The sequence below is a fragment of the Haliotis rufescens genome, unplaced genomic scaffold (assembly GCF_023055435.1).
Source record: "Haliotis rufescens isolate VD_foot unplaced genomic scaffold, xgHalRufe1.0.p SCAF_1, whole genome shotgun sequence".
Taxonomy (NCBI): domain Eukaryota; kingdom Metazoa; phylum Mollusca; class Gastropoda; order Lepetellida; family Haliotidae; genus Haliotis; species Haliotis rufescens.
The window spans coordinates 16,533,059-16,657,803 of NW_025963779.1; the positions used below are offsets into that span (position 1 = coordinate 16,533,059).

The following is a 124,745-nucleotide window of genomic DNA, read 5'->3' on the forward strand; positions in this document are numbered from 1 at the left end:
GCGTTGATATCACAGCCGCCATCTTGTTCTTCATCCCCCCCGCACTACTCATCGTGGACATGCGCAAATCATTGCTGTGGATCGTCTAAATTATTTCATTGATGAACTTGTTCCATACATATATCAATAAACCATCTCTCATCTTAATATCAAGTCATTGTTTTGTTTTTGTTTTTTATTTTTACATTTCACAGCTGTAAACAAACATGTTTTTGTTAAATATTCAACCTAGAAATTCATAAGGAAGAGAATTTATGGATGCCAACTTCTTTCTTTAATATGAGGAACACAACGTCATCAGATGAAGGAGTAAGTATATACTCCGAAATTGTTGTGTTCTTCATAATAAAGACGTTGACAATCCATAAATTCTCTTGAAATTGCCTTTCAAAGTCTAGAAAATCATGTGTTTACCTTTGCAATACCGAATAATCTGCACTTCATATACGTCTGGTGCCGGTTGTCAGTTCTGTCAAATTGTACTTAATTGGTGTTTTGACAAAAGGACGTTTTACTATAAGCTGGATTCTCAGCGGCATGGGCTAAAACAACCGTTATCCCTATCTTGACAGATCTTTACAGACGTGGAAACTGTTTAATGTCGGACCAGTAGATACGCATACTGTACGTGTCCTCGATGTAGAGCTATGTTACCTGTACATGTGACGCCCTTAAATCCAATTCGGTCAAAGCGACTGTTTCATCAGATGTATATTATTGCGAGTTGATACGTCCGGTTAACCATTTAGAATCCAGTGTTTTCCAACTCATGATAAAATGATTATTAATGTGTACAAAGCAATATGTTCAAAGGAACATTCTTTACTGATAATGGCAAAGAATAAATTCGGATCGTGCGAATAGTTAAGTGTGAGGATTTGAAATATATCGTCGGAAATGAAATTGGTGACACTTGGAATAACACATCATGAAACGTATCGTGATCTTATACATCATCTCCCAGTGACAAGTAACCAACGTGACAGATGCGTATCCTACACAAAAACCATTATTATGCCTCAAAGTGAAATTGGCCAATGAGAGAGCAGAACTACCAACTCAATGAAAATCCAAGATGGTTGTAACTGACCTAATATAATACCGTCTACCGTCGGTAACAGCCATCTTGGATTTTCCAACACCCACCTCACATATTTCACATGAAAATTCTGGTACAGAAATTCGCTCTTCGATACTGTTTTGTGTTTTTATATCATTAATGGTTATTTTCAAGGTCATTAGTTTTAAAAAAATCACGGTCATGACTTTATTGATAAAGATTATAGTTAAAGATTCGACAAGGTTTGGCCTCAAAGGTTTGAAGAGTAGTCTCCCTTTGATCCTGTAGCGTCAACGGTTGTAACTGTGAAGTTTTCATTTTGACATGACATGTGCAATAATGGTACCAGATAGTGAAAAAAAAATTCGGCATAATACATTCGTATATGTCAGGCCTTATTTGTCACTAGACTGTTTTATATTAATTATGTCACTAACTTTTCTTGCACGTTATCTGACGTGGGCTTATACAACGCACCTTATATCTGGTCTGCCGGGTATATGCTTGGCTCTGGCACACGCAGTTCCTGCAATTGCTGTAGAGGCAGGTCACATGTCAGTCCTCAATAAAGTCTTTATTTATGGGCCCAGCACATACCATGTCGAACATATATTTCACAGGTTTGAGAAGTGAGTGAATGTTGATTAAATGCTGAATTGTGTGATATGATTGCAAGTTTTAATTGTTTTGTCTAAACATGCACCACTGGATGTAGTGACCCACGGTCATAGGTGCCTGGCGTGCCCAAGGGACGCAACTCTTGCGAATTGCGGCGCTTTAGACGACGTGGTCACCTATAGCGAGGTGCATACATGTGTGGGTGGCTTCTTGTGCTAGCAGTTTAACATGGATATCCCACTCACACAGTATACTAACTCCGAGCCGGACCTCTATCCACGTGACCACGGAGGCGGTCTCGGGCGGACCTCTATCCAGACCACGCAGGCGGTCTTGGTGTTATAGTAGCCTTGATCGCAAATTTATAAATTTGATCCATGAAATTGTTGACTCGCAAGTGTTATGTAAACCAACGGAAAATAAAAATCTATGAAGCTTTATTTTTTGGCTTTTTGGTAAGTCTAAAGTGGAGTTCGTGTCCCACAGGCATCGCTATTTCTTGGAACGTCATTGATGTCCAAACAGACGCGTTGTAGAGAGTGGTCGGGGTTGACGACGTCGGGTAGATACTCTGTGATAGCTCGACAACCCAGCTGGTTATACATAAGCTCAATGGGGCACGTCGCTATGCAGAGTTCAAATACCGGTTCTGAGTTTGTCAGCACCATATCCCTGCTCGTGGGTTTCTCCAAAGTGGTAATTTCGTCACGATATGGCTGAAATATTGCCGATGTGACGTTAAACTTTAACTCACTCACTCCAAAGTGGTAAACGTCTGAGACCTGCATCACTTCGGGCGTTTCTTCCACATTAAGCTGACACATAGAGAATCTCACCCGAGTGTCTTTTGATATCAAATATATCAACACGAGTTGATAAAAGTGGAAAAATTCCGAGGCTTGCCGAGGATTTGTGCCACTTTTATCAACGAGTGTTGATATATTTGATATCAAAAGACACTAGGGTGAGATTTTATTTATCATCCAATATCATTCTTCCAACTTTTTCAAATTGTAAACAGCAATTTAGCAGTGTCGTCAGTGTAAAAAGTACAGCTTCAGTAGCAGAGCCATGTGTGATGTCATTTGATTGTGACGTCATGTAACCAGTGACGTCACAATGGTCTGCAAAGCATTGTGATGTAATTTCATCGCAGCGATATCTACAGTGTAGATATCGCTTGATCTAATCCAAGCGATATCTCCTATGGGAGCCAGTTTTGGATGATAAATCGTGATATCACTTGCATGCTTTTCAAAGTGGCGTTAAACCAAACACTATATAAACTCAAAGTGGCGCATTCATTATCAATTTGTTGCACAGGCCGACAATCTTGATTGTTGTCAGAGTTCAAACTGAACACAGCAGGAAATGATTTACTGATGCCAAGATCAATCCTTGAATATTAGCAACGTGAAACAAAAGCTTCAACCGTCTCCAAAGCCCGGATCTGGAATTTTTAAATGCACCACAGAAATTACTCGTGTTTTTTTATTGAATATCAAAATTGCGCACTGGTGTTATTAGTTATGGTGACTTTGGTTGCCGTATACGGCGTCATATCAGGTTAGAAAAGCCCATTATATTTCTGCTAACCTAATGTGACACGGAATAAGCAAATAAAGACAACATAACGGCTTTATTATGCCGAAATGTTTTCACTATCAAGTAACTTTATCGCATATGTCATGTCAAATGAAAACTTCTCACTTTCAACCGTTGACGTGAAAGGGTCAAAGGGAGGCTACTCTCCAAGCCTTAGAAGCCAAACCACCATCACACAATCTGTGCATTATCCCTATCAACAACCATGTTGACGTTTAGGAACTTTCCTCAAAACAAACTATTCATTTTCTTCACCACTGCCAACAAACTAATCATTTTCTTCACCGCTGCAAACAAATTATTCAATTTGGGCATAGTTCATGTAACCCCACCTCCATCCCCACCTCCATCCCTACTCCCGCCTAGAAATCAAATGGATGCTCTCTAACAGAATTGTTATTCAATTCATTCCATTCAATTATTAGACAACACTAAAAAACATAAGTTGATGAAGTTTGTTTGGTGTGTGCATTCTGTTACTGTATGAACGTCACAACGTGAGTTTTACGTTGTCGCCACGCTCACAATTATACAAAGTCTCATCCGGTGTCAGATAGTGGTACCAGCGGATGTGAGTTGTACTTCTTATTGTCTGTACATTCAATTGTCAATATGTGCCCGGAAATCTCAACGCTAAATAAGCAAGCTTCAGCAACAATGTTTCCTCGTGGAAAGAGAAACTGAGGCCGATAAATTATGGAGTGAAAAATTACGTCAATGCACTTCTCCGTCATGAAGGTCAAAAAGGCTTAACAAAATTCAAACTGTAAACGGCAAAAACATGATAATATTTTGGATTATGGGATTCTGCAGGCATCGGAAGAATGTGTTTATAAGTTATTCGTGTAAAATGAAGGAATATCAGGAACGTAGTGACGTATTCTGAGTAGATAGGTGACTGAAATGTGGGGTAATCGAAGGTGCAACGGGATCCATCGCTTATGGTTGACGGGTGTCTAACCGACAAATGTGGAATAAGATTAGTATGTTTGCGACAGTCTTGTTCTATTTCAACCGAGTCTATTAACCAAGTTCAATAAAAATAACTCAATAGTGTACACGAGAGGCGAGATGATATGACAATAGGCTCAGGACACTTATGTAGCGATGTGTATATGTGTGTGTGTGTCTGTGTGTGTGTGTCTGTGTGTGTGTGTGTGTGTGTGCGTGCGTGTGTGTGGACGTGTTTGTGTGTGTGTTTGTGGACGTGTGTGTGTGTGTGTGTGGACGTGTGTGTTTGTGTGTGTGTGTGTGTGTGTGTGTGTGGACGTGTGCGTTTTTTTTTTTTTTGTGTGTGTGTGTGTGTGTGTGGACGTGTGGACGTGTGTGTGTGTGTGTGTGTGTGTGTGTGTGTGTGTGTGTGTGTGTGTGTGTGTGTGTGTGTGTGTGTGTGTTGGACGTGTGTGTGTTTGGACGTGTGTGTGTTTGGACGTGTGTGTGTTTGGACGTGTGTGTGTGTGTGGACGTGTGTGTTTGAGTGTGGACGTGTGTGTGTGGACGTGTGTGTGTGTGGACGTGTGTGTGTGTGTGTGTGTGTGTGGACGTGTGTGTGGACGTGTGTGTGTGTGTACTAACTAGACATTGTTAGTATTATTTTGTTTTTAATTTCGAAAATTCGTAACGAAAATATTTATATACGAACTCGCACTTCAGGAAACTGAGTGATGCGTGCATCAAATGTACTACGGTACTTCTGTATGAGTTGCCTCCCTTCCATAACCTTTGTTCACTTCCGGGATTTGCACATGATCAATCACTACCTTGTGTCAGAACAATAACAAAATGACTGATACCTGCCAAAAACCAGAAAGACAATGAATGTGTCTTAATTATTATCAAGGTAAGATACATCCCTAACATATACTGCTAAAATAATCAAGTGTATTGACCAAGAGAGATTTTCGGCGACTAGTTTCCACTTTGTTTACATCCGTCAGCTGTTGAACTTCTCCACTTACACCCGGGTAATGCCGGCACTCTGGACTACAGTCAAGGGATACACTCCATACATTTGTTTGTGAATGTAGGATACAATTTATTCTGAGTTTGGAGATTGATGGTGGTCAGGTCCGTGTTTAAATGTCCGTGTATTATATTTAAACCAAAAGATCTAGTTTTTAAAAAATAAAATGAAAGGGATAACGAAAGAAAATATTATCAGTGTAATCTTCATAAAGTTATATGAACTTTATTGCGCTTAGGAATAAAGTGGTGGGTTCCATAACCCAGATATGATTATTATTACTATCGACTAGCTGCAGACACTTACATATACCTGAAATGCCATTTTTGTTCAAGATTTCTGGTAAATATTCAGTGAGACAGATCTACAGGTACATCAGCATTGATTTGTAAAGGAGTCAATCTTTTTTGAGTCTTTCAGCCCAATTCTGGCTATATGACAGTGGCCTGTAAATATTCAAGTCGGGACATGGTAAAGTTATGACTGAAAGCATGTGCTGTGATCCCTGGACAGGGCATGGATGAAAGATCGATGAACACATCAGTCACACAGCCAGACCAAATAAACCTATTATAATTGACTCTTACTATGCATGCTACAAGCATGAGACATGTGAGGTACCAATGAACACTGGGGACATTTTGATATGGAATTCGCTCTCTGATTTTCAGATATTTTACTCTGATATAATACCTCTTGCTGTGAAGTTAGGTGAACTTTCTATAACCAGGTATAATGAGTGTTAAGTCTGCTAAATTCTCTGTAAGATGAGCAAAGTTTTAATTTGGATCGAGCAACCAATCTGGTTTATGTGTGTTGAAATTGAACACAAACCAGCATTTTGATATGAAGAGTTATGAGATTGTAAAATGTGAGAGTTTGGAGCTATTGTTAAGAACAAAGACTAAGAGGTGATAAAGCAATGAAGCTGATTTTTGAAAGATGGGCTCATAAACCCCAATAATTTGAATTTGGCAGTCAAAATTCGCCAACCTGAAATGACCTTTGGATATTTTGTCAGATATGGATGGAGGGAGATTTTAATGAATTCTAATGAGGTGATATCCTGTCTACATGGTCTAACTCACTCTCACTAAATGTATTTACCTGTACATTCCCATCACATTTTAGGTACTCCCTCAAACATGACATAAACAAGGCCACAGGGGAGTCCCTCCAAGATGGCCGACGGACAAGACGTAGTGTTCCAGCCCGAGTTTGAGTCTGCCGAGGAAGAACTGCTGCATCATGCTCGTCATGGGTGTGCATCCCGTGTCCTGAAGCTGGTTGTTCCAGGTGCTGACAATGACGTGGTCCTAGACATCAACTGCAAAGGTAGATGATTCTCGCACAATGTCAAGTGTGAGGAGTGATTACCATTTCTCATGTTTTGTTAATATGTATACATGTGAGTGAGTATGGTTTTACGCTTTTATCAATATTCCAGCAATATCACAGCGGGGGACACCAGGATTAGGGTTTCACACATTATACCCATGTCATGAATCGAACCCGGGTCTTCAGCGTGACGAGCGAATGCTTTAACCACTAGGCTACCCGACTGCCCCATGTATACATATATCTCTTTAAATCTCTCTGTTTGTGTGAGGTTAAGATGGAAACCATCATTGTACTACACTATGTGTCACCAGAGTTTTACCTTGACTTACAAAAGTGGGGTCCAGGTGACCCCGATAATTAATCTTAAGGGTCCTTGCAGGCAATATGAGCGTCCTGTAAAGTAATGAAACAGTGTAGTGTACCTTTTGATAATTACTTTAGAGCCTGGAATGAATGTGGACAGTGGTCATGATTGATGGATGAAATAACAGACACCCGTACCTGCTATTGATGCGCTGAAGGTACATTGAAAATTATTGTGCATACATCAGGATGCAGTATATTCTCATTCTGCATCCAATCTCATTATTTGTGCATCGTGTAAAATCCTGGTCACATCAGTGACCTATCGAAAAAATCCCCAAATAAATAATTATGTGTTTACTTGTATTGCGCTAGCCTCCACACACTCGGGGCATGCTCAAAGTACTAACATTATTACCTTGGTCAATGGATCGAGTGTGCACTCGATTTTCATTCTCAGCGCCACGGGGAGTATACATCATCCCTTATGGGTAGTATGATCCATCCCTTCGGGGGAAAACATCCATCTCTCTGGGGGATTATCCATCCCTTCTGGGGAAATCATCCATCCCTTCTGGGGAAATCATCCATCTCTCTGGGGGATTATCCATCCCTTCTGGGGAAATCATCCATCCCTTCTGGGGAAATCATACAACACCCTTCTGGGGAAATCATACAACACCCTTCTGGGGAAATCATACAACACCCTTCTGGGGAAATCATATAACACCCTTCTGGGGAAATCATCCATCCCTTCTGGGAAATCATACAACACCCTTCTGGGGAAATCATACAACACCCTTCTGGGAAATCATCCATCCCTTCTGGGTAACCATCCATCCCTTCTGGGAAACCATCCTGTCCCTTTCACCTTTCACCCCACACTCCCCACTAGAGACACCCCACGCTCCCCACTAGAGACACCCCACACTCCCCACTAGAGACACCCCACGCTCCCCACTAGTGACACCCCACACTCCCCACTAGTGACACCCCACACTCCCCACTAGAGACACCCGACACTCCCCACTAGTGACACCCCACTCTCCCCACTAGTGACACCCCACACTCCCCACTAGTGACACCCCACTCTCCCCACTAGAGACACCCCACACTCCCCACTAGTGACACCCCACAATCCCCACTAGTGACATCCCACACTCCCCACTAGTGACACCCCACTAGTGACACCCCACACTCCCCACTAGTGACACCCCACACTCCCCACTAGAGACAACCCACTCTCCCCGCTAGTGACACCCCACACTCCCCACTAGTGACACCCCACGCTCCCCACCAGAGACACCCCACGCTCCCCACTAGTGACACCCCACAATCCCCACTAGTGACATCCCACACTCCCCACTAGTGACACCCCACTAGTGACACCCCACACTCCCCACTAGTGACACCCCACACTCCCCACTAGAGACAACCCACTCTCCCCGCTAGTGACACCCCACACTCCCCACTAGTGACACCCCACGCTCCCCACTAGTGACACTCCACTCTCCCCTCTAGTGACACCCCATGCTCCCCACTAGTGACACCCCACACTCCCCACTAGTGACACATGGCGCTCTCCCCACTAGAGACACCCCACGCTCCCCACTAGAGACACCCCACTCTCCCCACTAGTGACACCCCACACTCCCCACTAGTGACACATGGCGCTCTCCCCACTAGAGACACCCCACGCTCCCCACTAGAGACACCCCACGCTCCCCACTAGTGACACCCCACGCTCCCCACTAGTGACACCCCACGCTCCCCACTAGTGACACCCCACGATCCCCACTAGTGACACCCCACGCTCCCCACTAGAGACACCCCACGCTCCCCACTAGAGACACCCCACGCTCCCCACTAGTGACACCCCACGCTCCCCACTAGTGACACCCCACGCTCCCCACTAGAGACACCCCACGCTCCCCACTAGAGACACCCCACGCTCCCCACTAGTGACACCCCACGCTCCCCACTAGTGACACCCCACGCTCCCCACTAGTGACACCCCACGATCCCCACTAGTGACACCCCACGCTCCCCACTAGAGACACCCCACGCTCCCCACTAGAGACACCCCACGCTCCCCACTAGTGACACCCCACGCTCCCCACTAGTGACACCCCACGCTCCCCACTAGAGACACCCCACGCTCCCCACTAGTGACACCCCACGCTCCCCACTAGTGACACCCCACGCTCCCCACTAGAGACACCCCACGCTCCCCACTAGAGACACCCCACGCTCCCCACTAGAGACACCCCACGCTCCCCACTAGTGACACCCCACGCTCCCCACTAGAGACACCCCACGCTCCCCACTAGAGACACCCCACGCTCCCCACTAGAGACACCCCACGCTCCCCACTAGAGACACCCCACGCTCCCCACTAGTGACACCCCACGATCCCCACTAGAGACACCCCACACTCCCCACTAGAGACACCCCACGCTCCCCACTAGAGACACCCCACGCTCCCCACTAGAGACACCCCACGCTCCCCACTAGAGACACCCCACGCTCCCCACTAGTGACACCCCACGATCCCCACTAGAGACACCCCACACTCCCCACTAGAGACACCCCACGCTCCCCACTAGAGACACCCCACGCTCCCCACTAGAGACACCCCACGCTCCCCACTAGAGACACATGGCACTCTCCCCACTGGTGACACCCCACTCTCCCCACTGGAGACACCCCACACTCCCCACTAGTGACACCCCACGATCCCCACTAGAGACACCCCACTCTCCCCACTGGAGACACCCCACACTCCCCACTAGAGACACCCCACGCTCCCCACTAGAGACACCCCACGCTCCCCACTAGTGACACCCCACTCTCCCCACTGGAGACACCCCACACTCCCCACTAGAGACACCCCACGCTCCCCACTAGAGACACCCCACGCTCCCCACTAGAGACACCCCACGCTCCCCACTAGTGACACCCCACTCTCCCCACTGGAGACACCCCACACTCCCCACTAGAGACACCCCACGCTCCCCACTAGAGACACCCCACGCTCCCCACTAGAGACACCCCACGCTCCCCACTAGTGACACCCCACGATCCCCACTAGAGACACATGGCACTCTCCCCACTGGTGACACCCCACTCTCCCCACTGGAGACACCCCACACTCCCCACTAGTGACACCCCACGCTCCCCACTAGTGACACATGGCGCTCTCCCCACTAGAGACACCCCATGCTCCCCACTAGAGACACCCCACACTCCCCACTAGTGACACCCCACGATCCCCACTAGTGACACATGGCGCTCTCCCCACTAGAGACACCCCATGCTCCCCACTAGAGACACCCCACACTCCCCACTAGTGACACCCCACGATCCCCACTAGTGACACATGGCACTCTCCCCACTGGTGACACCCCACGCTCCCCACTAGAGACACCCCACACTCCCCACTAGTGACACCCCACGATCCCCACTAGAGACACATGGCACTCTCCCCACTAGTGACACCCCACACTCCCCACTAGAGACACCCCACGCTCCCCACTAGTGACACCCCACGATCCCCACTAGAGATACATGGCACTCTCCCCACTAGAGACACCCCACGCTCCCCACTAGAGACACCCCACACTCCCCACTAGAGACACCCCACGATCCCCACTAGAGACACCCCACACTCCCCACTAGTGACACCCCCCACACTCCCCACTAGTGACACCCCACACTCCCCACTAGAGACACCCCACACTCCCCACTAGAGACACCCCACACTCCCCACTAGTGACACCCCATGCTCCCCACTAGTGACACCCCACACTCCCCATTAGAGACACATGTCACTCTCCCTACTCTACCCTGCTGACAGGTAAAAAGAAGTTTAACCGAGGATGGACCCCTCTACACTTGGCGTCATACTTTGGACACTATGACACGGTGAAGATACTTTTACAGGTAACAATCCATCAATGCCCTCATAGTTTTGGTATGACGTATAGTGTGGTAACATTTGTAAGTTTTGATATTTGAGTCCAGCACATTTTATCCTTGTTTTATGGCTGAGCCTTGCCTATGCATGCTTTGGTTCAGTTTTCATAATTATGAAATAAAATGTGAAAAAAAGAATTCTGTTTCATAATATGGTCATTTTCAACATTTTTTCTTATCATTACTCAAAGGTCATTTTTCTTAATAGACTTCACATCTTTTATGTAGTATCATCCATGTCATAAGTTGTGTGAACATACCAGTCAGCTGTTCAGGAAACATGGTTTTTGTTGCAAATTGATTCCAGAATGGAGCTGATCTGAATGTTGTGAACACAGTTGGAGACACACCACTACATCAGGCTGCACACACAGCAAGGGAGGTGAGATGGAGTAGGGGTGAGATGGGGTAGGGGTGAGATGGAGTAGGAGATGAGATGGGATAGGAGATGAGATGTGGTAGGAGATGAGATGGGGTAGGGGTGAGATGGGGTAGGGGTGAGATGGGGTAGGGGTGAGATGGAGTAGGAGATGAGATGGGGTAGGAGATGAGATGGGGTAGGGGTGAGATGGGGTAGGGGTGAGATGGGGTAGGAGATGAGATGGGGTAGGGGTGAGATGGAGTAGGAGATGAGATGGGGTAGGAGATGAGATGGGGTAGGGGTGAGATGGAGTAGGAGGTGAGATGGGGTAGGGGTGAGATGGGGTAGGAGAAGAGATGGGGTAGGAGAAGAGATGGGGTAGGGGTGAGATTGGGTAGGAGTGAGATGGGGTAGGAGGTGAGATGGGGTGGTAGGTGAGATGGGGTGGGAGGTGAGATGGGGTATGAGGTGAGATAGGGTAGGGGTTAGATGGGGTGGAAGGTGAGATGGGATAGGGGTGAGATGGCGTTGGGGGACAATTCAATCCACTAATCACAGTAAGGAATTTTAAGTCCCAGGAAAACTAATAATGATTCATGTGTCAGAGATCCTATATAAATGAACAATGTTTTTATTTGAAAGACTAGCCAAGATATTAGATTGAAATATTGTTGTCGTTTAATTGATACAGTGGTTGATTAAGTCCTACAGTTAAACACTTTGGGCAGTTTGGTTTACGGAATGTTTTAAGGCCTTGATGTGTTACACAGTACACAGTTTGTTTGAGGAGCATTTCCAAGCTTAGCAAAACTCAAAACGTATTATCTCATTCATGTCGCAGCAAGTTCTCACAGTCCTGCTGGAGTATGGAGCTAATGTGACGGCCGTGAACTCCGAGGGGCATCAGCCAAGAGACCTGGCCCGGAACCCCAACGTGAGACGGCTTATAGAAGGTAGGTACAGGAAGCCCAACGTGAGACGGCTTATAGAAAGTAGGTACAGGAAGACCAATGTGAGACGGCTTATAGAAAGTAGGTACAGGAAGACCAACGTGAGACAGCTTATAGAAAGTAGGTACAGGAAGCCCAATGTGAGACGGCTTATAGAAAGTAGGTACAGGAAGACCAATGTGAGACGGCTTATAGAAAGTAGGTACAGGAAGCCCAACGTGAGACAGCTTATAGAAGGTAGGTACAGGAAGCCCAATGTGAGATGGCTTATAGAAGGTAGGTACAGGAAGCCCAATGTGAGACGGCTTATAGAAGGTAGGTACAGGAAGCCCAACATGAGATGGCTTATAGAAGGTAGGTACAGGAAGCCCAACATGAGACCACTTATAGAAAGTAGGTACAGGAAGCCCCACGTGAGATGGCTTATAGAAGGTAGATACAGGAAGACCAAGGTGAGACGGCTTATAGAAGGTAGGTACAGGAAGCCCAATGTGAGACGGCTTATAGAAGGTAGGTACAGTAAGACCAATGTGAAACGGCTTATAGAAGGTAGGTACAGTAAGACCAATGTGAGACGCTTATAGAAGGTAGGTACAGGAAGCCCAACGTGAGATGGCTTATAGAAGGTAGGTACAGGAAGCCCAATGTGAGACGGCTTATAGAAGGTAGGTACAGTAAGACCAACGTGAGACGGCTTATAGAAGGTAGGTACAGGAAGCCCAACGTCAGATGGCTTATAGAAGGTAGGTACAGGAAGCCCAATGTGAGACGGCTTATAGAAGGTAGGTACAGTAAGACCAATGTGAGACGGCTTATAGAAGGTAGGTACAGTAAGACCAATGTGAGACGCTTATAGAAGGTAGGTACAGGAAGCCCAACGTGAGATGGCTTATAGAAGGTAGGTACAGGAAGCCCAATGTGAGACGGCTTATAGAAGGTAGGTACAGTAAGACCAACATGAGACGGCTTATAGAAAGTAGGTACAGGAAGCCCAACGTGGGATGGCTTATAGAAGGTAGGTACAGGAAGCCCAATGTGAGACGGCTTATAGAAAGTAGGTACAGGAAGACCAACGTGAGACGGCTTATAGAAAGTAGGTACAGGAAGACCAATGTGAGACGGCTTATAGAAAGTAGGTACAGGAAGACCAACGTGAGACAGCTTATAGAAAGTAGGTACAGGAAGCCCAATGTGAGACGGCTTATAGAAAGTAGGTACAGGAAGACCAATGTGAGATGGCTCATAGAAGGTAGGTACAGAAAGACCAACGTGACACGGCTTATAGAAGCTTTGAGATGACCAGTCTCTGCACTCCCATCTCCTCTGGGGTAACTTTGAGTTGAATATCATTCCCACTCATCACCTTTTTGTGGATGGCTTCCTGTGCACCTAGCAGACCAAAGGAGGGTGTGTGGTCCGATGATTGGCATGTCAGTTGTCAAGAGTTCCTTGGAGTGTAGTACATTTTGAAAGGCTTTTTTGGTGGTGCTTTTCCATGTTATATATAACTTTGTCTTAACTTGTATGATGGAAAGGCTAATATTTGAGACGTGTAGATATTTGACAGTGTTCCTGCTGAACTAATTAACTGAGTTATCTCCCTTCAGCGGCCGAGGTCCATGAAAGCAAACGCCACGAGGAGGAGTTCCTTCAGGCAGCTGCGATCGGGAACATGGATGGTGTTTCAGACAAGGTAGGGGGTTCATAGTATATTAGACCACCACTGTGGTCTAGTGGATAGAGTGTATGCCTGGAGGCTAGGAGGTTGTGGTTCCATACCCTGGCTGCTTCATACCAAAAAATGTTAAAAGATGGTGCCTGTTGTTTCCGTGCCTGGCACTTGGCATAAAGGTGATAAAACAAGGACTGGTTGTCTCAGAGTCAGTATAATGTGTCTGAGTGGGGTATTCATGTTAAAATGTGGCATGGTGTCTCAGTTGGCTTGCTAATACAAGTAGTAACAAAAATGGCTTTGACAGGAGACATTGCTTGGGTGAGGTCAAGCAGTATCTCCTAGCAGATATCTCTACAATAAACTTGCATCACAAGACTTGCAGACCACTGTGACATCATCAATTACTATTAAAGACAGACTGACTGACTGACAGACAGACAGACAGACAGACAGACAGACAGACAGACAGATTGTTTATTTGAGTCTCACCTCACAAAATATTTACGTACATATAACAGTACATATTAGTGAGCCACACGTTTAGGGTTACGAGAGACTTAAAATATATCACAGTATATACAGTGTAAAAGGGGTATATAAAATATAATACCAGTCACTAGACATATAAAATATTTTTTCTGCGTTAGAGAATTAGAAAGCAGGTTTTGGCTGTAAAATATACATAATATATAAAAAGTAAAATAAGTTTGTCAGTATTTCATAACTCTAGGAAGTTGGGAAAGCTAAAAGTGACCTTTTCGTATAAACTTTCACGCAAATCATCGTACACAGGTCAATCCAGCAATACATGACATTCATCCTCAATACTTTCCTTACACTGAAACACATTCACATTCGTATGTTATTTAATGCAGAGAGGTAAAGGATTTTTGAAGTTTAACAATTCCCTCCTACATGATCAAGAATACATGGAGATGGTACAAAAAACAATAAATTCTACTTTACAACAGTATGAAGATAAAAATGATGATAAAAAATACCCAATAAATGATCAGTTACTCTGGGAAATGTTGTTACTAGAAATTAGAGGAATGACAATATATTATTTATCAACTAAGAAGAAAAAATCTGTGAAAAGGTAAAGTAGACTACAAGATCTAGAAATTAAACTGGACTTAGAGGGAAAATAGAATCTGAAAAGAGGGAACTGTTAGATAAAATAAATGAAGTAAAAACAGAATTAGAAGAGATTAGCGAACAAAAGACACTGGGGCTGTTCATAAGATCCAAAGCTAAATGGACAGAACTTGGGGGAAAAACCTAGTGAATATTTTATTGGCTTGAAAGAAAATGACAAATGGAAAAAGCCCAAGACCTAATGGTTTCACGTCAGAATTTCTGAAGTTTTTCCTGGAATGACTTTGGCCAATTTTGGATAAATTCAGTGAACTTTGCATATAATGGATCTTTATCTGTAACACAAAAACAGGGTTTGATCACTTGCCCACCAAAAGGTAATAAAAGAAAGAATGTTTTGAAGAGCTGGCGACCAATTTCCTTGTTAAATACATCATATAAACTAGCAGCTGCTGTTGTCGCAAATAGTAATAAAATATTTTGCCGCTAGTAGTTAATGAAGATCAATAGGCCTTTGTCCATTGAAGGTATATAGGGGAAGTTACAAGATTAATTTTCGACTATTCAGAATCCTACCCAATACCAGGTTTATTACTACTTATAGATTTTGAGAAAACTTTTGATACTGTTGATAGAAAATTTATTCTAAATGTTTTAAAAATGTTCAATTTCGGGCCAATTATACAGAAATAATTTTTTTTGAACAACATAGAGTCGAGTGTCTTTGTGAATAAATTTGCTAGTTCATTTTTTATGGTTACTAGAGGCTGCCGATAAGGAGACCCAGTGTCACCATATATTTCTATATTGTGTGCTGAAATATTTGCACTACTGCTTAGGAATAATAAGAGAATTAAAGACAATATTGAATGTGTTTCAGCACAATTTGCAGATGATACCACAGTAACCTTAGATGGATGCAGTTTTAAATATACTAAATGTCTGAGATTTTCTGGTTTAAAGGTTAGTGCTGAGATAACAAAATTTATATGGATAGGATAAAAATAGAGAATCTCACCCGAGTGTCTTTTGATATCAAATATATCAACACGAGTTGATAAAAGTGGAAAAATTCCGAGGCTTGCCAAGGATTTTTGCCACTTTTATCAACGAGTGTTGATATATTTGATATCAAAAGACACTCGGGTGAGATTTTATTTATCATCCAACGTCATTCTTCCAACTTTTTCAATTTGTAGGCAGTAATTAGCAGTGTCTTCAGTGTAAAAAGAACTGCTTTGATTTGATTGTGATGTCACAATGGTCTGCAAAGCATTGTGATGTAATTTCATTGCAGCGATATCTACAGTGTAATCTAATCCAAGTGATACCTCCTGTGGGAGCCAGATTTGGATGATAAAAAGAGATCTAGGTATAAGATCTGTAAGGAATGGAATGGTCTCAGACAAATTTTAAGCTTTTGGGATTAAATTTTGATATAGATTTAGAAAAGATGGTGGATATTAACTATTAAGATAAATTTGATCAAACAGAAAAAGAAATGAATTTATGGTCAGTATGATCTCCCACCAATGGGAAGAAATGTAGTATTACAATATGTTCCTCTGCCAAATCTGAATCATCTTTTTGCTTCCATTCCAAACCCTTCGGATAACCTAATAGAAAAGTTTTAAAAAATATGTTTTGGCTTTGTGTGGAAAGGGAAACATGATAGAGTTAAAAGAAATATTATGTCCCTACCACCCAGATACATAGGTACTAGTGTACCAGTTGTTAAAAGTGTTACTGTAGCTCAAAAACTGGCATGGGTGAGAAGATAAGTCGAAAGTAATCTTACGTGGACCACTGTTACAACATTGTGTATTCCCACTTTAAAGGACTTTGGTTGGCAGAACCATTTTATATTGATAAGTGTATTATCCCATGTGTTTCAAAGTTGTTTTGGAAAGATGTGGTGAGGGCGTGGTCAGTATAACTAGAAAAATGTTATTTAAGGGTAAAGGACGCCTTTGAGATATCGAGTCAATCACTTTGGTATAATAGTACTATAACGATAGATACTAAGCATGTATTTTATGCTAAATGGGCAGGAAGAGGAATAAATATTGTTAGTGATATCTTAAATTTAGATGGAGAAGTTTTGAGTATTGAGGAAATTCAAGAAAAATTCCGAATCAAAATAGATTTTCTTACATTCCAGGGTATTAAAAATGCACTAATGGAATACTGTCATATTAGAAATGAACATTTTGGTAAAGCGGGTATTGTAAATAGTTGACCTATACTGCCTTCAACATCATTCAGCTTAATAGAAATGACAAGGGAAATGTTTTTTCACACTCTATTAAATTCAGGATTTATGAAAACATCAGGTCAACAGAAATGGGAATACTTGCTTCACAAAGAATACAAGAAGGATGAGTGGGAATCTATTAATTTAATGGCCTCCAGATGTACACAAAGTGTGAATATGAAGTGGTTTCAATTTAAAAACATTCATAATATATTAACAACAAACAGTTTTTTGTATAAAATTAAATACAAAGACTCACCATTGTGTACCTTTTGTAAACTAGTACCAGAGACCATAGAACACTTATTGTCTGATAAGTAATGCTGTAAATGTTTGGAAAGATATGAAGGAATGGCTGGAAAAGATATCTGAAGGAAAACTTGATTTTACAAGTGAAAATATTGTATTTGGTTTTAAGGGAAAAACCAATAATCACTTAAATGCAGTATGTTTGGTCGTAAAAGAAACAATTTATAAAATGAGCAGAAACGAAAACAAACCTTTTTTTAAACGAATTCAAAGAGAAATATTAAAGTAGTACCAAATATCTAAATATATTGCCTTCTCAATTGTAATCAGACAAAATGTCTTGCCTTTTGGTCATCTTTACATTCTCTATTTCCAGATACTGATATTGAGATTTTAGGAGTAGGAGGAATGTAAATGCTAACCGGTAATACTTCAGTAAGGATGAACTGAATGTTTTGAACTGTCACTCTACTCTAAACAATGTATGCACTGTTGCAGCTCATGCGAATATAAGTATACTGTATGTATCATGAACTATGGGGAAATAAAACATTAAATAATGAATAAAAACAGTTGCTATGATGTCATTATCAAATGATACCACTTATCTCTCCCTACTGAAACTAGTGAGCTGTACTATTAACAATCAACACTGGTTACTGCTGTTTACAAGCTGAAAATGTTGGTAGGATCATTTTGATAAATAGGATCTCACACACATGTCTCCCAAGCTCAAGTACATCAAGACTTGTGTAGCTACCAAAGTTCAGATATTTGTGACTTTTATCAACTTGTCTTGATATATGTCATCTCGGAAGAAACACTGGTGAGATTCTCGATTGACATGCCCTGTGTTTGCAGCTGCAGAAGAGTCATGTGAACATCAACTGCATCGACAGGTTCGGCAACACGGCGCTGCATATAGCCGCGCTGAGGGACAAGAAGGAAGCGGCGGTGTTCCTGCTGCAGAACGGCATCAACACTGCCATCAAGAACAACAATAGTGAGCATTGGGGCGGGTGGGTGTGTGTGTGTGTGTGCGGAGGGGGGATGTGGGTGTCCAGCAACAAGAACAACAATAGTGATCATTCAGGGGGGGTCTAGCAACAAGAACAACAATAGTGAGCATGCAGGGGGGTCTAGCAACAAGAACAACCATAGTGAGCATTCAGGGGGGTCTAGCAACAAGAACAACCATAGTGAGCATTCAGGGGGGTCTAGCAACAAGAACAACAATAGTGAGCATTCAGGGGGGTCTAGCAACAAGAACAACCATAGTGAGCATTCAGGGGGGACTAGCAACAAGAAGAACCATAGTGAGCATTCAGGGGGGTCTAGCAACAAGAACAACCATAGTGAGCATTCAGGGGGGTCTAGCAACAAGAACAACCATAGTTCCAGGTTAGAAACTGGACTGCTATGGTCTATGGCCTCGCGAAAAATGGTAGAAATAAACATGCTGACGTTTACTGAGCCAAAAATGAGCTCATGTCACAGAAGGCCCGTAAAGATAAAATATGAACACTATTAAACATTGCAATTCCTTGATAAAATTAAACAACAACAGTTTAACGGATTCAGAACACAATTTGAAAATATATGCGCAAAAAAGGAAAGACATAATCATGATAATCATGACCTATTTACTGTGTATATCCGACTCCTTTGTTGCTGCTGCTGGTGTTATGTGACAAATAGGTACAACAGATCAATCGCTGAGAAACATGGGATTATGAATGTAAAGGATGATGTTAAGGCAGGTGTTCACTGTGTCCACAGATCAGCTGGCGGCGGACATGGCGAGGACCCAGCCCATGAGGCAGCTGTTGGGGGTTCGGGGGGTCAAGGCGCTACAGCTGCAGCCTCAGAGGTTTGAGGGCCAGCTGTTAAAGGTTGGTCAGTGCACATGTGATCCAGGCGAGGTGGCTGGACGAGTGATGCTAGAGTCTCAAGTTCATTCCTCTGTGTATGGTTGTTAGGAAGGAAGGCTTGCCTTATGGTTAAACTGAAGCTCTTCACACCTAAGACCCAGGATAAATTCTCTACATGGGTACAATGTGTGTCTTGTGTTCCTCATATTGCTGATTTATTGCTCAAAGCAGCATAAAACCACACTCATTCACTCACTCAAGCAAGTGGTATTACTATTATTTTGGTGGGAATATATCAGGGTTGCTTTATTCTTGGCTAAAAAAATAATAGTCTTTGTTCTCAGGCACCACCCACATCATCATAAAGTCTGCTACACGTTTCGTTTATATTTCCATTTTCAAAAAGAAAATCCTTAAATATTCCACATCTCGAACACACAACCCCGGCAGTGAAATGCTACAATAATTAATTTGATGTTGTTTTCAGAAATCTCGGATATTGGGCTTCCGACCAGTATGGGTCATTGTGGAAAGAGGAGTACTGGCTTACTTTGAAAACAGGTAAGGTTGATGTGACTGTATCAAGGGGATTTTAGTGTTCTTCAGACTTATAATTCAAGAGACTGCACACCACAAACAGTTGCTACATGTTTGTCTAAGAGTTGTCTCCCCTTGACCATGGTCGTTTCAAACTTTAGAGTTTAGATTAGGGGTTTTCGTTTTATGTCTCTCCTTTTCTTGACCATTGTCCAGTGATGAAGTAACTTGTCCAGCTTACAAAGGTTACTGTTCTCTTGAGTTTAGCACCTTGTACAACTTTTCAATACTATGATTTCTTTCCTTTGTCACTCTTCAATGTTCTGTTACTTTCACTACACTTTAGGGGCGACGCCAGTACAGGTTCAAAAAGAAAAGGAATGAAATATCTAGATGAAGCCAAAGTATATGTGAGTTGAAGCAACTACATTATTATTTCATTCTGTTTTCTTTTTATAGACGATTTAATTGTTGTTTTTTTAAGTCTTTCACATGTTAAGGTAACTTTTTATGTTTGGGATATTTGAAGTATTGAAACCTGTCCTCTTAGTTCATGAGGTAGTTGAATGGCAGAGTTGTTAAGGTGTTTGCCTGTCATACCTGAGGTCCAGTTTGCCTCCCTTGATTGGTACAGTGAGTGAAGGATATTGTCGTTATTGGAGAATACATCCCAGGACTTTACTCTGGATAAGGTTACAAGGTGAGACTTGAGGGGGGGGGGGGGGGTGGATCCAGAGGAGTGTGTGGATCCAGAAGGTGTGTGTGGATCCAGATGTGTGTGTGGATCCAGAGGAGGTGTGTGGATCCAGGGGGGGGGGGCATCCGGGGGGATCCAGAGGGAGGTGTGGATCCAGAAGGAGGTGTGGATCCAGAGGGAGGTGTAGATCCATAAGGGAGGTGTAGATCCAGCGGGGGTGTTGATCTTGAGGGAAGGGTGGATCCAGAGGGGAGTGTTGATCCGTGGGTTGGAGGTGTGGATCCAGAGGGGGGTGTTGATCCAGAGAGGGGTGGATATGGAGGGGGTGTTGATCCAGAAGGAGCGGTGGATATAGAGGGGTGTGTGGATCCAGAGGGGGATGGATATAGAGGCGTGTGCATGGGTGCGGATCCAGAGAGGGGTGTGGATCAAGTAGGAGGTGCAGGGAGTGAGCACCCCCACTTTATGTAGCATTTTAAAAACATTTATACATTTGGAAGTTTCATATGTGCATGTGTATACTAATTGTAAATGTATCATCACACTTACCTCCCTCATTTGGTGATCAGTTTTAGCCAAGCTTACACAGTTACCTAATACAAATTGCCAAACAATAAATGCATGTCTCCAGTTAAAAAACTGTTTCTATGTCTGTGACAGGTGCCTTCAGCTGCAAGCCGTGAGATGAAGATCTCATTCTCAGATGGGACGACGCACACACTCAGTGCAGACCCAGCTGATGGTGGCCTCATCACTAAACAGGTGAGTCACATCAGCATCAGTCGATCACCCTAGAAGCAGAGTGACAGGGTGATAGTGTAGAGAACATTGAGCGTGGTTGATACAGTTAAGCAACAATTTACACTTGATTTTCTTACGCGTGTCCAGTAAATATAACGTGATGATTTATGTTTTATACTATTTTTTAGATTAGCAATTAGGTCCAAGGTACTTGATCATCAAAGATGATGTCTTATATCGTGAAGCTGGTGGAGATTCAGGGTTAGAACAGATCCCCAGTAACATGCTTGATGTACAAGGCATGGGATGTTGCTCATAATATCAATCACTGGTTTGTCTGATTGAGACTGACTTACTTACCATGACTGCCATCTTCCCAAGGCAAGAGAGTTAACTGACTTCAAAATTCCAGTTTCCACTCTTGCCGAACTAGGCTGGACTTCCTGCGCTCGATCGTAGCGCCACCAGTGGCTGTTACGAGTCATGTCCCTTCTATGCCTCTCCTATGGACCAGTTAGATTCCAACTCTCGTGTCACTTGCATTTGTTTCAAACAAAATGACGGCGCCAAGACAGGACGATCTGATCGACAATCAAGATCTATATTGTGATAAAATTGGTTCTTACATCGCAAAGTGCATCAAATCATGTGAACACCTTGATTAAAAACTTGATAAGATTAGGAAAATATCTGTTGACAACGAGATGGCATATGCTTTACAACTCAGCAATCGACCGAAATCTGCATGACAGTTTACGAACCGGATTTCGATTTCGGTTCGCGATTTTGATTGGACTATGCATAGACTTGTTAGTCCAGCCAAAACTCCATAATACCAGCCTAGTTTGGCAAGGGTGGAAACTGGACTTTTATAGTCAGTTAACTCCCTTGCCTCAGGAAGCATGGGAAGATGCATGACTGCAGGCCAACATCATACAACTGGAATATTGCTGAGTGTGAAGTTATACAACAAAAAACAATATAATTTATGTCATGAGATTGTATGTCAAAATTTAGCTTGACATGTGACTGGGAAGAGTGTTTATTCCGGCAAGGTGACAGAGTGCTACATTGGTGTCCTGCCCCCTTCAGATGCACTTGGACCATTTCTCGTGCCTCTACAGGCTGCCGTTGATCAGTACTCCTCCAAGAAAATCCACACCCCATCAGCAAGAGTATCCAGCCTGCCATCTTCCAGCTCTACAAGAGACCATCAGTATTTTGATTTCCAAACAATCTATGGATTGCCTAGGTCCAGACCCAGCTACCCTGGGATACTACTTGCCAATCTTCCTGGTCACAAAGAAAGAGAGCTTGAAACTCTGGGTGATCTTCAATATGAAGACATTCAACACCTTGTATTTTGAAGTTTTCACATGAAGTTCAACGTGCTCCTTCGAACAATCATCCGGCCAGGCGACCACATGGTCAGTCAAGACATGTATCTACACAGACCGAGCCATCGGAAGCATCAGTATTTCCTTCAATTTTTTTTCCAAGGCTGCCACTACCAGTGGAAGGTGCTCCCATTTGGAATTTCGTCGGCCCTGCGGTTTTTCACCCACATTATGAAGCCGATCACAAAGTTGCTGCATGTTTGAGGGATCGTCTTTGAACCATACATCGACATTTGTTTTCAGGCCCACGCCGATCCAGACATCCTCATGCGACATCTAGAATTTACACAGCTATTGGTTCGATGATCCTCTCATGGATGTTGTCAATCATTCCTCTTCTCGTCTTAGTATGCTTCAATCCCATGGGTGTGATACAAGAGTTGCCATGCTGGCTCACCTTATTGTCCATCAGAGATAGTCGTGTTGTCGGATTGCCTGGCGATCCCTTCCGGATCAGTTATAAGTTGTACACTGAATAGATTCCTATTCCAGCTGCACGTAACGATGTCCCACATAAAAACATGAAACACATGTTCAACACGATTTCATGTTGTTACGTCCTATTAACGTAAAGGGGTCAGTCACATCGCCTGTTACGGTGTTTTTCACCCACTCACGAGTTCTTACGGCACTAAGGCCGCCTCCGTGGTCTAGTGGTAGAGCATCCACCTGGAGAGCGGAAGGTCCGGGGTTCGATCCACATAAGGATCAAAGGAAGAATTAAGAAATGCATAGTGTGAGACAGGATAGTAATAGAAATATACAATTCATGTAAACTTTACGATTACTTCCACTTTCCTTCCAGAAATGGCTAAATGCTTTAACAGAACACATAGGATTTAGTACCCATTACACTCACCAGGGGGAGGCACAGAATGAGTACGCAGACGACATTGTTCCTCTGGGGACCATGCAAGAAGCACTACAGGTAGGCCATTTTAGTTACTTCAAACTTTATATTCACAACAGGTATATCATTGAAACAAATATTTCTTATTACAAAAGCCAACAAGCTAAGTTCTATACCAAATAACAGTAAACACAAGATATTTAATGGATGGCAACTTCTTTATTCTGTTATGATGCAAATTTTCGGTTAAGATACTGACCGAAACATCACATCATAATAGAACAGAGAAGTTGTCATCCATATAGTATATTGTCTTTACTGTCACTTCTAAACTTCTAAAAATGCCAGTCAAACAGTTTATAGCAATTACCTGTAATGGGATGTTTTACCATGAGCTAGCTAATGTAGGTGTGTATGCTTCTGGAGCTCAGTGATCTTGTATTCTGCATTCTTTAATTAATCAGGCTCGCTGTCTTGGTTGATGCATGTCATCGTATACCAATTGCTTGGATCAATGCTCATGATATTAATCACTGGATTGTCTGGTCCAGACTCGATTATTTACAGACCTCTAGCAAATAGCTGGAATGTTGTTGAGTGCAGCATCATCTTTAATTAATGTTTTATATTAAACCTTCTTATGGTTTTGTACAGAAAGTAAGGGATGTGAGTGGGTAAGAGTGTCTATTTCAATGTCCAATTATTATTTTGTATATATCTGAATCAGTATCCATACCTCTAAAATCAGTCTCACTTTTAGTATCAACATGCAAAACAATAGTTTCTGAACCCATGGGTGTCAGGTCTTATCTATAACAGGGACTCTATAATAAGATATTAATTACAAAAATAAAAAGAAGAAAAATGTTGTTTTAGCTCACCTGATTTTTTAGTTTTGCATTTCTTTTGTTCCCTTGTATTATGACCTTAGTGATGTGATGCAATTATTCCAGAAGACAGGGGTTACATCCCTGAGATCGTGAATTCGATTTATAGTCTCCCAAAGTGGAAAATGTTTCAGACCTGCATCACTTCAGGCTTTCCTCCCACATGAAGCTGTCACACTGTGACGTTACTGAATTACTGTTTGAAGCAGCGTTAATCCCTTCTCCCTCCTTGTTCCCCAGTACAGACCTACATGAGATGTTTCATTGTTGTTACAGACAGCCCAGGCCCATCAGAAGCTGCTGGAGAGGCAGGTCAAGCTGATGTCCCAGAAGGTGGAACAAGTGAAGCAGTCCTCGCCCGGCAACACCTCTGTCAGTGGTGAGTAGACATGCTCTGGTGACATCAAAACCCTGGCTCTATTGCATATGCACAATGTCTGAGGCACATTCCTGATGGGGGGGGGGGGGGGGGTGTTCAAGCATAAATTTGTTGTGTGATGTGATGGGTATGGGGTTGAGGGGGGTTCAAGCATAAATCTGTTGAGTGATGTGATGGGTATGGGGTTGAGGGGGTTCGAGCAGAAATCTGTTGTGTGATGTGATGAGTATGAGGTTAAGGGGGTTTCAAGCATAAATCTGTCATGTGGTGTGACGAGTAAGATGGTGGTTTCAGATGGCCTGAAGTCCGTGCACCAGGAAGTGGTCAGCATCCAGACATCGTCCCAGGACATGTGCACCAGTCTTGCTCACTGCATGACGCTCTTCAGTCAACAAGAGGAGGTAACTCTCACCGTCTTACTTCATTGGGGCCATAATACTGGCTCAGTACACATGTTATCTTGTCAAAACACTGGGCTTTGGCATGTATTTATATACACGGCGGAACAAGACAATTATACTTGGGATCTTTTACAAATTGCAGCGCCACCTGGCTAGCGTTGTCCTTCAGCAGTTTAGTGTCCTTTTTGTGCACTGTACACATTGTTCTTTCTTTACATACGATGTCTTTTGTTTGCGAGTTGTTGTTGGTATTGTTTTGTATTTTGAATTCCTTATTTGCATGTAAACAATGACCTTTGTTTGTAACATTCATACTTTTGTCCTTTTTTCAACTTTGTATTTACTGGATGTCCGCCAATAGTTTTCTCTCCTTGGTTCATTCAAGTTCTAACCTGTGAAGATTCCGGGGTAGAAAAGGTCTTCAGCAACCCATGCTTGCTGTAAAAGGCGACTATGCTTGTCGTAAAAGGCGACTAACGGGATGGGGTGGTCAGGCTCGCTGACTTGGTTGATGCATGTCATCGATCCCAATTGCGTGGATTGATGCTCATGATATTAATCACTGGAATGTCTGGTCCAGACTCCATTATTTACAGACCGCGTCATATAGCTGGAATATTGCTGAGTGTGGCGTTAAACAACAAACCAACCAACCAACCAACCATTCAAGTTCTTTGTTGAGTTCTCATGACAGTGATCTTGTCCAGTGGTTCCTGTGGGGACTGTGGGTTCTCTGCTTGTTGTAAGAGGCAGTATTATGGATTGGGTGGACAAGATTAGTGGCTTGGTTGATAGCATGTTGACATACCCAGATGGTGTGGGACGGTCATGATAAAATAGCTGTGTATTGCTGAGTGCAGTTTCAAACAACAACAAAACAGACAAACAATGGTTCCTGACCCTCCTCCTGCTCTGTCACCAGTCAGATACCGGGAGGCACGGGTGGCTCAGTTGTCTAAGGTGCTGCCATGGACTAGGAGTGGCATGCCAGAACCTTGTGATTATGGGTTCAAATCCCAGGTTGATTGTGGTCCTTGGTTTGTCAACACCAAATTTGCACTCATGGGTTTCACCAGAGTGGTAGACCCCTGAGACATTCATCACTCCCAGCTTACATTCAACATTAGACTGATAACTGTTCAAAGCAGGGTTTAGCCCAACTTAGCAGAATCAATATTCAGTGTGACCTTTTTGTCAAGGTAGCAAGATTGGGATATATTTTCACTAACTGCTCATCACGAAATGGTGATCTGTTGATGGAATTAAGCCTAAGTGTCAGTCTAACACTTTACATGATAGAAATAATAAAATGGTTGTGTGTAGTTATTAATGAAAAAGTAATTTTAAGATACATTTTTAAAATACATGATGAAAGGTAGTACTTTCATAGCATGAAATTATCTTACCTGTAAGCGTTTACACTTTGTCAGGGTCCAGAAACCTGCCCGCCCACTGTTCCATGACTGATAACATTTCTGTGGAGATAGGTGAAATCGATTCCTACCTGCCTGACTGTCGGTAGAAAATATGATTATTCTACACTGACAATTTTTATTGTGACTGATGTGTGACTCACTTTCCTGAGAGCAAGCATTACCTTTGTGCTTATTGAGCTCTAAATATTAAAAGCAAGAATATCTGAGAAAAATGATAATATGTTCTCTCATGTTGTTCCGAAAGTGGGCTTGCAACTGTCAAGATGGACTAGTTACATATGTGAGTCGCCAGCCAACCTTGCTAGTTGGCAGTAAAGATTATTTCAGAAATTGTACACTGTAGTAAGTATTCCTCTGAAGCCTTTATTACCCCCAAGGTTAACAAACGTATGTGCCCCAGGGCAAATGTCACTTCACGTGCATCAGTGTATTGTTGACATCATTCAAATCTTTTTGTGTCATTTGGTCGGAATGATGTCACACTTGAAACGACATCTTAGGTAGAGGTGATTTCATTTGACACATTGTGGTTTTCTAGGAAGGATTTAGAAATAATGAGAATAAAGAAATTATTACACTTACATGTGTGTCATACTGATTTTACGCTCTCGCTGGGGAACAAGTATTGTTACAATCGTTTCGTAAAATCAATACGACACACATGAAGGTGTAATAATCTCTGAAGCTTGCTTATCTGTTCTCAACACGTGTTGATATTTTGTACCTGACAAGTGTATTCCACAGTCGTTGATATTTTGTACCTGACAAGTGTATTCCACAGGTGTTGACATTTTGTACCTGACAAGTGTATTCCACAGGTGTTGATATTTTGTACCTGACAAGTGTATTCCACAGGTGTTGAAATTTTGTACCTGACAAGTGTATTCCACAGGTGTTGATATTTTGTACCTGACAAGTGTATTCCACAGCTGTTGACATTTTGTACTCGACAAGTATACCGAACAGCTGTTGACATAACAGTCATCGTCAGCTGATTTACACTGTAATCTTTATCTCTTAATTGTATACATTTGAAAAAAAAGCTATCATATAATGGCCCTTGTTGGCCTACTGTTATGTTGAACAATTCAAGTCAAATAAAAAGTTTTGTGGCAGGGGACACCAGAAATGGGTTTCACACATTGTAGGCATATGGGGAATCAGACCCTGCTCTTTGTTGTGATGAGCGAAAGCTTGAACCACTATGCTACCCCACCACCCCTGACTATTATTAGCAGAGCTTACAGGACCCATTAGAATTGTACTGGACTCAGGCCTGGAAATAGTGGCGAAGGTCACAGACTGTTAACCTGTAAACCTCTAAAATCAGAACGTGTGACACATTTTAGCCTTATCTGTTCTTGTAGTGGTGTTGTAAGCCAAAAACACACTGGTAAAAGGCGTTTAGAACACGTCTGATGTCTCTCATAACAATTCATGGACATTTTTCAAGTGGTGGGGTAGCCTAGTGGTTAAAGCGTTTGCTTGTCATGCCGAGGGCTTGGGTTCGATTACCCACATGGGTACAATGTGTGAAGCCCATTTCTGGCATAAAACCAAACTCACTCACTCTGATGCTTGCATTGTGGTGAAATTCAAAAGCAAAGGCATGGTGCTGACGACCCCTGGAACAAAATCTGGCCTTCATACCCATGATCAGTAGATCCTGACATGGACGACATGATAAAATGGTTTTCTTAATCAGTCACTTCTGAATACCAAAATTGGTCCAATGAGAATATATATGTGGATTTTATGGCACGGATGATGGATGTTATAAGGTAGAAATATATCCTAAACATCTGTATGTTTCTATTTCAACACTACATCAGCAACTACAGCAATCATTGTTAAGTTGAACCCCTTTCCACAAAGCGATCTTAGCACTAAGGTGATCGTACCTCTCATACTTTAACAAAGATAGTCGTAGCAATAAGGTGATCGTACCTCTCATACTTTAACAAAGATAGTCGTAGCACTAAGGTGATCGTACCTCGTATACTTTAACAAAGATAGTCGTAGCACTAAGGTGATCGTACCTCGCATACTTTAACATAGATAGTCGTAGCACCAAGGTGATCATACCTCGCATACTTTAACAAAGATAGTCTTAGCACTAAGGTGATCGTACCTCTCATACTTTAACAAAGATAGTCGTAGCACTAAGGTGATCGTACCTCGCATACTTTAACAAAGATAGTCGTAGCACTAAGGTGATCGTACCTCGTATACTTTAACAAAGATAGTCGTAGCACTAAGGTGATCATACCTCGCATACTTTAAGAAAGATAGTCGTAGCACTAAGGTGATCGTACCTCGTATACTTTAACAAAGATAGTCTTAGCACTAAGGTGATCATACCTCGCATACTTTAACAAAGATAGTCTTAGCACTAAGGTGATCGTACCTCGCATACTTTAACAAAGATAGTCTTAGCACTAAGGTGATCGTACCTCGCATACTTTAACAAAGATAGTCGTAGCACTAAGGTGATCGTACCTCGTATACTTTAACAAAGATAGTCGTAGCACCAAGGGGATCATACCTCGTATACTTTAACAAAGATAGTCGTAGCACTAAGGTGATCGTACCTCGTATACTTTAACAAAGATAGTCGTAGCACTAAGGTGATCGTACCTCGCATACTTTAACAAAGATAGTCGTAGCACCAAGGTCGCATTGTGGAACATGGCCCTGGATCATCATACTCCAGTACAATCCTCATCCTATTTCTTGATTGTTACAGATTGTTACAAGAGAATGGCTTTAATATGTATATATGAAGACGTTTCTTACCAAGCACATCGAGATCATAATCACCCAACCAGAGTGTTCCACACGAGCAGAGTTTTACTGTTTATTATGTACCTCAGTGTGAAAGACTAAGTTTTCTGAAGTTGAGAAAAGTGATATTTTTATTGCAGTGAACATAACACTTGATATTTCACTGCAGTGAACATAACTCTTTGACGGAACTATTGTCATACAAGAGTTACCTCCCCTCAAATTGTCTCCCTTTATCGTAAGTATCTGGCCCGTACACAAACTAACATAAGTCCCATATTGACAAGGCAAAATAATGACACATGGTCATTTTTGGAGTTAATATCGCTTCTTGACGTTTGTTATTCTCTCAAAAATGTTTTGTTATAAACTGTAAAATTCTCATTATCTCAATCAAGTCTGTTCGTTTCGCAAAGCACCATTTTTGTTACTTGACCAGCATGTATACCTTTGCTTCCAACAGTGGTCTCATGGCTTTCAAGAATATGCTTTGGAAGTTGATTTTGTTTATAATCATATCCAAATGTATGATAAAGAATTTTCGTTACCTATATATATTTTTAGACTTTTGTTTATATTTTTAAAGATTTGACAAACTCTGAACTATTGAATATCCTCTAATTATTAGTAGCAAGTAAACATTGTCATATATGAATCACCTAGTGATTGATGCAGATAGACATATTTGTGCAGTATTTACCAGACATGTTAGATTGATGTCTTTGTGGATACTACTTAAAAGAATTGGCAGAACACCCGATTCTTTCATATTACTATAGTTAATCAGTCATGGCATGGGGGGCACGGGTGGCCCAGTCGTCTAAAGCGCTGCGATTTGCTGTGCAGAGTTGCGTCCCTTGGACACGCCAGAAACCTATGATTGTGGGTTCGAATCCCGGTTCGCCCCGATTATGTTTCTAGGTTTGTCAGCACCATACACGTGCTCGTGGGTTTCACCGAACTGGTAAACGTCTAAGACCTGCATCACTTCAGGCTTTCCTCCCACATTAAGCTGACACGCCGTGATATAACTGGAATACTGTTAAAAGCGGCGTTAAACCTAACTCACTCACTCACTCACTCACTGTCATGGCATGACACATTATCTCTACCGATATGAAAGGTTTGAGTGTTCCTTAACTTCATTTGAGTCGTATACTTGACCATTGTGACTTATGTTTCACCCCAAAGTGAAATGTGTGTGGTAGATGTAGACCTGTATGTGTTGAGTCATCTATGTATGACTGTGATCACCTTGATGCTGTGAGTGGTACAGAGACAGGTGTGGTTCCATCACAGCAGGGAACAGTAGAACCTCCGCAGGTTGCACCAGGAAGAGTCTTGTACAGTTGGTTGGGCTGTACATACCTGGCCAGCTGCTGGGGTAATTACACAGGTGATGAAGTTGGACTTCAAATAATAATATGGAGAACATTAAATCGAGGGAAACTGTACCATTTATTCTTTTCATTTTAAAAAAAATATCATATTTTATGGATAATTAATTTTCTTATTAAGTGACGAATGTTTTCAATTATTGTTAATATGGTTAAAAATGTTGTACTGAGTTAAAACTTGATATGTATATAAAGTTATTTAGTAAAACTCAGTTTAGTTTATATGTCTACTTTAAATGAAAACAATCAATAATAATACATGTAGTGAAATTAAAGTAGTTATATGAGTTTTTATATAATATTTGTCTAAGTATATCTTTCTATATTTTGTATTCAAACTCATTTAAATTTCTAATATTACAACTATTAATTAATGTGGTAAGGCTATATCTTTTATGGGGGGGGGCACGGGTGGCCCAGTGGCCTAAGGTGCCACGATTCGCTGTGCAGAAACCCATGATTGTGAGTTCAAATCCCGGTTAACCCTGATTATGTTTCTAGGTTTGTCAGCACCATACCCGTGCTCGTGGGTTTCACCAAAGTGGTAAATGTCTGAGACCTGCATCACTTCGGGCTTTCCTCCTACATTAAGCTGACACACTGTGATATAACTGGAATAATATTAAAAGTGGTGTTCAACCCAACTCACTCACTCACTATATCTTTTATGGAAGTACTGAGATGTAGTACCTTGTTTTGTTGACATTGGTGAGATGATCATTATGATTAATATTATTTTAGCTGTGTCAAACTTGTCAACATAAACATATTTCTGATATATATATGCATATGATGTCTTATCAGTGAAGTAAGTATATATTTTATAAATATAAATGAATGGACATAAAAACTACTTTTTTTTTATTGAAGTTCAAAACAAATCTGTGGTTTCTGGTAGTCATGGTAATGTCATGATTGTTGAATAGATTACATGATATTTATGACAAACTATCTCAAGAATGAAAGTTTATACGACAGTGTTACATGAGCTATATTTATCTTGTTTCACATCGACATAAGGAAGTTCAGTTCACGTGGTCAGGTGTGTTTACTCATAAGAACAAACAGGACAAACTGCACTGACAACACAAAGACTTGACTAGAATTACCCTGTTCAGTGTGATCAGACAGGGTGAGGTGGAGCATGTTTCTGGACATGTGGAAAAAAATCGACATTTGAATTCTCCTTCTCGGTGGTATAGGTAGGTCTCGTCAACCTTTCTATTGGAAATGTGGCACTTTGTTAGTGATGTGGCACAGCTAGGTGTTCATGTTGTCATTGTTATACTGGAGACATTGTAGAGGATTTCCACATTGTGTAAATGGGTATTTATTGATGAACAAATGTGATCGTGGTATGTTCCTTCCCCTTAATATTCAATTGATTGGGTCTGTGTGAAGACTGCTAATTGTTTCGGTTAAATTTTATCAAACCTTTTTCAAACATTCTATGTTCAACCAATGAATGTGATTCGTTCATGTTCCATCTTATTTTGAAATGATGTATTTCACTTTACTTGAGCCTTCAGCAGGGTCTTGTAGTTTCATGTCATGGCATATGTTGTCCAACCAACCAACCTATTGAAAAGAGCAGTCTATCATGCAGCAGAATGTTTTCCTTGGTTGCCAAGCTATTAACTCAAATGATGTATTTCACTTTACTTGAGCCTTCCACAGGGTCTTGTAGTTTCATGTCATGGCATATGTTGTCCAACCAACCAACCTATTGAAAAGAGCAGTCTATCATGCAGCAGAATGTTTTCCTTGGTTGCCAAGCTATTAACTCAAATGATGTATTTCACTTTACTTGAGCCTTCAACAGGGTCTTGTAGTTTCATGTCATGGCATATGTTGTCCATCTTATGGTTTGCATCTCTCCTTGTGAATGGTTCATGAAGTTGTTATATTGCATGACGTCTTATGACGTCTCATGGCATCTCATGATGTCTTATGGCATCTCATTATGGCATCTCATGGCATCCCATGATGTCTCCTGACTTCCTATGACGCCTCATGGCATCTTATGGTGTCTCATGGCATCCCATGGTGTCTCCTGATTTCCCATGACGTCCCATGGCATCTCATGGCATCTCATGGTGTCTCATGGCATCCCATGGTGTCTCCTGACTTCCTATGATGCCTCATGGCATCTCATGGTGTCTCATGGCATCTCATGGCATCCCATGGTGTCTCCTGACTTCCCATGTCGTCCCATGGCATCTTATGGTGTCTCATGGCATCCCATGGTGTCTCCTGATTTCCCATGACGTCCCATGGCATCTCATGGCATCTCATGGTGTCTCATGGCATCCCATGGTGTCTCCTGACTTCCTATGATGCCTCATGGCATCTCATGGTGTCTCATGGCATCTCATGGCATCCCATGGTGTCTCCTGACTTCCCATGTCGTCCCATGGCATCTCATGGTGTCTCATGGCATCCCATGGTGTCTCCTGACTTCCTATGACGCCTCATGGCATCTCATGGCATCTCATGTCATATAGCTGGAATATTGCTGACTGCGGTGTTAAACAACAAACCAACCAACCAACCAACCTATTGAAAAGAGCAGTCTATCATGCAGCAGAATGTTTTCCTTAGTTGCCAAGCTATTAACTGAACTAGCATAATTGTGATTCAGTGTTTATAATGACTGACATGTGTGCTATTTAAAAAAACAGTTTCTTGTTTGAGAAGTCAGCCACTTTGTACACGTAACCAAACATGAAATATTAATCAGATAGGCAGTGGGTGTAGGTGACGTTTGTATGTGGTTTGTCCTTGCCATGGTGTTATGAAGACATGCTATCTGAAATCAAATATCAACTGTGGTGATAGTCGCTATGACATCCATGGTAGAAGTATGACAAGATTTGTTGATTTGTATTCAGCTTACAGTTGTTCGTGTCAGCCTAACTGGGTATCACTGTAGTGTGTGACTTGCTTGGTTTAACAGGCAAGAAGAACAGCTGAATGTATTATTTAAGTGAAGGACGTTTATTATGATTATAGTATCAAGTATTGTCCAGGATGGTTGTGTGTCTTTATGTCGTGTTTACGTTGTTACCATACATTGAATTTGATCAGTTGTCATGGTTATTCAACAACAAAAATCTATTAACTAATGTGGTAAGGCTATATCTTTTATCGGGGGGCACGGGTGGCCCATTGGTCTAAGGTGCCACGATTCGCTGTGCAGAGTTGTGTCCCTTGGGCACGTCAGAAACCCATGATAGTGAGTTTGAAACCCAGCTCGCACCGATTATGTTTCTAGGTTTGTCAGCACCATACCTGTGCTCGTGGGTTTCAATGGGTACAATGTGTGAAGCCCATTTCTGGTATCCCCCACCGTGATATTGCTGGAATATTGCTAAAAGTGGCATTACATGTGTTTATTTCTTTCATATTTTAGTGACCAAATTTTGTGCTAGTCTGTCAACAATTACAGAGGGATTATCCTCCACCGAGTCCATTCCCGATCTAAATCTGCTGTTAGTGTGTGAGACCGAGAGGTTGTCTGTGTGTAATTAGAGAAATTGTTTACCATCGTTACTGCTAGTTTAATAAACATTATTAATTTGACTTAGCAGACAAACAAAATGGGATTTGAATCAGTTGAATTATAACTTTGCACACAATGCCTATTTGGCCCAATACTAGTCCATCTTTATGAGTGTTGGTTGGTTAGTTGGTTGGTTGGTTGGTTGGTTGTTTTTTGCTTAACATGGCACTCAGCCATATCCCAGTTATATAACTGTATGGTCTTTAAATAATCAAGTCTGGGCCAGACAATCCAGTGATTGACATTGATACACACAATTGGGATATGATGACAGACATGAACCAAATCAGCGAGCCTGACCACCTGATCCCGTTAGTTGCCTCTTACAACAAGCACAGTTGCCTTTTACAGCAAGCATGGGTTGCTGAAGACCTATTCTAATTGGTAATATATTATTGGGTTCCTCTGTCACGACAACAGTATGATGCTGTAATATGCCCCATCTTCAGTCATCTTCAACCATTGGTCAAATGACAAATGCGTTAACATGGGATTAAAATATCTAAATTTAACACAAGTAATTCTGTTTTAAGCTACCTTGACCTTGAGGACATACTTTCCGTCATTGCTCACGTCGCTGACCAATTTCAAACTATGATAAACGTTCAAGAGGCAAACAAGTCAAGACATTTTATGACCCTTTGCGGAAATTGTCACTTTTGCGAAGAGAAATGGTTAATAGCTTAGCTCACTGTTCAGCAACTGTGTCATAGGACATTGATGCCAAAGTTTAATATTGTTCCAAAACATGTCTGCTTCCTGATTCCATTGCACACAGCGTTGTAGAAAAACTGTAGTCTGTCATACAAATATATCCAATACAACCCATGCAAGTCTATAATGTTTGGCAAGTCTAGATAACTGCAGTAAATATGAAGATAGTCTCTGGGCTCCTTTTTATTAGAGATAATAATTATTATTAAGATAATTTAACAAGTGTTTTTTTCTGTAAAATAGGTTCATTTCAGTGACTAGATGTTAGTCTAGAGAAACTGCACAAGTTCTCTTTGCAACAAGAGTAGTTCAAGTTTTGTTGAGATTCAGTTTTTTTCTCATAAGCCTATTAAATTATTAAATTACATAGCATTTATTTACCATAAAATTTGTGTCACTCCCCGACAGAGTGAAACTGTCTGTAAGACACATGGACATGTTCAAGGTTATAATCGGATTGAAGATGTGATATTTTAGCATTCATAAACACGCCAGTAGGTGGACTTGTCATGGGTTATTGAGGACTCATCTCAATTGTTTGGCAGTAAGTATATTCTTGATACAGACCTGCCTCATCTGTCACAGGGCTGTCAAACTGTCAGTTGGTCATTAGCCAGTTATTGTGGCAGCAGTGGATCGTGTAGCCTATTATTCAGCTACTCAGACAGACAGGGGGATCTTCGGTGCAGGATATTGTGGACTTATCTGTTAATCATGTCTGCCTGTTGTTTCCCCAGGTTCAAGAAGGTAGGGTTAATGTGGTTCATTTATGTAAATTGGATTGATATTTGATGCATCATCTTAGGCAGGACAATTGTTTGACTTCATGCTGCAGATTTATCAAAGTATACTGTTAATCTTGAAATTAATGCGAGCGTGAATTAAATGTGAAAAATGCGAGTGGTCTTTGCTCGCATTTTTAAACATTGCATTTATATCAACAATAAGACATTTTGGATAGCAAAAATACCAACTTAGACATACGCTGATGTATTCCACACCACTGTTTATTGAGCAGCACTTGTATATAAAGTATATAGACAATGTCATTCAAACACTAATTACGTCCTGTGAATTATCACTGCTGGGGTCAAGACAAGAGTTCTACTCACTTATTTCATCACTGATCACACCTGCAAGTCCAGACAGATGCCACCCTTTGTTCTTTGCGACTGTGTCAAAGGCCAACACGAGCCAGCGCGCATGTATTGTTTTTGCGGAAGTACTTTACTCAGCTTTAATAAGCGGTGCTATTTGGTGTGTGATTGGATTAATGTAAGGATTCTAGACCTGGCTGAGGACATCTTTAGATAGAAATCCACTGATGCTTGAGAGGAGGGAGTGTCGCATTCATATTGAGTCGCATTTTTGGCTAGGGTCCAGTGGTCGCATTCTTTTGGAGACGCATTAATTTCATGATTTACAGTACCTGGTATATAATCTTAGTAAGCAGGTGCTTTCTTTGACAGGCTGAGATCTCCTGTAGGATAAACATATATGAGGATTTGTATATTAGCTGTCCTACAACTCTAGCTCTACTTAGAAATATAATATGAAGTATGCAAATTTAGAACTTTACTTTAACACTGATACCATGGGGATTTCAGGACATCCCCCAGTACATATGTCAAGGTCATGGTGACACGTCCCAGGTGTATCTTTCAATGATGCTCATCTTCCCATGGCAAGGGTGTTAACTGACTTTAAAATTCCAGTTTCCACCCTTGCCGAACTAGGCTGGAATTTCCAGTCTCGATCATAGCGCCACCAGTGGCTATTTCAAGTTATGTCCCTTCTTTGTCCCTATTGCCCAATCAGATTCCACCTCATATATCCACTTGCATTTGCTTCAAACAAAATGGCAGTACCCAGTCAAGATGATCTGATCAATAATCAAGCTCTATATTTCTATATTGTAATAAAATGGTTTTACCATGCGAAGTGCATCAAATCACTTGAGCACCTTGCTTAAAAACATGAAAAGATTTGCAAAATATCTGTTGAGGCCCAATTGACTTGCTTTGCAAATCCTGCAGTCAATCGAAAGCTGCACGTTGAATTCTATGTTGTTTCAAAACCACATGTCTAATGTCGATTTTGACTGTACTATGCAAAGACTCTCGTTTGTCTCGCAAAAATGTAACTCTGAAATTCCAGCCTAGTTTGGCAAGGGTGGAAACAGGACTTATATATGGCCAGTTAACTCCCTTGCCTCAGGGAGAGGAATGATGCTTTTTCCAATACATTGATGACAATCATTTGTGGAGATCTCAACATGATTCTTTGACTTTTCGCGGGTGTTTATTACGAGCTAAACATCACCAGATTCTTTCCATCAAATGCACGAAAATGTTAGTGTTCAGTATTTGTGATGATTACTCTTCATATTCCTTTATGTGGCCAAACCTGACTGTCAAGTCCTAAGTCTGTAGTCAACAAATACCACTGAATGCCCCGGGCTATCAGACCAGGAACTGACTGATCACCATACCATTGTCTGTACTTGATCCATGTCCTGACACCCATTATTAAGAAAGTGTCACATATCTTCCTCGATCGTTTATTTATCGCATGCAACTACTTGTGTAAAATATTCTCCAATCTCCATAAAAAAACGTGTGCTGAACTGTTGATTGATTGAAAACACCATGTCTGTGCACAGTTTTTGCTTTTTATACTCCACATTTAATTCTTATAATATGAAACAATTTGAACAGAGGAACCTATGAGAGTATAGCCCGAAAGAAAAAAAAACATTTGACAGACTTTTTTTGGGTTTAATCATAAAGGCTTGACTTTAAATTGCAAGATATTTCATATAGAATTTAACATGGATAGCCATAGATTTCAATACTGGTGATGACAAATTGCTCCTTTCCAGACATCTGAAATATATTTGAAGCAAGTTGAGGTGTAGATTATTATTTCTAGAATGGTTTCCGCTGTCCAGGAATCACAGAGAACAATAATAATGGCAGCTGTAAGTTTTCAAACCGTTGCTAAGACTTTCTTCAAACACAAAGTGGTGTACACCCCACAAGATGCTGGAGGGTACGTGCGAACATATATTCACCAGACCTATTTATTGTCTTTATAACATGTTCGAAGATGAGACAGCACTAAATGTGTCAAAAGAAAATAAATAAATACAAAAAAACTTCTTTTTTTAGGAAAGTTTGTGAAAACTTTTTAAGACTTTTAATACCAGATCTATTAAAGTAAATTACCCTAATTTCAGCCCTCATTATTATTTGTTTTGCTACCTTCCTCCTGGCATAGTGATCTAGAATATAATTATGTGAAGCAGAAATTTGATTGGGCTTTATAAACATTTAAAAAAAAGGGTTTATTCATTTGCACCCTAATTGAGAATATATACGAATATTCCACATGGAAGGATGTTTGGTTGTTACGGGGTTAATGAGTACAGCATGTCATAAAGTACAGCACGTCACTGACACTATGACAACCTTGATGAAAAACCACACTTGAAGCATTTTGTTTCTTGTCAAAATGGGCTCCTGGTATAATGTTTGTTTGTTTGTTTGTTTGTTTGTTTGTTTGTTTGTTTGTAGCAATAAGCAATATTCCAGCTATATGACAGCGGTCTGTAAATAATAGAGTCTGTACCAGACAATCCAGTGATTGACATCATGAGCATCGATCCACACTGTTGGTATATGATGACATGCATCAGCCAAGTCAGCAAGCCTGACCACCCAATCCCATTAGTCACCTCTTACGACAGTTGCCTTTTACGGCAAGCATGGGTTGCTGAAGACCTATTCTACTTCGGATCTTCACGGGTCTCCTGGTATGATGAGACTAGAAACTAGAATGAACCTAATGTGTAATTCTGATGTGGTAGACCATAGACATGACAATATTTTAAGTGTAATCGTTTACTACTTTTAAATATTGCTATCCTTCCCCTGGGATGGATAAACTCCCATGTCTGCTCATATTTATATATGTATTACACTTGTGTTTGTGAATGAAGGAAGTGTGTGTTGAGTAGCCATGATGATGCACTGTACCAGTACGGCCGGCCTTGTTTACATTGGGCCATGGAAGTGAAAAGTTTTCTTCACAAGCTGTTGCCACCTTGTTTGTACTGTTGAGAGGTTGTGGCCTGGTGGCAGCTACTGTTTTAATTATAGATTCATCTCTATTAGTACCATGTTCCACTGAGTGGTTTCTGGTGATGTTGTTGGTGATGATGTAGTAAAGTCTAAGAACTGCTTCACTTCAGTCTTTCCTCCCACATCAAGCTGATATGCCTTGACATTAAGGAAATACTGTTCAAAGTGACATTAACCCAAACTCACTCACTCACTCACTCACACTCACTCACTCACTCACTCACTCACTCACTCACTCACTCACTCACTCACTCACTCACTCACTCACTCACTCATTCACTTACTCACTCACACTCACTCCCCCACTCACTCACTCACTCACTCACCAAATCACTCACTCACTCACTCAGTACGATATCAACTATTATTATCTCAACTGTCAAAGGTCATATGTCTGGGTTATGTGCTGGTTCTCATTCGGGATTGTTTGTTTTAGACTCTGTATGAAAGTCAAATAATACTGTAATGTCACTTGTAAACTGTTTTCAAGATATTGTGGAAGTCAAGTTACATGTTTGCTAGACTAACAACTAGCCCCTGAAATACAAATATTTTAAAGAAAAAACAGTGGTTAAATTATCTTAATGAAATATAATAAAAAGGAGCCCAACTCTCTTCATTTTCCTGAAACAGCAGTAATCTAGACTTGCCAACTGTTATAGACTTGAAGGGGCTGTACTGGATATATTTGTTTCAGGGTCTGTATGACATGATAACAAACATATACCTCTCTTAAAGAAGGTCTCCAGTTGTGTCACCAGCCCTGGCATGTCTGATTCAAGTCATTTGATACCTACCTTGTCTAACATATGTTATTTGAGGAATACACTTACTTAGTCAAGTACAAACTTTTAGGTGAAGTCCCATTCGGGATTTGAACCACCCCCTACTTTGTCTGCTTACTCAAACATTATGATGTATATTGTTATCGCATTTAATGATTACCCTGAATCGTTACAGACAATGTTTCAGTTGTGTACATGGCAATAACTACAATAACAATACCTAGATTTGAAACTGAGTGTAGGCCCCCTTTAATGAAATAGACCTTCTGCCTTCTATGTGCTGTGTTGTGAGTGACCTCCACCTATTTAACTGCCCGCCTATCTGTGCTGAGTGTTTGAGTATGTGCACAAGTCAATGGTCAAGGAAGTATCAAATTAGCTTTCAAGACAACAAACATGCAGATATGTACTCCATGGTGATCTAAGGTTATCTCGACACTCATTCTGGTATGAAATGTAAGGCATGAATAATACTCTAATGTTTTCATTTGTTTAAACTTTTATCCTAGAAATATAATTGACCAATAAACAGAAAAAAGTCTTTGATAGGCATTTCGAAATTTGAAGGATATGAAGGTGTGATTTTTTAGGGATAACATCCTGAAATGTTGTTACAGTCTATAAACAAGTTGTTATCCGTAAAAAAGTTTTTGTTTCTTTTAATTAAGGATATCTGGCTTTTCTTGTCAGTTGACATCTCATATTTATGACTCTTAACTGAATGCAGTCTTTCCTTGATAGATAGAAGATGGTCCCCAGTACTTTTTCGGGATATATAAGATGGCTACGCGATGAATCGCAAAGATCAATGAAGAAGGAAGCGTGGTTTATTTCACAATAAAACATTGTTCTATCATGATGTCATTTCTGGAGATTCGAATATGCGCTCACAACTTGATGACGTCATATTTTTGACAACGTTATTTTTCAGTGGGAAGTTTCCAGATGTAGCTGGGCTGTAAAGATAAAACGCAGCGGCTGAACGATAGCATTCAAAAGTGGTAGATTTATGACAGTTGGTATTAGGAGAAAAGGTACAGATAATCAATGTGAGGATTGCGAAAATATCCAGGGAAATACCAGATTTAACCAATCTCTTCGTAAAATAGACTGTCCGACTTTTCCGAGGTCGGATTCTTTTCATGGAGTCATCATTATTAAAATTTGGGGAAATATGTTTAAAGCTTGTACATTTTTATCAACATCTTTAAAGAGGCAGTACATAATGTTGATATCGCATATAAGAAATAAATGACTCGTGGTCGTTGTTTATCGTTCAATAAAACACTGCAGGGAGAATAAACCATGAGGGGTGCAGCTCATTCTCCCTGGTCTACACATGCACTCACTCGTTCACATCCACATCCTCTCTCTCACTCGCTCGCTCACTCACTCACTCACTCACTCACTCACTCACTCACTCACTCACTCACTCACTCACTCATGTGATAACATCTATGACCCGACTCAATCACATCCACTCACTCACATCCACTCATTCTCACACCCACTCATTCTCACATCCACTCACTCACAAATCCACTCACTCACTCATTCACTCATAAGCTCATGCGATAACATATGTGACCTGATTCATTCACATCCACACACTCTCATCCACTCATTCTCACATTCTCTCAATCACTCACAAATCCACTCACTCACACATCCTCACACTCACTCACTCACTCACTCACTCACTCACACATCCTCACACTCACTCACTCACTCATATGCTCGTGTGATAACATCTGTGACCTGACTCATTCACATCCACATTCGCTCCACATCCACATCCACTCACTCACAAATCCACTCACTCACACATCTTCTCACTCACTCACTCACTCACTCACTCACTCATACGCTCATGTGATAACATCTGTGACCCGACTCATTCACATCCACACTCTCTCATCCACTCATTCTCACATCTACTTACTCACTCATGTGATAACATCTGTGACCCGACTCATTCACATCCACACTCTCTCATCCACTCATTCTCACATCTACTTACTCACTCATGTGATAACATCTGTGACCCGACTCATTCACATCCACACTCTCTCATCCACTCATTCTCACATCTACTTACTCACTCATGTGATAACATCTGTGACCCGACTCATTCACATCCACACTCTCTCATCCACTCATTCTCACATCTACTCACTCACTCATGCAATAACATCTGTGACCCGACTCATTCACATCCACACTCTCTGATCCACTCATTCTCACATCTACTCACTCACTCATGCAATAACATCTGTGGCCCGACTCATTCACATCCACACTCTCTCATCCACTCATTCTCACATCTACTCACTCACTCATGCAATAACATCTGTGACCCGACTCATTCACATCCACACTCTCTGATCCACTCATTCTCACATCTACTCACTCACTCATGCAATAACATCTGTGACCCGACTTATTCACATCCACACTCTCTCCTCCACTAATTCTCACATCTACTCACTCACTCATGCAATAACATCTGTGACCCGACTCATTCACATCCACACTCTCTCCTCCACTAATTCTCACATCTACTCACTCACTCATGCAATAACATCTGTGACCCGACTCATTCACATCCACACTCTCTCATCCACTCATTCTCACATCTACTCACTCACTCATGCAATAACATCTGTGACCCGACTCATTCACATCCACACTCTCTCATCCACTCATTCTCACATCTACTCACTCACTCATGCAATAACATCTGTGACCCGACTCATTCACATCCACACTCTCTCATCCACTAATTCTCACATCTACTTACTCACTCATGCAATAACATCTGTGACCCGACTCATTCACATCCACACTCTCTCATCCACTCATTCTCACATCTACTTACTCACTCATGCAATAACATCTGTGACCCGACTTATTCACATCCACACTCTCTCCTCCACTAATTCTCACATCTACTCACTCACTCACGCAATAACATCTGTGACCCGACTCATTCACATCCACACTCTCTCCTCCACTAATTCTCACATCTACTCACTCACTCATGCAATAACATCTGTGACCCGACTCATTCACATCCACACTCTCTCATCCACTCATTCTCACATCTACTCACTCACTCATGCAATAACATCTGTGACCCGACTTATTCACATCCACACTCTCTCATCCACTCATTCTCACATCTACTTACTCACTCATGCAATAACATCTGTGACCCGACTTATTCACATCCACACTCTCTCATCCACTCATTCTCACATCTACTCACTCACTCATGCAATAACATCTGTGACCTGACTCATTCACATCCACTCTCTCACACTCTTTGTTCAACAGATTCATTATTAAGTTTCAGTGGGTGTGAGAAATATGGCTAGAAGGATTTAATTTGTCAATACAAAGATTAAACCTTTTATGTGTCCCTTGAAACTCGAAACAATATTGATGCATACGCCTCTCTGAAAAAATGTATTGAGAAAACACTAGCGCTTATTAAGGATTACCAGTACTACAGAATATGTTGCCTCACTCTTTATCTGAGTTCCACTTCAACAACATTATCATGGCATCAAAACAACTTCCTTGGTCAACGCCTATAAATCATGTATGAAGTTATTATCCTGTAAACGTGATTGTGTATTGTATTTCATTTGTTTACCATCCTGCCATTGTGTCCGCAGGTCTCACAGGAAAATGACACAAAAATCAATCCAGTTGCTTAGTGTTACTGTGTAACTCGGAGGATTGCCGAGTGGTCCGACTGGAAATTGATTCCTGTAAATAAATCAAATGTAATTAAAGCATGTAGCTGTCAGGATCTTAAGCTATTGTTGTAGAGTGGGACCGTCTTGTATCTCTCTGGTCAGAGCTAGCAGAAAGTATCATTACATTAAGCCAGTGAATTAGGAATGTTTTGCAGTATCTGTCTGGTCAGAGCTAGCAGAAAGTATCATTACATTAAGCCAGTGAATTAGGAATGTTTTGCAGTATCTCTCTGGTCAGAGCTAGCAGAAATTATCATTACATTAAGCCAGTGGATTAGGAATGTTTTGCAGTATCTGTCTGGTCAGAGCTAGCAGAAATTATCATTACATTAAGCCAGTGAATTAGGAATGTTTTGCAGTATCTCTCTGGTCAGAGCTAGCAGAAATTATCATTACATTAATCCAGTAGATTAGGAATGTTTTGCAGTATCTGTCTGGTCAGAGCTAGCAGAAAGTATCATTACATTAAGCCAGTGAATTAGGAATGTTTTGCAGTATCTGTCTGGTCAGAGCTAGCAGAAAGTATCATTGCATTAAGCCAGTGAATTAGGAATGTTTTGCAGTTTCTGCTTTAGAAGGCTAATTATTTGCTCAAGTTATTCATTTCCAACTGTTGATGGTTTTTTATCATGGTTAATGTTTTCCTTATTTGGCCTCATCATTTCAGTTTCTTTTGTTTTCCAAGTTTTCTTGGTCAAAATGCAGAGACGGGATGAAAAAATGTCAAATGATTCTTCTTTTATTTTGGTTTTTCCTTTTGTTCCTTTTGTAAGATTGCCTTAAACAAGAAACAATTTGGTGTTACCTTAATACAAGAGCAAGTTTTCAGGCTTATAAGTATTGAGTGTCCTTGTGTGCTTTCTACAAATATTAGAAATAAAAAAGGATATGTTCTACTGAAATCAACCAAAATAGAGCTATTGCCCATTCACAAATGGTTCAGACAAAAACCAAATACATTGCAGTTGCATAAAGAGCACAAAGTCAAAGATTTATTCAGCCCAAATATTTTTAAAGCTGAGACCATAAGATACTTCTTAGAAGCAGATATTTTGAAATGGTAACATCTTCTTTTCTTGTAGTGTAGTTTTCTAATATTCTAATAAAAGATGTGAGCATTGTAAACTTCTAAAAACTTACACCCACGCCCATGCCCACGCCCACGTCCATGTCCACATCCACAGCAACATCTACACCCACGCCCACATCCACATCCACGTCCACACCCACAACCACATCTACGTCCACGTCCAAGTCCACGCCCACATCCACGCCCACATCAACACCCACGCCCACGTCCATGTCCACACACACGCCCATGCCCACGTCCATACCCACAATCACACCCATGTCCACACCCACGCCTACTCCCACACCCACGTCAACGTCCACATCCACGTCAACGTCCACAGCCAAATCCACACCCCTTGAAACAAATGAAATACTCACAATAAAATCACTTCCATCAAGAAGTACATTTAACTTATTTATTTAACAAATGAGAGTAATTAAGTTGATTTGACCTACTGAACACATGTAGACATTCTGGTGTTACAAGGTAGCCTTGTGAGTGTGGTTTGTAAACAGTGTGACTAACAAGCACTTGATCATGGTGATGTAACGTGGCCTTGTGCCACAGCTGTTGCAAGACACACACAAGTCCGGCTCAACTGTGACCAGTCTCCTCTAGCTGCTGGGCTAAACCCATTCCTGCTGAGTCTCACCTGTAACGAGATTCTACCTGTAGATGTCAAGTAACGTGATGAACAGTAGTGCTTGCTTGTGTGGAGGTGAAAACATGCAGGCGTGTTTATGTGAATCGTGTTGTGACGACCCTTTTGTATGCCGAGCCTAGGCTAGTTCCACTGGGGGACAATTGTGGTACTAGTGAACACAGATTTCAATCAGGTTGGTGTCGAACCTTTTACGTTTTTTATGGATTTTCAACTTTGATGAACACAGATAGTTGTATGTCAAGTCTTTTTACCTGATTGTTTCATTATTGATACTTAACTCATCATACTCTGACAATAGGCTGTTCTATGTGAACATTTCAGATCCAGCAGTTACTTGGGACCAAGCTATGAGATATAAATAATCCATGTTTGATATTCAAAACAGTTTATTATATTTCAATGTTTGGAATTGGTGACTGGATAGTACAATAAATCAACTCATTTGTCAAATCAAGAATATTTCTGTGGATTTGTGCTCTGTGATATGACATGTGATGCATTATTGATCAATTAAATCAATTCTGACCACCCACATTGCATGTTAGTAACGCTCACATCTTTCTGTGTACTGCACACATGGAATTAATTTCAAGGGGTTTACCTTGACTTACAAAAGTGGGGGTGCAGGGGACCCCCAATAATTCATTTTAAGGGTCCTTGCAGACAATATGAGGGTCCTGTAAAGTAATGAAATAGTGTAGTGAACTGTACATCTTGATAATTTCTTTAGAGCCTGGAATGAATCAATGGTCATGTGGACAGTGGTGATGACTGGTGGATGAAATAACTGAGACCCATACCTGCTATTGATGCGCTGAAGGTACATTGAAAATTATTGTGCATTCCTTGAGATGCATTTTGGGGGAGGGGGTCCATTTTCTACATTTGTGTGAACTGGACGCACATTTCTGCGCCGTGTAAAACCCTGTCCCCAGTTCAATGTTCGAAAACTAATGCCACATTTAACATGAAGGGAGTAGTAATGACTGCATGGTTATAATGACGTGCATATCATGTGTCAGTGTGACCCAATTGAGTCAATCGTTCCTATGCTTTGAACTGTGGTCTCTGGCCCAGATTGATTTAATATCAGGCTGCCATGATATAGCCTAATTAATGCTGACAGTGGTGTGAACAACATTCATTCCTGCTCTTACACTGGCAGAACCAGAGAGGCTGTGTGTATCCTCTTGTTTCATACACCGTCCAAGTTAAGGCCAGGTGTTTTATATTTTTCGGATTACGGACCCGCCGACTCTAATTTTTGAGAAAATATAAAATAAAAAAATCAGATTTCCATATTTTTTTTTCACACCGATAGCCACGTAGTGAGTTATTTTATTTGTTATCATCACCTTTTAATAAAAAACATATGAATTTACCATTGTAAACTAGTAAAGAGATACATAATCGATCTTTGTTAATCTCGAAGTCGAACATGAATAGCCTCCCTTGACAATTGTCCGTGTTGTAAGTGGTAGAATTTTTATTGTTACAAGGGGCTTTATCGTCACAAATGGCGGTCTTTTGAGCACAGAATATGTTCATAAAGTATGCCAGAGGCATTCTGCATTAAAAAAAATGCATTTCTTTTTTCCCTCCTCCAACCCTGGACTAAAAATAATAAAGCCTGGCCTAACTGCCCCCTCGGCCAGGTCACTTTGTAACTTGGGTAATGTGTGCACCCCGTTTTTCAAAATCCTGGTGTCGCCTCTGACTTACACCAGTAGATATATTGATGTCTTTGAACTTAGATGAAACTGGAACTAGGTTGGAATATGTCCAATGAAAGTTACACTTGTCCAGCATGGGATGTTGCTCAAAATGTCAACAACTCGTTTGTCAGGAATAGGCTGAAGTATTTACAGGTGTTGTACCAGGCTGACCTTGGTGTATATATTTTAATATTCTTGGATATTTCTAACAATATATATATTTTTTTTACATCAATCTTTTTTCAGGATGTCCTGCATGCTGGGCAAAAAATATGAAATTCAGTATTTTCTGGAACAATTTAGGTTGTTGTTTTTCAAATCCTGTATCCCACTCCAGACTGTGACACGGTCAGTCTCCTATTCTCCGTGATGAATACTGTACATGGGAAATGATGCTGATGTAGGAGAAATCTCCTTCTGTTCATCAATATAGGGCAAGCCTGACTGTGTCCCTCGCCACCAGCTGCTTCTCGGTGTAAATCATTCCCGGCCTTTCGAATACCTTGCCACACGGCCTGCCAATCACAGATCCATAAATGTTAATAAGGTGGAGCCCCACCTGCAGAATATGCCCATGTCTTTCCAGTTTCCTATAGCGACGTCAGATGAAGCTAAGCATGTCATGAGAAGATGAGTTCTAATTCCCCAGTTGATGGAACTAACAAACATTAGTACTTGTGTGAATAGGGAATGGCAATATATCACTTTCTTTACTTCTTTGTTGTTTAATGCTACATTCAGCAAAATTTCCGCTACATGACAGCGGTCTGTAAATATTCAAGTCGGTATCAGACAATCCAGTGATTGACATCATGAACTTCGATCCACGCAATTTTAATATGATGACATGCATCAACCAAGTCACCGAGCCTGACCACCCGAACTCATTAGTTGCCTCTTACGACAAGCACAGTCGCCTTTTACGGCAAAAATGGGTTGCTGAAGACCTATTCTAACCCGGATCTTCATGGGTATGCAATATATCAAACTGTTTTGGAGGGGCGTTTTAGGATAGATTTTTGATAGGTGTCTCATCAGTTTCACAGGAGATGGGCACATAATCACTATGTATTAAAACATGTGAAGATCCAGGGTAGAAAAGGTCTTTAGCAACCCATGCTTGCCTTAAAAGGTGACTGTGCTTGTCGAAAGAGGTGACTAACGGGTGGTCAGGCTCGCTGACTTGGTTGATGCATGTCATCGTATCCCAATTGCATGAACAATGCTCATGATGTCAATCACTGGATTGTCAGGTCCAGACTTGATTATTTACAGACCACCTTCATATAGCGGGGATATTGCTGAGTGCGGTGTTAAACAACAAACAAACAAACAAACACGATGTATTAAAGCTTTCTCCTTTCATAAAATTTTAATTTCTAAACACGTTATATCTACGACTCGTATTGTCATTGTCAGTAGATGCTGCATTATTTTGCTGTACAGATGCAGTAACATACATCAGATTGAAGTCCACCAATATTTATAGGGATGTTGTTAAACAATATTTCCTACATCGCCTCTAAGTTCTATGGGCCATGGCATTTGATAATAAATTCCCAACTGTGTCAGTAAGCTTCCTTTCAGCTATTTGCTTGAGCATGTTGAGTAGACACTGTTCTGTTTTGTGACGGTTATGCTATAGTACTTTGTCACCATTGTGCCAAGCCATACAAGAAATAACAAATTCACAAAACGCCTCGACTAGGGACCTTTTTCAGTGATGCACAAACATGTGCCAATATTCAACAGGAAGCGATATAATTGGCAGAGATGCAGCAGTCGTCCAATGACATTCGTCTACACTGCTGCTGATGCTGAAAATTCAGGATACTACTTTGGAATTTCAAGATACATACGTTGAAATTTCAAGCTAAAATCTTAAAATTTCAACTTATTATCTTGAAATTTCCTGATCATTTTCTTGAAATTTCAACTTAGTATGTATCTTGAAATTTTAACTTAGTATCTTGAAATTTCAACACAGCATCTTGAAATTTTAACTTGGTATCTTGAAATTTCAAGAAAAAAACAAATGGCCCTAAAAGACTTCCGTAACTACAGGTCGGGTGGTCTAAAAAGTAGAAATAGTTGAATGTGGGAGGAGAGCCTGCAACACAGCTGTGGCTTTATACAAGGCAATCCTGACAAATGAGGCAGGAACACTTGTGCATCAATGCATCCTAGCAATTTCAGGATCAACAACAAACTTTATTTTGACTCCCATCTTTAATATATGTCAACTTCAGTTGGTCCTTGTTTAGAAAATAGTTTTGGGGTGCAATATGCTCTCAGCTTATTGTTTGGATAAAAAAAATAGCAATTTCTGAAAAAAATGTTTTTGGCAGACTGTAAAGCAAGTTAACTAAGAGTATGGCCTAATATAAGAAAACAAATTGGTTTGGCATGCACCACATGCAGACAGGCCAGGGTAGTTTGGTGCTGATAAATGTGTGTTTGGTCAAAAACAAAGTCACATGTCAGTTAGCCTTTGCCTTAGACTGTAACGAAGAACAAGTTAAGCATAGTGTACCCTTGTGGTATTTCAGAGTTCGAATTGGGCCCCATCAACCTTGCTTATCATACAAGATGATTTAATGGCTGGGTGGTCAGGCTCTATGACGTGTTTGATTGCATATCACCTTACCCCAGCAATGTGGATTGTTGCTTATTATATCAATCACTGGTTTGCCTGGTCCAGATTTGATTATTTACAGGCCATAGTCATACCTGGAATATTGACTGTGGAATATTGACTGCATTAGCAACAACAACAGTATATATACAACTCATATTGTGCAGAATTGGAATTTAAGTTAGCTGTCAAAATATTTTGGTTAGAAAGTAGGGCTGGGACGGGTAACTCAGGTACTCGGGCCGGGTGGGTCCTGAGTAGGACCCAGGTACCCACAGGACTACCCGAACCTGTGGTTAGTCATGTGAAATGCTGTTTAATGACAAAAATTCACAAGTCACTAATGTTCGCATTTCTATGTGACTATGCACGCATTCCTCCTGACTTTATATGTTTGATTAAAGATAAAGTTTCCGTCAACTTCAGTGTATGCCTGACCTGATGTTTCTTTATGTGTATCTAAGTGCATTTTGCCAGGGCTCTGGTCAAACTATTCCCAATTGGACATTTTGTACCCATCTCTTGAGACCTAGAATGGGTTATAGGGGGTTGGGTACACGGGTAGTAAATTTTGACTTGTCCCAGCCTTATTAGTATCCAATTTTGGTATTTAAGATTAGTTTTTGCTGAATATTTCAAGGGAAAGAGAAGAGTGTTTAGTCATGTGCTTCAAGCATCCCACTACAATGAAGTAGAATATGAGGACTTTTGAACTTTAGCCTTTGTGAAACAAGATGTCAACTGACACGTGAAGGACTTTGTTTCACTACATTTATACCTCCGTGCACCCTGAATGTGGCACAACCAAGAGTTATCAACGACACTCAGGGTGCAATTAGGAAAGAAGTGTATCTTACCCAGGATGCTGGAGGATATGATGAACTTCAAGACATGAAGTGTCTCCGTTTAGTGAGAAGTTTGTGATAAGGTCCTTCACTGGCCTACTAAACTTAACAAGTTTTGTCAGGGTAAGCGATAGATTAGTTGTGCCAAATTTATCACATATCTTAATGTTCCTGTCAACTATTCTTTTTTACTTAATGATATTAGATTATATTTTTTTGACAATATTAATTACCCATGTATCGATAAAATGTATGAAAAAAGCTTACTTTCAATCATTGGGTCAATAAGTATACAAACAGCATGTCTAAAATTGTAACCAAACTTAGAGAAAAACAAATGCTTCCTAAGTCCTCATTGGGTCTAATATATCACCAACAATAAAAGTTTATGTTTACAAACACAGCTAGGAAGTATTTCAGAAATGATGTTGAAATAATGTTGAAGTAAGCTTGTCGTAGAATTTCTGCAAAATTCTTTCCAAGAAACAAGTGTTTGTGTTTTCTTTTGACATCGTAGAATGGAGATAAACATACGTGACCCACCAGGAGAAAAGAGACTTTATGAGGGCCAGGATACAATTGTGTCATAAAGACGTTTGACGTCAACGTACATTAATGAAGATTGCCATGTGTCATGTCATGTATTTCTGTAATAAATATGAATTTAAGCTTGTGAATTGTATTTTTGTGTTCCGAAAATGCTTTTAAGATATAATGAAAAGTCAAAATGTGATTTTTCACCTACGAGGTCCCTTATCTCATAGTTGGTCACGTATTGTGTTTTCAGTGTGAAGCTAGATTACCTGAAGATTTAACCACACGAACTTGAAATCAAACCTGAGCTCTGTATGTGTGTGTCCATATACCATGACGTAAAAAACATGAATTCTTTGGTGTGTGCCAAGATATTGAGTGAAGCAGCATGGATTCAGTCCAAATGTGTGAGTGGGCTGTCAATCTGAATTTAATAAGCACCGATTATGGCCTTTAAATGAAGTACGGTGCTTCATACGATGGAACATTGTTTTTGTATGTCTCTGTACCTTTATACTCGCATATATTACAGGCATTGAAAGTGTTACCCAAACAAATCAGGACGTTGACCATGTTTATGTCTATTCTTGTCATGCCAGCGGCATTAGTTTTATTGCCTTTTGTTTACCTGACAAAATGATTTCGTTTTACATAAGGCCAATGTTTAGAATGTCATGTTATATCAGCATGTTGAGGGAACAGGGAAAGATTTATAGAAAACGATATGTTTGTTATTAGTTATAGGTTGCTAGCTGTCTTCTTGTCAATCAAAAACTCTAAAAATCTAATAAAAAGCATGAATGGTTGGTTTTATCAATATACAAGAAAAGGGGACAACCTCAGTGGTCTCATGGTAGAGCGTCCAGGGTTCAATCCCCAGCCTTGTAATGCCAAAAGATGTTAAAAGATGGTACTTGTTGTTACCCTGCATGGCATCGGCATTAAGGGGCTAAAACAAGAACTGGTCGGCTTGGAGTCAGTATACTGTGTCTGAGTGTGGTATTCATGTTAAACTGCGGCATGGTATCCAAGTGGGCTAGAACTATAAAATCGGCATCATACTGAACTAGTACAAGCAGCTCCTCATTCCCCCGAACACCTCCCATCCCAGGAACCTATGCTAACCTGGAATCCCTGGAGTTGAATATTAGTTAAGTATGTCAAGTAGACATATTTTCCATGCCACACAATTTTATACCTTGGACAGGGATGCTTTGTCAGGCAGGTAATGGAAGACGTCGGGCTTCTGTAAATGATAATGCCCTGAAAAATAGCCTTACCCTTATATGAACCAGAAGTTGTATCCATCAAGTTGTATGTTTTCTTATTTACTCACCAAATTCTAGAATGCAAATCAAACAATTTGTTAGCCTGTTATCTCTCTCACCCTGTAGCTGAAGGAATTAATAATATTTAACTGCAATGTCACTCAATCTCTGTTACAGATCAGGCAGTTACAACTAAAAGAAGAAATGGAGAAAAGTCGGGTTTTACAAGAAGCACTGCATGCTCTTGCCACAGAACATCATGAGTTGGAGAAATCTATAAGTAGTCACAAGTCATCAATACGGTATTACGACACTGATGATGATGAGTTCTATGATTGTAGTGATGATGGGGATGAAGTCTTTGGTAAGTTAAAATAATAACAAAAACATCATTTCTATTAATCATATGTTGTGCACGTCCGGGCTAGAAAATCCTTTAAGAAAGAATCAAATAAACTATTGTATTATTGCTCATTCTTGACCTATTAGTGCATTGATTAAGGGGAGATAATTTTTGTTCACATTCTGATAATTATCTCCCCTTGACTACATGCAAACTCCCAGAAGTATAGTGGAATCAATGTTTCTTTGTTTTATGTTATGTTTTGACATTTATGCATTTAAAATATTCATCCTTTTGTAATTAGTCATAATACTGAAGGATAAATCAATAAAAGTAATAAATACTAAAAGAAACAATCTGTTGCCCTTTCTTTTCCAGGGTCCCCAAGATATGAGTCTTTTGCCGAGTCTTTCACAGATGCCTTATCTCAGGACTTTGATGTGAGTTCTACAAATGGGAAAACAAGTACAGCAATCAAACCGTGGGCAAGGTATTTGAAACATTGATATTCTCGATAAGCAGACTCTTGTGAGTCAGTGTCTGTCTCTCTCCCTGTCTCGTAGCCATGAAGATTCTACTGTCAGGATTACAGTTATTATCAAGACAAGAGGACTGTACCGAGATCAAGCAGTCTGCACATGAACAATTCTCAGAATGTTGTGGTGTATGCACATCCAGCACATGAAATACTGCACCAGTTTCAACTACCTTTAGTCAGTGATAACAAAACTGAGTGAACTTTGACCGCCCTATCTAAATGAAGGTTGCATGGTATCTTGAGCCAATTAGCTGTCACCTTTCTAAAACTCTCTGGCTGCATTTTTGTTTGCCTTGTTTGAGAAATATTTTTGAACAACAGAACACTAATATTTCTTCGGTGGTATTCTTTTCTGGGTGTTGAAGCTATGGAGCTCAGAAACGACAGGATTAGGGCTGGGACGAGTCCACAGCCCACAGCCCTATTACCCGACCCTACCCGCGTACCTACTGTTGGTGTCAAGAGATAGGTACAAAATGTCCGATTGGGAATAGTTTGACAGTAGCCCTGGCAGAATGTTTTAGATACATGTATAAAACGATGTGATCATGCATAAACTGAAGTTGACTGAAGTTTTAGCTTTGTTCAAACATATTTAAGTCAGGAGGAACGTGTTCAAAGTCATGAAGAAATGCAAACATTAGAGATTTAAAATTGTCGTGTAACCATGTAGTTATAATTATAGTGATTTTTTGTCATGAAACAATATATCACGTGACTAACCACGGGTCCGGGTAGTCCTGTGGGTGCCCGGGTCCTACTCAGTACCCACCCGACCCGGGTACCTAATTTACCCGTCCCAGCCCTAGACAGGATGTATGAATCTCTACAACAATATACTGATGCTGCTATACTTTCTACATTAGGTCATCTCAGTTCATTTTTCAAGTAGACATTCTTCGCATTTCAACATTCTTCAGTAAAGATCCTTTGTGGACTGTTATGTTATCCATACAAAATTGTTTGTCTATTTTGTCATCCGTCAAACAGTTTTTTTCGTTTTTCGAGATACAGAAGTGAGATTTGAAGGTTTAAATGCTTTGATCACTTGTACTGAGAATTGGGAGCCTTCACGCTTCCTGGCTGAAAAGAGAGTTCACCTGACACGACCTCTTATTGAGGTGACCTTAGATCTTTACAAGATGGCACTTGTTACCCAACTGGTGCTTGGCAATAAGGGTATAAAACAAGGACTGGTCTGCTCGAAAGCAATGTAATTTTAAACCATGTTAAACTGATGTATATGAGTGGGCTAGTGCTATAAAACCAGTATTAGTCCAGACTTAAGTACATATCGCATGCATGCACGTCACAATGTAAGTGCAATAACCTTAAGTGCAACATTCAGCCTCATCTGCCCATATATATGTATGATAAATGCTGTGATCATGGATACAAGATCAGATTTGCACTGGTAATTACCACAGAGTGTTTTCTTTGCCAATACCTGCACCTGGGAATATATTTTGATATTAGACAGTTTAAGAATATTAAAACCCTAATGTTTCACCCCTGATTACACATATTATCGTGGTGTTAAAAAGGTGTAGATTTCTCAATGCATGTTTCAAACGTTTTATATTTAATGTTAATAATGCCAGAATAGCTCTCTTTGTCATCACTTGTCTTGGGATATAAAATCGCTGTCCGGCCATCACATTAAGTCAGGACTATAACCCTTTAGACTTTTTGGGACTTTTATTGTTTACCAAGTGGTGTTGAGATTGCTTCAGGGCAATTATTATTTAGGTTTTTGTTACTTCTTGTTCTTACAATGAAACATCTTGTTCCTACAATGAAACTTCTTGTGCTTACAATGAAACTTCTTGTGCTTACAATGAAAGCTCTTGTTACAATGAAACCTCCTGTGCTTACAATGAAACGTCTTGTAGTTACAATGAAACATCTTGTGCTTACAATGAAAGCTCATGTGCTTACAATGAAACTTCTTGTGCTTACAAAGAAAGCTCTTGTTACAATGAAACCTCCTGTGCTTACAATGAAACGTCTTGTAGTTACAATGAAACATCTTGTGCTTACAATGAAAGCTCATGTGCTTTCATTGAAACCTCTTGTGCTTACAATGAAACCTCCTGTGCTTACAATGAAACGTCTTGTAGTTACAATGAAACATCTTGTGCTTACAATGAAAGCTCATGTGCTTACAATGAAACCTCTTGTGCTTACAATGAAACTTCTTGTGCTTACAATGAAACGTCTTGTAGTTACAATGAAACATCTTGTGCTTACAATGAAAGCTCATGTGCTTACAATGAAACATCTTGTGCTCACAATGAAACGTCTTGTCATGCTAGTAGATCTCAACGATACACAGGCCTCAGGGGGGAAGATGAAGTTTGTCTGAATAATTATGTATGCAGGAATTTGGAAATCAGATTTCAAATTTGGGCACTTCTGCGAAACATTTTTGTTGTGATCATACTGACTTTTGAGGAACACTATGTCCCTATGTGCCTGTATGATTGTGTTCAACCCATTGACCACTGGTTTGTGGTTTTTCTTGCCTCAATCCCACAAAATAATCCCTCAGTATGACTAGTGTTAGTCTGTCGTCTTACAACAGTTATAGTATGAAGATCCCTTTGCAAACAAGTCCTCATACAGTCTTATCTATAGACAGCGATGGTAAATGTGTAATATTTTGCCTGACAAACACCATATAGTCACACATCTAATTATTATTTTCCTGGCATAGGTACAATGTGAGAAGCCCATTTCTGGTGTCCCCTGCTATGATATTGCTGGAATATTGCTAAAAGCGGAGTAAAACGTCACTCACTCACTCTAATTATTATCAATGGTCTGGCTGTTGCAGTGTTAACATTAACCCTAGCTTAACAGCTAGTGTTGCCAAGTATTAGACCGTAGTTGCCTGTTCAAGTTGGGGGGGAGGATGCTTGAACTATTGCTATTTGTTGCTATTATTCTTCTCACCCACATTCTTTCTGAATATCATTGCCTTGGTGATTATGGCTTATGACAATACCAATACACAAGATTTGCCTCATAACATTAAACTCAATAATCATACCAGTAATATTTTTCAAATGTTTATATTGTTTTATTATATCTTTATTCTTTGTTATTTTGTGTTAAGAGCCTTCTCAACAAAAATATTATCATTGTTATAAGCTTTGTTTTGTTTATTTATTGTTTTTTATGAATTTTGCATAATTTGTAATGTATTAAATTATCAAATATACCCCGGTATTTCAGACAGTGTTCAGTAACTGCCAAATTTTAACTATTTACTGAGTTGGAAAAAACACATTTAGCGGTCTTATTCATGTTACATTATTATGAGATAAAGTTCAAATATTGAGAATTCCACACTTTCGGTTATGAAATATTTCTCTTTATCCAGTATTTGATCCAACCTTTGAAACAACTGACAGTTTAACTTGACACTGAGATGAACTTCCATGTGCCACATGTATTGCCAAAATGTAAAACATTGCTTGTGAAATAAACGCCAAAGGAATTCAAACAGATGTATCTTTTCAGTCATTTCTTTACAAACTTGAGAAAGTGGAGAAAAACAAATTTTTGGATTATACACTGTCTGTGGCTGTCTAAAGAAGCCCTTTACTTAAAGTGGTAAAACGTGGTCAACTAGTCATTAGGGACCGACCATGTAATATTCTGGGGGAGGCATGGGAATTTATATTGAGATTACATTTGTTTTCAGCTGCAGGTACAAAACTAGATATGTCTTTTATGTAAGACTATGTGCCTGAATTCTTTTTAGAGAAAAAACCAATCTGATTTTACAACAGCCTGAAGCATAATTTTTATTTGAAAGAATTTTTATTTTTTTCCTATATGATCCCAGCATCCAGCCCCCTCTCCCCCCCCCCCCCCCCCCCCCCCCCCCCCCCCGATTTTGATCTGCTAAAATAATCAGACTTCAAATGAGTGACTTTTGAAAACAAGTAATTGGGTCATAAAAAGTCTTTCATTGTTAACATCTTCATCTTTACCCATGAAACAACAGAATTAAGACTTGGCATTTCATCAACACATGAAAGGATTACAAACAAACTTTTCATCTGAGGGGTCGGACAAATTTACTGGTCCACAAGACCAATGAAGTTGACAGAAGCTAGTCTTTATTCAAACATATAAACGTCACAAGGAATGTGTGCATAGTCAGAAAGAAATGGGAAGATTAGCCACTTGTAGTGTCACTATGAAGTGTTAACGTTATTTTCACGTGACTAACCACGGTGTGACTGATCAGGGGGGTTCACATATCTGGACATGATGTCACAGTTTGCATAGTCCAAATAATCACAGAACAGGATATCTTTGCTCAACAATAATGCTATCAATTTATTTACATGTTACATTATCAAACGCTCAAGTTAGCAAGTATATATATATTAATAAAGATATATACTATATTACTTAATAAATATACAATGTAGTATCTAAAACAGCGCCAAAGATTAAAGTTTGTGGCAGCGTGTTAAGACAATATCAAGTGACTGCCTGCTTTCATCACTCATCTCAATCAAACTGATCTAACCGTACAACCAGCTGATTATCCCTAACAGTAAACAAAGCGTGACGTCACAGCTGGTCATTGAACAAATATTTACTTTGATATTATATTATAACACAAAGCATATAACTAATATAATAAATTAAGAAACTGACTGAAGTAAAGGAACTTAAAATACGTCACTTTATGCAATAATTGTAATGTAACCGTGGGAACACAAATATCGATGACATCATGATCACAAAATGGCGCAGCCCAGTAACCTGGCATGTCGTCTGCACCGTCCGTCATCGAAATACAAACTTACGGTAATTTACGGCAAATAAACATAATTAAGTTATTACTCACGTAAACACAAATGTTATACACAAATTAACTTGGAATAGTGCCTATAACTGAAGATAAACAATGAACGAAAACAGGACAATGCTACGAACGATATACCTAACAACGGGTCTGTGCGGTCCTGTGGGTACCCGGATCGTATTCAGGACCCACCCGGCCCAAGCACCAGACTACCAGTCCCAGCCCTAGTTGCCAGTACCCAAGCACAGATTAAAATGAGGATTGGACGGCTACAGTGTCTGAACTGGCTGACTGCATGTCATTTCACTCCAACATTATGGCTCTGATCTGTCAACCACCATGACTTGCCTGGACAAGATTTATTTATTTATTTATTTATTTATTTATTTATTTATTTAGTGGACATAACACTACATTCACTCACTCACTGCCTACATTGATAGAGGTGAGTTGAAATGGGGTTTAACGTCACATCCATATCATGTAGCGACATGCATGCATGTGTGTGTGTGTGTGTGTGTGTGGCTGCTTGTACTAGTTTGGACTGATGCAGATTTTATAGTGCTAGCCCACTAAGATACCATGCCACAGTTTAACAAGAATTCCCCACTCAGACACACTATACTGACTCCGAGCCAACCAGTCAGGCAGGGTAAAAACAAGTACCATCATTTTAACATCTGATTTAACGTATGACGTTGCTGGGGATCAAACCCCGCCGGGCGGACACTCTACCACTTGACCACTGAGGCGGATTACATTGATACAGCATTGGAAGACACTTTGTATTTCTGTATCATTACTTGATTTCAACAACAGCCCAGTTGGATCTGATAAATGGTTAATTTCAACAACATTCTGCATCTCTCTCATCAGACGTGCAGGAGCTTCCAATATGTCCAGACCATCTCCGTGGTGTAGTGGATAGAGCATCTGTCTGGAGAGGAGAAGGTCCGGGGGTCCATTCTCTGGCCACGTACCAATAGACATTAAAATATGGTACTTGTTGTTTCCCTGTCTGGCGGTTGGCATTATTGTCACAAAACAATGACTTGTCAGCTTGACATCAAAATAAAATGTCTGATACCATGGTATCTCATTAGACGAGCACTATAAAGCCGGCATAAGTCCAGACTAGTACAAGCAGCCATGCACATGTGGATGCACATCGTCATATAATTGGAATTATCTTGAATGCAGCATTAAACCCCAATTCACCTCACCTCCAGTATGTCCAAGAAGAAGGTCTACAAGCAGGCTGCATAACGGAGTTCACTCTGCCCCAAGGCTAATGCTTCTGTCTCAATCTCCCAGTAGGAGACCAATGGGAAATCAACTTGTCTAGAAACAGCAAGAACTTGCCACTGTGGAGGGAGCTAAGCTGAAGTCTGTTACATCACCTCAGTGGAATCACACCTCAAATGTATTTGACATCTGGATCAATTGCATAAAAGCTGTGTTAGGTTTGCAGTGAATAAAAGCTGTTTCAGACATGGGTACGTGATGTCAGTTCTTTGGCAGAATGCAAGCCCTTTTAGCTTAAGTTTTTAACCAAAAAAAAGTTAGCTGTATATTGACCGAAGAGGATATCATTGTCAAGCACTTTTTTGTGTCTTCAAGCCAGAACTTTCATTCGATATCTTTGTCAGTTGGTTGATTCATAAACCTACTTGACCTAGGGAAAACATATTCTTGACCAGTGGCTCAAGTATAGGCGGATCCAGAGGGGGTACCGAACCCCCACCCACCCTTTTTGAAAACCAAATGTACTACGTTGTAGGCAGTAAAATTGACTGCGAGAGGATTTTGATATTTTGGACCCCCTCCTTTTAAAAATCCTGGATCTGTCCTTATCAAGTCACATATAATCTGAGTTTAGTTCAAGTACTATGTTATATGTTCGAAGTCTCTGAGACTAAAGCTAAAGTTCAAAGTTTATAATGAACACTTGCTCACAGAATTCAGATCAAATTTTAAATATGGTGGGGTGACCCGTCATGGCAGCCATATTGAAAATGTCTTTTTTGCCAATTAGTTGGCATCAGTGTATGTATAATTGGGCAATATGATACCCAGTTCATGTGCAGTTAGCTATGTCATGTATTTTGATGTATAGCTATGACATTGGGCCATATGATTGATCACTGTGTCACTGTGGATCTAGTGCGATTTCTTTCAATACATGCACTAGGTTTATGAAACTGATGTTTAATGTTCTGGCTCCTTCGATAAGGGTGTCATAAAAAACAAAAACATTCACAACATAAAATAAATCATGAAATAAATGCGATCAACCAGTGTTCGAAATACCTGCCTGCCCGACCATCTGAGACGGGTTGATTTCAACTCGGGCTGCCAGATTTTCAAATCCCCCTGCACGACGGTCGGGTTATATTTCATATGTGAAAATATTCTAAATATTTCCCTATGATAAGCATTAATTCACATGTAAAGATGAATGATAAAATGTAACCAAAAAGAAACCCCGTTAGCTTATCCTGAGAAACATATGATTATAGTGGGCAGGCAGGTTTTGGTCAGGGCTGGCAAGTATTTCAGCTAGCCAGTCCTGTGGTCTGGCTGAAATTTTTGGGAGTTTCATACCCTGGATCAACCCTAGTTTAGAAATCTAAAACTACTCTGTCATTATTTGGCAAACCCACGATATGATATTCAATACAATGTGACAATTTGTTTCAAGAATAGCATTACATATCTCACAACTCTTCTGCTTGATGTGTGATCTACTTCCATGATATAGATCAAGTCAGCAAATGAATTAAGATTGTACAGTTTCCAAGTGCTCCAGGAGTTAATACGATAATTAAGATATAAATAAGCAACGTGATGTATTAATCATAAATAAATTTGTCGATCAGACGTGTTTTGATGATACGATTTGTTTCACAAGATTGCCAAAACCAAAAAAGTAGTTGGCGACAGCAATAACTGTATGGGACACTTGTGTAACTTTGACTTGATGCAGTGAGAAGAACGGTCTCGCTCTTCCTTAAACTGTTAGGGAACTTTATTAAATGATAAATAACATTTTTTTCCTTCAGTATTTCTGCAGTGAACTTGACATGAAAACTCAGATATGAGGGTCACATGCATTGTTTATTACTTTCATATTCATCAGTCTGAGAACTGCCTCACTTCAGGCTTTCCTCCCACATCAACATCACACACTGTTGATACTGTTCAAAGTGGTGTTAAACCCAAATCACTCACTCACTCTAGTCGACGTTCTGTGGATATGTGACACGAAATGAGAAACTGTGTATACATGTATATGTGAATTATGAAACATCATACATTGGGAGAGAGGAAGGTCGGGGGTTCGATCAGCCAGGTCATCGCAAGAGACATTAAAATATGGTATTTGTTGTTACCCTGCCTGGCACTTCGCAATAAGTGGATACCGGATGGCTCAGAGTCAGTATACACAGTGTCTGAGTGTGGTATCCATGTTAAACTGGTATCTCAGTGGGCTAGCACAATATTATCGGCATTTGTGGGGATGAGTAGTTGCAGGCAGACTTGATTATTTACAGACCACTGTCATATAGCTGGAATATGGCTGAGTGCAATGTTAAACAATAAACAAACAACACATACTAACCCATGGGGTTGTTTATTTTTCTAGACTCTTTATGAAATTGAAACAAGCGGATCCATTGTAAAAATCAAATAACAAGGAAAGGTTGGCCTTACACAAGCTCAACAAGGCATGAGTGACCTCAATTCTTGTGGATCCGAACTATTTATCACAAATACTTATGATCTGTATAATCAATACAATAAGTGGCACCAGACCGGGCCTTTTACATGGGTTCTGTGAACACACCAGGGGCTGATTGTGTTAATCAGTAAGAGTTATGGCGCTCACCTGGAGATTACACAATCAATCAGATATTGGAATAATGTGGAGGAAATATCTGCACGTTGGCAGTTTACTGTTAATGACGAAGTTTATGCATTTTTTTACCACATCAAACTAATTATATTTTTACAAATAATGCTGAGACATATTGTGTGCTTAAATAGGTCGAGTAGTTGTATATTTTATTGTTAGGAAAAACATAATGAAACTATCTGAAACAGAATAAAAAATGTATATAATGTGTTTACACCGACTTAACAAAGTGAAAATGTTAACTCCTTATCCATTAAAAACAGTATTTATGTAACATTTTTAGATTTTCTTTGATAAAATCTTTTTGGCAAGCATGATTTAAGATCATCATATCAGTTATCAGTTATTCATGCCACAGAGGTCTGCATTGGAGCCAAAAAGTAAATACATACAAAAAACACAGAACTCAAGAGGTTCCCGAAGATCCTGTGGTGTTACAAGTTCAGAATAGGTTCCCAGTAAGTCCTTAATGTTGTTATAGAATGGTGGGGTAGCCTAGTGGTGATGCAGATTTCTGGTGTTTCCCAACGTGATATTGCTGGATTATTGTAAAATGCCGTTAAACCATACCTACTCATTAAATATTATTATAAGTACTGATTAAAACGGCAACTGGATGGTCAGACTTTGTGACTTGATTGGGTGTCATCAGACAATGATGGTCATGCACATGCACATGCCACTCACTCACTCACCCACTCACCTCCCAGGCAGTGCAAAGCACAAGCCGAGCTCACTCCACTCATCACCTCCCAGGCAGTGCAAAGCACAAGCCGAGCTCACTCCACTCATCACCTCCCAGGCAGTGCAAAGCACAAGCCGAGCTCAGTCACTCACTGACTGACTCACTCATCACCTCCCAGGCAGTGCAAAGCACAAGCTGAGCTCACTCACTCACTCACAGCAAAGCACAAGCTGAACTCACTCACTCACTCACTCACTCACTCACTCACTCACTGCAAAGCACAAGTTTACAATTTAAGAGATGTCTTTTCGGGGGAAACTAGTTCAAGTGGCAATTATCTTGTACCCCACTTCTGCACCAGTGTTGCCTTGGCAAGAAAGTGACATCATATAAATCATAAATGCTGCCATGTGGAATATGTTATGACAAGTGCCTGAGATAACATTCAGGTGAAGGCAATAACATGTTCTTAAAATTGCTTTACAGATCAGACAACCCTAAAGAACCAAAAATTGTTGGGTAATTTTTTTAAAAAGCAGTGTTTGTTTATTTGACTACATGCAAAGTCATGTTGACCCCCTATGTACCTGCTACATTGTTGACATGGAAGACCTATTGAAATTGGCTTGATATTACACGTGGCAAGAAACACTAGTTAGTCCTATGGCATTTTCAAAAGAAAATATTTTTTTTCATAATTAAAAACCTTTATTTGATTGAGCAATCTAGTTCAAAAGTCAATGAGACCTTAAACTTTACAGTGGAAAAGTTTATAAAATCAATTACAGAAACATGAACACATGACAAATTATGTATTACTTGAATTGTTCTGTTTAAATGAAAAAACATTTTTTATCTCATTGACATATATTCTAATGCAATACCAGTGCATATTGCATTATTCCTTAAAGGTCTCACCTCATTCAGATCTCTTCATTGTTGACAGTTGAAAGATCAGGGTTGTGAACCTAGACTGTCAGGAATATTTTCTTGGACTCTTTATCATAATTGCTATCTTGGTGAAAGAGTTTAAGAATCAGTCAACATTATTTTGATACAAGAGGGTGTCAAGTGCATCATTTAATTCATGGGGAGGCTTTGTTGACATAGAAACGAGATTTCCACTAATTCTTTGCTCACCTGACTTACTTAAATTAGGAATTTAACGTGCGCTTTGTAACATATGCGTATTTCGCGCACTTACCTGACTGAAAGTCAAGGCCTATTGTGTTTTGTAGGAGTAATCCCGGATATGGTGTCTCTTAAAATGTGCTCACAGAATTCCAATCCGAATTTGAACAATGAAAATGTCAATTTTGCCCCTCACTCAACCATTTCCTCCTGTATTGCTATGAAACGTGACGTGCAGCAATAGTGTTTTTTTAATAGCATAAAATACATTTTTTTGGCATTATGGTTTTAGTTTAGTAAAGCTGTCCTTTCAAATTAAAATACCATATTTGATGTAATAAGCGCCTCGCTCTAATAAGTATCCACAGCGAAATGCTAATGTACTAAATATAATGACCCTCCCCTAACACTTGTCATATTTTTGGATGACCCTCCCGATTCCTTGTACATTTTTTCACAACCTTCCCTGAAATACAAAATGCAAAAGCACTTTCAAATTTATCATAAAATGTCCATTAAGGCATGACCCTCCCCAAATAGGTGTAATGTTTTTGTTATAACTATCCCCTAGAGACTGTCCTATTTTTTGGAGACACTCCCCTGATTCCCTCTTATATCATTTATTTTAAGTAATTATTGAAAGGATTAAACATGTTTGCCATACATATTTTTTTTCTAATCCAAAACAGCGTACATAGCTATTCGATTACCATCTATGAACTATGGAAAGATAATAGGTTCGTTTCCGCATTCCACATCTTCCCCATTCCAGAATTTGCATGAAACCATGCGTAACGCCTGTGATGGTGCATAGTGACATTTGAGTCAAGACAGGTGGTTGATGTTATCAGAAGTGTTGACAAGAAAACATACCATGGCACTGTGAAAGTATGTATATGGTGTGTACCATGGAAAATAGGTCGTGTTTGGTAATCATCAACTGACAAGATTCGCTGAAGGCTGAGTTTACAGTTAGCTCAGTTCGATAGCCCGGTTGCGACTCACAGTGCCAGCACATCGACTTCGTTGAAGGAAAGTTGTGTGGCATGGTCACCTCGTGATTTGGATACTGGTGTTAAGTGATGGATCCCACGGATTCAGACCAGAACGGGGCTGAGGCCCAGCCCATTTACTACAGGTATGTGTATTACAAGTAATTACTTAATGACCGTTCACAGGATGACGGTGATGATGCTGTTTGCGTTACGACCGAATTTCACTTCTTGTGACGGGTGTTCGGTTAGGTAATGCATTTTTAATCAGATTGCTTATTCAGAGTACTAATTAGATCTACGTGTATTGACTTTGAATGTTCCTCAGTGCATATTCAGGACCAGACAGTTCAAAATGTATGTTTGACTTTGTGAAATGTTAAGATCTACATTGAAAAATGAATGAGTTTCAATATTTGAACCACCAAATGGATAGCCAGAAATTAAGTGTGACAGTGATTGGATTATTGATTTGTGGTATCAATAATGTATTGCATAATTCCACCTTTCTAATGATACACATGTCAACACTGCATTAATTCTATGCATTAATTAAACAGTATGATTGTATTGTCCTAAATGCAGGTATCTTCCACATAGTTTAGTTAAATTTTATCTGGTCTAATGTAGATGATCATAATGATTCTGTATAACAAATGTTGTATTTGGGATTACACTTTCTTAGTAGGCTCTAAAGTACAGATTCTAGTACTTTTGGGGGTTGAGTCCCGTCCGGGAATCGAACCCACACTGCCAGAGTGAGGCACTTAATCAATCATAAGTTCAGGCTAGTAAACTAAACAATATTTGATGCAGACTCTTGCTGGCAGTAACAATATCTGTTCCTTCACGAAACAAATGTAATTCCTCATTCAGCAATTTTTTTTTTCTTCTGATATGTTGTACTTACTGAATCGTTATCAATGAACTTCAGTAATGTGTTACTCAACCCACTGTATGCAGGATAATAATAATGTGCCTACAGTCAAATAACAGTAGCATGATTAGCCAATCAGGGTAATAACTCCACTAATTGTTTACAAGCAGCAACTATGTCAAGCTAGGTTTCTAATATACACAGATGTTAATCGAGTGTCAGCAGAACAAAATGCTGAGTGTTCACTCATGCATGACTGATGTATGCTTTCCTGTATATATAGAGCAAGCGGTATTGACACATTCGAATTTGTAATGTGTTAAACATGGTCATATGTGGTTATATTGATCATCAAAATTTACATACATTTGAGCAGCTAAGATGGTTGCATGTGTATGGAATCCTTACCCTGTGTTTGAAAATGTCACTAAGGATATTGTTTGTGTCACACTATCGTCAAATGTTTAAGTTTGTATTGAGCCAGAACAAGGGTTGACACTGGAGATAACCAATTTGTCCACAGTTCAGTTGTATGAAATAATTACATTTTGGGAGAAAACAACTAATGTGTCTAGATTTTCACTCATCTCGGACTAACAGACTAGTGGTCGTGTCTATCAGTGCTAAACATGTGAACATTTGCTAGTATAGAGAATCTGACAAGTATTTTACAATTTAGTCATAACTGAAACTTGGTTTGAAGGCATTTTTTCAGAATTGATCATTTCATGTTTTAAAGTATTTTTATATTAAGAACATATATATAGCAAACAAATTATTCAGTTTTTGTTTTCCAGTAACGCAATTCTTTTCAATGGTATCACCCTAATTATTGTTGTGACATTCCAGTCAATAATGTGTGGGGACGTTTTCCTTTAGGCCTGTTTCGCTGAGATTCTTTAAGAGTAAATATGTGCTGACAAAATGAAAGGCTGCTGACAGACTGAGACCTTAATATTTTACCTTTAATAATAAACAGAAGTCCAGAAATGATCATTTTCTCATGGCCCAGTAATTGTCAATCTTGACATACATATTTGCCAGTGTTTCAAATTAAGAGTTGTCCTGTAGTCTTTGAGCATTGCTACCATAGCCTCCGACTTCAAAACTTGCGAGCCCCTTAATCTTTAATTTGTAGCATTAAAGGTAATGACATACTAAACTTCAAGTTCACGTGTCTTTGAATTCTAAGTCCCATGATCAATACTTGCTATGTTACCACCATGTACTAAGCGTATTCATCTCGAGTACAAGTACACGTAGGTCAATATTAATATGGAGAGAATTCTTGTACACACCAGGCTAGGGATTACCCCCTGTGGAAACCCACCTAGAGATTTATTGTCATTCATTTGTATTGGTGTTGTTCCTAGGTGTGGCTGTCCTGGTGTGCTGTCATAGATCGGCCCTGACTTAGAAACCCCTCACAATTCTACTAGTGTTAAACATTGAGCCATTCAAAATTTCAACTTCCCATGTTAGGTGTTTGAAACTGGCAGATTCGATATATAGATTCAGTCTTTGTGTAAGCATTCAGTGAAGAGTCAGCATGTTCTTTATAATATAATTGACTTGTATGAATAGCAGGTGAATAAAATGTCTTTTCAAGTTGCAAGACCCTCTGGTAATGTTGCCTAACAAAACGAGGTTTGGGCCAGAGACTGAATATATGAGTGCAGGGGGTGTTGATCTGTGGTAGTTATGTTACCGTATTCAATGTAAAAAGCGCCCACGGCGATATTTGCTAATATATTGGCTGGTGAAAAATCCCAATTCCTTCACCTTGATCAATGTACACAAGACTTATTTATTTGTGTATAATACACACTCATGTGTTATATGCACCCTTGATTATGGGCAATTAAATTCTGTAAAAATATATCTGTTGTGAATAATACACACAGACTTTTCTTTTGTATCATTTCAGGCTGTCAGCATAAACCACGAAATTTACGATCTTTCAACTCTGTTTTTTTTTTCACCAAATTTTTTTTTCTAATAAGAGCCCCCTATTTCTAATTTTGAAAGCGCCCTGGGCGCTTATTACATTGAATACGGTAACTGAACCTTTGTTGTATGTTTACTAGCACCCTGTAGTGCAGCAACATACACTACGACATAGTTTCAATATCATAGGTTCGTGTGTGGGCGTGTATACAGGATATTCATACATACACTCTCGTATTGCCTCCAATGTTGGTAAAATATCTAGATATGACATGACCACTGTAATTATATGATGGATGTATTTAAATGGTGCACTTTGTGTTTGTGTGTACTATCTTAAAACATTTGTAACATTTAATTAATAAGCCTTGTTCATATTTAGTATTAGTTTGCATGTCTACTTGGGTAACTTTTATTTAAGCACATACAGAATAATTAAGATTATTATTAATCAATCAATCTGTTTATTTGTACTTGAGGCCACAGGCCCATATACAAAGTATACAAAAATACAAATTTTCCATCAAGGTGATGGCGGTTCATCATACTTATATATTCAATGATAACATAGTGTAGAGTAATTAATGATAACATGCTCTCCTCACAAGTGAAGCTTTACAGAATTTTAGCAAGTTTTCTACTATAGCTGGATCATAATCATTCATTAAATTAACAAAACATTTGGATGTGCATTTCCTTAAATATTTCTTTGGTACAAAATCATTTCTCAAATCATTAAAACATGGGCCTTACATTATTATGTGGAATTCATCCTCTTGCTCATTTAAATTACAATTCTGACAGATTCGTTTACTTTTTTCAACATTTTTCCATCTTCCAACATTTATGTAAATTTTTGCACCTCCAGTTCTTAAAAGAGCTAAGTATCTTCTATGCATTAAATATGTTTTGCAATACACATATGGTTCAGCATTTAATGAAAATTTGTATTTACTGTAACTATCGAATCTTGAACTTTCTCTTAATTTTGTTTGCCACTCTTGAAGAGAAATATCTCTTAATCTAAGTTTAATCATGCTTATTAAATAATCAATATTACCAACACCTTGTGAGAACCAGACTTCTCCAAGACCTATCAAACATAACGACTCTCTAACATTTGTTACCCAATTTCTCCTATCACATTCATCTAAGTGTTTTAACATATTATACGACTTTTTTGGTATTCTATCATCTGACGTGTATTAATCTTAGCCAATATTTTACACATTGCACAAATGAATCAACATAAACCGGGTATCTACCACATTCTTCCACAGCCATAGCATTTGGAGTTTGTGACGGTAAACCAAGAAATCTTTTACATGCATAAATCTGAATTTTCTCAAGTGGATCAAATGTATTGGTGCCCCAAATATCTGCACCGTATAATAAAATAGGCTTAATCTTTACGTCAAATATTTTGAAGAATATGTCATAAGACAAGCACCCAAGTTCATTTAATGATCTTAAAATTTCATAAAGTGCTAATTTACCCTTTTGGCATGTGTATTTCACTGTTTTTATCATATTCATATTTGAGTAAAACATAACACCCAAATATTTATAGTGTTTTACTATTTTGATATTTTGGTTATTAAAAGTCCATCGTTCGTGTTTTTTCAAAATTCCATATTTTCTAAATACCACTGTTTTTGTTTTGCCTAAATTAACTGTCAATTTCCATTTGTTACAATACTTATTGAGAGTATTTAATTGGTTTTGTAAACCTGAAATCGTATCTGAAAACAATACAATATCATCTGCAAATAAAAGTATCAACAATTCTATATATTCAGGAAAAAGTTGTACCCCTCTAATGTTTTCGTTGTCTAAAGTATGAACGAGTTCGTTTATATACAGAGAAAACACACCCTTGTTTATATATTGATATATCATGAGTCAGTATGTTGATACAATATTGAAATGAAACCCCTAATTGTAACCTTTTTGCCATCGTTGTGTTGTAGATGGATATACACTGCTATCGTTTTATCGCTTCAACTGCAACCCTGTCGCCATCATTGTGTTGTAGATGGATCATACACTGCTATTATTATAGTGTTTGAAATTAAGCATGAAACTCAAGGGATCCGGGTCATAACCCTAATGTTAATCGTATCAAAAAGGGGGTCCATACTCCCTGGATTCAAATACAAATGGAGCAAACCCATGGAGGCTCCTTAAAATCGAACACTGTTTTATCATATACATGTACATTGTAATCCTGTCGCCATCATTGTTTTGTAACTAGATATGCTGCAAACTTTACATTTGATATATTGATACTGACAATTCAAATCAATGGCATCCCTAGCAGATGCTAGAGCTAGTATGAGTTAACTTCAAAAGAGCAAAGTATAGATTGTAATGATAGGGCGGAGTGAGATGGTTTATGGGCATGAGTAGCAAAGTACTGTAAATCCTTGATTAAGTGCCGGGTCAACGAACGCAATGATGGCTTGCCTTGAATAAACACCCTCCCCAAAAAAATTCGAATAAAAAAAGTCATTTTCCTAGAGTTTTTTTCTCAAGGCAAAATTTGAAAACCTAATGCAAATAGCTTCTCTGAAAAAATAAAGGCCCGCCTCAAGTAAACACTGAGTGCCTTAGAATCTTCTGAAGTTAATCAGTTGAGAGCACTTATTTAAGGTATTGTCACAAGTAAGTCCTGGATGAAGGAGTGTAGTAGGGTGGAGCTGAAGTCATTGCAACCTCAAAGATGTTATCACCTGTAGTTGGTCTTGCTCTAGTCCACTAGCTAAAGCAGGGTCCATATAACAGAGATCTTTGACTGTGAGTCAATGACTGTCATTATCATATTGAAGGATACGCGTTGTGGCAGTTTCAGTGATGAGTCACTTGCTTCACTGGACAGGGCCTAAGTCTCATTTGGTTCACTGTGTTTTTGTCTTCGTTATTCAAATCTTTGGTATTTCCTAGTCTTACATTGCCGCAATTTAGGGGTTTGAATCCAAGATTTACCCTGATTATGTTTCTAGGTTCGTCAGCACCACACCCATGGGTTTTACCAAAGTGGTAAATGTTTAAGATCCAAATCAGTTTGGGCTTTCTTCCCTCATCAAACTGACACACTGTGATATAACTGAAATACAGTTCAAAGCTTTCAAACCAAATTCACTCACTCACTCTTCATGTTCAAGTTAAACTACATTAGGCTTGGCACAGCAGCTTGTCAGAGAATTAGTGAAAAGTTGTTGTTGTTTTTTGCCTGTATGTACACTATATGATTCATAATGTATGGTGGAATCAGATATTGGCTTTATCATGGTTAATGCTGTTAATAATGGATAGAACAGACCTATAATGAAGATTGTTTATCATTTACAAATTACGAGATCATTAAACTATTTTCAGCCTTTTGTAGGTTCTCCCTGCACAAGGGGCGGTCGAGTAGCCTAGTGGTTAAAAGCGTTCGCTCATCACGCCGAAGACCTGGGTTCGATTCCCAACATGGATATAATGTGTGAAGCCCATTTCTGGTGTCCCCCACCGTGATATTGCTGGAATATTGTTAAAAGCGGCGTAAAACTAGACTCATTCACGCACTCTCCCTGCACAGCCTATCTGACTGAGATAGGGACTCAGTGCCAGAATATAGACAAGTCATTCAAAGATGCTTCACTTGAAGTTTGAAAGTGCTGACGGTACTTTAACCTGCGATAGTGTAAAATTCTTGTTGTTCTGTCGTAACAGGCTGACATCATGACGCTGTTCAAATTACCTCCCGTTTTCTATGTATCCTTGGTAAGATTGGTCCATCATTCTTATCAGTGAAGATGCGGCTCCCAAACCAATTGTCAATCAGTAAAATAAGTTTCTTTACACTTGTCAAGTATTGAATACGATTCCCAGGAAAGAAATATGGCAAGATGATGTCAACCATCTTCAGCCTGCAGGGTTATCCCAAACAGCCATGGCGCCCATGTCACAGAGTTGTCCAAGGCAGGCGTTAGTGCAATATGAATTGTGTGTCTCTGATGGTCCTCGTGCTTTAACTATAATAGTCCAGGGCAAAACTATTCTTTCTTACACTTCATATGGGAGAGAGATAACTCTATTTCTAAAGTTAAAGTGGTTTAACGATTGATTAGGGTATTGATACATCAATTTGCCCATTTGCATGATGACAAGTTATAATATCAATATTTGACATTGGTACCAAAGTAGACTATACATTGGTCATGTATTAAGTTATGATTAATTTATTTAAATGTAAAAAAATAATGATAATCCACATTCAACATTCTGAATTCAGAATTTTTATCTTGTCCAGATGATTATCATAGGAAAGCCATCCAAATTGGAGCGGTATCTGTTTTGTCCTATATTTGGATGCCTTTGCTGTCAGGAATTATTAATAAGGCTATGCTGGTGCCATGCATGTTCTATTATTAAATTATATCCTTGATATTATTATCACAAAATACTTTTGAAATTATTTCAAATAGTCCCCTCTAATTATAGTTTTGTGTAAATGTCAGGTTTGCCAACCAGACTTGCAGTTTTCCCCTTCATGTTACAGATGTAACACTATGCCTGACCTGTGAAGATCTGGGTAAAATAGGTCTTCAGCATCTCATGCTTGCCATAAGAAGGGACTCTGCTTGTCGTAAGAGGCGTGACAGACTAACAGGATCGGGGGATTTAGTTGATGCATGTCATCGTATCCCTATTGCGTAGATCAGTGCTCGTGATGTCAATCACTGGATTGTCTGGTCCAGACCCGATTATCAACAGACCATCATCATATAGCTGGAATATTGCTGAGTGCAGCGTTAAACAATAAACAAACTCACTATTCGCCTACCTCACATATCTACATAATGTTATCCTTGAGTCGCTATTCCATTACTTGATATGCAGTATATTTGCATGAAGTTCTGCCTCTTCCTTGTGGACCAGCTAACAAGAAGTGGTTCCTATCACCAATTTATGTTTATCTGGCATATCTGGCTAATTTTACCTTGTCCTGACACATTACACGAACAGATTTAGCATTTGGTTTTGTGGTCGATGATAAGACAACATTAGCTTTGTTTATGCCGGCTTATTGCAAAACTTTGTAAGTTTTACTTTTTGAAATCGATACAGAACTAAGCTATGAAGTTACTGATGGATAGACATATCAAGTATCATATTGTCAGGTGCAAATTTGTGATGCCTCGATACATCAGTTAATAATGACATCCCTACTGGTTGGTACGATCAGTTACTGGCCATCACATGGTGGACGGTGTGATACCAGGATGCTCCAGTGCTCAGATTGAACACATCATGTGGAGCATCTACCAAGAGACTCATGAAACATGAATGCAACTGGCAGTTAACGGTACCTCCATAATCAGTGAATGGCCCTGGTATTTACACAGCCATGCACTGATATTTATAAGCTTGTCATACAGAGGAGCATTGTGACTGCCCCCTTAGGAGCAATGGACAGGTGATAAGCTGCTTTCCTTTGGCCAGTTATTGACTGCAGCTAATGGTATGGGGAAGTTGACCACATGATGAAATAAGCTTAGAAAATAGAGCACTCGCAGTGAAAAGTCAATACTACCACTGTGGCTGGTGGGATGTGGTGGTACAGACGATGTTGGTGTTGCATTATGGGCATACTGATCGTCAGACCGTAATTCTGATATCATGTTTATTTCATTTTGGGTTTTAGGCCACAGTAATGTAATAATTTGATTTTCATCCATTTTTAAACAATGTTAGGATGCATTTGGAATCAAATAAATAATTTATGATCGTCTTATCATGTTTATATATCATTATTACCTACGGGGGCAAACATATCTCGGCTCATAAAAATCATATGTGCCCTGGGTCATATCACATCACGAGACAGCAGTGTATTGTTTCCTTCATCCGGACAGCATTGTTGACGTCATTCGAATCTTATTGTGACGTGAGGTCGAATGATGTTTACGACACCCGTGCCTAAATTCCGGTATTTCCCTCCCTCTCACTCAGGAAATGCCAAAATTTAGACGCTCGTGTTGTAAACATAGTATGACATGAACACAAATGTAAATAATGTCCTCTATTTATGTACATTTAAATGTGATTTATCATAATTCAATACAACATTTTGGTGCAGATATTTGTACCTTTATCAGGACAATTCTCAAGGACGTTGTAGGTTATTCCTTAAATTGGAAACTATAGGGTATTTGTCATCTTATGATGTACAAGGGATGGCTAATGTTGAAAAATAATAGCAACAAACTCCTCAACACAGTCCATCATAGTTAGGCTCAGACCTTTCAGCCACCACTTGTATTTGACCAGATGACGATAGGAGATTTCTGATGGGTCAGGTCATTTTAAGAGGGTAGAGGGAAACATTTACCGTAGTACATGACTTTGCATTATCTTAGTTACTTTATTGACATGGAGCTTAAAGTTTCCAAACCATTATGGCAGGGTTTCATCTCACTTTGAAGGAACAGGATGTTAGTTTGATCATTGTGGATTGGCCCTTTCAAAGAAGGATCAAACTGAGGTCCTTGATGCTCGCTTTATGAGTAGATATTTATTCACATGCAAATTGTATGATGACAATATGGTGTAGTATCTCTATCGGTATAAATTTGATTTCTATTAAGTCTTGAATTTCTCTTTCAGAATTATGGCCTAGAGAAGTAAAATGTAACATTCAGTTTATGAGAGTGCCTCGTTCTATAAATGCCAGGGGTTAGATGTCCAATTTCAATTTTCCTCTGGAGCTGTTTATGGGTTGTGCCTGTTGACAATGCTTTTTTGGAAGATGTTGTCTTTATGCACACAAAAGCCACTTAGGAAATGAAAATGATGCATCCCAGTATCTTTAACACAGTAGAATTAACCTAAAGTGGTGACTAACTTGAATGGTAATAACACTTAATAGTACTCTCACATCCTAAAAAGCCTGAAATTATACTAGACCTCAGGCTACGTACATTGTATAAAATTAGCTGAACTGACTGACTCACGATAGCAGGCTTGTGCAATTTTCTCTCTTTGTTGATCCAAAAGCATATATGAAAATTGGCCTACTAAACTGTATAATACTGGAATTCATTTTGCTATTTTCACCCAATATAACATTTTCCTGAGGCAAGGGAGTTAACTGACTATAAAAGTCCAATTTCCACCCTTGCCGAACAAGGCAGCTGATCATGAGTGAGTGGAAGTCTGGAGTTACATTTTGGCTGGACTAACCAGTGTTATGTCTAAACATAACCATGTAACAAACTAGACATCCTGTTCGTAAACAACGTGGATTTCAACGTGTAGATTCCGGTCAACTGAAGGATTTGCAAAGCATGTGTACCACCAGCTGGGCGTCTACAGAAATCTTGCAAATCTTTTCATGTTTTATGTCAGGGTGCTCAAGTGATTTGATGCTTTTTGCGAAATTAGGCCTGTTTAATATAAAGATCTTGATTATCGATCAGATGGACTTAACTGGGCACTGCCATTTTGTTTCAAGCAATTGCAAGTGATATGAGAAGTGGAATCTGATTGGTCAATAGTGGGGACATAGAAGGGACATGACTCCGTAATAGCCACTGGTGCCGCTATGATCGAGCACAGAAATTCCAGCCTAGTTCGGCAAGGGTGGAAACAGGACTTCTGTAGAATGTTAACACCCTTGTCTCCGGAAGATACCAATATGAATAAGTGGGGCTAAGCTAGTATAAGACTAGTAAACCGGCAAGGACTAGTTTATTTGTCCTAAAGTGTAGTTCTGTAGGTATTTATTTCATGGCTCTAATTATCGCTGTGCACCAATGATGGATCATTACCAGTCTAATATTAAGATCTTTGAAGAATGGCAATCTTTACTTTCCTTTTTCTAACATCATTGAAACTACAGAAATATTGGAAATCGTATTAACCAAAGTTAACATTGCTAGACATTGCTCTTTACATCTTAAGAAATGTGCCATGGAGTATAAATAGTTGTAAGGACATCACTTCCACTTGGGAAGTGACATGTCACGAACAATGTCGGTCCAGCATCAGCGCGGGTCTTAGGGGGCTATGCAGCGAGCTTGGGAAAAGATTTTTATGTCTTTGAGAAATAGAAAATCCATTTATTGGATTTAGATAAAAGACAAAGCTTTTATTATCGCATTGAATGTAATCCGTTTTAGGACCTATCTGAAGCAGTATATCCATGACTTACCTCTTTCTCGGAAACATAATGGGCAGATACGCACAGGCAGAACTCCACAGAGAAAGCACTGATTATTCACTAATTATTGCTAGTCTGTAAGTAGCTTTGAGCAGGCTTTAGCAATCAGGGGCTAGGCTGTATAAGCCGCCTTGCAGGCCTCACTGGAATCAGATGTTATATTCCTCGCCACTTAAAATAGAATCACAGAATATCGTGATTATTAATTAATTAAGTCATAAGAAATATTACATACACTAATGACAAAAAAAGCAAAGTGAGCTTTTATTCACATTATCTATCTTGGCCAACTGTTAACACTCTTGATCAACTATTCACATTATCTATCTTGACCATCTATTAACACTTTTGACCAACTGTTCACATTATCTATCTTGACCAACTGTTAACACTCTTGACCAACTATTAACACTCTTGATCAACTATTAACACTCTTGATCAACTATTCACATGATTGACCATTTATTCACATGCATGATCACTTGATTCACTCAGAAATTCTGTCACTCATGAGGGTAATTTGACTGGGCCGCCGCTATTAGCATGCTGCAATTAATAGTTTTAGGAAAAATCAGTGATGAGGAATAAGAATTTTATGTTGCTTAATGTTCACTCAGTTAATCATTGTTAATGACAATTTGATTCTTTATGTCAACATTTCGTTGAATGTGTTGAAGGGTTTGAGCATCACTCAATAGAAGCCTCAACGTCTGTCTCTTTGGTTTATTCCTTATCAGTCACAGCCCAAAGCCAGATTCCAGACTATCTGTAGGCACTTGGCACCACCCAGACATCACAATGTTAGCAGAACTATCAAAACACCATCTATAGGCAAGGATCTGTTTGTTATTCAGTCTGCTAGCAACCATTTGGGGAAATGACCACAAGGCCTACAGTGGCACCAATACCATTTTCATGTTGTAATGAATATTTGATAAATTGTTCAATAGGAAATATACATTTTGTTTACACTAGGCAGCAATAGACACTATTTTAGTCCACTAGTCCTTATGATGATAACATATAGCAAAATCCTTAATAATTGCAAATATCTACTAGTCCTTATGATACCTTAACGATTGGGCATTTTTTCAAGTACTACAGGACTAGTGCCAAGACTCGATTATTTACAAACCACTGTCATATAACTGGGATATGGCTGAGTGCAGTGTTAAACAACAAACAAACACTCCTTCACAGTTGAGACTTCAAAAATAGGATGTGTCAAGGGTCAAAGATAAACGTTTAAGGGCCTCTTCATTCAAACAATATTGGAGCATATCCCAATGGCCCCAAGGACATGCCCTAATTTGGACACTGCAGTTTAACACATATTTGGAGAATGTCTTGACAACCTTAAACTAAATAACAAAAGTGTGTATATTCATAGCTATGGATAGCACTCAGTGTGTGACTGTATCTGTGTCAGGAATGCATATTTAAGTTTGAACCCAAAATTTGCCCCGAAGATGATCCAAGGTTTGTCAGTACTAGGGCTGCAACGAATACACTATGAGGCGAATACGATCGTATCACGAATATAGGGTAATGAATATGGATATTAATTCACGAATACAATAACAAGTCAGCAGCTGATGTATTATTTGTTATATTCAGTGAAGCAATAACAACATAAATTATTGACATGTTTTGTTAATTATTAATATATTATACATTTATATACTGCACTTATCCAGGTACTAGTATCTGCTCAAATGCGACAATGACCAGTTACCACAATACTGTCAAAGTAAATAGTATAAGAGTGCTGTCTTTTGAAGAAATCTATGCATATATTATATTCTTATGGGTAGTTTTATGTAAATGCTTGCATATTCATATATATTTGATGCTAGTGGCCACAAATAACAAATTTAATTCATGAATGGATACGGTTCGATTCACCAAATACACGAGTGAATCGTAACTGCCCTAGTCAGCATTTAACAGATGAGGTGAATACCCACAACCCACATCACTTTGGGCATTCCTCCCATCCATGCCCCAGTCTCCCAGATTATGATCCTTGGTTGGTCAGTCCCATACCCGTCTTATTGACCAACTATTTACAATACAAGCCTTGGTGCCATATTGTCCAACCCATACATACAACTCCACTGTGGATTGGGATAATTTTGTCTCCATAAAACACAAAACTTATTCTCATAATCTATAACATGTTTATTTAAATACAATGACATCTGATTATGTCAAAAGCTGACTAGTATATTATGAATGACAAACTGCATGACTTTTCTTCTCTTAGTAATATTTTTAAGAAGAGCACAAGACATTGGATACAAGCAAGTTATCAAGTTGCAATCTGCAGCAGCATGATTTTATGACCTGCAAGATGATAGGAACAGTTTTCTTGTCATGGCCTTACAGTCCGCAGTTATAGCTGCTTGTCCAAGCCAGTGTCAGACTATCTGTCTGGTAAACTCTTCTCATTATACTCCATATATTGACACTTACATCTACTGAAAATGATCAGACTTGTAGATTCAAAGTTTGTTGGCACAGACTGGCGTGAAATTGAATACGTTAGAGTAAGAGACAGACAGACAGACCAGAAGCTTTCATGCATGCTTGCAGCTAAAAGTGTTGAAATTGCAGACATCTGTCTGTGAACTTCGGTATCCTGTACAAACTCATAAAACTCTCCTGTCTACTGGAGGAATGCTGCCTTGTTGTAAAGCTATCACTGCAAGGCTTGGGAGTTGTTGCAAAGTGTTTGATAAAAGGGCTTAACCCAAATTATATTCCACTGTATTGTGACATATCTGGGGGGATTCTGGGTTAGAATTGATCCCCAGCAATCTATGTTAGTCATAAGAGGAGACTAGAATGCAGCAGTAGAAACTAACATTTTTAATCCACTAGTCCTTATAATGATAACATACAGCAAAACCCTTAAAAAAGGCAAATTTCTACTTGTCCTTTTGATACCTAAACTATTGGGCAGTTTGGCCAGGACTTCAGGACTGGTGCCAATTTCTAATGCTAAAATGGATTGGGTGGTCAGGTTCGGATATAATCACCAGAATCTCTGGTCCAGACTCGATTATTTACTGGCCACCATCATATTGCTGGAATATTGCCCAGTGTGGCATTAAAAAAAACAAATCAACACCTTGGCATATCACAAGGCAATCATAACACTATGAATATAATAACCGCAAATGAATTTAATATTGACTTGTAAACAACAGTCCAACCATTCTCCAGTCGGACCCCACTTTACAAAGTATATGAGGCACAATTCATAGGTGTTGAGATGAAAAAAATAACAGTTTCTTCCCTGTTAAATGTGTTTTGTATGCAAACAAGCAGAATGAAATGGAGGTAACACTGTTTTAATTTCAGTATTCGTTACAACTGTCATGTAGATGTATATCATTTATAAACAAAATTTCTTGAAACAAGCCTCTGAAGGTGTCACACAAAAATATTTGGTGACTGCTGTTCTTTTGTCAACAAGCCAACACTTGTGTACGGTGATAGCTCTTGCAACTGAAGGCAGAATATTCATGGTTCTACACAATATACAACATAACATGCAACATCTCAGAATTTCTGACAAAGATTGTCATGACAGCAAGACACTGCATGACATCCGCCATGAGCTCTAGACTTCTACATCACTAAGGGTGTCAACAGGGGTGCTCTCAAGTAAAAAACATTGTCTGCAATTGAAGAGTTCCTTGTGCAAGTCACAAATATCAAACAATTATTGAGTGCAAATTCTTTGTAATCTTGCCACCAGGTCAGTGGCACCTCATTTAGAAGCAGATGGAGGAAAATAAGTGTAAATCATCACTCTACGAATTTTGTTAATCCTGGGCCCCGCTCGTTCCATGCTTCTGTTTCCCATCACTCATTCATAGAACCACACTCGATCAATCGCTATCATTAGATTGGCTTCGCAGATAGCTCAAGGAAGAGGGCTATGGCTCAGAAAATTGAATAGATATCATTGCTCCCAGTCACAGAAGCACGTTTAGCCAAGAATGAGCTGTATCTTTGTGTCTTATATCACCAATGCTATAGATAACTTCGCCTTATCGCGGCCACAATACAGGACAAATAATGTGTTAAGCCTACATCAGCAAACATGCATTTAGTATCATATTGGCGAGGGTCGATAGATATGTTAAAGGGTTCCGTCTGCGAACTGTGACTCAGAACATATATTCGGTTAAGATGATGAGAATATGTGTCGAAGCAATGCCCTCTTGTGCTGGTGTCAGAAAAAGATTTGAATTGTGGGTGTGAAGATGGAGTCCTCCAGTGTGAAAATATTGATGGCTGGACTAGCCGCAAATGTGATGTCTGTTTAGTTGTGTTTATCATGTTCAGCATGTTGTAGGGGTAGGTCGGGTGGAGAGGTTGGTTAACATTCTGAACATTTTGGTGAGTGTCATGATATGAATGAACGACTATTTACTATTGTTGTATGGACAGTGAGGTGTTTTTCAAAGTTCCCTCCTGAATCATGATGGACACACATGATCGACTGAAACTGATCAAAATTAATAATTCTACTTGCTAAATAGATCATACAATATAGCATGGCAGATTACCCAACACTTTCCATGTAAATAAAGTTACTTGCTTTGATATTTATGTGATTTTTACATGCATGACAGCGTTAGAAACTGGCACAAGTCCTGTAGTCCTTACCAAACTGCCCAATAATTAAGGTATCCAAAGGACTAGTAGAGGGTTCAAGGGTTTTACTATATGTTATCATTATAAGGACTAGTGGACTAAAACTGTTAGTTTCTATCGCTGCATGATAATAAACATTTCAGGTTGTTCATTATTGAAAAGACATTTCTTTGTGTAATGTTATGATTTTATGATATATCTCATATTAGAATTGTTCCATTTTCTTCAGCATTTCATAGTAAACAGATGTCCCAGATCCAATTTCTTATAGGAACTGACATAAATGGAGACCAATTTTGACCTGGCTGATTTGACCCAGATTGCGTGGATATGTTTTTGCTCAAGCTATCAGTCACTGGTTTGTGTGATCTTGACATTGTAAACAGACTGTTATAATATAGAAGGATTACAGCTAACTGCAGCAATACTCCTTTCACAAAATATTATTGTAGTAGTGATGATAAAAAAGTTATATTTCCATATGTACAGTAAATGGGTGAGTATAGTTTTATGCCACTATTAACAATATTCTAGCAATATCATAGGGGGTCAACGGAAAATGGGCTTCACACATTCAAGCCATTTGAGGAATTGAACACGAGCCTGTATTATGACAAGCAAACGCTTAAACCTCGAGGCTACTCCAACACCTCCTTGTGGAGAAATAGGTGAAGTGATCTCAGGTTATTGAGCGTATGATCACACGATGTTCGTCATGTGGTAGAACTAATTGCCTGACAACATCTGGCTACTCTGGCTCTCACACCTACTGCCAGTCTTCAATACACCTTGACACAGCAGATTGATTGACAGCTGATCAGTCTGGTGTTATTCTTGAAGCATCAGATCTAGTGCCGTGACTGACACATACTCAAGGCAGAGGAAAGTGGGCTTGTGATGGCTGTTTCAGCTTCTTCTTCAGGGAGAAGATAATAGAGATACATGGAGAAAGTGCAATTAACACTTCTCCCTGAAGATAAAGCTGAAATATGTAGAAGAATTTGTGTCGTGTGATTATTTTGTGAATTTCTTTATATATGTATGTTATTTATTTATTTTTAGGGCAACATGGGGTTAGCATAGGCCCACAACACTCTTGTACTTGTTGTTATTGAATTGGGGTGTCAGACTTCATGAGTTGGTAGACTGCACGTCATCGTACACTAGGATATAAACAATGGTTGTCAGATCCACACTCAGCTATTTACAGGTTGCTATGATAAAGCTGGAATATTGCTGCCTGCAGTGTAAAGCCATGACCAAACTTCGGGAATGATGACTTATATTTCTCGGCATTCGCCCAAATAATAGTACATATAAAAAATGAATAATGAGGGCAACTTTTGAAATACAAAATTTTACCATAAATGAATGGTATCTTGCCTGTGGTTTTTTTATCATCATCACCATCATCAAATGGGGTAGCCTAGTGGTTAAAGCGTTCGCTTGTCACGCCGAAGACCCAGGTTCGATTCCCGACATGTGTGAAGCCCATTTCTGGTGTCCCCCACTGTGATATTGCTGGAATATTGCTAAAAGCGGCGTAAACTTCTCTCACTCACTCATCATCATCACCTTCATGTTAACCTCTTGTAGATTATGATGACATACTAACCTCTCTAATTTATCAAGTATATATGTCTACTCTGTGTCACATGCAACATTACTCAGACTTGGCTACAGAAAGCATTATTGTAATCTTACACAAACCATATTTCTATGATTTAATGCCTGCCTTAAATAATAATAATAAGATTTTATTTTCTTTAAATTGCTGCAAACCAGTGGAGGTAGAATATAACTGAGGATTCTGATTATGTTGTTGTCACTCTGAGAATGTAACTGAAAAAGAAAACCCTTCTTGAATGAATGCTTAAATAAAAATTTACAATTTCAGTATCACATTTTAATTCCATATATTACTGTGATACAAGGGATAAGATTCCAAATAATTTATAACTAGTCAATACTAGCTGGTACAGTATTCCAGTTACGTGTCAGCTTACGTGGGAGAAAAGCCTGAAGTGATGCAGGTCTCAGACATTTACCAGTTCGGTGAAACCCACGAGCTGAGTATGGTACTGAAAAATGTAAAAACATAATCAGGGGCAAACTGGTATTTGAACCAACCATCGTAGGTTTCTTGCATGCCTAATGGACGCACATCTACACAGTGAACTGTAGTGCCTTAGACGACAGGGCCGCCCACGCCCCTCATTCAAAATAGAGAGGAGTTAAGAATGTTGATAAGATTACAAATAATTAATGTTCAGTGATTTTTTTTAGTTCAACACAGCTAATGTTATTTTATTTTACCTTTGCAAAATTGATGAATTTGGCTTAATTGAGAAAACATTTTGTGGAGTTTATCATTTCTTTGTTTTTGCATGCACATCAGGGTTGTACAATGTTCAGTTCATCATTAAATCATTGTGTTGAGGAGATTACATGGAGTACACGAGCCTGATTGTTCTACTGGGGAGTTATGGGTGCATGGATTATTCATACAATCAGCAGACGGGGATAGTTTCCTGACAACTAATGACGGGCATGATTTGCACCCCTCTGTCAGCGTGATGGTTATGGAGATGATTTGTTTAGTATTCAGTCCCTGACAACCGTCTGAGCTGACAGTGTTTGTATCTGAACGTAGGGGTGCACTTGAATACAGATGTGGCCTGTGAACTGAAACGCGGACAAATGCAGTGCTCCGTTGGAATAATATCATTATGCAGTGATAGAAACTAACTGTTATAGTCCACTAGTCCTTATAATGATATCATATAGCAAAACCCTTAATAATGGCAAATTTCTACTTGTCCTTATGATACCTTAACTATTCGGCAGTTTGGCAAGGACTTTAGGGCAAGGACTTTAGGACTAGTGCCAATTTCTAACGCTGTTATGATTTTGTATTCACGTTTTCGCTATTGGGAAGATGAGACAATTTGTGAATTTTTTTGTTTCTTATGGCCTCTTTCCTTTCAAGGTTTGCTCACATATTATGATCAAGTACAAATGGATTGGTAAAATGAGTGAAAAAAGCAAGATTTACCAAATTTCACGAAAAATATGAATACGATGAGCAAGACTTTCAAGTTGACCAAAGGTGAATTGGTGTTAGGTGTTTACTTCAATTCTTCAGGAAATGAACTCATTCTCAAACATTAGAAAAGAATGCTTCCTGAAAGTCTCAGAGATCAGCCTTTTGGCAGAGTTGTTTTGTTCCTCTGTGCTTGGGGATGTTGTGAATCCCAAACAATGCCGTTTTGAAAAGAACACATTGTAATCTCCATACATCTGTATGTAACCCTGGTAACTATTATATGTAAGCAATGCTTCTTCTTAAATTAAGATAGAAAGGGACTGTCTACATTCCTCTTTTGATATATTCAAATATCAGATATGTTGCTTGAATGATTGACTGATTAGGACGTTCACTTGAGGTGATCTCCATAAATGGGAGGTTAGTCCGATCTTGATGAAGAGAGGCGTTCCCGATGTTGAGGGTCAGCAGTAATTATGGTAATAAAAAATAAAATGACTCATCAGGATATTACCAAGGATCCCAAATGACTTACGAGCTTAGAAACTAGCACTATTCCTATGGCCAGAACCTATGTCAACAAAACTTCTTCTTCTCAACATCTTTAAGGCATCCATCATGTCCATTGGTCTTCCTTTACTTTGGGCTTTCAGATGCCATCCCATGACTAAAACACAGTGTTGTCAAACCCAACTCACTCACTCACTCACTCACTTCTTGTCCGGGACACAGGTAGCTCAGTCTACTAAGGTGCTGCAATTCACTGTGCAGAGTTGCATCCCTTAGGCATGCCAGAAGCCTATGATCGGTTTGAATCCTTTGTGTTTCTAATTTGACAGCACCATCATTTTATAAACAAGTGTTGATATATTTCATATCAAAAGACACAACGGTGAGATTTTATTTATCATCCAACATCATTCTTCCAGGGGGCGGCTGGGTAGCCTAGTGGTTAAGGCGTTCGCTCGTCACGCCGAAGACCCGGGTTTGAATCCCGACATGAGTACAATGTGTAAAGCCCATTTCTGGTGTCCCCCGCCGTGATATTGTTGGAATATTGCTAAAAGCGGCCTAAAACCAAACTCACTCACTCATTCTTCCAACTTATTCAGTTTGTAGACAATATTGAGCAGTGTCTTCAGTGTAAAAAGTACTGCTAACAGCTTCAGTCGCAGAGCCATTAGTGATGTCATTTGATTGTGACGTCATGGTAACCAATGATATCACAATGGTCTGCAAAGCATTGTGATGCAATTTCATTGCAGCGATGTCTACAATGTAGATACCGCTTGATCTCACCCAAGCCAGCCATTTTTGGATGATAAATGCACCATGCAACCTATTATTGAAAAATGCGACCTAACATTTATTTCTACATGCACCTAGTGCATTTTAAAAAATTCAAATTTGTGTCTTACAAACCCTTACATCTCCACACAACTGTCTGTCTTTGGTGAATACCTCTAAGCTTTATGCACCATACTACATCATTAATCACTGGGTTATGTGTAATTTGTAATCTCTTCTTGGGCTTAATGTCATCAGATTGTGGGGCCTTTATTATAAGTGCACATCCTTTTATGTTTTGCAGCAGTATTTATGTAAAATCATGACACAGTCATCAGAGATCTGAGATGTACTTTTCAGTTTATGTTCTATGTTTCATCTTTGATAAAATTATGGGAGTGCGACTTTATTTTGTCTGGTGCAACTGGGTTTTCATATCAACATGCACCTGGTAAAAGGACTTCAATCAAGGACCCGTGAAGATTCCGGGGTAGAATAGGTCTTCAGCAACGTATGCTTGCCACAAAAGGCGACTATGCTTGTCGTAAAAGGCGACTAACGGGATCAGGTGGTGAGGCTCGCTGATTTGGTTGATGCATGTCATTGATCTCAATTGCGTGGATCGATGCTCATGATATCAATCACTGGATTGTCTGGTCCAGACTTGATTATTTTACAGACCGCCATCATATAGCTGGAATATTGCTGACTGCGGCGTTAAACAACAAACCAACCAACCAACCTTCAATGAAGCCCTTATAATGTTCCAAGTGTTGTGACAGCCAGTACACTGACTGCTTCGTTGTGTTGAGCCCTGTGTTTGTCATGTTTCAGAGTCCGCCTCCCAGTGCCTATGTTCTCCCGCCAAGAGTTCAGTATTTGGAGTATACTCAAGCAGTGCATCGGAAAGGTCAGTCTCACCGCCATTGAAAATGTTTGTCATCAAGGCTGATTTTTACTAGGACTTACCCACAAAGCTATCGTAGCACTACGATTGTCGTAAGTCTGTGTTAAAAAATGGGAGTTACAATCGTCTTAGCGCTAAGATTGCTTTGTGCAAGAAGTCCCCAGTCCTGTTCCACAAAACTATTTTGGCACTAACACGACCATAAATTGATGTCAAAGAATTTAAGACACAGCGCTTACATCACTTTGGGGAACGTGACCAGGGCTCTCTCGTTCATGCCCATGCAGCGCTATTGTAACGTCTTCACTGTAATCAACCATTATTGCAGTGTTTAAAATACCTGCCTGCCCGACAGTCAAAGACGGCCTGTTTTGCAAACAGTCAGTCAGTTTTGAAAAATTGCACGCCTGATTGTCGGAAGTTCCAGTTACTATAAAGATGACAATCTTCCAGTTTATTGTTATTTTCTGAGAACTAACATTAAGCAGTATTATTCTTATCTTTACACTTTTGTTACTTTTGTTGGTTAGTCTAGACTGAAATGTTGTGGCACAATACATGATTGTCTTCTTCAATTACCTCATGGTTGTCTTAGCAGTCACAATATACTGAAATACAGCTGACACTACTTGAATCTTTCAACACAATCATGAGAACACTTGTCATGGAGTATCGGTTGTTAGCATGTGCAATCTGGCTGATTGTGTAACTTTGCTCATGGTGTTTGCCCTGATGTAGTTGTTCTTTTCTGAACACCTTGTAAGCCACTATATATAGCAGAACTTACATCTTGTGATTACTTGAAGCCTATGGTCATAGGACTGAAAACAAAGATGCTTAAATAAAGAACAGATTTTGTTTCTGACAACCTGCATTCCGAAAAGGGAAAATTCCCTGGAAAGATGACCTGTTTTTTATGTCCTCCATCAATGATTTGAAATGAAGAAAGTCAGAGATTCTTTGAAACAAAAACCAGATGGCTTTCAATCTACAAACTTTGTAAAAGAATTGATCTTTAAATTTAAATGCAGTGTTCAATCTAGATGTGCAACTTGGCTGCCAAAATGTGTCCTTTCCAAGATTCTGATGGTCATCAAAATGATAAATAAGCATACCCTTGTAGATCTATCTACTTTGAGTGATTCGGAGTGTCCTTTCAGGTCCCCAGTAACCTGGGATTGCTGTTTTTTGGTTTCATTTTGTTTGTTGTCAGAGCTCCAGATAAGCTGCGTATCTGCGTAAAATACGCATCAGAAATGCAGAAATACACAGTAAAATCAAATCCAAGTGTATCAAATACGCAACGAACATTACAGATATGCTACGAAAATAAAACTTGTGCGTATCATCAAAATATTGTGAAGTAACCCTGCGTATTCGTTTAGCAAATCAGCAACTTATTTTGAAATTATAAAGGGGCATTCCGTCAACCTTGATCATTTGCCATCACACTTTCTTGTGGAAGTATTGTGGTATTTTTGAGTCCTATAAAGCTCTCGAACCCACACGACACCAGTTTGCAGGGACTAGATGAATAGTGTTTTTAGATATTTAACTTAAATACCCACATGTGTAAAAACTAGTGGGTAACAGAAATTTGAATACCCATATAGAATTACTGATACCCAATGATTTTAAAATGCATGGGTAAAATACCCACAACACCAAAAGCTTATCTGGAGCTCTGGTTGTTTAACTCCACACTCAGCATTATTTCAAATGTATGGCGGCAGCCAGTAAATAATCGAGTAAGGACAACACAATGTGGTGATAGACATCATGAGTATCCATTTATTTAACTGGGATATAATGACATGCAACAACCAAGTCAGCAAGCCTGACCACCCGATCCCATTCGTAGCCTTTTACAACAAGCATATGTTGCTAGAGAACACCCAGATTGCTTGTCATTTTACCTTGATGGTGTAGGAATTTGCTCATGATGTCAATCACTGGTTTGTTTAGTCTAGTGTTGATTATTGTCTAGCTGCCATGCTATAGCTGAAATATTGCCATTAATCCAAATGCAAAGAAACAAATCCTATTCCTTCAACTGCATGCAAAGAAACACACTGTTGTCTTTTTTCTGTACTCTCTGATCAATGAGTGTTAGATGAGTATTTCAGAATTTGCAGACATTGAGCCATGGTCCAATAGTAGTTTTATTGTCAAATTCTAGGAAGCAAGAAGATTGCAGTTGTACAGAATATTCTCTGTAGTGGATGTTTCATTTCAATGCATATGACCATGATGACTAACATGTTTTTGAATGGAGAGTGGATGCTGTTTTGCACCACAGTCACGTTGATCACAGTGGCCTCAAAATTGTCATCTCTGGGATCCAGTGGTTGATAGCATGAGCAACAATTTGCCCCTTTCGGGACAATGACTCACCATGAACCAAGTGGCACATTGTGTTCAGGAAGCCTAGTGGTTAAAGCGTTATGCCAAAGGCCAGTGGTCAACCCCCATGTGCGACGCCCATTTCTGGTGTCCCACGCCATGACATTACTGAAAGTATCATAATACCATACTCGCTGATAATAACTGAGTGAGTGAGTTATGTCTAACGCAGCTTTTAACTATTCCAGTTATTTCACAGCATGTCAGCTTAATGTGGGAGGAAAACACACAATCATAGGTTTCTGGCGTGCCCTTGGGACGCAACTCTGCACAGTGAATTGCGGCGCCTTTGACGACTGGGCCACCCGTGCCCCCTCATAATAACTGAAGCTTACAATGAATATGGGTAGTGGTGACCTATTCCATCCTCGATTTCCTGGATGTTTTAATATAAGGGTAACCTTGAAGCAGTGTATACAGACTTGAATGTTGTGTGTTCATCCAGGTCATGATCAGTTATCAGCGATCAGAAAGACCTGATTCCAATGTTTGTTTTTTTATCCCCATGCAATGAAATATTGATTTCAAGTCATAAGACAGGTCATTGACTTGACATGAATAGTACATTAGGAAATAAGATGATCATATTTCCATCGTACAACTTTGGAACATACATGCTGGAATGATGCCATGGATGTCTCCTGGATTGAATTAGGAGCCCAGGAAGGCGTCAACAGGTCAAGAGAGGATGGAAATTCAATAATGGGTTTATTATATTCTAGTTTGTAATCAAACATGATTTGCCTAATTCTGTGTGAGGAGATATTCTGGCAGAAGGGGTTAGCAACAAGGCCTGTTAATAGTGACAAGGTGGCTCACAGTCCGAGTTGCTGGCCAAATCTAGCAGCAAAACACACACTGTGGGGAAGCAGGAATCAATAGTCATTGATCAGTTCATAAATAGACCATTGCCGGAAATCTACTTTTAATTGCTTGATATTAGGGCACAACTGGAACTAACTGAAAGGAGGTACCATCTGAGAACAGTAATGACACAATGATGACAATGAGATTGGGGAAGAAATCCTCATGTTGCTCCACCAGAAGATGCCCCAAAACAGGTTACTAGGTCATGGTTCCATGGTATCTCGGCCAATAATTCCTTGTACTCCGGGTAGTGGTAATCAGGCTGCGTGTGTTCTAGTTCTCGGTTTCTATTGGGTGTTCAATGAGCAGCCAGACTGTTTTTATTGCTGTGTGTACATGCAGGAGCTGGAATGCAAAAAGGGCAGATTGGTTTTATCATGGGTTGACACGGATAGAAACATTACTTTTTTATCCATAAGTTATGTTAATGATGATTAGAACGGAACAAGATCATGAATTTCTACTAACGTATACCAGGTATATATGTGTAGTGACCACCACTACAATATTATGACATTGTAAAGCATATCGGGGCATTCGTGTTCACAGACATTTGAGCTAGCGCTGGGACGAGTCCAAATTTACAACCCAGGTACCTACCCCCCCTATTACCCGACCCTACCCGGGTACCCACTGTTGGTCTAAAGAGATACACAATGTCCGATTGGGAATTTTGTTACCAGAGCACTTGCAAAACGTATTTAGATACATGTATTAAACAATCTGGTCATACATACACTGAAGTTGACTGAAGTTTTATCTTTATACAAACATATAAAAGGAAGAAGGAATGGTTGCATAGTCAGAAAGAAATGCAAACATGACTTGTAGTGTAACCATAGAGTTCCAGATCATTTTTGTCATCAAACAATATATCACCGGACTTTATCACGGGTCCAGGTCCTCCTGTGGGTACCTAGGTCCTACTCAGTACGCGACCGATCCAGGTACCCAAGTTACCCGTCCCAGCCCTAATTTGAGCTGTATTTGGCAAACCTAAACAATTGATTCAAACTCTTTTGGATATGTCTCATGGGAGTTCAAAGGCCATCACTTGATAATGTACTTGCCTCTGGAAATAAATGTAGATTGGCTGGTGTTTTAGTACTTGGTAGAATAGTGATAAAGACTGATTGAGACAAGATATTATATTCAAGGTATGGAATTCTTGGGGCAACATGGTAACAATTTGCTAATTTCTTTTTTTTACGACACAGCATGGAACCTGTAACAGCATTTGCCAACTTAATAACATTGTCAGAATCTATCAGAAATGGGATATTTAGGCTTGCCTGCAGGATACATTTTAACATTGAGGAGATTTTGCACGAGGGTCAAATACTTTCACTGCGTCATTTCAGCAGACATTCAGCAATTAGATTTGGAGGGTCCTTCAATATGTCCAGTGTTCAAAAATCACATAAATACCTCGAACATGAACACCTTTGTATCAATCTTCCTTTTGAAACAGGATGAGACAGGAACTTGTCCGTGCCCTTGTGGTTATTAATGAAAGACAAGTTTAAAGATGTCCCAGTTTTTGCACGATGTTCAGTCCTCCTCCGTGTCCTTGTGGAGGAGCCGTGTAATGATGGGCCAGAGATAAATACAGGCTTGATTGATGGGACGTGGTTTACCTTGCTTCATAATTACTGCTTCCATCTCCTCCCACTGACAAGTGCTTGTCGTAAGAGGCAACTGAAATGGCCACTGTTAGTCTTAATGGCTGCACATGATGGCTGAAAGTTGGATGGGTGACCGCCCTAGCAGATGGCTCTCGATGTGGCCTGGATGATATAGTGTGTCATCATGCCGCCAAGGTTATGATCCTTCGTTGTGGTAAACTTCTGAGACCTGCTTCATTTCTTCCTTTTACTCTAATAATAAACTTCGTAATAGGCACTGTGGTAACTGAAATGAAATATTGTTAAAAGCGATGTTAATTCCAACTCACACGTACTCACCGATACCCCCATCCGTCTCTCACTCACTCACTCACTCACTCACTCACTCACTCACTCACTCACTCACTCACTCACTCCTTGTCCGGGGCACAGGTAGCTCAGTCTACTAAGGTGCTTCCATTCACTCTGCTCACCCACTCAACAATCTATATGGGCAAATTTTGTGTCTGTTTTAATGATCAATACACTTTGGATCATTTCACTGCTCTTAATGATTCACTATCTCTGGTATTGCTTAAACATTTTAAAAGTTAAAATACAAGAATCTAATTTCCTTATTAAACTTAAAGTAATTCACAATGAATTTTTAAAAGATACGATTATTCTGTATTTAATTAAATAGATTCACAGCTCCTTTGAACATCCTAAGCAAATGAAGGCACCGTGTTCTGTCCATTAATCTCGCACAACAGTATGACTTCCGCCTTTGTAGCAAGCACCATAAACAGGATGAAATATTTTGTTATGAGAATATGTCTATGAAGAAGCACACAGTCTTTCAGTGTTGAATTTCTTGCTACCTCGATCATGTCAATGGGACTTGCTTCCATGTTGTTGATGTCGCCAACCCAACATTGAGGCTGGTTTGTAAGTCGCATTCTGATTGGTCCGTTAGACTAAATTGCATAGCAAATCAAATTGACGAATAAAAATCAAGGGCAGATAATTTGAGATTGCGAGAACCATGGGATTGGATCCAGTGGTTATAGTAGGTTTACCCAAATGCGAGCCCTGGAGATGTAGAAGATGATTTATCTGTTTACAAGTCTCAATAGGACTGTCTGAATTAAGAACACAGATCATGCAGGTGATTGGCTTATATGAGAGTAATATTAACCTTGGATCCTCAGGTTTGCATTGAGATAAGTCTACATCGTCGTTAACCCCAATCCGAGTCTAGACAAACCTAATGCTTTGATATTGAAATTAGGTCTTGTTTTGATCTGAAATCGAATGATGGACACAACAGTCTTTATGGCTTATGATAGTCTAACATTACCTGAATCTCTGGAATATTGCCTTTGTTGGAACCATGAATCATTCATGTGACTGAAGTGAGACTTCAATTATGTATCACATGTGCTGCTGGTTACTTTGACATGTCTGCTACAGTGGGATGGAGACACAGTATAGTGTTAGATTCAGCTCCTGAAGCCGCTGTGATTAGGTTCAGAGAAAGGAGTTTAGATTAGTGGGACTGGAAATAAAACATGAACACACATTGCTGTAATTTAGGCATGTAATGATAAAGTATAAGTTGAACAGAGATAGAAGTTTAAACTTGTTTTCGCGCAAAACACTCATTCTCCACATGCTGTGCTAATACTTGCAGTTTCGTGGATATTGCCTGTATTGCCACGGTGAAGCATTCATATGCAGAAGAAAGTGCAGCATTTCAAAAAGTGAGCAACAGACAATATTGATTGGAGGCCAACTTCATCCAATATTGATGCTGTCTTCCATTTAGGAGTGAGCTGAGTCCAAGGTGTCAATCACTTTGTATTATCCATGCAGGGTGTCTGGAGTGAGAACTAATTATGTAGAAAATGCATATTTACATATGTCTGTTACAGTGGGGTGGAGACACCGTGTGGGGTTTGGTTCTGGATGCAGTTGTGATGAGGATATTTTGAGAAATAGATTTGGATCGGGGAAACTGGGATATGCATACCAAATATTGTAACTCATCTTTGGAGATTAGGAGATTTGGAGATTAGGATTAGGGGAGAGAGAGAGAGTGAGAGAGTTTGTGTGTGTAGGGGGGTGTGGGACCTATTCGTCTTAGGCACTGCGAGTCACTATGAACCCATGCTTGTAAAAGGTGACTAACAGGATCAGGTGGTCAGGCTCGCTGACTTGCTTAATGCATGTTGTCATATCCAAGTTGTGTAGTTTGATGCTCATGATGTCAATCAATGGATTTTCTGGTCCAGGCTTGATTATTTACAGACCACCGTCATATAGCTGAATATTGCTGATTGTGGCAGTAAGCAACATACAAACAAGCTCAGGGGTAAACATTGAAGTCCTACATCACTTTGGGCTTTCTTCCAGCATGAAGCTGACAAACCATGTATCAAATGAAGAAACTATTCATGTGTTGTGAAATACCCATCTTCCTGAGGCAAGCGAGTTAACAGACTATTAAAACCAGTTTCCGACCTTGCCAAACATGGCTGGAATTATGGAGTTATATTTTGTCTGGACTAACAGTCGATTGCAGGATTTGCAAAGCATGTGTACCTCCAACTCGGCGTCAACAGATATTTCCCAAATCTTTCACGTTTTTTATCAAGGTGCTTACGTGATTTAATGCACTTCGCCAAGTACACCCATTTTATTACAATATATATCTTGATCATCGATCCGATCGTGTTGACTGGTTGCCGCCATTTTGGTTGAAGCAAATGCAAGTGATATGAGAGGTGGAATCTGATTGGTCAGTAGGAGGGACATGGAAGAGACATAACTCGTAATAGCCTCTGGTAGCGCTATGATTGAGCCCAGAAATTCCAGCCTAGTTAAGCAAGGGTGGTAACTGGACTTTAACAGTCAGTTAACTCCCTTGCCTTGGGAAGGTCATGTAGACATTATCTTTTACCAGGAAATGCTAATCTTTCATAAAAGAGTATTCACAAGCAGTTTCAGGAATTGGCACTAGTCTAGGGCTGGGATGAGTCCAAATTCAATACCCGGGTCCCCACCCCCCTATTCCCTGACCCTACCTGGGTACCCGCTGTTGGTCTCAAGAGATAGGTACAAAATGTCTGATTGGGATCACGTGACTAACCACAGGTGCAGGTACCCGAGGCCTACTTAGGACCCACCCGACCCGTGAACCTGAGTTACCTGTCCCAGCTCTACACAAGTCCTACAGTCCTTGTCAAACTGGACCCGTGAAGATTCCGGTGTAGAATAAGTCTTCAGCAACCCATGCTTGCCGTAAAAGGTGACTTTGCTTGTCGTAAAAGGCGACTAACAGGATGGGGTGGTCAGGATCGCTGACTTGGTTGATGCATGTCATCTATCCCAATTGCGTGGATCGATGCTCACTATATTAATCACTGGATTGTCTGGTCCAGACTTGATTATTTGCAGACCGCCGTCATATAGCTGGAATAATGCTGAGTGCGGCGTAAAACAACCAACCAACCAACCAACCTTGTCAAACTGCCCAATAGTTGAGGTCTCGTAATAGAAATTTGTTCTTCTTAAAGGTTTTCCTATATGTTATCATTGTAAGGACTAGTGGGCTAAAAGTGTTAGTTTCTATCACTGACAGAGGGTAATAGGTCCAGAATATCAAGTACAGTGTTTGACCTAACTGCTTGGGTACATGTTATCATACCCCAACATAGATGGTTGCCCATCAACCACTGCTTAGTTGGCCGACTCAACTATTTCCAGACCTGGATGATGCAGCTGGAATATTGACAGTTGATGTGGCAATGATGGATTACGATCGTGATTTATTGGCTTCCCTCTAGCAGTGCAATGATGGATTGTAAGTGTCCATAATTGATTTTGGAGAAAATGTTATTTACAATGAAAGGTTTCTCCTAAATGTAACACCGTTCATTATAACAAACATTGGACTACATACATAATGGCGGACGAATGTGTTCATTTATGTGTAGTCATTCACTGATTCAGGCAGTTTCATATTTGGAATAAGATTTTTGTGGAATCTCAAATCATACTAAATGTGATAAAGTAGGCACTTTGACATGTTATTTCTGGAAATATTCGTTGCAGTAACTGATTAATCAGTGATTGATAATTTAGAAACAAACCAGTTATGACCAACAAGTCCAATGATTCATAATAAATTCCAAGCTGATTTGAATCAGTTTTCCTTGTATTAGAGTGCCCATAGCGTAGTTAAAGTAACTTTCTGGTGCTTGAAGGGCACACTTTGAAATCACAATTTATCAACAAACATGTTATTGTTTCAACATGATCAAGCAAATGGAAAAATGAAGTACGCACAGGTGCTAATCTGGACAAACACATGGAACAAGCTTTGATTCTCTAAACAAGCCTAACATTTCTGACATGGAGGAGGATATTATCAATGAAAAGAAAGTGCATGCTGCATACATTACAACTGCCTATTATCTTAGTGGTTGTGACATTGATTGGCTTCCAAGATGGATCAAAAGTATATTCTTGTGGGCACATTTGAATTGAAAAGGTCAAACTTCAATGTATTGTTGAGTAAGGGTGTGAGGTATTACTGGTATATCGGTAAATTGAGGTTCATTCTTTCCTCGATATATATCACAATATCATTTTTTCATGCTCGATCTATCGGGTGATTTTAAAAAGTGATTTCTTTCATGTGTTCAATGTTACATACTTGTGAAATGTCTTTGCTGCCCCGAAGCATGCATCCGGGACCCCATCGGGGATGGCTGTGTATTTATTGAATGAGTAAAAATTATGTTCATACCTTTATGTATCAGTATTGCTTCTGAATTAAAAATTTAGAATTGCCATCTTAATGATCCTTGGCGTGTCACAGTGTGTTCATCGTGCTTGTCGGTTCCACCAACATGTTTGGTGTGCTTGAACTGCATCGCTTTGGACTTTCCTCCCACGATATGTTACAATTTCATTCACATTCAGGGACTCATTCACACACTCACCCACCCACTCACCCACTCACCCACTCACCCACCCACTCACTCACCCACGCACTCTCAGGAGTGAACTATGATGAGACATCAATTGCAAATGAACTTCTGGCCCCATGCCACTTCATGCAGGATTCAAAGAAACCCCAGTACCATGTTTTCCGTGTAACCATAGTGATACAGAAGCATGTTGCCTGGTAATTGCGGTTTACTTCTGTGTTCATTAAACTGTTGTGATGGGACCTGGAAACATCAGTTGAAGATTCAGCATGGGGACATTGCTGGTATTGCAATCTCCGGATCAAGGATGGCTCCTCGGCTAATGGCTGGTGTTTGACCTTGGCTTGTTACCACGTACTGTCTTCCATTATTTAATTGTTGCTGTTATTTATAGTAACAAAATACTTAGTTTTATCTTAGGAAACACGAGAAAGTTAGTTGCTTGATCAGATTGTCTAATACTTAGAACAGCAGCAAGGCTCTAATTTAGTGTCTGCTAGTCAGAGTCTAATAAAATTCAGGAAGGACTATAGTGACGTTTTGGGGGCACCGTCGGCCCAGTCGTCTAAGGCACCATGATTCGCTGTGCAAAGTTGCGCCCCTTGGGCACACCAGAAACCTATGATTGTTTATTCGAATCCCAGTTTGCCCCGATTATGTTTCTAGTTCGTCAGCACCATACCCGTGCTTGTGGGTTTCACCGAAGTTGTAAACATCTGAGACCTGCATCACTTTGGGCTTTCCTCCCACATTTTAAGCTGACACCCCGTGATATAACTGGAACACTGTTAAAAGCGGCGTTAAACCCGACGCACTCACTCACTCACTATAGTGGCGTTTCTTTGTGGGCTTGTGACCATGATGAAGATGGCAACTCGGTAGTAAATTGTTTTGTTGACAACAGAAAATACAAATTAGAATCTAACCTGGCAGCATGTTTACACCGTATACAGAACTGTTATTAATAAGAAATACTTTTTCTAAGCGTAACATAAAATACTGGTATGTCTCCCTGAAGCACACTGACATCACTAAACAACTCCAGGGTTGGCATCATCTTGAAGACCATTACCTTGGGAGCCAAACGCCATGCTGGGTTTGAAATCATTGTTTGGGTTTCAAGTGTATAATCAATAAAAGTCAATCTTATCTTATGCCCTAGCAACGGCAAAGTTGAAAATGAAATTGATAATTAAATTTGCATTTGTTTCTTTTAAAGATTAATCAGTGAACTTCTGAGCATGTTCAAACTGAAACAATGCCCTAGAATGAATATGTAAACTTAATCAAAAGTTACAGTCCTCATTAATCTAATGTGTCACAACAAAGGCTTGTAAGTTATAATATTACCCTTAGGGTTAAGTAACAACCGAGTTCATAACTTGTAGGTGCACTCGTGCAACAATCACTTCATACTCGCCAGTGTATTATTTACATCATCCGGACTTCATTGTTGACCTCGTTCGAATCTTATTGTGAAGTAAGATCGGATGATGCCACTCTATAATGAAGTCATGGCTGAAGACTGTTGACGTCGTTCGGCAATTGTTTTTTTCTGAAACGGCAGTTGTGATCAGTGCATTTTTATGAAGGGAGAGCTCAAAAAGATTAAGAAATAATGGGTAATCAAGAAATTATTACACTCGCATCTATGCAATATTGATTTCACGAAACTTGCGTAACAATTCATGTTATACCCTCGCTCTCACTCGGGAAATACAAGAATTCTTACACTTGTTTCGTAAAATCACACATGCTCGGATAATAATATCTATATATCAACATTGTGCACTCACTTAGCCCTTAGCTAAGGCCCTTAATTCTACAAGCTTGGTCACTGCTTCCCTCAGGTTTTGTGACGTCAACCAAAACCTCATGTTTTATCAATTACAGATAAACTGAAGAGCATGCAAGACAAGTTAAAGGCCAAATGTCTTCCCTCTTTTGAATATCCTTCTGATAAAATACCGCAAGGATTTGGCTTCAGGAAACTGGGAAATGTGTTCATGTTTTTCAAAACAGAATGATGTTTATTCAGACAGGCAAGGAGGTGAAGTATCAAAACCTATTTTGAATTCTAAGCAGGATGTTAATTTAGGCCTGGGGGATATGAAAAACAAACCAAGAAATGCAGAAGGTCTAATACACAGTTAGCTTCGTATTTGCTGTGCAATCAGAGTTTGGTGCAATCATACTATGCTCCAGCTGTGGCAGCGGCACCTGACATAACGTCCCCATGTACCTCATATTCCTCTTACAGGGAAAGCAATTACCAGTGTGAATAACAATGGCTCCTTGATACATACTTTCGATAACCCTGGATTATTAGATACAGAGTTGGCGGCAGCAGAGGGGCTGTAGGCTAGACTGGGAGAAATTGCCCCCAAGATCACACAAAGATAAAAACAAGATAATGATGTATATTGATTTTATCAGAGCCCAAATTGACATAAGTATCATAACTGCAAGCAATGCCAAGGAACAGGAATGACTGCCTAGCAGGGTTATTTAAAAACTTGGATTGTTCCATTGATCCGGGCAAGCAGCGAGGTCTTCTTGTCACGTGTGGTACTTTTTGAATTATTGATGTGATGAGACCATTAATTTGGATCCTATACTGCTTGATTGCTTTCTTCAAATTCGGTACAAAGTTTGATAGTTGCACAGAGCGTGGAGCTACTTGGAGCCAGCAGGGGGATGTCTGTTATTCCTGTAGACAAGTTTGCTCGTGAAGAAAACTAAATTTAGGAGAAGATTGATTTCTTCAGGCTTTTGGCGGTCAGGGCAGAGGAACAAATTTAGGCCAATCAATTTTTTCGTTTCACTCCCTCAATGGTTCTCGATAAATCACTTTCATGTCCAAGGTGGGTCCTCAGCAGCCATTGCAGTTGTGTGGAGCAGGGCGGGAGATAGTGTTGATCACTTCACAGGAATAGGTTTATACAAGTAGTCTGTTATCACCATTCTTAATTAGGAAATGAAACAAGTGTCTGTAACATGGTATCAGTTTCACAGAATTTAGAGAGTGAAGTTGTATGTTAGGGCTGGGATGGATAACTCGGATACTCTGGTCGGATGGTTCCCTAACTTTTAAATGTTTGAGTCAAGACAAAGCTTTAGTCAACTTCAGTGTATGCACAATCAGATGTTTTTATGCTATATCAAAAACGCTTTTTGCCAGGGCTCTGGTAAAACAATTCCTAATTGAACATTTTGTACCCAACTTACGACCTACAGCAGGTACCCGGGTACGGCTGGGTAATAGAGGGTCAGTAACCCAGGTTGTAAATTTGTAGTCGTCCCAGCCCTATTGTATGTTATCTTAAAACTGCTTGTCTGTAACTGCGATAGGGTCAGTTGCATACTGTTTTGTCCTGCAGTCTGCAGAATATGAGAACATTTACAGTTGACTACTATTATCTAGTCAAACCATGCAAACTAGTGGTTGATAGCATGAGCAACACTCCACATTATGGGGGCTGGATGATGACACCATCAGCCAGATAGCACATTGTAACCACCCAGTCTAGTGTGAGGCATGGTGTTTCAATTTGGTAAACTAGTTCCACGACCCTTTAATATAAACCCCGGCCGGGTCATACCTAAAGACGTTAAAAGATGGTACCAGTACTTGTTCCCGTCTGGCACTCGACATTAAGGGGCTAAAACAAGGACTGGTCAGCTCGGAGTCAGTAATGTGTGTCTGAGTGGGGTACTCATGTTAAACTGCGGCATGGTATCTCAGTGGGCAAGCACGATAAATTCGGCATCAGTCCAGACTAGTACAAGCAGCCACACACACACGTGCATACGCGTTGCTAAGTGCAATAATCATGAACGCAACTATGAAATTCCATTTCAACTCACCTTTAATATAAACACTCGAGTAAAAAAATAATTTGAGCAGCAGTTTTGTTTATTGTTTATGTCACAACAATATACAATCTTCAATAGGATGTGCACATACAAAAGTACAAAGGCAAGAAAGTAGGTTTAGTAATGATGCTTTGTTTGTTTGCCTGTTTTGCGCTGCACTCAGAGAGAGTATGCAAGTTTATTGAGGTCTCACCTCTGTAGGGGCGGTCAGGTAGCCTTGTGGTTAAAGCGTTCGCTCGTCACGCCGAAGACCCAGGTTCGAATCCCGACATGGGTACAATGTGTGAAGCCCATTTCTGGTGTCCCCCGCTGTGATATTGCTGGAATATTGCTGAAAGGGGCGTAAAACCATACTCACTCACTCACACACCTCTGTACTACAGTATGAAATATAATACAAAATCACATGAACATGTCCAGGAGCCTTTCCGTGAGTTACGAGAGTCCATGACAAGCAAACACATCAACCACTGCACTACCGACTGCTAATCATAACAAGTGTTGCCTAAGCAGGGTTCAGACAGATATCCCACAATCGGCTTACAGTTGTAATTGTTCTGTAAGATGCTTGCCAGTAATCTGCAGGGGGAGTGTATGGAGAAGCACTTCCTCCCATTTTGTAATAAATAGTCGCAATAACAGAGCAAGTATCGGCGGCAAGGGCCACAGCCTCTTGAGCACCATGGAGATTGTTATTGGTTGAGTAAAGAAAGTGAGGTGGGCATTGATTGGGCCTGTCCCTGCTGCCCGGGCTGTCAAGATTGAAGGATTTGGTCGACCATGTGTACTGTAGACTCCAGCTCGGGATGTAACAGGGGACATTTTGTCATCATAACATCCCTTGTGTGGTCACCTAATTGGATAGCGCTGTTAACGGGATGAGAAATAATTGTGAATATTTCTATTTGCTGATTGGTATATTTGATGAAGATTCCCAAATCAAAGGTGATCTCCATGGCATTGATGATAGATGTGTAGAACGAGGTGGGAGACCCAGAGGTGGGGTGTAGGTTTCATGCAGGGCTTGAAATGTACGGAGACAGTTTTGTTATCCTTAGGAAATATAATGTGATTCAAATGTCTTGTTGTATACTTTTTTGGTAGAATGATACAAAGTGGTACACGATTCATAAGGCCAGTCAAATAGTTTTCTTTGGAAAGTAGATTCATTTTTTAAAATATTTTTCAACCCTAAATGCAGTTTTGTGTCTTTTGTGTAACTGACTGCAACATTTGCCATGTGAGGAAATCCCAAGTTAAGCAACCAAATATTCTTTGTAGTTAAAACAGTTAATCATAAAAATATTGTTGTATTGAAAATTATGCTAACTACTTAAAAGCAATTGGCTCTGACATTTAAGTCAATCTTATCACCTTTCTTTATGCCAGTTGTTTCTTGGCATGTAGACATAGAAAATCAGTTATATAAGAAATAAAATTGATCTTGCATTATAACAAAACCAATCAAAGGCAATGAATCAATGATGAACGTAGGTATGGTTATCAGGCAGAAACACAAGCCCTTTGACCTACACCCAGAAGTTTAGTCATTGAACAAAAACTCTCACCCAGTTCCGGAACAAAATAGGTCTCCAAGATGATGATTTGCTGGGCAATTGGTTTGACCTGGTTGATCGTGTGTCGTACCCTGACATAGGGGGCCATGGGTATTGCTATCAACAATGGTTTGTTATTTACAAGTCACCTTGATATATTGAATATTGCTGACATGACATTAACCGCTCTAGAACTACCGTTTGACGGGATCAACTATATATTTGTATTTCAGTCCTGACGAGTTTCTGCCCTGGTTGAACTGAGTAAATTATAGTTACCATATTCGACGTAATAAGCGCCAACGGCGATATTTGTTGATATATTGGCTAGCGAACAATCCCAGTTAGCACCCCTTCCGATTGATCAATGTACACAAGACTTATTTATTCGTGTATTATGCACACTCGAGTGTTTTATGCACCCTTAATTATGAGCAATTAAATTCTGGAAAAATATATCTGTCGTACATAAACATTTCAGGCTGTCACCATAAACCACGAAATTTATCTTTCAACTGTTTTTTTTTCACCAAATTAATATTCTAATAAGAACCCCCTATTTCTAATATTGAGAGCACCCTGGGCGCTTATTATGTCCAATACGGTAATACTTTAGTTTGATTAATTTGCTCAATCAAATAGCCTTGATATATTGAATATTGCTGACATGACATTTACCATTCTTGAACTACTGTTTGACGGGATGAACTATATATTTGTATTTCAGTCCTGATGAGTTTCTGCCCTGGCTGACCTGTGTAAATCATAATTAATACTTTGTTACTTTGATTAATTTGCTCAATCAAATAGCTTTTCAAGACATACATGTATATAAATAACAGATTTCAGTCTGGTGTACTTTGTATCAAGGTAACTGATAAGAATATTTTTTGGCAATGTTTCAGGAACTGTCCAAGATCACTATGCCTGTGATATTCAACGAGCCAATCAGCTTCATCCAGCGAATCTCCGAGTATATGGAGTACAGCTACCTCCTGGATGAGGCCAGTCGACAGGCCGACCCAGTCAAGCGGATGCAGGTACGACATTATAGGTCACTCTACAGGTCACTCCCATGTTAACATGTTAACAAGGGTATCTAACTTGATAGCAGGCACCATGTGGGGATTCAGGACACAGTGGATTCCAACTCCTAGGAATACACATGCACAGGCCTCCCCTTTATTTAGCCCCTTACTTTTTAGAAAGATGAGTGTATTTAAAGGGACAGGACGTTGACCATTCTGAAGCTTTGTTTGTAAACAGTAGCTGATAACCCCCCCCCATTTTAATCTGCTCTGCTCATTTTATTCCATTTCTGTCGGTGTACGCTTATCATGTGACCAGACTTTTCCCTTGTTTGTAAACAAACATACATACTCTGAAATAAGCACAGAAGGCCTAATGCTAGCCTTTCGGTGCGCTATACATATTGTTTTTCATAATTATATAGCTATACGACAACTACAACAGTGAGGTGCATGACAATATTGCTTTACACATCAATGTGGTCGTATCGCTAGCTCTCAGTAGGGCTTCGATGACAGGACGTGGAAGATAAGTATGAAAATGGAAATAGTTTTTCACGTTTTAGGATATTTTCTCAATGAAAGTTGAACATTTCATGAAGTATGTTAATCTAAATGAGTAGACTCGCCCAAAATGACACAGATACAAAACAGATGATTGGATGAATGGACTGTGTAAGATGTTACGATGTGACAGATAGGGCTGGGACGGGTAACACGGGTACCTGGGTCGGATGGCTACTGAGTAGGACCCGGGAGCCCACAGGACTACCCGGACCCGTGGTTAGTCACATGATATAGTGTTTAATAAAAATTATCTAGAACTCTATGGTTACACTTAAGTCACTAATGTTCGCATTTCTTTCTGACTATGCACCCATTCCTTGATACAACTTAATTCAACTTCAGTGTATGAATGACCAGATTGTTAAATACATGTATCTACTTACGTTTTGCCAGGGCTATGCTAAAAATGTTCCCAATCAATATTTTGAGACATCTCCTGAGACCTACAGTAGGTCGGGTAATAGGGTGGTGGGTACCTGGGTAGTAAATTTGGACTCGTCCCAGCCCTAGTGACAGAGGTAATCAGCTGGCCGCAAGGAACTCTGGGTAGGAGAGTGATTGGCTTCATATGACCGAGGCATATTTATAGTGTAATCAAGTCTTTGATAAAGACTGGCTTCTAAACTTATCAAGCTGGCAATTAGCTTTTGGAACTCATCTGTTAGAAAAACACGAGTTCAGTTTCCTTCCATTAAAAAACAAGACTGAAGTCAGTTTACTTTGCACGGTGCTTCACTGTGTGGAGCGCTATTTGTTTTGAGAATTGAATCTGGCATGTGACGTCACACGAGTAAATTATTTCATGTATGAGTTTGAAACACACAGAACCATCAACATACTGTCCCTTTAATCTATGGACTTAGATCAAATGAATATTTGTGTGGCTGTATATGTTCAAAATATGTAAGAGCATGTTAATGCATGGCAAATGTGAACAAGTTCCATACCCAAACATACTTCACCGAATGTTAAATTGTGCATACATTAGGTTACCCAGCAAGACAGTACCAGTAGGTCACAGGTTACAATGGTTTACGGGAGACAAGCTTAACTAACACATCACAAGTAGCAACATCTTCTGATAACCTTTCAGAAGAACAAATAAGATAATATAATCTGAAATGTATTAATATTTTTGTCCCTTCTGTTCAGGATTTTTCAGACAAAATCTATAGCTTTAACATTCTGGCTTTACTGCCACATATATATTCCAACTTATCTGCACCTTGTACCTATGGAATTGAGAAATGAGTTTATGATATATGTTATCCTATTTTAATGGTTTAATGATTAAAGTATTTTTGAGATTGTGTTGAATGAACATTAACAATTTATGACAAAAGGATTCCAAATGTGTTCTTGCAGAAAAACTCTGTGTGATACCATTTTCATCACTTTTGAAGTGTTGATATACAAAGATTTAAGATGCATCAATAGGTCTCAGGTAACTCGTTACCTTTAACAAACAGCTGTTAGAAACAAATTGTGTATTATATGGATCAGCTATTGACTCGCTCAGATCGTTTGGGCTTACATATATGTAAATTTATCTTTACAGTATGTAGCAGCTTTTGCGGTGTCAGCAATTTCTTCCAACTGGGAAAGAATAGGAAAACCCTTCAACCCTTTGTTAGGGGAAACGTATGAGTTGGAACGGTGAGATTAGCTTCTTGTAATGGCATTATGTTTTCAAATAACTCACCATCATAAAACACAACACATCCAGGATATCCAGTTTGTAGCAGTGGTTGGTTGGTTGGTTTATTGTTTAACGCTGCACTCAGCAATATTCTAGCTATATGAAGCTCATGTCACGTTGACAGTCCATCGTAATACATTTACATCAAGTACAAGACATCAAAATGGTTGACCTGATAAACATGATGGGAGAGGTTTCTGCAGTTGTTAATGAACCTCTGGCGGTTACAAGTGTTTGTCATCATTGATCAATTGGCTGATCATTGAAAGGAGATGTGTCAAAAAGATACTAAGGTAAATTCACAGATTGCTGTAGACTGGCACTGTAGTCTAGACACAGATCGGGTACTGATGAGCATTTCTTCATTTTGTTCACTATGGGTGGTCGTAGCAAGGATATTCATGAATAGGCATGTAATCAAACTCACTGAATCTTCCAATTGTATACTAAAACAAGTTTAAGATTCAAGGGTCTAAATGATCCGAAACAACACTTCTGTATTTGTACATGCTAGGGAATTCTCACGGGTTTCCCCAGGAATGTGGAAGTAGTCCGTCGGTGTTTACATCCTTTCAGGAATTCAATCTCGTACAAAACGTATAAAAGTCAAAATGTCATCTTCATACACTTATGAAATTCAGTTTTGTGGTCATGTGCCCGCCCTTGTCCAATGAAAGATCTGTATGTCATGTAAACTTCACATTAAATAATTGTACACTAATGCCTGTGTATTTCCTCCAGACCTGACCTGGGGTACAAGCTGGTCGGGGAGCAAGTCAGCCACCACCCTCCTGTCAGCGCCATCCACGTCACCTCCCCTAAGTATACCTTCCACGGATCCATCAACCCCAAACTCAAGTTCTGGGGCAAGTCAGTTGAGATCAACCCCAAGGGGACTATCACATTAGAATTAAAAGAGTAAGTATCCTTTTTGTGAAGTGTGAGCAAATGTTTGCGTTCCGTCAGCAATATCAAAGCTAATTAATGGGAGTCTGTTAATAGTGGATTCTGGGACAGGAAACCAAGGAATGATTCAAAACATTGGGACACTGTTGGGCCTCTGACAGCGAGAAAAAGCTGGTCCGGACTCAAGTAACCGATTTCGACAAAAGTTTGCCTTACTATCAACATTTTTGTCTTTTCTTTTCCTCAGCATCATCTAAGTCAAAATGCAAACCATATTGATCACTTGTGTGTCTCTCAGAGTATATGTTGTATTATAATAACAGAAGGTGATTTGTTTGTTTGTTGTTTAACGCCACACTCAGCAATATTCCAGCTATATAATGTCAGTCTGTAAATAATCGAGTCTGGACCAGACAATCCAGTAATTGATATCATGAACATCGATCTACGCAATTGGCATACGATAACATGCATCAACCAAGTCAGCGAGCCTGACTACCCAATCCCTTTAGTCGCCTCTTACGACAAGCATGGTCACCTTTTATGGCAAACATTGGTGACTGAAGACCTATTCTACCCCAAATCTTCAATAACAAAAGGTGAAATTATGACATTTGGACCCATTGTTGTGTGAAAGAGCTGTATGAAAACATATACTTATTCCCAACTGAATATGATGATGCACTGGGGTAAAACCAAATGATGAGGTTGAACTAAACGTTTACATAAGGTATGTGGATAATCACTGCTTGGTCCGGGAGAGTTTTCCAGGAAGATTATCTCCCCTTGACCATATTACTGTTTCAGGTATGATCCGAAATACATGATTTTTTACACTCACTGTTTTCCTTGCAGACACAACGAGGTGTATACATGGCAGAATGTCAACTGTTGTGTACACAACATCATTGTCGGCAAACTCTGGGTTGAACATGTGAGTATCACAACATGCAAACTTTGTTGGAGGCAGTGGTGAAGGCTTCGGCAGGAGTGTTGGTCCACAGACTATGTTAACCTTTACTGACCTGGACCTTGATAACGTTTTCCAAGTCATCTTTGACAGTTTCATACAACTCTAGATCACATGGACCTATTGTCGGAGGACTGACTACCTGATGTGTTTTACCCTAAGGCACCAGGATCTGCTGATTTACACAGATCATGATGTATCAGCACCCTACCTGTTTGGTTGATTTCAAGGTTGTGACCTGCGTCACTTCTGGCTTTCTTCACCAATGCTGTGGGGCGGTCGGGTAGCCTAGTGGTTAAAGCGTTCACTCATCACGCCAAAGACCCGGGTTCAATTCCCGACATGGGTACAATGTGTGAAGCCAATTTCTGGTGTTCCCCGCCGTGATATTGCTGGAATATTGCTAAAAATGGCGTAAAACCATACTCACTCACTCACTCAATCAACAATGCAGTAAGGCTGATTGCAATGATGTGACTGAAATACTTCAGGGATTCATCTAGACCTGCTCAGAGGCTGACATCTGGCCCCAAGTATGAAGCAATTGTCAGTCAATGTCCTCAAATTGGAATTAAGACCTTTCCAATTCATGTTATATATACAGCACATTGTGCTTTTGCCTCTAAATTTTAAAAAAAGGCCCACATTTTCAAAGACAATGGTGCATTTTAACATTGTGCTGTATGGGCAAGTGTGCGTGTAATTTTGAGATAAAGGGCCCATGTCAGAAAATTCCTTGAGAGAACCCTGTATGTAGTTATACAATGTATCTCTATTCGCTAGTTATGTTCTTATGGTTGTAGCTAATGTTGTGGTTTCACAGAGGTGACTTGCATTTCACTGATAACAGGATCAATAAACAAGAAGAGGCTGCAATACCCCTGCCTTTTGAGAAACCCCAATTTTGAACAATATTCTGTTGTTGTTTTTCTCAATTTGTCTGCCAAGGGCTCTTAGTTAAGAATGCTAGAGTTGTGGGCCCCATCCCACAAAGCAATCGTAGCACAACGACAGTCAGGAGTCTATGCTAATGTATGGAAGTTATGATCACCTTAGCGATACGATTGCTTTGTAGAACAGACTCCAGTACTGGAAATACTGTGGTAGGAGGTTCCAGGGAGGAAGTAGGTGTACACTGTCCTCATCTTACTCTGTCTCTGTTTCCAGTATGGGACAATGGAAGTTACGAACCACTCCACGAAACACAAGGCTGTCCTCAACTTCAAACAGGGAGGCTGGTTCGGAAAAGATCTCCATAAAGTAGAAGGTTTTATATATGACTCCAGGTGAGCAGATTAACCCACTGTTGAATAACGGGCCTGTACCTAGGCATGTCTCTGACTGGCAGTGTTCGAAATAGCTGTCTGCTCACTAACCAAATGCCAGTGACTTTTAAATGGGCTAGTAACATTTCTGTAAAGCCGGTCCTCGTTGAAAACTCTAGTCAGTACATATTTATTTCTACAAAATAATAAGTCAGTTAAGGCGTCATATAATGTCAAAGTCTGTTTTCATTTTGTTTTCATTGTATTTTCTGTTAACAAGCCCTCCTGGCCAGTGAACTTTGGAGACTAATTCCTGCAGTGCTGACTGTATAAGCAATGTCCCATGCTGTCAGGGTGGATATGATGACATGCAGTCGACCAACTCACTGAACTTGACCACACAATCCATTAAGTCCTGTCCTATGACAAGCAAAGGTTGCCAACCCGGAATCCCCATGAGGATGTCTGAACGAGTGTCAGTTGAATATGTTATTGTAAGTGTAAGAATACTTGAATATTACACAGACCTGTTGTCACCTGACTGTTTCAGTAAGCGGAAATGTAAAGCGATGTACGGGAACTGGGTGCTAGGGATGTACTCCTGTGAGGCAGACACCTACGAGTCCTTCATCAAAAACACATCCTCCAACTCATCTCCCAGCCATAATGCATATCCAAAGGTGAGTTCCATCGCAAAGTTCACATTGGTCTCAATAGGCCTTGTGGGGCGGTCAGGTAGCCTAGTGGTTAAAGCATTCGCTCGTCACGCCGAAGACCCGGGCTCGATTCTCGACATGGGTACAATGTGTGATGCCCATTTCTGGTGTCCCCAGCCGTGATATTGCTGGAATATTGCTAAAAGTGGCGTAAAACCGTACTCAATCACTCAAATGGCCCTGCATTTGGAAGTTTAGGCCTTTTTTTATACCATCAACGGTACAGATCACATGGACAATAAGAGTAATCCAAGGGATTTTGATCTGACTAATGATAAATTATCATTACAAGTCAGACTTTAGATTTATACTATTTGTGAGGTCACAAGACAGGCAAAGATTGTCATTTTTTATGACCTACCAATCCGGTCTTTGAGTTGATTAAAATAAATCCTGTACAGTGCTTTTTATTTTGTTTTTTTAACCTACAGGACAAAGTATCACTATCAAACTTCTTAAACCCTATAATGAAATATCCTGCCTTATTACAGTTATTTTCTACAAATGCTGCATGATGACATCAGGTAGAAAGAAATAAGTCCATAACTCAGTCGATTTTATAATGTTATAACACTGGACTGTGCACATTTGAAAAGTATAATTGCAGGAATATTCTGACACTGAAATAAAGTAAGAAGGATCTAATAAATTAGTTTGAAACACACCTGGGTCTCACAAAGGCAGTGGCACAAGTTTTATGGAATCCATGCATCGTAACCCAGTAGATACCTATTGACTGAATGGTCATGCATCCCTGGTAGTAGATCATCACATTTATGAGAGACCATTAATACCATATGAATATGCATGTACACTTTGCTTCCCGTGCTACGATGCTCCTGTGGAAAGCATGTAGGCCTCCAGTGCATAATTGAATTAAAGTTTGGTCATGGCATGACAGATTAACTATGGTAATATGAAAAAATGGGTGTTCTTTAATAACTTCTTTTGAGTAGAATATTATCACAATACAAATTAAAGTTTAGTGTGTGTGGAACAGTCATTCAAAGCAGCACTATTAGAAGAAAGAGAATTAACTATTCATTTTCTTTTTACCATCAATCAGTATTGATTCTGTTTTGGGATAAGGTTTTATTATAAAAACTTTCCAGACGTGTCAAACATAAGATGCTTAATTCCTGCCTGTGTTGACTTCCAAGGGAGATAACTTTGTCAATCTGTTTCCACTGTTCTTCCATTCATCGCAGTTCAGATAGATCAGGAGAAAAGGAAGATTAATATGAGCACAATCAATCTTGCTTGCACTATTCTAGATGCTTAATCTGTCTATTCAGGCAAATGGTGCATCGTCATCGAAGGGTGCAGGTGATGATGTAGCAGACGACATTCCCAGCAAAAACTTCCAGCCATACGATCTGGGTCTGCCTGGTCAGCTGACCTTGTGGAGAGCCAATCCCAGGCCAGAGGATTCTCATAAGGTTAGCATGAGGAGTCAGAACAGGCAATAATAAAACATGACTACAACAGGACCTAAACAAATGTGCACCATTTGAACATTAACATTTGGGGGTGTCTGTTACGTCACGGTGGCCCAGTTGTCTAAGGCGCCGCGATTTCCCTGTGCAGACTTGCATCTCTTTGGCACGCCAGAAACCTATGATTGTGGGTTCAAATCCCGGTTTGCCCCGATAATTCTAGGTTTGTCAGCACTATACCTGTGCTCATGGTTTTCACCGAAAGTGGTAATCGTCCGAGACCTGCATCACTTTGGGCTTTCATCCCACATTAAGCGGACACGCCTTGATATAACTGGAAGAATGTTAAAAGCGGCGTGAAACCCAACTCACTCAATGTTACCTCACTGATAGGAATTGAAAACATGCACAAGTATGCTTATGGTAAAGGTGTGCCTGGAGCTGATTCTGATCACAGCCTGATGTGTATCTTGGTTTGTCAGCACCATGCACATGGTCAAAGACCTACATCACTTCAGCATTCGTCCCAGCTCACACACTCACTTTGTTAATTACCGATCCTGTAAACACTCTAAGTGACTAAGTGTACAGGTATCTATCACTAACTGTGGACAACTAAACAGACAGCATTCAAATGTAATGAGTTGGTGAAAGAAAGCATATGCCCTGACTTGACACTATGTATGTTGTGTTTGCAGTATTTCTGTTTCACGTCGTTCTCCATGGGGCTGAACGAGCTGCGGGAGGGGATGCAGGACCAACTCCCACCCACAGACTCCCGACTCAGGCCCGACATGAAGCTGATGGAGGATGGCAATATTGGTGAGACTCGGCCACAGTGAAAATGTTGTTTGGACCACAAGATAGTTCATTTCTTTGTGGTTGGGTTTGGTTTGTTGTTTTACGCCGCACTCAGCAATATTCCAGCTATATGACGGCAGTCTGTAAATCATTGAGTCTGGACCAGACAATTCAGTGATTGATATCATGGGCATCGATCCACGCAATTGGGATCAATGACATGCTTCAACCAAGTCAGCGAGCCTGACCACCCAATCCTGTTAGTCGCCTCTTATGAAATGCATAGTTGCCTTTTACGGCAAGCAGGAGTTGCTGAAGTTCTTTATGGTAAAACAGTGAGTAAAACTCCATCTCCCTAAGGCAAGGGAGATAAGTGACTGTAACAGTCTAGTTTCCACCCTGACCGTACAAGGCAGCAATTATGGAGTTACATTTTGGCTTGACTAACAAGTCTATGCGTGCTCCAGTGAAAATCGCATAACAAAATCAACAACCGGTTCATAAACTGCCATGCAGATATTGGTCGATTGTAGGATTTGCAAAGCATATATATATATACCGCCAACTCAGCATCAACAGATATTTCCCAAATCTTTTCATCTTTTTAATCAAGGTGCTCACGTGATTTGATGCACTTCTCCCAGTAACACTTGTTTTATTACAATAAATATCTTGATCATCGAGCCGATCGTTTTGTTTGAAGCAAATGCAAGTGATATGAGAGGTTGAATCTGATTGGTCAATAGGAGGGACATAAAAGGAACATAACTTGTAATAGCCAGTGGTGGCGCAACGATCCAGCCCAGAAATTCCAGCCTAGTTAAGAAAGGGTTGAAACTGGACTTTTAGAGTCAGTTAACTCCCTTGCCTCGGGAAGGTGTACTGAATCATTTTAGAAAGCTGAACTCAGATAGCCTCAAAACCTCCTTCATTTTGATTGTATTTTCAAAGATCTCTCTGGGTTCTCCTGAAGTAATCTATTGAGGATTTGTCAGATCTTTAATGAGAGAGTATCGAATCGGAATGAAAGTTCTGATGACAGTGAGACTGTGTTAGGAGAAGCCATTATATTGCTGTACGCAGGAAGGTCATACTGTATTGCTCTGTCCTGCCTTCAGATGCAGCAGCTCTGGAGAAAAATCGCCTGGAGGAGAAGCAGAGAGCCGCCAGAAAGGACAGGAAGAAAACAAAGAAAGAATGGACACCACTGTGAGTGACTGAAGTCGTGTGTGGTTATAACATGGTATCACATTAGGCTTAAAAAAATAAAAATATTGGTTCTTGGGCAATAGTTTTTGAAAATAAAGTGCGGCGGGCGGTCTTTTTTGTTATTTTTGGTTGCTCAAACTAGCATGTAACCAAATATGCAGTTGTGTAAATCAACCTGGGAAAGGCCCTCCCTACATAAATGCATTCCTTGATGAGTAAAATACTGGACTACAGTATTGGTCTTGGAATATTAAGAATTTTTTTGTTTTTTTAAAAATGGAAATAAAAACGAAACGTCCAGCAAACTTTATGATGATGCAGGCTGTGCCTTACATTTTTCACTTATCCTGCATAACATATTGCACTTTTGCTCTTTCTCCCGAAGTCCTAACTGGAAATGAATCTGTCATGAATCTGAATCTGGAAACGATCTGTCAGCGTCTTCAGTAACTCTGTTGCGAAACTTGACCTCCATGACCCTCGTGACATCTGTGAGCAGTGTGCAATGTAATGCAGGATCAGTGTATAAAACAAACATAATACATGTACTCTGATTATGGAAAATAGTTGTAGCAAAATAACTGTAATATTTACATTTGTCATAGCCAAACAATTGTACTGTGTACTTTTATTTTATATTGTCATGGCACTGAGATTATTATTCCGGAACAACGCCGTGATATTGCTGGAATATTGCTAAAAGCGGCGTAAAACCATATTCACTCACTCACTATTGCGGAACAAGACTTCAAGCTGACAATCCTCCATGGAATCAGGAAAGATCTGGGTTATTCCTGAGAACTGATTAAATCTGACATCCCCAGATCCTGAGACTTCTGATGACATGGTGTCAGCAGTTGACCGCAGATTGTACCATCTTCCCGAGGCAAGAGCGTCCACTAGCTTTTTCATCAAAATCTTGTTTCCACCCTTGCCACATCAAGCCGACTTTCCTGTGCTAAATATGATTGGACTATCACACATATCAATAGTCCAATCAGAGAACGTTTCACAAGATCCACAACTGGTAAACCTTCGTATGAAAGTGATTTAACGCTGCCTGTCTTTGTTGACACATCTTTTTCATCTTTCAAACCCCCCAACGATTGCCTAGTATGTGTTTGTGTTGGATGAAATCGTAATTGTTTTCGACTAGGTCGTCGCCTATGGCCATTTTTGTGAAGCTATATGTGATAAGAACAGAGATCTGATTGGAGATCACCTTTCCATTACAAGGGACACAACTCGTGATCAACGCGAGGTTGCGCCAGGGTTGAGCCAAGAAAAGTGGCCTTGATGTGGCAGGGGTTTAAACTAGGCTTTGATACAGGACACACTTGCCTTGGGAAGATGATATTATATATCCATTAGTAAATGTCTGCTGTTTTTCTCCAGATGGTTTGAGTACACAACCAATCCAGCCACAGGCAAGGAAGACTGGATGTTCAAGGGAGACTACTGGCGAAGGGAGTGGACAGCATGTGCAGATATATTCTGATTCCTCCTCCCAGCTAGGACCTAGGTGTACATAGAAGACTTCCACTAGAATATGCAATAGTTGTATATAGACTACAGTCCTGTAGACCACCAGCCTTGTGATGATGATGATGATGATGATGATGATGATGATATGCAAATGTGGACTGTTTTATCATTGCTGGCAAACTGTGTTGGTCTGTGATTGGATGATTTGTTCACATGTGAATTTTGATTGGATGATTCAACAGAGGATCAATTGATATGGAATCTGATCTGATTGGTTGATTTTTTTCACAGAATGTGATTGGTTATATGAGATGGTTATTGGTTGTTTAAATTTCCTCTGGTCTGTGATTGGATGACGTGAAGCCATTGTTGGTTATGAAAACACACAAAACTGAAATGATACCGATTTGGACACACAAGGTCTCGATTGTCATACCAAGCCAAAAGATCTGGGCGTTTTTGAAGAAACTTAGGGTGACATTCGGTGAACAACAACAGCAGTAAGATCTTTTTATACGGATGGTGTATGATATTTTTTCAAGTTGACAATTGGAAGGAAAATTTGTGAAATGACGCATGGATGAAGCAAATATCATCATATGAAATATCATTACACCAGTTACATTGGACAGACTTCAAAACCAAGACCAAACATGTGCATATAAAGTCTGAAATGGAAACCCACTATTATATACCATGATATATCATTGGCTTATCAGGTATTGGCTAATGGATGAAGACAGCTATAAGTATCCTGTATGAATGTTCTTCTGTGAATGGTTTATATGGTGTGGATGGTGTAGAGCAATGAAAGCCCTGCCTGTCCTGTCTTGGTTATAAAACACATTTGTAAAGAAATACATATTCAGGGATGAGGGAATTAACCTACAAAGTCTATTAGCCACAGTTTTCATTAAATATGATCAAACACCCCAAATGGTTTATAACTTCTTTTCGCCCATCAAGATACCTTATGCAGTAGGGAATCTTTATATTGTGTTTGAAAATGTGTGAAAGTCAAGGGAACATGACCCGAATGTGAATGGTTAAACATTTTGGGGCCTCTAGATTCAGATAATATAGGAGCAAAGGACCCAACAACTGTATGGACTTGTGATAATCGTAGCACTGTTGGGACTTGCGATGACTGTAGCATTCGAGGGACTTGTGATGATTGTAGCACTCTAGGGACTTGCGATGACTGTAGCACTGTATGGACTTGCGATGATTGTAGCACTCTAGGGACTTGCGATGATTGCAGCACTCTAGGGACTTGTGATGATTGTAGCACTCTAGGGACTTGCGATGATTGTAGCACTGTATGGACTTGTGATGATTGTAGCACTCTAGGGACTTGCGATGATTGTAGCACTGTATGGACTTGTGATGATTGTAGCACTCTAGGGACTTGCGATGATCATAGCACGTTCGTGACTCACAATTATCATAGCACTGTAGGATCTTACGATAAATGTAACACTGTAGAGACTTACAATGATGTTAGTACTGTTGGGACTTACGATGATGTTAGTACTGTTGGGACTTACGATGATGTTAAGACTTGCGATGATTGTAGCATTGTGATGTCATCATGGAGAGAGGGAAAGGTAGAACTGAAACAATTGAAAATGATAATGATTGTTACATGACTTTGTATGGATGGTTGGTGTATAGGTGTTTAGAAATGTTACATTGAAATAATACAAGAAGCTTATAATCACAGATGAAGCTACCCTAATGTAATTTTTGAATAATACATGACCTTAAGTAATCAGAATATATACAGGTCAGTAGACTTGACAGAAGAGCAGCTAGAATACATTCATGGCTACACCCTGGCAGTACATCTACCCTGATAGTACACCCTGGCAGTATATCTACCCTGATAGAACACCCTGGCAGTACATCTACCCTGATAGTACACCCTGGCAGTACATTTACCCTGGCAGTACATCTACCCTGATAGTACACCCTGGCAGTGAAGCTACCCTGGAAGTACATCTACTCTGATAGTACACCCTGGCAGTACATCTACCCTGGCAGTACATCTACCCTGATAGTACACCCTGGCAGTACATCTTCCTGATAGAACACCATGGCAGTACAGCTAACCAGATAGTACACCCTGGCAGTACATCTACCCTGGCAGTACATCTACCCTGATAGTACACCCTGGCAGTGAAGCTACCCTGGAAGTACATCTACTCTGATAGTACACCCTGGCAGTACATCTACCCTGGCAGTACATCTACCCTGATAGTACACCCTGGCAGTACATCTTCCTGATAGAACACCATGGCAGTACAGCTAACCAGATAGTACACCCTGGCAGTACATCTACCCTGGCAGTACACCCTGGCAGTTAAGCTACCCTGGAAGTACATCTACTCTGATAGTACACCCTGGCAGTGCATCTACCCTGGAAGTACATCTACCCTGATAGTACACCCTGGCAGTACATCTACCCTGGAAGTACATCTACCCTGATAGTACACCCTGGCAGTACATCTACCCTGGAAGTACATCTACCCTGATAGTACACCCTCATCTACCCTGATAGTACACCCTGGCAGTACATTTACCCCGGAAGTACATCTACCCTGATAGAACACCCTGGAAGTACATTTACCCCGGAAGTACATCTACCCTGATAGACAACCCTGGAAGTACATCTTCCTGATAGAACACCCTGGCAGTACAGCTAACCAGATAGTACACCCTGGCAGTACATCTTCCTGACAGTACATATTGATCAAATGCTGTCCAAAACATTCCTACTATTTTGATAAATCACCCAGTAACCATGGTTACACTTTTCTCTTCCCTTCACCCTGCTTCGTGTACACCTAGGGCTGCACCCACGTCCCATCACACCTGGTCATGTACACTTCTTGTATGTTGATATGCAATTTAGTCACAGCTGTGTCTGTTGTTTTCGAAAAGCATCGAAATAGTTAGACTAGCTCATACCTCTCCTCAGATAACCTGGCTGTGCACTGCATTTCAATCGTTCAACACACAGGAACAGCTGGACTTGACTGTACTTGGTCCTAGGCCCTCATCCTCAAAGCAATCTTAGTTCTCCAGCGATCATAAGCCTGTGTTAAGTACGGGTGTAAAGATGAGGGTTATTGATGAGCATATTATAGCCTGTATGTGTGAGGATGGGTAAGGTGTCATATACATATCAGTCGTTGATGTTGTTTGGTATTATGGGTATGACCGTCAAAACCAGTCGCATAATCATTGCAGTATGAAAGGGGTTGTATCTCATTATATTTTGTAAGAAAAGTTCTCCGGATCCTCTTTTGATACTGATGAGGAATCAATCCTTACTGGTTTGTCAAAACTTGTACAATTCAGCTTATTTTTACAGAGGCACGTGTTTGTGGTTTGATACTTTTGATTGACCTATCAGGGTTGGTTTTTAAAGTCACGGGAAAAAAGCATAATTCCAGCAATATCACTGCATGGGACACTTCTCGTGTTACCCATGTGAGGAATCAAACACAGATCTTATAGGGTGAGATGAGCCAACACTTTTACCACTAGGCCACCTCACCACCCTTAGTCATGGTTGAAGACTGAAAAAAACAACAGAAAATGATATTTCTTTCTGATGTGAATTTGTAAAATGTCATTGAAATGCCATGCCATTCATTATCAGGTGTAGAGTACCAAATGAGGAGATGCTCCCTTCTATACCTCAACACTAGGATTTGTTTGTTTGTTTGTTTGTTTGTTTGTTTGTTTGTTTGACGTCACACTCAGGAATAGTCCAGCTATACTCCGCAGCCTGAAGATTATCAAGTCTGGACATGAGAAACAATGGTTGATATTTTGAGCAACGTGTTACATGATTTGAGTACAATGACTCACAATCTACTAAGTCAAAGAACCAGACGAACTGGTCCATTAAGGAACCTGGTATTGTGTGTGTGACCAATTCTAACACAGATTCCCCAGAGGGGTCTAGACTCGGGGAAGTAGGGGAGCCTCGTAGTTAAGATTGTTGGCTTGGTATTCTAAAGATCTGATTTGATTTCTCACAATCTCTGCTCAGTCACCTCTCAACTGCACAAGCTTGGTCCATGTATATATTTATGAGAGGCAATGGGAAATCAGATGATATAGCATTATCAGGGGCTTCGTGTGGAACTTGAGTGAATGAAGTGCGCAACACACTGTTTTATATGTCCACATGTGTGATGGAAGATGTGTCACATGGTAGATGTGTTACACTTCGGCCTGTGACAAGATGAACTTCATAGTTTTTAAGTGCCAGCAAATATGGGACAGCTAGTTCAAGTGTGGGAGAGTTGCAACACCTTCCTAGAACACATAGAACAGCAAGAGATGAGATAACAGCTGAAATGTGGAGGAGAGTTGAGCCACAGCTGATCACCTAGTTGTTGTAGTTCTCATGGATGTTCTTAAAGCTATGGCAGACTAGATATCTGATGAGGTTGCCTCCTTATTAAGTTAGATCTAACATATAGGAAGCAGATGAATCGTGAATGCAGTCAGGGTGTAGATATGTTACCATGTCAGACTACATGTTTATGTAAAAATTGAGATTCAGGTTTACCTGCTAACTATGTCGGTACACTATGTGTCGAGAACATTATCTGTTGCAGTATGGGAAATGTCATTAACTAACTAGGGATGACTCTTGTTCCTCTTGCCCAGAGAAATGGCTGCCAAACATCTATAAAAACCTGCTCATTTGTTCTTGAACTTACCTTTCATGTTTTTTTTGCAAACTCTTGAGCACAACATAATGCTGACAGGGGACTCCAAAATTTGGCACTGTTTAGACTTGACATTCACCAATTTGGCACTAACTATCCATGAGTTATCAGGATAGATAAAATTTGGGCATTGTTTTCAGAATCCTGGTAGTGCAAGGGAGGAAAGGTGAAACATTTGTGGATGTAATTGATATTTACATGATATCAAACTACGAAACACAACATTATTGATTACAGTGTTTAAAACATGCACTCCATAACAGGAAATACTATTAAGATTGTCAGTCACTTTGCCTATCAACTAATTATTGGAGCTGTTTTAGTTTCATAGATGTTTGAATGAAGTTAGTTTTCTACCACTCTATCCCGGACAGTCGTATATTGTTTCAATAATCTCGACCCTTTGTCAGTGTTCTAAGTACGCTTGTTATGGGGCTGCTTCAAAGTCTTGCATTTATGTAGCAGAGATGTGCAAAGATCAAGAGAAGTTAACTTCTTATCTTCTTGCAGATTTGTTGTCAACTAATGTAGATTCTTGTAAATTAGGCTATAGCGATCTCATTAAAGTCAGATATTGTGGTCCAATTTGATACCTCTGTGTCAACATTTGAAAAATCCACCATAGGAGTCATGTGGGGTCATTGGGATTTTCTAAATTCTTGGTACTATCGAAGGAAGCATATATAACTTCTGGATCCTAACAGGCAGTTCCAAATGGTGAATAATGATGGCTATATTGTCCCATATCCCATATATATTGTCATTCACACAAGATGGTTTTGCCTCAAAAACACATGTATCCTTCATGTTGATTGGAAGGCCAATTTCTCTAAGACGACCTACTATTACAACAAGTATCATCTGTAAAATGCCTGAATTGGGGGAGATTGTTACCTATGGTATTGAAGGATGGTACACAGAAGCCCACAACTTTAAGCTAGAGCTGTTTTAAGTTTGGTCTTTTCTGTCTTTTCAGAAATTTTAAAACTTTTTTTTGTATCCAAATGAATGAAAACCAGAATATGTTAACATGGCTTTTGAATCTCTGAATGTCAAACTTATGTCCAACTGAAATAAAGCTACAGAACACCTGATTCTTTCATATGACCATAATTAATCTGTCATGACAGTTAACAATAGTAATAGGATTGAATCGATGCTCATGTTGTTAATCACTGGATTGTCTGGTCCAGATTCGACTATTTACAGACCGCCGTCATATAGCTGGAATATTGCTGAGTGTGGCATTAAACAACAAACAAACTGTAGCCAAGACATTCTGTTAGTCAGTGTAAATGTAAGCAGCAGTCTCCCCTTTGTCCCCTGATGCGAAGAGGTGAAGTAAAAATAAGTGCTACATGTTGCGTCCATGTGTTTCATGGGGAATGTATTGTTATCTCATGTTGCGTTAATAACGCAAAACACAAATGTTTCTGTGATTGATTTTCATGTTGTGCATAGAAGTATTCTTGTGAGAGCCTGTCAGGTTTGTGTATGCATGTGTATTTTCCACATGGAATCAAATATTGTACATAGGAGTGAATGTGACCAGTGACTGTACCATGAGTTGCAGGTGATATGACACTATTTATCCTGGGTATTAGCATTGTGTGTACTTGATGTGCATTCCATATATGGCAAATAGCAATGTCACATGATACCACTGCCATGACACATGTGATAAGTATCATTGTGATAGAGAACATTTTCACTGTGCAGTTTCTTGATTAAGAAATATGATTAATGAATTCAACATTAAAACTTTGAATTGTCAATTCAGGCAAATAGAATCAAATTTGGTCTCTGTGTAGTCCTTAAGGTATGCATAATTTTGGAAAACTTCTTAAAGCCAGTTGTTATGTATCTACTCTTGGGCTACTTCCAAGAGTCTAGTTACTTGTCATGTTGTAAACCCAATATATTCTATTGTTACTGCCTATGAAATAGAGGTTTAGTTTATGTAATGTGGAATAGATATTTCACTGTGTGTTTTTGTTTCGTTTTGCAAAACAGTATGATTGCCCCGAAATCATTGTATGATATCAATATATAATGTCATGTTGATGTAGTGTATCAACACCTGTCATGCTCTATATTTAGGGTTGATGGGGAGAAGAACAGGCTTGGTTCAACATGTTTCAATATTGTTGGACTCTGGTACAATGTTTTGTGTTACTTCTTGACCTTGACAGTGACCCTGGCACAATGTTCTGTGTTACTTTCTGACCTTGACACTGACCCTGGCACAATGTTTTGTGTTACTTCCTGACCTTGACACTGACCCTGGCACAATGTTTTGTGTTACTTCCTGACCTTGACACTGACCCTGGCACAGTGTTTTGTGTTACTTCTTGACCTTGACACTGACCCCGGCACAATGTTTTGTGTTACTTCCTGACCTTGACACTGACCCTGGCACAGTGTTTTGTGTTTCTTCTTGACCTTGACACTGACCCTGGCACAGTGTTTTGTGTTACTTCTTGACCGTGACACTGACTCCGGCACAATGTTTTGTGTTACTTCTTGACCTTGACACTGACCCGGGAAAATGCTTTGTTACTTCTTGACTTTGACAGTGAGCATAAATATATTACGGTCTTCATGTGTGACATCAGCCATCTTGAGTATGTCCTCAATGCCAACTGGAAAGTTAAACACACTGATCCTTAATATATTTGTACTTAAAAGGACACAGATATTGGAAATTAGGCAGCTCTAATGTTTGAAACTGTGATCAAAAACAATTGTTTGAAAAACAGGTCTTAAATGTAACTTTAGCTGTGTGGAAATGGTGAGGGGTTGTGAGGTGGGATAGAAACCCACCTGTATTTGTTACTGATGACTTGTTTTGGGAGGATGAATATAAATATGTCAGTAGTGGTTATCTGACTTTCTGGGTGAAATTAATAAGTGTCTTTGTCAAAGCTGCCATCTTTCCTTCCTAAGGTGAGATTCACCTGCATATTTGCTTGTGTTGGAGAATGTGTCGGGGAACACAAGCCACCAGTGTGTTACAATGTTGTTCAGAACACAAGTCACATGCTTCACTGTATGCACTTCACACAATACCACAGTAACATGTCAAAAATGTACATAGATCATATTAAAATACTGCCATAGATACCTCGGTTACTTGTCTTTGTTTGTTATAATGGTGTTGGGTACTTAGTACCTCAGCTGTTATGGTGGCTGTGAGTGAGTGAGTTGAACAAGGCTTGAACAGTATATTAGTTACTAGTACATCACCATGGGTCAGCTGGGTGTGGGAGGAAAGCCCCAAGTGATGCAGGTCTTCCACTTTAATGAAACCCAGGACTGGTATGGTGCTGACAAACCTAGAATAATGTTTTGGAGAAGACAAAAAGTATAATTCAGTCAGAGCTTTGAGACCTACTATTCCTTTCTTGAGAGGGGCCAAACAAATGGTGGAGGGGGAACCAAGTGAACACCTTTTTTAGGTGAAATACCTGCCACCATGGTCTAGTAGTAGAGCGTCCTTGAGAGCGGAAGGTCGGGGGTTCGAATCCCGGCCACATCAATCCAAAAGACGTTAAATGATGGTACTTGTTGTTACCTTGCCTGGCATTTAGGGGTTAAAACAAACACTGGTCGCTCAGAGTCAGTATACTATGTCTGAGTGTATGGTTTATATCATGTCATGCCCTTGCTCACATTGTCAATCACTAGATTGTCTGACCCAGCTTCAAACAACTACTGAATTACAGATCTGGGTGTTGGGAACAAGGGAGGAGGAGATGAACTGAGACTTAAACTGAAGCACATTCATCTTCCACGTGCATGTGTTGAGTCTGGTTCTATATAGGTGTACTGTGTTTGCTACTTGAAGTATTGCAACACGGCAATGAATTAATTGACAGCCATTTAAAGCCATGGATATGTGTCATATATGTGGCCCCAAGTGGAAATGGGGACTCCTGAAGCAAATCTGGCATTCGAGGGGCATGGTTATCTATACACCCTCGTGGAGGAGTTGGGACTGGAGCGAAGACGCCTGCATTGTGTCACAATGTATCACAATATGATTCAAATAATGATTCATTAATCTTATCTCTGACCAAGAATGGTAACAAGCATAAAGAGAGATACATAATTATTTGTAACAAATATTGAAAACTTCATGGCACTACGCACCCTCCGACGGCTGAAACAAAACCGCCATCGGGTTCTTCGTTCTTTTCACCGTGAGCGCCATTTGACAAAATTTGCCACGCTAAAATCCTATGTATTATTATACATGTAAGTTCATCTACTTACTACATGTATATATACACTCAAAATTAACGATGACATGCATATCCTTCGACGTCTTCTGGGTGCTTGATCGTCTCGGAACAGATACCCCCACTTGTCGCGGAATGAGTTTAGAGAAACATGAAGGTACTTCTCATGACGAAGTTTTCTTGCTGATTATTCTTCACCGCCCCGTTAAGATCCAGGTTAGAATTGGTCTCTAGCAACCCTTGCTTGTCGTATGAGGCGACTGACGGGATCGGGTGGCCAGGGACCGGACATGTGTTGATTCATATGTCAATCACTAGATTGTCTAGTCCAGACTCGATTATTTACAGACCGCCGTCATACAGCTGGAATATTGCTGAGTGCGACGTTAAGCAACAAACAAATCAGATCCTCACGATTTTACTCCCCATTCGGGAGTGAGTGAGTGAGTTTGGTTAAACGCCGATTTGACAGCATTTCAGTTATATCAACGGCGTTAAACAACAAACAAACAAAAATTATATCACGGCGTGTCAGCTTACTATGGGAGGAAAGTCCGAAGTGACGAGGTCTCAGACGGTTACCAATTGATGAAACCCACGAGCACGGGTATGAAACTGACCAATCTCTTTAAAATATTTACTGAACAAAGTTCTGAGGACATCCCGTTACGGGTCACGTCAGAACGATCTTTCATCCGACCAATCAGAGCGTCGATTATCAGATCAGGAAGTGACAGTCAGAACTTGTTTTCTGACAAGACCTCGAAAAGGTTAACACGAGGTGTTCTGAATGACAGTACCGGTACGACTGAATCCGTCACAATCACCGTCTGTTTGTCACTTCAATGGGATAAGCATTTGAACGGAAGAGATTGTCCATAGCCCATGGGAAAAAACTGCCATGCAAACTCGGTCATCTATTAGACATTCCAGAATGTTCTTTTGTTCATTTTTTAATTTTTAATCGAGAACTACGTACAAATATTTTTCAAAGCGTTGTCGGGCATGGAGGTCGCCAGTTTAAAACTATAGTGCCGTATTGCTCGAGAAAACTGATTTCTGATTGGCTGATGTCGACTTCTTGTTAGTCATTTCACAGATCTAACAAAGGTCGCGAAAGGTCGTTCTAAGGTAACCTGTTATGGGATGTCCTCAGATTTTTGTTTAGCAGAAGCGAGATCTAAGATCTGATTTGAATGAGATAAGGTGCTGATAAACCTAGAAACAATATCGGGGCGAATCCGGGTTATTATTGGTCCACAGTAGTATAAAGAGAGTCTAACCCTCGTGTCTTTTGATATCAAATATATCAACGAGTGTTGATATATTTGATATCAGAAGACACGAGGGTGAGATTGTATTTATCATCCATCATCCTTCCAACGTTTGCAGTTTGTAGACAATAGTGACAAGCCTTAAGTGTAAAAAGTACTGCTAACAGTTTCAGTAGCATAGCCATTAATGATGTCATTTGATTGTGACGCCATGGTAACCAATGACGTGACAATGGCCTGCAAAGCATTGTGATGCAATTTCATTCCAGCGATATCTACAGTGTATACATATCGCCTGATCTCACCCAAGCGATAACTCTTGTGGGAGCCAGTTTTGGATGATAAATTCTGGTCGTATATACATGAGGCGACCATATCGGATGGTCAGGCTCGTTGACTTGGTTGCTTGCGTGTCTTCGTACCCCGACAACGTGGATCGTTGCGCACAATAACGATCACTTGAAAATCTGGTCCAGAATCGATTATTTACAGGCTGCCGTCATATAGCTGGACTATTGCTGACTGCGGCATTATACAGCAAGCACACAAAATCAAACTCAGAAAACTGGTGTCATTGAGTACACCGAACACAGTTCAACTGACACCATAACTTCTCAGTCAAGAACAAAATCAGTTATCACAATAATACATTTATTCCACCCGCAAAGCAGTATCACATTTAATAGCACCATACAAACATACTATTTATGCATTTTGTCTGAAAGATATTGAGCAAGGTAATCGAATAATGACACAAAAACCGCATAGGCATGTTGGTTCTCATGATCTCACAATGCTACCAGGGGATCAGGCAGTATATAGCATGCGATGCAATCTATATAATATCACGGATGAGGCTAGAGGGGCTCTTTGAGCACCAAGGACGGGAAGAAATTGACGTTACACATCATATAATTCACAGATGAGCTATCTAAAAAGGATTATGCGATGAGCAAATAAATCGAAAATGATTTTTCTACTGTCTCGTCGTGGTCTTGTCTGGTGCTTGTTCGCTACTTTACATATACTACTCAACTTTTGATAGGGATAATCAGATGTCATTCTATTCAAATATAAACTTGACATTATGCAAACTTTAGTGTATCATGGAAAGGTAAAAATACCCCTATCAAAAGTGGAGTAGCAAAATACACGGCGTTAAAAGAACACCCGATCCTTTATTCA

At 39.9% G+C, this 124,745-nt stretch overlaps 3 protein-coding genes across 4 annotated transcripts in view; 2 read left to right on the forward strand and 1 right to left on the reverse strand.

The window, feature by feature from the left end:
- The window catches only part of LOC124150446, an 8,861-nt gene extending 8,708 nt beyond the window's left edge, over positions 1-153 (forward strand). The window contains exon 3 of the mRNA XM_046522491.2: positions 1-153. This exon is cut by the window's left edge and continues 96 nt beyond it. Within this exon, the coding sequence (XP_046378447.2) occupies positions 1-89 (89 nt within the window). The 3' untranslated portion in view covers positions 90-153.
- A 4,849-nt stretch (positions 154-5,002) lies between these two features.
- LOC124149646 (oxysterol-binding protein-related protein 1-like) lies at positions 5,003-121,168 on the forward strand. Its single transcript, XM_046521377.2, has 27 exons — positions 5,003-5,123; positions 6,378-6,581; positions 10,747-10,832; positions 11,173-11,247; positions 12,068-12,179; positions 13,784-13,869; positions 18,314-18,455; positions 19,232-19,344; positions 19,811-19,884; positions 20,207-20,270; positions 21,218-21,319; positions 23,501-23,623; positions 24,709-24,811; positions 25,106-25,212; positions 52,707-52,893; positions 53,251-53,362; positions 85,837-85,912; positions 102,118-102,252; positions 104,366-104,463; positions 105,248-105,424; positions 106,268-106,346; positions 107,550-107,668; positions 108,198-108,327; positions 109,659-109,802; positions 110,498-110,621; positions 111,719-111,809; positions 113,205-121,168. The coding sequence occupies exons 2-27, from the start codon at positions 6,428-6,430 to the stop codon at positions 113,305-113,307; spliced, it is 2,916 nt and encodes a 971-aa protein (XP_046377333.2). The 5' UTR covers positions 5,003-5,123; positions 6,378-6,427; the 3' UTR covers positions 113,308-121,168.
- A 3,026-nt stretch (positions 121,169-124,194) lies between these two features.
- Positions 124,195-124,745, reverse strand: part of LOC124149657 (tripartite motif-containing protein 59-like) — a 6,374-nt gene continuing 5,823 nt past the window's right edge. For both annotated transcript variants that reach the window (XM_046521388.2, XM_046521396.2), the window contains exon 3: positions 124,195-124,745. This exon is cut by the window's right edge and continues 2,382 nt beyond it. The gene's annotated coding sequence lies outside the window, so the exon portion shown is untranslated.

Bases quoted from the DNA above. Each gene is read 5' to 3' on its own strand.
- LOC124149646 (XM_046521377.2), top strand. From the start codon at position 6,428: ATGGCCGACGGACAAGACGTAGTGTTCCAGCCCGAGTTTGAGTCTGCC. The intron at 18,456-19,231 runs GTGAGCATTGGG...CTGTGTCCACAG, and splicing joins TGCCATCAAGAACAACAATA to ATCAGCTGGCGGCGGACATG. The intron at 107,669-108,197 runs GTGAGCAGATTA...TGACTGTTTCAG, and splicing joins GGTTTTATATATGACTCCAG to TAAGCGGAAATGTAAAGCGA.